At 47.0% G+C, this 117,874-nt stretch overlaps 4 protein-coding genes and 1 long non-coding RNA gene across 26 annotated transcripts; 3 read left to right on the forward strand and 2 right to left on the reverse strand.

Moving 5' to 3' along the window:
* Nucleotides 1-9,896: 9,896 nt before the first annotated feature.
* PARP6 (poly(ADP-ribose) polymerase family member 6) lies at nt 9,897-37,341 on the forward strand. 9 transcript variants are annotated; one of them, XM_047861168.1, is made up of 23 exons: nt 10,168-11,671; nt 13,537-13,734; nt 14,354-14,431; nt 15,190-15,284; nt 15,712-15,772; nt 16,013-16,103; nt 16,555-16,621; nt 19,179-19,328; nt 20,465-20,615; nt 21,195-21,248; nt 22,831-22,926; nt 23,808-23,900; nt 24,541-24,666; nt 25,942-26,007; nt 26,918-26,985; nt 28,478-28,526; nt 28,776-28,888; nt 29,643-29,715; nt 30,423-30,492; nt 35,840-35,919; nt 36,316-36,379; nt 36,543-36,627; nt 36,960-37,341. In XM_047861168.1, exons 2-23 carry the CDS (start codon nt 13,732-13,734, stop codon nt 37,060-37,062), a joined length of 1,836 nt encoding a protein of 611 aa, XP_047717124.1. In that variant the 5' UTR covers nt 10,168-11,671; nt 13,537-13,731; the 3' UTR covers nt 37,063-37,341. The 9 variants fall into 9 exon arrangements, 2 of the variants coding, with proteins under 2 accessions (XP_047717124.1, XP_047717123.1); XR_007152727.1 differs by lacking the exons at nt 30,423-30,492; nt 36,960-37,341 and adding an exon at nt 9,897-9,958 and having other exon boundaries at nt 11,405-11,671; nt 20,465-20,675; nt 36,543-36,617; XR_007152725.1 differs by lacking the exons at nt 30,423-30,492; nt 36,960-37,341 and adding an exon at nt 10,015-10,160 and having other exon boundaries at nt 11,405-11,671; nt 20,465-20,675; nt 36,543-36,617.
* A 5,856-nt stretch (nt 37,342-43,197) lies between these two features.
* LOC125167276 (uncharacterized) lies at nt 43,198-46,506 on the reverse strand. 2 transcript variants are annotated; one of them, XR_007152733.1, is made up of 3 exons: nt 46,417-46,506; nt 46,262-46,314; nt 43,198-43,330 (listed from the first exon to the last, which is right to left on the reverse strand). It is a non-coding gene; the product is annotated as an uncharacterized LOC125167276 (long non-coding RNA). The 2 variants fall into 2 exon arrangements; XR_007152732.1 differs by lacking the exon at nt 43,198-43,330 and adding an exon at nt 45,720-45,890.
* PKM (pyruvate kinase M1/2) lies at nt 44,189-72,369 on the forward strand. Of its 3 annotated transcripts, XM_047861165.1 has the most exons (12): nt 46,736-46,753; nt 53,765-53,881; nt 56,425-56,606; nt 57,399-57,490; nt 61,769-61,900; nt 62,568-62,754; nt 63,532-63,802; nt 65,241-65,391; nt 65,593-65,745; nt 68,797-68,963; nt 70,758-70,939; nt 71,646-72,369. In XM_047861165.1, exons 3-12 carry the CDS (start codon nt 56,453-56,455, stop codon nt 71,750-71,752), a joined length of 1,596 nt encoding a protein of 531 aa, XP_047717121.1. In that variant the 5' UTR covers nt 46,736-46,753; nt 53,765-53,881; nt 56,425-56,452; the 3' UTR covers nt 71,753-72,369. The 3 variants fall into 3 exon arrangements, with proteins under 3 accessions (XP_047717122.1, XP_047717121.1, XP_047717120.1); XM_047861166.1 differs by lacking the exons at nt 46,736-46,753; nt 53,765-53,881 and adding an exon at nt 44,189-44,345; XM_047861164.1 differs by lacking the exons at nt 46,736-46,753; nt 68,797-68,963 and adding an exon at nt 68,253-68,419.
* On the reverse strand, nt 52,412-53,285 carry LOC125167275 (40S ribosomal protein S3a-like). Its single transcript, XM_047861169.1, is given in 3 exon segments — nt 52,412-52,962; nt 52,965-53,055; nt 53,057-53,285. Coding segments are annotated over 3 exon segments (792 nt in total). The 5' UTR covers nt 53,255-53,285; the 3' UTR covers nt 52,412-52,459.
* Nucleotides 72,370-73,461: 1,092 nt separating the features above from the next.
* Nucleotides 73,462-108,238, forward strand: GRAMD2A (GRAM domain containing 2A). 11 transcript variants are annotated; one of them, XM_047863832.1, is made up of 13 exons: nt 73,509-73,595; nt 98,589-98,730; nt 98,827-98,919; nt 100,173-100,230; nt 100,569-100,665; nt 101,318-101,421; nt 101,991-102,089; nt 102,215-102,286; nt 102,822-102,884; nt 103,878-104,022; nt 104,287-104,386; nt 105,209-105,313; nt 105,539-108,237. In XM_047863832.1, the coding sequence occupies exons 3-13, from the start codon at nt 98,837-98,839 to the stop codon at nt 105,549-105,551; spliced, it is 939 nt and encodes a 312-aa protein (XP_047719788.1). In that variant the 5' UTR covers nt 73,509-73,595; nt 98,589-98,730; nt 98,827-98,836; the 3' UTR covers nt 105,552-108,237. The 11 variants fall into 11 exon arrangements, 10 of the variants coding, with proteins under 10 accessions (XP_047719785.1, XP_047719786.1, XP_047719787.1 ...); XR_007153231.1 differs by lacking the exon at nt 98,589-98,730 and having other exon boundaries at nt 73,482-73,595; nt 104,287-104,390; nt 105,574-108,238; XM_047863830.1 differs by lacking the exon at nt 98,589-98,730 and having other exon boundaries at nt 73,482-73,595; nt 105,539-108,238.
* Nucleotides 108,239-117,874: the final 9,636 nt, after the last annotated feature.

Raw genomic sequence — 117,874 nt, forward strand, 5'->3', positions numbered from 1 at the left:
AGCTAGGGCTCAGGCATGTTATAAGTGCTCAGAGATAGTGGGAAAGACAGGCCACACAGGGTGTGTAATCACAAGCAGTAGAGTATGTGATTCAGGAAGGGGGAGGTCAGTAGAGTATTGATGGGGAAGGGAGGTCAGAGAAAGGTTTCCTAAAGGACATGAGGGAGAGAAGGGTCTTCAAGGATGCATTGACATTTGAACAAAACTGTTAGGACAGCTGCTTCTTTTTGATAAATTATTTTTATTACCAAGAAACAATAATGATTACCATGTATTCAGTGCCCATTATGTGGCAGACAGTGGGCACCAAGACAAGAGCCTTTTCTCATTCCTATCTCTGTCCTGAACCTTAACTCACTACAGAGTCATATCAAGACGCTTGGACCAAAATGGCACTTAAACTATCTTGCTTCATGGCTAAGAACTAGCAGATCATGTGCCAACGCTGTAGAGGTCCGGCAGGGGTTGGCAAACTGTGGCCTGTGAGTAAATCTGGCCTGCAACCTGCTTTTGTATGGCCACAAACTAGTAAGAGTTTTACATTTTTTAAAGGGTTGTAAAAATAAAACAAAAAATGAATATGAGACAGAGACCATATATGCCCCATAAAGCCTAAAATATCTATCTGGTTCTTTAGACAACAAGTTTGCTGACCCCTATTAGATCACGGAAGACTTGTACAATATCCAATGAGTTTGAACAACATGGTGTTTGTGTCTCTGTTGTGTGTGCATGTATTAGTCTGGACTCTTCCAGTTGCGAGTGTCAAAACCCCCATTCAAACCTCAAACAATTGATAAACCAAAGGATGCATTTGCCTTCATGCATGACTATATCTAAGGGGTTCAATTGATGACATCTCCATCTCTTGGCTCTGCTTCCCTTTATATGTTGGCCTCACTAGTTCTAACTCAAATGTCCTAGGGAGGACTTTGGCCAGAATGGACATGTGCCTGCCTCTAGGGTGGAAGAATAGGCCACCGTAAGTGATAGCCTCACCAGGATTATGTGGCAGGGAGAAATGGGTGCCCAAAGGAAGGAATGATGGGCAGATAAACAATATGCATCCACTATATTCCACCCCTTTAGTGCTCAGCATCCACCTATATTTTTCTTGACAAACATAATTTAAAAAATGTGCCTGCCCCACAATGAAACAATCCTGGGCCCAACAAAAATGGGAGACAAAACAGAATCATGTCCAATTTCTTTACCGAACCCTCAGTCCAGTGTCCCTTTGTGATGTGCAATTCTTGATCAGGTCTGGATGTCACTTATGATTTTTCAGACTATGGCTAAAAGACCAATTTAGCTTCTAGTGCATAACCAATATGAAATGGGAGAGGGAGGGGCACCTGGGTGGCTCAGTTGGTTAAGCATCATGACTCGAGTCATGACTTCAGCTCAGGTCATGATCCCTTGGTTCGTGAGTTCAAGCCCTGCATTGGGCTCTCTGCTGTCAGTGCAGAGCCCACTTCAAAAACTCTGTCCCCCTCTCTCGGCCCCTTCCCCCATGCTCTCTCTCAAAAATAAATAAACATGTATTTAAAAAAGAAATGGGAGAGGGAAAGAAGATAACTTTTTTTTTTTTTAAAGAAAGAAAGGAAAACTTCCATCTGGAATAGGGGAGAAGAAAAAACAATGGTCACGAACCTATAGCATATATTACGTCTTTCTGGACAGTGGAATGAGTTTCATGGTTAACAAAACTGATTGCTCTTAGCCGTTTCCACTGTGAAATATCTCCTAGTATCTATTGTCCTTTATGGAAATCCCTCGGAGGATGCTCCTTCTGGAACTGAAGCATTCCTCTTCCTTTCAGACATGGTTTTGGGTGTAAAGATTGTCTTAGAGATTATGCACTCCCAGAGCCCTGTATGCCAGATGCAAGGATTCTCTGGCAATACAATCCTTTCAAAGCAACTGATTTGATTCCTGGGTGCTCTGTGAGCTAGTAGCCATCATCAAGAATCTTGCTGAGTCCTCATCCTTGAACCTGGATCAGGCCCTTGAGGTTTCTGTTTCTTAGTAATAGATCACACTTTGCCTGTTCCCCTCCCCCTCAGCTTCATGACTTCCACAATGGTCTGTATATGGTGGTAAGTCAATCTTAATCTTCTCAGTGCCCCCAGAGAAACATTATCTGTTCAACACTTGGCTGGCTCATGATCCAGGTAGCCCTAACCAGATAGTCAAAATCCCTGAGTGGCACTGGCTCCTATGCCTTAGCCCCAAGGAGATGCTTAGGATAGGAGTGAGGCAACCATAGAAGCACTCATTCTGGCCACCCTGCAGCTTGCTCTATTGCTTGTCCTCTGGCCATGTCCATTATTACACTGAGGTCACATCACCAAAGCAGTCCTAAGAGGAGTCTCTCAGTGGACACTGAATTTGTGGGCCCTCTGAGAACTTATATCACTTGGGGACTGTGGGAAGAGTCTTCAGCCTTTGGCAGGGCCCCTGGAATTTCTTTCTCCCTGGATGCAACCTGGATGCCTTCGATAGGAAGAAAAGACCTTTAGTCTGAGATGGGGTGAATGACCTCTGAGAGTGAAGCAGATCTGGATCTGCTGTGTGCTCTGACCAGACCTGGAGTTTCACCTCTGCTTCATGGAACATAACATGCATGGAATACCCTCCCAAAGAAGATGCTAAGGACATGGAGATCACAGGATCTCTCTTGATTATTTCCAGCTTCAGTTGTAATCTTTGGGCATCCACTGTTCGGATGGCACCTGCCTGCATCATGACAGAGCCAAATCCATCAGGGACTCAGAGGCTGTTTTTGACCTCTCAGCCTCCCTTTATGGCCAGTACCTGTATACAAGTATGTCACACAGCCTTATGTTTTGGGGATAATCAATGAAGGAAGAAACCTCATAGGCCCAGGGAGTTCAGAACCAAGGTAGTCTAAGTAGCTGACCTTCCAGGATGAGCCATGTGGGGTCCACAAAGAGGTGACCAAATCTGTGCCAAGTGCAAACTCAAAAAGGGCAGAGGGCCACTCTTTTTCTCCCCAGCCCCGGCTTTATACACCAATGTCACAGTGTTCTCCACCCTCCAGCAGCCTGGGCTGATCAGAACCTTTGACTGGCGGGCCATCTGTAGAGGAGATTTTGAACTTCCAGGCTCTGGCCTTCTAGTTGCCTAAGAGCAGAGACCCAGAAGTCAGAACAGGCTGCAAGCCTGGGTCTGACTTTTCCCAAGAGAAGTATTGAGTCTCCAGGAGAAAATGCAGGGAGGCAAAAAGACAGCCTGTGAAATGAGCCTCAGCTTCTCCTATGGAGTAGGCTAGAAATGGCCTGAACCCCCACCCCAACCTTAGCCTTGGGCCCCTGACAGAAAGCCAGCAGTCCGGGCTAGATTCTCCGCATTTGAGCAGGAAATCTGCTGTGTCCACAGGACCTTCTTGCTATCTCACTGTTGGGACCTAACGTTGGGACGGGCGTTTTGATTGTGGCTCCGTGTCTTAATCCAAGTACTCTAGAAAACAGACTCTGAGGTAAGGGTTGTTGTGCTGACACTGTTTGGGGAGATGAAAGCCTAGGATGATGAGAGGGGAGGAAAGACATGGGTTGGGAAAGATGTGAAGCAATGCAAGACAACACATTACTGTGTTGGTCACATCTTCGCATGAGCCATGAGGAGAGAACAGGTCACTTGGCAGTGTTGTTTGCTAAGCACATGGTGTTTGCAAAGAGAAACTGCACCTTGGAGCAGCTCACCAAGAGGAGAATTGAGAGGGAGTTTATCCATCTGTGCCCTTTTCATTTCCTGTTTCCTGTTGGCCAATGTGCATCCCACAGAGAGCTACCTCCACCATATTTCTGAGTTGCACCAGTTGCCCCCTAAGTGGGTGCTTGGGAAGTGAGATCCCATGGCCTGCCATGTGGCATCTCTACCACAGACGTGGAAGAGGAGGGGCTGTTTGGCACAGGTGGGGATTTAAGTTCAAGAAGGCACATGAGGTTTGTGACCAATATATCCTACATTTTCCCACAGGATTCACAGTGGGAATCCCCAGGCACCAGAATCCCCAGTACTGTCTGAATTCTAAGTAAAATGTATATACATGTGTGTATGTATATATATATACATATGTGTGTGTGTGTATATGTATATACACACACACACACATATTAATGTTTTTTATTTATTTTTGAGAGAGAGAGAGAGAGAGAGAGAGACTTAGTACGAGTGGGGGAGAGAAAAAGAGAGGGAGACACAGAATCCAAAGCAGGCTCCAGGCTCTGAGCTGTCAGCACAGACCTCAACATGGGGCTCGGACTCATGAACTGCAAGATCATGACCCGAGTTGAAGTTGGACGCTCAACGGACTGAGTCACCCAGGTGCCCCTGTATATGTGTATTTTTTTAATGTGGGAGAATAGGGGTGTCTGGGTGGCTCAGTCAGTTGGGCGTTGGACTCTTGATTTCAGCTCAGGTCATGATTTCACAGTCTTTGGGATCGAGCCCTGCGTCCGGCTCTGCATTGGCATCATGGAGTCTGCTCAGGATTCTCTCTCTCTCTCTCTCTCTCTCTCTCTCTCTCTCTCTCCCCCTCTCTCCTTCTCCCCCCTACCCTCTCTCTCTCAAAAAAATCTTTTTGGGAGAATAAAAGCCGCATTCAGGTGTGGTGTGGAGGGTCACACTTTTTCTCCAGAGCTTCTCAGTCATTAAGCTCCGGTATCTCCTGTTGGATGTCCTAATCTATGCCTTTGTTTTCACTCACTCTAGCTTACGGAAGAGGGTCTGGCTTTTACAATCTATAAGACGCATGATTGTTTGCCCCTTGGCCATCTAACTTGCTGCCCATAGGCAGAAAAAGCAACTCTAAACAAAGCTGGGCATGGTTCTAGTCATGCTAGCACGGAGACGAGCAGAAATTCAGGACCTTGATGAAACTCTTAAGAGGCCAGCACACTTCAACATCCAGATATTTCTCCAGTGTGTCCCTGAGATCTCCATTTAGGATAGATATGTGACTCAAATCTCAGGGACTTCCAACCTTCCTGCCAGGGAGTATCAGACGCCCACTGCCTCCATTTCATGTCAATTTCACCAACCCCCCCCCCCCCAACTTAGTATCTGCACACTGCATTCCATTTTTGTATTTGAACTGGTTGAACGACAGGTGATAGAAACCAACACAAACCAGCTTAAGCAAGAAGGAACTGAGAGGTGCAGTGGTTTTACTAACTTTAGGCAGGGCTGAGTTCAAGGGATCTAATAAATGTCATCAGCTAACTCTCACTCCATCTCTCGGGGCTCCGTTTCTCTTTGTGTCTTAGTCCCGTTACCTTCCCTGCCACAGACACACTTTCTCCATGTGGCAGGGAGAGCTGAGTGCCAGAAGCTTCAACGTCATACACTCCTAGTGCCATGGCCTCAAAAGCCAGAGAGCTTTGAAGGGAAAATTGATTGGCTCCACTTAGGTCTCAAACCCATAACTGAACTAATCACGTTGGTCAGAGTGATGGAGTCCCCTACCTGGCCCAATGGGTCATGTATCCATTTTTGTGGGGTGGGGGTGGGGGAGGGGGCAGAGGTGGCATTGTGACTGTCAGCCCCATCAAGCACTTACGGAGGGTAAAAAAATTGTCCTGCAGGGTTGGTAAGAATGTGTGACTTGACCTGGCTGGAGTACAGAATGCAGGTGAAGGAGTAGCGAGAGTCAAGTGGAAGCCAGATCCATAGAACGGGCATCAGTTTTATCACGGGAGCAGGAGGAAGCCATTGATGGGCTTTAATAGAGGAGTGACATGATCAGATTTGGGTTTTAAAAAGATCCCGAGGGACAGCTTAAGTGGAGAATAGATCAGAGGAGTAGATACTGGGATAGAGGGTCTAGTTAGGAGGATAGTGCAGTGGTTCTGGTGAGGAAGACTAGGAATACAAAGGAGGGATTGATTTAAGTTGTATTAAGAGCTAAAACATAAGATGTTTACGAGGTGTCTACCCTTTTCTCTCAGGGTTCAGGCTGAACAAGTCACAGATACTATTCACAAAGCTGGGAACACAGAAGAGATGCAGACTGACAAAAAGATGACTTTGCCTGTGAGACATACAAGTAGACTTGTCTACAAGGCAACTTACCCAAAAGACAAGTGAAAGAGTGGAGATGCAAATTTGGGAGTCCTAGTCACCTGCAGTCAGCATGCCACACAGGATGACTTAAACAGAAAAGCCAGGGGTACCTGGGTGGCTCAGTCGGTTGAGCGTCCGACTTCAGCTCAGGTCATGATCTCGCGGTCTATGAGTTTGAGCCCTGCGTTGGGCTCTGTGCTGACAGCTCAGAGCCTGGAGCCTGCTTCAGATTCTGTGTCTCCCTCTCTCTCTGCCCCTCTCCCACTCATGCTCTGTCTTTCTCTCTCTCTCTGTCAAAAGTAAATAAACATTAGAAAAAAAAATTTTTTTTTAAAAAACAGAAAAGCCATTTGTTGAAAGGGCACTGGTCGGGAGGGGGAGTTAAAGTATTGCCAAGCAGGACATGCAAGCTTGGGAAGTGAGTGGGAACAATGGGAGGCCAGTCCCAGAACAAAAGCCAAAGTGAGATGTCTAAACCAGACAATGAGAATACTGCTACTTTCACCATCAGTGAAAACCTGCTGTTTCTATTGCTAGGACGAATTCTCCACGGTTCTATTTCTCTGAATCATTTACTTCAGAATCTGCATTTCTGAGGACTATTTGGCCAGGCCTACGTCACATGCCTCTGTCTTAGCTGGTGTGGAAAAAAAAAAAAAAAAAAGGCCCAACCTTTTCAATGTCTGTCATGGCTCGGCTTATCTACTTGTAAGAAGGAAGGGGAATCGGGGGCGCCTGGGTGGCGCAGTCGGTTAAGCGTCCGACTTCAGCCAGGTCACGATCTCGTGGTCTGTGAGTTCGAGCCCTGCGTCAGGCTCTGGGCTGATGGCTCAGAGCCTGGAGCCTGTTTCTGATTCTGTGTCTCCCTCTCTCTGCCCCTCCCCCGTTCATGCTCTGTCTCTCTCTGTCCCAAAAAGAAATAAACGTTGAAAAAAAAAATTTAATAAAAAAAAAAAAAAAAAAGAAGGAAGGGGAATCAGATTCTAAGAAACCCCAAATTACCAAGGTCTGCTTCAGGTGGGTGCTATTGAGGTTGCTGGTAAGAGTGAGGAGATGAGAAATTGGTGTGGACTAAACTGTTTTCTTATTTATTTACTTTTGTTTTAAAGTAATCTCTGCACCCAATGTGGGGCTCAAGCTCATAACCCCGAGATCAAGAGTTACGCGCTCTACACTTCAGCCAGCCAGGTGCCCTGTTTTCTTATTTCAATGGTGAGTGCAAGAAAAGGAGTGCACTAAGGATGCCGGGAAGGGCCCATGTGGGTGTGGGAAAAAATGGGAAAAGCATAGCCCATAGGAGCCAACAGAGGAAAAGGGTGCAGGTCAGGGTGATCAACAAAGCCAAATGACATCAAGTAGTCAAATAAATTAAGCCTAAATATTTCCAATGGGTTTTTCAGCTCAAAAGTCATTTGCAACTTCAGCAAAAGTATTTTCAGTAGAGATTTTAGGAAGAGGTCACTAGGTCTAAGGCACTAGATTTCAGGAATACATGGAAGGTAGGAAGTGGAGCTGAAGAGTCACACGACTCCCTAGGAGCCTGTGGAAGGCAAGAAACAAATGTGTGACAGTCAGTAGTGTGTGAGATTAAAATGGGACTTTTTTTTAAAGGTTGGGCCAGTTCATCAACTTTATGTGCTGAGATCAAAGAGTAGGGGAGAGGAAAAAGTTGACTATCCATGAAGGCAAGGCTTAAGTGAAGGAGCAAAGTTCCTGAAGAGACAAAAGGGAATGAAATACACATCACAGTGGAAGGATTTGGAGAGAGACCTCTCTTCTCTGTGAAAGAAAGAGTAGGAGAGATTCAGATGCTTGGAGGGGACTGAAAACTAAGACAGTTTCCTCCTCCGTGCCTTTAATTTCCCCCTGAAGCAGAATGGGGGATGATGGCAGAAGCTGGCCTGTAGAGAGATTGCTGGGTACATTGTGGGCCAACTGAGGAGACTGGATTTGTAGTAGACTCTGCACTGGGTACAGGTTATGTTAGCTTAAATGATTTAATCTAGATAAATGTGACTCAGAGACACAAGGTCAGAGGGGCCTGGGAAGCTTTTAGGAACCAGAAACCAATCTCACTGTTTCTGGTCACTGCCTCTAGATGGTTCATTCTCTTTCTGCAGATAGTCTTTCTTCATTTTTCATTTCTCATTTCTCATGGTAGGTGCTGGGAGGTAGGTGCACTAGAGCTCCTGAATTTTTATCTTTTCTGTTCAAGAAACCAGTCCAGTTAGAATCATAATCTCTCGTCCCTAATCCAAGGTTCCCAGGAGAGAACATTTGCTTAGTACAGCTTGGATTAGGAATCCACTCATAGTTCAATAAATTGCAGCCATGATGCCAGGGGTCACATAAAACAAAAACAGCCCTGGGGCCCACAGATCTGGAGCTCGAGTGTGGAAAATATAATGCCCAAAGAACAGGGTTCACAGGCTGGACTAACTCAAAACAGTGCCCACTCACAAGCTCAGCTTTGCAGGATTGGGCGATTTCCTTTATCTTAGTCTAGGAGGGGTGGGTAGAGGAGGTAAACAGCTGGAATTCATAGAGGGGAGATGGGAGGGGGGTGAAGAGGGGAAATCCTAGAAAGTTATGAAATATTGGATTTTGACATTTTACTCACGGGGACAGACCCCCTCTGCTTACCCAATGTATTTATGTTCAAACACTCCCATGCACGCACGGCTTTTAAAAGCTATTATGGGGCCCTTGCTGGGGAGTTGTTTTAGGGAGCGGAGCCAACTCCTTCCCCAAGCACTCTGAGACTAAGGCTAGAAGTCCTGTTATTTTATAGCCCTCGCTTTTTTTCAGTTATTATGGATGTAACAAATTAATACTAAGACGGTGTTGTGGCCCAGTCTGAGAGCAAGATGAGAAGACTGGGGAGTGGGCATCAAAAAGGAGAGGGAATCAGAAAACATGCTGAAGATATCCAAATGTAAAAAAACATCACCAGGGATCTTCGAACCGAGGCCGGCTCAAGAGGGATAGATATGACATGTGCTTATATTACTCAGGGCGAAGCTTTCCTTGTGTGTGCTGTATTCAGCTAAAAACAGGGAGTGAGGAAGGAGAGTACAGCTAACATAAGCCTTTCCTCATTAGCGCTGATGGAAAAGAGGGGCATATGGGAACCCTAAGACACCAATTCTGATAAAGATGAAGGGAGATCTGGCCATGTCTTAGGTCAATAACCACAACAACCACAAACACAGCTTCCATTTATAGACTACTTCCTAGTGTCAGGTTCTTATATGTATTATATTGAAACGTATGAAATTGCAGGTATAAGGTTCAAGCGGTTATTTCATGCTCACCACAACAACCCCATTAAAAGGTATTATTGTCCCCAGTTCACAGATGAGAAAACTAAGGCTCAGAAAGTGAAAGTCGTGCTCTGAGGCTTCCAACAGTCAGTGCTGAAACCAAGCTTTGAACCCAGATTGTTTGAATAGAAGGCCAAAGTGCTTTCCGGCACACCGCGGCTACCAGGGGTGCAAATGAGTTAGCCTTAACAAAAGACCCTGAGATCCGCCTTTGCAAACCTGAGATTCTTAAAGCCCCTCTGGTCTCAGGAAGCCCTTCTCAATCTCTACCTGCCTCCGGCCACTAACGAGGAGAGGCAGAGGGGACGGCCTTCCCTGCTCATTCCTCCCAACCACACGGGGCGCCAAGTGCCAACATTCTCTTTCAGAAAGCTCTCCCGTACCCCCACAGCCCCTCTTGTTTTTCCACGCACCCGCCCCAACCCAAGGCGCAGGCGCCACCCCTCAGCTTCTCACCCCTCCCAACCAGCGAGCACGGCGCAAACGACGGAAGCTTGGCGTCCGAGGCTGTGGCGCGCCCAGAGGCAGGCCGCACGGCGATTGGTCAGGTGCGGGTCACGTGATTCCGGTGTCCCCGCACGAGCGTGCGCAGAGTGGGTCTGCGCGCCCGTGACGGAACGACGAGGCGTGGGGGTGCGCGACCTCGCCCGCCCGGCCCGGCCCCCTCCCCTTGGCCTGCCGCTCCGCCCCCGCGGGGCGTCCCGGGCCGCTTGTCCCCTCAGCGGCGGCCGCACGCGGCCCGGGGTCGCCGTGAGTACTCGCGAGGCCGGCCTGTGGGGCGGCCGCCACGGGGACGGGGCGGGGCGGCCGGGCCGCGGGAAGGGTGCGGGGCCCGCCCCGCCTCGGCCGGGGTGGATGAAGTGAGGGTCTTGGACCGGGTGGCTCTGAGGGGCCCTCCTAGGCTTGACAGGCTGCGCTCAAGGCCGGGCGGCTGTCGACACAAATCGGGCGCAGAGCTTCTTCCCCGGGAGGCAGGTGTTGGGTGTCTTTGGCGTCTCCGTAGGAAACCAGAGAAGAGCTGTGACTGCTCCCCTCAGGGAGGCCTCAGGGCCTGCCCTGGAAACGAGGATGGCTGCCAGTGTTTGGGGGCTAACCTCGTCCTTGCTCTCCACGGGGTATACCGGAGATAGCGCTTGCCTTCGAGAATCGCCCCTCCGTGGGTTCTCCCCCGCACTCTTTGTTCAGTGGCCTAGGCTTTCTGAGAAAGGAGCACTTGGTATAGAGAGGAGTAACCCACTTTCCCGGGACTACAAAGCTGGGAGTTAAGCGCAGAGTTTAAACGTTGGGTTCGGAGGCTTTTTTGACTAGGTGAATAGTTGTCACACCGAGAACCGCCTGTGGTCCTAGGGAAAGACCTTTGTGATCCAGACTTGAGGCTTATTTACGTTTGGCCTGTTTCCATGCAAACTGTAAAGCGCTTTGGGTTAGCTGCCCTCATCCAGAGTAAACACTGAGCTGAGCAATGCCCTTCCTTGGGCACTCTTCACACAGTCTGTACTTGGCCCAGCTTCTCTTGAAATGTTCCCTCCTTCACGTCATTTAGATAAATCAGATAGATGTTTTTTGCTTAATGCATTAAACAACTACCGTAATCAGTCATAACCACATTACAGGGAAATTGGATGTAATTAGGACCTGTCAAATGTGCTTAAGTCCAGGTTCCGCCATACTGATGCTAAGCAGCTTCCTTGGTCTTCCCACACTTGAGTATTCTACGTATAACATGAAAGCTGCGAAATAGATCATCTTTTAGGCTTCCCCCTCTTTCAGATGTCTGTGATTCTGTGAATTTCATGACCTCCCCCCCCCTTCCCCACTCTTTTACTTTTCAAACCCATTCTTTACCTCCAGAGGAATGGGCATTGAGAGTAGAAGATGGGAGTCTCTTTCCCTAAAACACCCTGGTTGGGAAACGATGGTAGTTCCTGACTTGGTTTTCTTCCCTGGACAAGAAAAATTCCCTCTGAACTACCTTTTTCTCCTTGTGATAACAGCAGAAACCGAGCAGCAACAGCCCTTGGAGAGAGACTAAGTTTTTCTTGACTTCTACGGTGACAGAGACCTTGAGAAAGTTGGTACTTCTGGCCTACGCTGCCAACATCCTACCACCCAGCCCAAGACAGCCCACGCTGGACATTAGTGCCTCCCTCTTTATTCCTCTGTGATCATCCAGATCAGCACCTGACTGTTTATTTTCAAATCTCACAAACCCAGTTCAGTCCTCAGATCTTCGTAATTTTGGTTCTCAGCTGCTCTTGAAGGTGAATAGAATCTTGTTTTTTAAAGTCATTTTTGTCTATGTGTAGACATGTTTAGGTTCTTGTATGTATCTCCCCTTTGGTTTGGGTATCCAGCAGACAGTTCATTCATTTATTCATCAGTAAGTACGAGTTGAGGGACTGACAACATAGTAAAGAGCCAAAGCCTCTGCCACCAAAGAGCTTATACTTTGGTGGGAGATAAATACAACAAACAAACATTTTGTATGTCAGGGCATTGTGCTGTGGAAAAATATAAAGCAGGTAAGGGGGATGGATAGAGAGTGCTAGTGTATGTGTGTTGAGGTTTTGCTGTTTTATATAGGATGGTCAAGATGACCTTTGAGCAGAGAGCTGAAGGAGTGAAGCAGCAAGCCATATGGATATCTGACAACCATTCCAAGAAGAGGCAACAGCAGGGACAAAGGCCCTGTGGTGGGAATATACTCGTTATGTTTGAAGAACAGCAAGGAGGCAGTTGTGGAGTTTCAGGGATCATTTTCCTGTTCACATTTAGAGTTGATTTTTTAATGAGAGCCCCTGAAAAAGTACAAGAGTAGCCTATGATTTTTTTTTAACTTGTTATGAAGATTTCCAAGTATATGCAAAGGTAGAGCATAAGAAACCCTCATGTTCCCATCACTCAGATTCATTAGTAATTAATGTTTTGCCATATTTATTTCATCCCCCCCCCCACATCTATACCCCCCTTTTGGGGCTGGAGTAGTATTTTAAAGTAAATCTCAGGTATCAGGCCATTTTATCTCTAAGAACTTTAATTGTAATTTTCTTTTGCATATTTTTAATGAGTGAGGCAGTGCTGTCAACGAGAGGACAGCTATGGTGTGTGTACTGGCATTGTGCCATATGTCCCCATCCTGGATCAGTTACCAGGCTTAAGTTGGTATTTGAGGAACAGACCACAGGCCCCTAGAGTACACAAGGATTTAGAGCAGTGGTTCTCAAATTTTATCATGTATCAGCATAACAAAGGGCTTGTTAAAACACAGATTACTGGACCCCATCTCTGGAGTTTCTAATTCAGTAGGTCTTAGGGTCTGAGAATTTACATTTTAAACAAGTTCCCAGGTGATACTGATGTTACAGATCCCTAAGCCCACTGTGATCTTCAAACCTAAGGTTCAGTAGAACCGTATTAGAGACCAAGAACACCTCTGCGTAAAGTTGGAGTAGGTGAGACAGATACGTGCAGTGCCAGGAAGGCCTAGACACTGGTTCTTAATTTTGCGAAAGCCTAGGGGTTAGTGTGTTTCTGACTGTTTATTCAGATCATTATTGCATTTTTATTTGGGGAATAGGTTCCAAGATGAGACCACTCAGACCATGTCTACCAGGGGATATTCAGTGTTGTTGAGGGCTTTTTAAGTTAGCTTTGATTGTCATGTAAAGGTGTCTAGGGATGTTGATATTTAATAAGAGATGATGATTCCGTTTGAATAAATAGGGGTAAAGATTTCTAAAAGAATCTTGATTCTAATGGGGGTTGGTACTATGAAGAATGTTCCAAAATGAACTAACTAGACAAAGTAGGTAACGTCTTTTCCTGTCACCATCACTTTTGGCTTCAGGGGTTGATACGCATTATGATCTAGAGCAGGGACTTGCTCCAATCCCAACTCTCAAGCTTAAATGGAACAGTAGTGTCTCATGTTTGTATAGTGCTTTCATGGTTCATTATCTTTAAAAAACTATGTGTATAAGTATGTGTACATGCATGCAAGTATGTTTCTATGTGCAAGTGTCTGTATATTTGTCTAATAAAAGTGTATCCATAAACATGTGTGCCTGTGTAAATACCATCTAGCTATTAAGTGGTGATGAAACCAACTGTTGTCTACTTTCCACAGGACAGTGACTTGTTATCACCACAACAGCAGAGCCTGCCATCCCCAGCAGATCTACAGTCAGCCCCTGACATCACCCCCTCCCTGGTCTCCCTCTGTGGCCTCCTAAATGCCCATCCCATTGGCCTGGGTTCAGCTGGTGGTATGGAGGGGTGCTGCCTAGCACTGACCTGGGATTGTGTGTGACCCACTGACCCAATGGTGAGAACTGACTTCCCACCTCTCTGACTGGTCATCCAGGGGATAGATGGGACACCTTTTCCTGTTATTCTCCCTCCCACCCTTTTGAAAAGTAGAGTGGTTATCTGAAGTTGAAAGAAGGAGAAGGAGCATGGAGACAGTATTACTTGGTGTGTGTACAGGTGGATTTTCTTCTTGGGAAGGAAGGGGAGTTAAATAAGAGGAAGGGAGTAATAAAAGAGCTTAGGTATGCATGGGAGCTGCTTTGGGGTAATGATCTAGAAGAGGCCAGCTTGTGCTAGGACCTAGATATGCCCAGGAACCAACATTGATGTTGAAGTCTGCATCCCTACCCCCCTGGCTACCAGAGCCTCAATCAAGAGGGCCAAAATTCCAGTGCCCTGTTTTCCTCCATTCCTCCCAAGGTCAGAGGTAGGCCATGGATATGACCAGATTCAGGAAGAGACTGAAATGCTCCAGAAGAGTGAAGTGAAGGGAGTATAGGGAATAGGGTCTCAGTTGTTCTATCCCAAAGGACCTCCCATTATTTGTGGGAATCTATTTTGTATCCTATTGCCCTCCTGCTCCATGGGATAATAGGGATCCAGCAAAGGGTTGTATCCTTGTTTTTCATCGCTAGGACATCAAAGGCCAGTTCTGGAATGATGATGATTCGGAGGGAGATAATGAATCAGAGGAATTTCTCTATGGAGTTCAGGTGAGATTACAGCCCCTAAAACCCATGTTGGATAGTCTAAATGTGTGCTGCTCTGAATTTACCAAGTAGTGAAAGATTATTCTGGAGCAGACATAAGATGAGGATATGATGTTGGTGCAGTCTGAGCATTGTCTTGCCAGAGCTGATTTCATATTCTTGCTCTTACCTGGAGCTCATTCCTTTCCCAGAGTAAACTACATTCTCTGTACGTGGAGGCTACCCCATGTGTTCTTGGTTAGAAATAGTGATTTTTTTGACTCTTCACCAGCCAGTAGCTGTCATTTCATTCATCAAGGTCAAAGTTTTAAAAGATATCCTGCCAGTGATTGCTTCATGCCATCACTCCCCAGGGCACAGTCCTGAGCAGGAATGTTGGATTCTTTGCACAGAACCATCTGAGTTAAATTCTGTACTCTTCAGCCTGTTCTGAGTTTTCCTAGAAGGGATACCTAAGTATCCCTGTTCAGGGTCTGAGAGGAAAAGCTGGAAACTTAAGGCTGTGTACTCATTGAGCAAAGCCTGCAATTGGTTCATAGAAGCTTACTAGAGTGGAGATGGAAGGATACTTGTGGCCAAAGATTGGTGGCTAGGGCCACCATCAAGAGCTCCTTCATAAGAGCAGCCTTTTGCTTATATGTACTGCTGCCATTTGATTTTCCTGTTCCTGGTGTTCATGTTCTTTTTATTTTTCATCTCTCTCTTTCCCCCTCTATTTTCCCTCCTCCCAAACCTCCCCACCATTTTTGCTGCTGACTCAGGGGAGCTGTGCGGCTGACCTATATCGACACCCACAGCTTGATGCAGACATTGAAGCCGTGAAGGAGATCTACAGTGAGAACTCTGTATCCATCAGGTGGGACCCCACTTCAGGAGCAAGCCACTTCTTTCTGAGCTGTTAAGAGGCTAAAGGTTTTTTCTTTTTAGGGTATAATAGGGGGTCTGTGGACATGGATAAATTATGAGCTTAGTGATAGGTAGTGGGAATTTCTCAGAATACTTAAGCTTAGCTGACAGTGGTGAGTGGGGAAGTATAGCCATTTTTTTCAGCAGTTTCCTCTATCCTAGATCCCTCTAGGCTGATAGTTTCATCTTTGAGGTAAGAAAGGCTTCTGGCCTGGAGAAAGCCCTGATCATGTAAGTGGCTTGAGGCTGCAGCTAAGTCTAGATACAGAGCTACTTCCCACTCTTCTCTCTCCCCTGGCCCCAGGTTCAGTTCTCCCTCCACCTCAGTCTCTGTTCCCTTCTTTCTCCCTTAATGAGTCTCACCTGTATCTCTGTAGAGAATATGGAACTATCGATGACGTGGACATTGACCTCCACATCAACATCAGCTTCCTCGATGTAAGTGGTGCTAGTACCTGCCAACAACATGTCTAGCTGGACTTGTGGATTTTGTCATGTAGGCCAGGAGTCTTGTTCCTGAGTGCTGCATTTGGAGCACATATTCTTCATCCCTGTCTTTCCTAGACCATCAGCAGACAGTGGTGTGTACTGTCATGTGCATGTGTGTGTCATATAGGGAAAACTTCCAAGTCCATTCCTCTCTGTTGCTAAACTGGAAACTCTCCCTTACTCTTTTAGGAGGAAGTCTCTACAGCCTGGAAAGTCCTCCGAACAGAACCTATTGTGTTGAGGCTGCGATTTTCTCTTTCCCAGTACCTTGATGGACCAGGTAAAGGCAGTGACTTTGGGCAAGTAGGTGCTCTAAGTGTGGTCTAATCCAAAGTCTTAAGTTAACTGAGCCAGAGAAAAGCTAGAATAAGGCTCTTGGGTATATACTGCAGACCATTGGTGGGGGCTTTTCAGTTTGCTGTCATTCATGCATTCCCTGTCACCTGATAGCCATCCCCTAAAGGCCTTCTTGGTTAATGAAATTGTTTTCTCTGGTCCCAGATGTTAATTTTTCCTTCCCTTCCCTTCAACGTCCTCATAGAAGTTGAAGTGATTTGAAATGGGTCAGACAGCTCCCAGAATCTACCCTCTGCTTCAGATGTTTTCTTTCTCCATCACTATTGTTTAGAGTACCCTTAGAATCTGAGGAAGCTCATCCACTGAATTGGGGCTTTGGACTCCCAGGAAAATAGAGATATGTACATACTAGGAGCTTTTTCTTCTCTTTGCAGAACCGTCAATTGAGGTTTTCCAGCCATCAAATAAGGAAGGGTTTGGGCTGGGTCTTCAGCTGAAAAAGTAAGAACTTTGATCTTTCTGGTTATGGACATATGAGGGAAAGAGACGGACATACGGATGGACAGGCAGACCCTTGGACGCAGTGTTTCCTCCCCAAAATATCTTTCTGAGATGGGCCTAAGAAAGACTAAAATAAATTTGCAAAGCCAAATTTATGGTTAGGTGGAAGAGCCTCTGGTTCTGGGGTGTCTGGCCTTGAGGCTTCTGGAGGTGAGAGGGGACTCATCAGTACTTAACGTTTAAGGAAAAGTACAACTCTGGAATTAAGGTCTTGATCTTCATATTTTCTCTTGTGGTTTTCTCAGTGTGGGGCTCTAAGAGCTCAGATAGTTTATGAAATATGTTGAGTGCCTTGGTATACAAAGAGAAATAAATGAATTACAGATTCTACCCTCAGTGAAGTTCCAAATAGAGTCCATTGGATACATTTTCTAATACAAGTGAATATATAAGGTTTAGAAAGAATGTAGAGGAAGGAATGACTCAGTCTGGTGGCGGGTGGAGGGCTATGAGTGAATGAATGAAAGGAAGATGATTCATGTTTTCAAGGATGGGTAAGAGTTGCCCATGCAGACAGATTCTGAGCATGAATAACATTTGCAAGGGCACAGTCAGGTGAAGCAGCCTGTGTGTAGGAAGCTTCAAGTAGTTAAATATTGCTAGGAAAATACAAGGGGAGAGTGTAGGAATTGAAGTCAGAGAAGTAGGAAGGGGTCCAAATCAGAGAGGATCTTGGGCTTTTATTTTCTAGGTAGTGGGAGCATTGAAGGGTTTTAGGCAAAGAGAGGCCATGGTCAGACTGAGTTTTAGAGAAATGATTCCAGTAGCACTGTGTAAAATAGGTAGGAGGGGGTGAGACAAGAGACCAAAAGTCTAGGAGGTTTTTGTAGACATCCAGACATGAGATGATGAGAGCCTGAGCCAAACTGTGATTATAGGTGAGAATAGAGATGAAAGGTGGACTATAGAGATTTGTGGGGTATAAAATCAGTAAGACTTGAAGATTGATTCAGATATGTCGTGTGTAGTCATAAGAGCCAAAGAATAGTAGAAAATTACTCTTCGGTTTCCAGCCTACATGTCTGGGTAAATTGTAACACCACTAATTTAAATAGGGGAGGAACAGGTTTATGCGATAAGGGTAGATAATCAGTTTCATTTTAAGCATATTTAAAGGTAGCCTTGGGATATTCAAGTGGAGGTACTCAGTACATAGATACGTAACAGAGGTTAGGGTTGAAAATATATTTAGTGTATGGATGGAAATTACAACCAGTTTAGAGTACGAAATTGCTGAGGGAGAACATGGAAAAGAAAATAAGATCAAAGGCAAAACACCCTTTAGCATCCAGACAAAATACCCAAGAAACCAGCAGGGTGGTCAGAGAAAGAAGAAACATTGAAGGTAGGTCAGAAAAGTTGGAGAAGAATAGGAAGAGAATGGTGTCTCAGAAGGCAAGGAGGAGACAAGGAGGGCCAGATGCCGGAGAGGATAAGTAAGAGAACTTAGAGTTTTTGTTAGATTTAGCATGGAGGCAAGAGCAATCATCGTGAAGAAGTGAAGGTAGAAACAAGAATACAGTGACTTGAGAAGTGAGTGGTTGGTAATGAAGTAGATATAGTAAGTGTGGACTGAGATATTTAAGTGAGGATTGGAAGGGAAGGAAATGCAGCTAGATCAAGGTATAGGAAGTTGAAACTTCTGTAGACTTTAGGAAAGGAACTGATAGGAGAGGGATATGATTAATGGATCAAGATCCCTAAAGAGGCAAGAAGGGACTGAGATCTAGAACACAAATAGAGATATTAATAGAAGGGTCATCTTGTTTTCAGAAAATGGAGGGATTGAGGTAAGAGTAGAAATAGAAATAGATTTTGTAGTAGGGTTGGAAAATTAAGGGAGCTGGTAACTGATGGCTTCAGTTTTCTCTGTTAAGAAGGAAGAGATTCTCAGCCATAGGTGAAGTTAGGAGGTTGATGAAGGCGGTAAGGATTTGGAATAATAGCTTAAGAGTAATGCCAGAGAGAACTCATCAAAGACACATGAAAGGGTTGGCAAGGCTAGTGGAGGGCCCAGCTCAAATTGGAAGCCATAAGTTTGGGGATGTAATTTTTTTGCTAACAATGTCAGTACCCCTCATGTACCTACTCCTTTTCTTCACTATTCACAAGGTAGAGGGTGGTATCCAATTGCATCCCACTACCCCTTTCCACTCTCAGTATAGTCATTCTTGGCAATAAATTCCCAGATTCATGGCCGTTGAAGGCTCAGCTTTCAAGCCTTCCACTAAAGGCTAATCATCTCAGAATTGTTCTGGTCTATTAGATTAAGTAATGGAAGTAGGTATTTACCCCCTCAGGTAAAGAGGTTCTTTAGGAGAGTACATTTCCATGGGCTAAGGTCATTATCGCGAGGTCTTCAGACACACATTCCCCCACCACGGCTAGTTTTACCATCCCTGGGTCTGAATTTTAGATTGGTTGCTTTTCATAGTTCTATTTCTTGACCTACTCCCCTGCCTGAGTTTTGTAAAGCCTGTTGTCTTTGATTCCTTAGGATCCTGGGTATGTTCACATCCCAACAATGGAAACATCTCAGCAACGATTTCTTGAAGACCCAGCAAGAAAAGAGGCACAGTTGGTTCAAGGCAAGTGGTACCATCAAGAAGTTCCGAGCCGGCCTCAGCATCTTCTCACCCATCCCCAAGTAAGTGCTCCCCGAGGAGCAGATAATCTCTAATGACCTTAGTCTTGTCTGAGCTCCCACCCCACCTTCTTGATTACTTACACTAATCTGTTTGCCCTCCCCCAAGGTCCTCTTAATTCTGCACCTTTAACTATTAACACCGACCTACATAGTCTTGTCCCCTAGGTGTCTTTATCTTTGTACTTCTGACACCAGTATTCATACCTTGTCCTTCATGTAAAACACAGTACCTAGCTCATGGTATGTTTTTGCAGAAATGTATGCTAATTTTTTGTCTTTTCTTTCTTTGAATCTCATCATTATGCCCTCTATTAAGAAGGCAGAGTCTGAGAATAGGTACCAACTCCTTTCTCTCATGAAAGGGCACACTGATTGATTATCTAACTTTTGGAAATAAATACTGTCCATTCTCTGTCTCCAGGCCTACATTGTCCACCCTGGTGCCTTCTGATCTTCCCAAAGGCAAATACAAACCCAGATTTATAGTTTCCCAGGCACTATTGTTGACAGACAGACATCAGGCTTTTTTGGGTTGCAACTACTTATTGCTTAGTACAGTATTCAGCACTTTTCATGTGTATATAAACACACACACGCCACGCACATACACACACTGAGTAAATTAAACAGGCATCCTGTCCAGGGGAACATTCCCTACCTGGCCTAGCTGCTGTAGAGATTGACCGAGACTTTGCCTCTGCCTGTCCTCCCATGTTCCAATCTGAAGAACACACAAATAATGACATAAAAATCAATTCAAGTTTGTGATTTACTTGTTTTAAAAGTGTTTAAGATCTGGGGCACCTGGGTGGCTCAGTCAGTTGAGCGTCTGACTTTGGCACAGGTCATGACCTCACAGTTCGTGGGTGCCTGGAGCCTGCTTCAGGTTTTGTGTCTCCCTTTTTCTCTCTGCCCCTCTTCCGCTCACACTCTGTCTCTCTTGAAATCTTAAAAATAAATAAACATTTAAAAAAGAAAGTGTTTAAGATCCGGTGTAACTTCCCTCAGATAAGAGTTCTTCTTTGGCTTAGGTAGGTCCCTTCACCCATTCTGGCTTAGGATGCACTTATCTCCAGTGTTCTTCTAGGGCCCATACTGAATCCCAGTTTTATCACTTCCCTTTGCTCTCTGTCCAGGTCTCCCAGTTTCCCGATCATACAGGACTCCATGCTGAAAGGCAAACTGGGTGTACCCGAGCTTCGAGTTGGGCGCCTCATGAACCGTTCTATCTCCTGCACCATGAAGAACCCCAAAGTGGAGGTGTTTGGCTACCCTCCCAGCCCCCAGGCAGGTCTCCTGTGCCCCCAGCACGTGGGCCTCCCTCCCCCAGCACGGACCTCTCCTTTGGTACATGGGCTGGGGAGGGTTTGACTTGGGCGTTAGGAGGGTGGGAATAGAAACGTGGGAGTATAGCTTCTCAAGGTGAGGTGAGACTATGGTTTTTCAGGCATCCTAAATCAAACTTGGTCACTCTACCATAAATGGGTGGAATGGAGAACATTTTTTAAAAGCTGAAAACATCTAAACTGTCTGTCAAGCTTCTTTGATTGTAAGCCATGAAGCAGGGAGTCTGGGCTTGGGCATCTTAAGATGTCATGTGTGATTTTATTAGGTTGTGGTTAGGACTTGGTCATCAGCTGCTGTATTAGCCTGTCCACCTACTTTGAAAAAGGTTAAGGACAGGTGAGCCCTTTTCAAGAACCTTTGGCAAAAATTTTTAAAGGTCTTCTCTTCAATTTTGGGATTATTGAGGCTAATCAGAGCTAGGGTGTAGCTACTTCAGGAGAATCTCAGGTGATGAGTGTGAAGTCTGTCTAGGTACCTGCTTCATAGGAGGCTCATAAATTCTGTCTTTTCACTCATCAGGTCAGTGGTCACTGCAAGAATATCCCTACTCTGGAATATGGATTTCTTGTCCAGGTAATTGAGTTCAAAGCTTCATTCCTAAGCCATTCCCTTGTTGTCTGACCCATCTGATCCCCTAACATCTCCCAGCTCCTCAGCTAACAAATATTTCCTGAGTTGCTCTGCTCCCAGAACTGTACTATGTATTGTGTAGATAGGAGAAAAGAAGGCACAGTTCCCATCCTCAAGAAGCTTACAGCATTATTGGGAAGACAACACTGACAGACCATGTCGATCAAATGATTTTAAGTGCATAGATGTCAAGATAGGAGAGGGATTGGCACTGATTTCCTTATGATCCCCAACATCCTTGCTCAAGTGGTCTTCAGTTTTCCCTAGACCTCTTCCACTGCTCAGCTACTATTAGGTGATTTCCTTTTAAAACCTCTGTATTCCCTGGACCTGCTTTCTTTCATTTTTGCATCTTAATTGTCTTTGTTCATAGCATTCCCCCACGGGCCTTCCTCCCCATATCTGCCTGGTGCAGTGAAAGCTCATTGGTACCTTAGCCATAAGATTCTTCTCCAACCATATTAGCTGGAAGTGATATTTCCTCTCACTGAACTCTTAAGATGCTTTTTGTTTTATATGACATCTATGTGCAGTGTACCATATGCTACCTTGAATTGTAATTAATTTGTATACATGCCACATCTCCCTTGTTGACGTTTAGGGTCTGAGAAGACAATCTTTTCATGTTACCTCATAATCAAGGAGACCATTCACCAAACTGGGTACATAGTAGGCATTCAGTACACCTGAGTGAATAAAAGCCCTTACATGTTCCTTTACCAGCCCAAAAGTATGTGAGATGGGAAGAACTTGATTTATACAAAAGCGTACCTGGTTGAAAAGTCATGTTAAGGCAGAGCGTGGTTTTGTTGTTATTGTTTTTAGTTTGCTTTTCTTTTTTTTTTTTAAACTAGGCTCTGTACCCAACGTGGGGCTTGAACTTATGACCCCAAGATCAAGAGTCATGTGTCCAATGGAGTCAGCCAGGTGCCCCTAGACGGAGTGTTTTAAAAAATTATTTAGTGTATTGCCATATGAGCTCTAGATTTTTGCTTTCTTCCCAGCACAAGAGTTGTATCTGTGGCTTTGACCAGTGGATAAGCTGATTGTTCTGGGTAGTTGAAATGGCTTCTTAGGCCCCCTGCCATGTGATCATGGGACAGTCTTAATTACTACAACTAAGGTTAATAGTTCGGTTAGTACATGTTAATATTTATAAAACACTTTCATGAAAATTTTCTCAGTAATCTCAGTTCTTCTATGAGGTGAATAATATCACTTTATAAATGAAGAAACCAAGGCTCAGGTTAACCAATTTGCCCAAAGTTATATATGCTCTTAAGTAGTGTGGCAGGGGTCGGGGGGGGACAGGATCTTAACTCAGGTCTTCTACCATGGTTGGTCTTATTTTTACTATAATATATAGCTGTAGCTCTAGATGTGGGCCCTCAGTTAAACTAAGTGCAGGGCCCAAGAATAGGTCTGCCTTACGCACAGGGCTGGGAGAGGAGAGAAGCTCAAATTGCTTCCCATATCTGTGTCTGCACTTCCAAAAAGACTTAGTAACAATGTCTTCTCTTCCCAGATCATGAAGTATGCAGAACAGAGGATTCCAACGTTGAATGAGTACTGCGTGGTGTGTGATGAGCAGCATGTCTTCCAGAATGGGTCCATGCTCAAGGTATGTGTCCTAATCTGTGACCCTCTTCCTTAGACCTTTAGTCAAGGCTTTCAATCCTCATCTTTCTTTTATTCCTTTCTTCCTGGGTCTATGGTAAAGGTAGAATTTTGTCCGTAATTCTTGAGACTCTAGAAGTAATTATTTTGCCTCAGAAAACAAATCTCTGCAGTCCTGTTTTGAAATATGAGGCTATATAAATTTTTTTTTAATATTTATTATCACTTCCCCAGTGGTCCTTTTTAAAAAATATTTATTTATTTATTTATTTATTTTGAGAGAAAAAGAGAGCAGGGGAGGTGCAGAGAGAGAGAGGGAGGGAGGGAGAATCCCAAGAAGGCTCTGTGCTATCAGTGCAAGGCCGATGTGGGGTTCAATCCCGTGAACCGCAAGATCGTGACCTGAGCTGAAATCAATGATGAGTAAGACGCTCAACCAACTGAGCCACTCAGGAACCCCAAGGATGTATGAATATTATTGCAGATATAATCCCCACCCAACATTTAAAAATAGGGATCAGATATTGGTCAAGATGATTGCATATGAAGCTGTCCTCAAGGACTCCCAAGTCTAGGTGGGTGGACAGACACTGCACTGTCAGTGTGTAGAAGAGATATGAGCAGTGCTGTGGAAACTCACAAGAGAGAGCATCTAACTACCTAGGGAAGTCATGGAAGGCTTCAGAGAGGAGACAGCATTAACTGTGAATCTTACAAGTAAGGCTTTTAAATTAAGACTAATTTATAGTTTTTTCATGACATAGAGGGCCCCAAATTCCTACCTGGTTCTAGAGTTGTCTAAGGTCAGATTTGTCCTTGTCTCCCTATGACACCTTCTTATTGCACACCCTGTGCCACTGTTCTCTGTTTAATATGTCTGTTCAGCCAGCCGTCTGTACTCGTGAGCTGTGTGTTTTCTCCTTCTACACATTGGGAGTCATGTCCGGAGCTGCAGAGGAGGTTGCTACTGGAGCAGAGGTATGGGAGAGGGAAAAGCTGCTGGGGAGCTGGCATCAAGAAAGGCGAGGGGACCTAGCAATGTCACTCCTTGGCAGTTTAACCTCCAGAAATGCTTTCATATGTAAGGGTGTGCACAATACTGTTGTTTGTAATAGCGAAAAAAGAATCGATAGGATTCCATCTGTGGGGATTCAGTTAAAGAAATCATGGTATGTCCTTACGGTGGAAATACCATACAGCTATTATTTAGGGGTAGAAAATTATAACATATATAAAAAAGAAAAGACAACAGTATGTGCAGTATAGTTCTTTTTTTTAATTGCCTATTTAATAAGATAACTATTTCCATAGGAAAAATTATCTGCAAGGGTAGACCTCAGACTTAGCAGTAGTACCTGTGAGGAATGAGATTTGTTTGGGGGCAATGGGATGATTTTTATCTTTTTCTTAGTCATTTTTTAAATCATCGTTACTTGAATTTTTATGAACAGCCTGTATTTTCAAATGAAAAAAACATAAACGTGTTTGCTATTAAAAAGAACAGCAGAGAGAATGCTGAGAGCCTTCAACAGGTGGACAGACCTATGCTGGATACTATGTGACTCCCAGCACTGGGAAACCCTTTAGCTTCTGCCTCCTTTCTCTCCTTTCGCCTAAGGTGGTGGATCTGCTGGTGGCCATGTGTAGGGCAGCTTTGGAGTCCCCTAGAAAGAGCATCATCTTTGAGCCTTATCCCTCTGTGGTGGACCCCACTGATCCCAAGACTCTGGCCTTTAACCCCAAGGTATTGTTGCTTGGGAAGAAAGTAATAGAATAGAAATAGAAAAGGAATAGAAACAATAAAAGAGAGTGGGAGGCTATGGGCTGTCATTCTCATGTATATAACAGCTTGGAAGGAGGGACAGAAGGGATGGAACACTTGGTTCTTGGGAACTCTTAAACCCTAAGCTGTGGCTGTTTTAGTGAACAAGTAACTGAGTTTGTTAGAAGGAGGGGAGAAGAATTATTATGTTATACTAGGGAAGAATATAGATTTTGGAGCCTGACAGACCTGGATTCCATTTGAGGTTCTACTGTTCCCTAGCTCAATGGTGTAAGAAAAGTCACTTAACCTTTTGGTACCACAATTTCCTTATCTGTTAAAAGGGGATAATATCTACCTTGCAGATTGTTATAAAAATGAGAAATAACATATGTAAAGTATTGTACTAGGGTTCTCCGGAGAAACAGAACCAGTAGGAGATATCTATGGAAAGAGATTTATCATACAGAAGTGGTTCATGTAGTTATGAAGGCTGAGAAGCCCAAGGATCTGCATTTAGCAAACTGGAGGCCCAGGAGAGCCAGTGGTATAAATTCCAATCCAAAAGCTGACAGTCTTGAGATCCCCCAAAAGCCGGTTTCTCAGTTCCAGTCCAGTGTTCGGAAAAGACCAGTGCCCTATCTCCAGCAGTCAGGCAGGGGGAGTTCCCTCTTACTTGGCTTTTTTGTTCTCTTCAGACCTTCAGTTGATTGAGTGAGGCCCACCCAAATGAGGGGAGCACAATCTGCTTTACTCATTCTGATAGAAAAGTCAATCTCATGTAGAAACACCCTCACAGACACACCAAGAGTATATTTGACAAAATGTTCAGGCACTCCATGACCCATCAGATCAACTCAATTAACCATTGACAAAATTAACCATCACAAGTACCTAGCAGAGTGCCTCACTATGACTCTTATTGCTATGTATCAGGCACTATATTAGTTCTTTACGTATGTTATTTAGTCCTCAGAACGATCTCTGAGTGTAGTGGGAATTTTAATCTTCATTTACACACAGGGTACTGAGGTTCTAAGAGGTTAAGTAACTTACCTTATTACTTCTAGCTGTAAAAGAGAACTAGCATGTGATTCCAGAACTGTCTGACATTAAATCTGTGTTCTTTCCATGACATGCCATACTGTTTCCCTGGGGCCTAGACCTCTTTTGTACATCTGGCCCTCCTTTTCATCACATCTTACTCTCCTCCACTTTTCTTCATCTGGGTCTTCTCTTCCCATTGATTCCCCACAGAAGAAGAATTATGAGCGACTTCAAAAAGCTCTGGATAGTGTGATGTCCATCCGGGAGATGACCCAGGTATTCTGCCCTCTGCCTGTCCTGCTTAAGTGCCCTGTTGTGCTTGGAATCCATGGGAGTGGAATGGAGATTTAGAAATGCTATTCAGATTCCTCACTGAGTTTTCTTTAGTCTTCCCTCTTCAGCCTTCCCAATCCTTGTTCTCTGTTACTCTCTTTTTCACTCTGGATGTCTCTCTCAACTTTTACCTTTGCTGCCAATTCCTTCACAAGTTGTTCATATTTAATGTTTTTCCCATAATTCTTAGGGAATTAGAGAAGTGAGGGAAAGACTTCTGCCCAGGGTTGGGAGGGCAAGGAGGGGGCTTGGATGTAAGGAACTAGCCCCAGGGGCCTACATCTTCTGTCCTTCTAGGGGTGGGGCAGCAACATGGAGCAGTGACCATCCTTTGACTCAAGGCTGCCCCTCACCAGACTTCCCCACCCCTCGTCTGCAATCTCTGCATGAATAGACATTCATTTGTACTCACATTTACAGGTGGGCCTCTTCTCAGCAAATCCTATATATCACAGTTCAGATTAACACATAAGATATACCTAGGAGGGATGATTTACTGTCAGAAGGACTCTTTGCTTTATGTAAAGTTTTACCACAGGATTCCTTAGCCTAATCTTTCTGGGACATTGATTTTATTTATTTTTTATTTAAAGTCAACTTTTTAGAGTTGTAGGAATTGCGTAAAATGAGGGAGACCCACCTGCATGTTGTTTTGTAAGCATTTTCAGTCATTTTCATATTTATTTATGAGTCTTCCCAATCTGACTGGGCTCCTTAAGGGTGGGAACCCTATCTCCTCTTGCCTTTGTGTGGCCTTCAGTGCCTGCCTTGCCCTGGGCCCTGATTAGTCTGTCAAAAGTGGGAGGGCTCTCACCTCTCCTGGGAGGTAACTTTATGACCTTTGTCTTAACAGGGCTCATATCTAGAAATCAAGAAGCAGATGGACAAGCTGGATCCCTTGGCCCATCCTCTCTTGCAGTGGTAAGTGATGTGAATAGAATGGTTTGTCCTTCAGGGATTGGGGGTGGGGGTGCTGGGGGATATGGAATTAGTCATGGAACCTACAACTTCTTTTAGAGCCGGTTCCAGCATCCTTCCTGAGGTTATAGAGATTCTGGCTGTTTTTTCTTGGGGTTTTATTGATATACTTTGCCTTGATAAGAACTCAGAGCTTAGCGGGAGCTCGCAAATTCAGACACAATGTCTCAGATTCTCTCTAGGTGTTTCTTGTTTCCCAATAGGTCTTTAAGTACCCTTTGCATGTAGGAGTTAATACTGTTTCAACTAAGTTTTCTGTGCATACAGAGAGGTTTGTCTTCCCCTTCTGCTCCCTATCCCTGTCTCAAGGCCTACCCTGTTGATGTACACTGTCCAGAGCCTTGAGGCACTATTATTATTCCCTTCGAACAAAGATTCTGAACATTCTCTACTGCCCTCCACCCTCTGCCCTCCTTCCCCGATCTTGATTGCTGTTGTTTTCCTGACATAGCTTTCCCTTCTTTTCCTAGTCAGCCACTGACATCAGTACTTTTTCAATACAACATGCTGCCTCTTAGCATCAGGAATGACCAGGCATAGAGTATCCAGGATGGCATCACAAGTAAATGGGTGAAGCACAAACAACAACAACAACAACAACAAAACAAAACTGTATCCACTATATGAGATAATGCTCCCATGTTGAGCTCTCAATGCTTTACGCCTTTGTTCTCTCCTATCCTCTGAATTCAGCCAAAACCAGCCCAGTCTATCCTTGAATCCTAGGGAAGGTTGTTGTAGTTTCATCTGTTTCTTTCTCCAGCCCAAACAGTAACTTTCTCTCCATCCCTCCCCATCCTTGAGAGCCCTGAAAGATTCCTCTGAGTCCCAGTTGTGTGTTTCTAAATCCCAAGTATAAGTTGTCACCATGCTAATACAGATACCTGCTTTCTTAATTTACTTATTTATTTATTGTAGCTGATCTTACGTGCTCTTCCTTTTTTTTCTTAATGTTTATTTATTTTTGAGAGTGAGAGCATGAACAGGGGAGGGGCAGAGAGAGGAGGGGGGACAGAAGATCCAAAGTGGGCTCTGCACTGATAGTAGCGGGCCTGATGTGGGACTCAAATCCACAGACCATGAGATCATGGCCTGAGCTGAAGTCAGACGCTCAACTGACTGAGCCACCTAGGCACCCACTTTTGTTTTATCCTTTTCTGTTCCTAGACATAGCAGTCTCCCTTTCACCCGTCTCTTTTCTTTTATTCATTGTTTACCCAGTAACTCTGGTCAGTAGTTTCCCTTTTACATTTTTATACACAAGCGTTACCACCAACAGGAATATCTAGATAGTGATCTGGACATTTGACACAATTCCAACAGCCCTGGAATCCTTGCTCGTTCTCCCAGGGGTACAGTAAGACTGCTTCTTTGTTCTGGATGGTCTAATGACACACTCATTCTGTCCATTCCTTTCCTCTCTGTTTTATGCTAGGATCATCTCTAGCAACAGGTCACACATTGTCAAACTACCTCTCAGCAGGGTAAGTGACCATTCTTCTTCTAAATTCTTTAAATTTCTGGTGAGGGACAGGGAGGGGCTCCAGACCAGCTAACCACATTGATCCTAGACTTGCCTCATTGGCTCTATCCATCAACAGTTGTCTTTGGACCTAAGCATATTCTCCTTATTTGGGGTCAGTGCAAGCCTGATTTGCTCCCCATCCCCACCCCTTCCCTCCCTGATCTCCATTTCTTCTCTGTTTTCCTGACCCGACCCCCAACCTGGGCAGCAGCTGAAGTTCATGCACACCTCACACCAGTTCCTCCTGCTGAGCAGCCCTCCTGCCAAGGAGGCTCGGTTCCGGACCGCCAAGAAGCTCTACGGCAGCACCTTTGCCTTCCAGTGAGGAGGGGGGGTTGGGGGTGGGTGAGGCGTGGGGGAATGACAACAAATAATGCAGGGGGGTGGGAGGGCAACTTCACTTGAGGTATATGAGTGTGTGTGACATATGTCCAACCAGTCAGATATTTCTTAATGCTGTTGTGGTAGGCGCTGTAGAGTGTAAAAAGATACATAGGATATGGTCTTTACTCTCAAGCTACTTATGTTGTAGTTGAGGAGAAATGACATTTACACATAAAAAGATGTGGTTGAGGGAACAGATTGGAGGAGATAGATTTGAAAGCTATTTTGAAGGAAATCAGCAATTTATGCTTAATTGAGGAAGAAGAGAGAGAGAAAGTGAGAGAGATATTAAGAAGGGAGTGGTGGTACCTTTTTCTTAAAATAGATGTGAAGTTAGAACTGGCAACCATATTGGGATCAGTGCTCTGTTGGTTGAGTTTGAAATGAATCTGCTTAACTTGAAATATCAGGAGAATAGGCAAATGAAAATACTGAACCAGCAGTTGAGGATTTAGGATGGGACCAGCTGAAGCACAGGAAAAAGAATGGGACTGGAAGTTACAATGGAGAGTTAGCCACACACACGTATATTGCATGCCTGTGACTGTATCCATGTGTGTGTCTGTTGCTAGCTGTATCCCTGTCCATTATCATGTCCTGTGTGGGTGAGAGTGGGTGGGCGTGGCGGTCTTGAAAGTGCTTCTGGGAACCTCATACAATGAAGAGACATGTTTTCTACCCTGCCTTACAGTGGGTCCCACATTGAAAACTGGCATTCGATCCTGCGCAATGGGCTGGTCAATGCATCCTACACCAAACTGCAGGTGAGGCTGTGTGCCTTTCCCTTTCTCTCCACTCCCCTCCCTGCCCCACTCAGTTTTGGGGAAGCCTGCTCTAGAGTACTGAACTGATTTTTGCCTCAGCATCCTCAAATCTAGCCTGCCGTGTGGCTTTCCAAGGAAAGAGGTTGGAATTGTTTGTATAGAATGAATATGGCTGATATATATTTGACCCCAGGCTGTGTTTTTTGGTAGTTTTGGGAATAGGAGTATATCAATAGGCAGGAATATGAAATGCTGACTACAGCCACTGTGATGCATTAACCTGTTAGACAAAGGTTTTTAATTTATGTGACTGTTCATTCAGAAAAGTGATATAAAAGACTTATTTCTTCTCCCTATGGGAATCCAAGGAGTGATTATTGTTTCTCCTCTTGGGTACCTGTTCTATAGTTCAGTTTTGGAATCTGCATATGTACCAAAGCCTGGGGAATGGAGTATGGATTCTGAGGGACTGACTAGTGGCTTTGCCACTCCTTACGTTCCAAGACATCAGTATCTAGTAGGGCAAAGAGGTTAACCTGCATCCACTTTTCAGCCAATCAGATTTTCAAGAGTAAATTCCTAGAGTAATCTGAACCAGTGAGAAGGTAATTGGAGGGACAGAGGGCTGGATAAGCCTTGTGGCTGCCTAACATACAGCCATGGGAGGGCCCAGGCTCATATTGCTCATCCTGGTGTTTCCCTGCAAGCTGCATGGAGCAGCCTATGGCAAAGGCATCTACCTGAGCCCCATCTCCAGTATTTCCTTTGGATACTCAGGTAAGAAATACTGTCTGGCCACCTCGGCTCTATTTACATCGCATCCATTTTGTGAATACGTAATCTATGCTGTCTCCTCCTGCTCCATCATGGGTACTTGGTCTGTGTCAGCTCTCTCCCAGTCATAGATACATGGTTTCTTTACCTCCTCTCGTTAGTGATGTAGATTCTTTACACTGTGAGGCCAATTATCTCCCTTTCTGTTAGGAAGTCCTCTTCTCCATAGGGATGGTTTTATTCATTGTAGAGGCTTGGCTCTGAGAATAAGTTAGGAAATAACTGGGAGATTGAAACGAGGCTTTTCATAGACCACATTTTTGGTGTGGGCAATAGCCTGTTTATAGATGGTATATGTACACGTGTGCATGTGAGTTTATATGTGAATACACTTGAATGCTTGAGTATCTTCCATCGGCTTACATTTCTGGAGACATTGTTCTCCCTGTCAACTACCTTTTAAAATTTAAACTGTCTATAATTACATACTATTATAAGAATGGAAGAGAAAGCATTTTATTCCAAAGATAAGGCATGGGTAAGGTCCATTTTCTAGTCAGGAGATGAGTCCAGGTTTGTTCTATTCAGAAAATGAATCTGCCTTGGAGCTCTCTCAGTGTTACAGGTTCATGTCTTAGTTCCTTTTTAGTTTTCGTTTGTTCTTGTTCTACACAGTCTCTATATAAAAGGTAACCGCCATATATTGCATGTCTACCATATGAAGGAGACAGTGCTATATTCTTTAAAATTTTTTTTAATGTTTATTCATTTTTGAGGGACAGAGTGTGAATGGGGAAGGGGCAGAGAGAGAGGGAGACACAGAATCTGAAGCAGGTTCCAGGCTCTGAGCTGTCAGCACAGAGCCCAACGCAGGGCTCGAACTCACAAGCGATGAGATCATGACCTGAGCCGAAGTCAGATGCTCAGCCGACTGAGCCACCCAGACGCCCCTACAGTGCTATATTCTTTATAGATTATTATTTAGTATTATCTGGTAAGTATAATTATTATAAAGATAAGAAAACTTAGATCCAGAATCATAGAACTAGAAAAGTCTTTAAATTTTTTTTTTCAACGTTTTATTTATTTTTGGGACAGAGAGAGACAGAGCATGAATGGGGGAGGGGCAGAGAGAGAAGGAGACACAGAGTCGGAAACAGGCTCCAGGCTCTGAGCCATCAGCCCAGAGCTTGACGCAGGGCTCGAACTCACGGACTGCGAGATCGTGACCTGGCTGAAGTCGGACGCTTAACCGACTGTGCCACCCAGGCGCCCCAGAAAAGTCTTTAAATTTTAAACTACTCTAACAGCAGCAACTAAATCAAAAAACTCACCAAACCCAGATAGTTTTATAAGTGAACTTAAACCAGGCTTTAACCAAACCAAATTATTAGTTTTATATAAAACTTTCCATAGAATGAAAAAAATGTAGAATTATAAATCATAAAAGGTAAGTAAATTTAACTTTATTAAAACTAAAAACTTCTGTTTACCAGAAGACACCTTAAGAAAGTGAAAAGCTACAAAGCAGAAGACATTTGTAACATATTTAACCACAAAAGATTAGTAATAAAGATATTTTTTTAAGTTTATTTATTTATTTTGAGAGAGAAAGCAAATAGGAGAGGGGGCAGAGAGAGAGAGGGAGAGAGAGAATCTCAGGCAGGCTCCACACTGCCAGCACAGAGCCCAACATGGGGCTCGACCTCACCAACAGTGAGATCATGACCTGAGCAGAAACCAGGAGTTGAACGCTTAACTGAGCCACCCAGGAAACCCAAAAATGTATTTTAAAATACTTAAAAATCAGTAAGAAAAAGACAACCCAGTAGAAAAATAGGCAAATGACATGAACAGACATTTCACTGAAGAAATGACCAAAAAATATGACAATTTGCTGAACTGCTATTAATCAAGGAAGTAAAATGAAGACCAAAATGACTACTGTTTGCCACCTATGTGGACTGGCAAAAATTAAGAAATCTGGTAATACCTCTGATGGTCCTAGAAGTTGATTAGCAGGATCTCTTTTATTGTTTATTGGAATATAAATTGGTACAACCACTTTGGAGAACAATTTGGTGTTTAATTTCATAAAGCTGAGAAAATTTATCCCAGTGACCCAGCATTTTCATTCCTGCATGCCCAGAGGTGTACTTGAATGTTCAAAGCAGCAGTGTTTGCAGTAGCAAATCTTGGAAACAACCCAAATGCTCACTACCAGGAGGGTGGATAAATACATTTTCATATATTCTCAGAGTGGATTATTATTTAGCAATGAAAATGGATAAACAGTAGTACTTAACTACATGGAAAAACCTTGGTAATGAGCTGAGCTAAAGAAAAAAAAAGGCAAGCCCAGAAGACTAGTGTATAATATCTTTTTTATATTGTTTAAAAGCAAACAAATATAAACCTTTTGGTGCATGTGCGTTATGTATGTATGATAAAACTAAAGAAATTTCAGGATAGTGGTTACCTCCTGAGGAAAAGCAGATAGATAGTTGGGATAGGGTAGGAGCACATTGATATAAATCACTAGTAATGTTTTGGTTCTTGGATTTAGTCTGTAGGTTGGGTCTATAGGTATAGTAGATAATAGATAGATAGATAGATAGATAGATAGATAGATAGATAGATAGTGTGTCATGAACCAAACCTAATGAGTAATCCACCCAGGGTAAGTGCCCAATAAATACCGATTGAATGTGTGAATGAATCTTATTCTGTGTGCCTGGGGTGCAAAGTGGGGTTGGGGTTAGGGTAGTCTTTTTGGCTTTTTTGGCTGGGTTCCTCAGTTTTTATCTTTGTTCCCTCCTGAGCTTCCCTCATTAAGCTCTCGTTATTTTCCAAGTAGTGAGATTCTCCTGGTGCCTTGGTGTTCTTGGTGCCCACAAAATTCTTGCTTCCTGTCTGTTCTCATCCTGTTCTCTCCCTCTCTTCTCTGTCACTGGCTTTTGTTTACTACTGAGTGCCTGAATACCTATGGAGCCAGGAATCTCTATTGACTCTTTATATTTCTTCATCACTTCAGTCACAGAAAAACATCATAGGACACCATCCTTTTCCTCTTGCAAAGGTCCACTGATTATAAAATGGCATAGGATTTTACTTTTAGAGTTACAGATCATCTCATCCAATCCTTTCTTACTTTATAGTTAGGAAAGCTCATACACAGAGAAGTTACACACAGCTGTGAGTAGCAGACCTAGGATTGGAATCTAGGCCTCCTAACTTCTGGGCCAGTGTTCTTATTACTATATTGGACTGACAGGGTAGGCTTTGCTTGAATGACTGAGTCTCTGAGGGCCCACAGATATGTGAGAGTCTCTATAATGTGAGATGTGTACAGATGTCCAGTTTATTGTAATTACTGTAGTATTTAACCAATTCCATCTTCTTATATGTTTCCACATACCCTATTCTGCTCTAGTTTTCTCTGTTCTCCCTCAGGGTATCCTTAGTTTTGTGGCACTGCATGCTATCTGGGAGCTGGTATAAATAGAGAGCATCCATTTGGCTAATGGAGCCTCCACTCCAATGACTTGGCCATCGTGTGTGGGTTAAAACAAGGGCCAGGGAGAAAGGAGTTAGTAAACTCCGTCTGTGTGTTTAGTTCTGTTTAGAGACTTCTGATAGGTGTATACTCTGGATACAAAGCATCCAGGGATTACTGTAGCCACGACTTTCTCAGTTTCTGGTCTTGGTAAACTGTAGAAGATCATTGGGTCAATATGAACAGGACAGTGTGCAACAGGATTGAGATGGGACAAGATTTGGATTGCATCATAAGGGCCATTTGAAAGACCAGCCATAGAAATCAGATTGTTCTTTCTTATCCTTTGGGATAGAACTTGTTCTTTCTTATCCTTTGGGATCACTCCGAATCTTGCACTGAAATACCCAGGATGAGAATGTCATGTTTGGATTCAGAGCTAAACTTACTTAAGGCTAATGGGGAAAGTAGAAATCAAGGGGTGGTAAGTGTCACACCTGTAGGAGGAAGAAATTAAGAGTTTAAGTCTTGCCTTGAGTTTTGTTCAGGCCATATATTTGTCTTGGGACTTTAGTGTGAATGCATGATGAATTGACAGCCTGAGCAGTGAGGAATGTCAGTCCAGGCATCCCCACTCCTGTACCATGGCTATCACAAAACCAAGAACTGAAGGAGAGTGGGATTTGTAATAGAATGTTCCCAGGTAGAGTGGTGAGATAGGGGCCCTGCTTATGGCCTGTAAGGATAGCATCATTTCCCATCTTCATCCATGTCCTCTCAGACAGACAGAGATGGACACATAGACACACACACATGACTGTGATAAGGGTAGGCCTGTGAGAAAGCTGAGTCAAGACTAAAGTCTAGTCATAGGCCAAAAACAGTTGGGAATAGGGGCACATAAGCACTGTTCCATGTCTAAATAAGAAAAATCCAGAATGGGTCTATAAATGTTATAAATAGGGCTATTCACTGGGGGATAAGGATGGCAGAGGATTTATGGATTTAGACAGGGGGACACTGGAGGGAATTGGCACCACTTCCTCAAGTCTGGGAAGACTTTCTAAAGGAAGCAGGATTCTTCAAGGTTGTTGCCATTGTGGTTACTTGTGGAAAATTATTCATCACTTAACCTTCTGTGCTTTCTGTCTTTTCTTTTGAGTGACTCTGCTCATAGTTTTCTATGTAACTTTGAGACTGGAATAGATCTGACTTGCTCTGCTTGCTTCCTCTTCACTCATTTTGCTCAATCTGGCATTTGATCCAAGGGGTTGATATCACCACTCTCGTGAGCCCCTCATTCCTGTCTCATTTCATGTGTTCCTCCCCTGTCTTAGAACCTTCTAGTGATTCTTTGATATTCTCAGGATAAACTTCAGTTGTCTTAACGTGGCCTATAAGGCCTGCTTGATCTGATCCTGACTCACTGCTTCCACATCATCTGTTGCCGCTCTCCTTCCATTGACTATGCTCCATACAAACAAAGGCACATTGCTTTCTTTCCTCCAGACCTTCTATGTCCTTTTACCTCTGCCAGAACACTTTCCCCCTCTTCATTTAAGTAATTTTTCCCGGCTGTCACTGGGAAGCCTTCTTCAAAACCCTAGGGCAGGCTAGTTCCCCTCCTCTAGCTCACACATTGTTCTAGATTCTCCCCATCACACTTCTTGCCATACTGTGTTGTAATTACTTGTTCTTTGCCTGTAGTATTCACCAGACTAAATTGTGTCAGGGCAGATACCTTGTTTATTTATTTACTACATGTCTAGCTCAGTGCCTGGCACATAGTAGACATTTTAGTAACTATGTGATTGAGGAGTGGGTGACTGAACTGGATTTGTTGTTCTATAACAGGAATGGGAAAAGGACAGCACAGGATGCCCTCCAAGGATGAGCTGGTCCAGAGATATAACAGGATGAATACCATCCCCCAGGTATTATTAGTTGGCACTCCAGTGAGGCAGGCAGAATCCTTCCCCTAGGATAAGTTTAGGCTACAGAGATGGATGGGGAACAAATGGTGGGGGAGGTGAGTAGTTTGAAGATCATTTGAAGGAATCAGATATGTTTGAAGATGAACATGCTTCTAGAGTCCTATGTGGCCTCAGTCATAAGTGTGAAAGCAGAGACTGAGTTTAAATGCAGTGACATGAAAATGTAAAGATTGAAGCTATGGACTCAGCCAGACTAATTATGCAAAAGCAAAATTTGGGGGTGGTGGTGGCTGGGAGACCCAGATATCCTACTCCATACCCCTAGCCACCAGCAGCTAACCTCCTGCCTAGGGAAGCTATAACAGTCCACCTGGCTCTGCTATCCTTCTCTTCCAGACCCGATCCATTCAGTCAAGGTTCCTGCAGAGTCGGAATCTAAACTGTATAGCACTTTGTGAAGGTAGGTGGCTCACCCAGTCCCTGTATTTCTGTGTCCCCAACCTTTATTTCTGGTACAGCTCTGGCACGTGATCCAGCTGAGGGTGTTGTTGACACATTGTCTTCCCTCCCCTGCCTGGACTGTGTGACTTAAGCATTATAATTTCTGGCCCCCTTCTTCCCAGTGATTACATCTAAGGACCTCCAGAAGCATGGGAACATCTGGGTGTGCCCTGTGTCTGACCATGTCTGCACACGGTTCTTCTTTGTGTAAGTCTAGGAGGGACCTTGGGGATTACTCTGAGGAATAAGGGTGGGGGTGTAATGGTATGATTACTGGGAAAGTCTGTTCCTGTCATCTGAGACTTATCCCTGGCTACCTGAGTGGAGCTGGCACTGGAACTTTCCCTGTGGAGGATGGGGATGGGTATAGATCTATTTAGAGGAAATCAGATAAGCTGAATCTCTTCTACCCTAAAGAGTAGCAAGAAAGGGTTTTGACTTTTGGGTTGGAATGGCCACACCTCACATATAGTTCACTGGTTGACGTTATTCTGGTATTCTTCTCCCTCTTATGCTCACGCTTGCCCTATCTTTGGCAGATATGAGGATGGTCAGGTGGGCGATGCCAACATTAATACTCAGGACCCCAAGATACAGAAGGAAATCATGCGTGTGATCGGAACTCAGGTTTACACAAACTGAGGGGGCCCCAGCCCTCGTACCACCCCTGTTCCCCCAGGATCCATCTGCCCTCATACAAGGGCTCAGGAGCAGCATGTGAGGCTGCCCTGAGGAATCAAGGGGCCATTACCAAGGGGCAGGAAAAGCATAGAAGAGGCGGCCTTCATGGTGGAGACTGACCCAGGAACCACTCCACATTTGGATGGCCCAGACTGACTCCCTACTCCTGATTTTCCCAGTTGACTTCACCCTGTTTGTAAATAAAACAATAAAATGGAAGGTGCTGTGGACTGGATATGATCACTGTGGTCTGACTAGCCTTGGCCCAGCACCTGCCCCAAGCCCTCAAGTGGGGTGTCAGGTGGGGAGAGTGGAATATCCTGAGGATTGGAACTAATTATGTTGGGTGGAGTAAAAGCTGAGTCATCTAGTGTAGTGTATGTACCACGGATCTGGCAACATTTTTGTCAATGAACTGGATAAAGAAGTTAGGCAGTTATCAGTTATGCAGATGATGCAAACTCAGAAGGATATAGAATACCACTGATGCCTGTTCCTCAAGATTTAAAAGTACTGCTGAGGCCAAATCAGCTCAGATTTCCTACCCTTAGGACCTCTGCTTTTTTTTTTTTTTTAACGTTTATTTATTTTTGAGAGAGAGAGAGAGAGAGAGCGCGTGCGCGCGCATGAGCGGGGGAGGGGCAGAGAGAGAGGGACACAGAATCTGGAGCAGGCTCCAGGCTCTGAGCTATCAGCACAGAGCTGGACGTGGGGCTCGAACTCACAAACTGCGAGACCATGACCTGAGCCAAAGTCAGACACTTAACCAACTGAGCCACCCAGGAGCCCCAGGACCTTTGCTTTTTGCACACAACTTAGCCACTGCCCCTTGCTCTCTGTCTCAGGGGTTGGGCCCCTATTCTCTTCCTCCTCCCAGCTATTTCTCTAGGGTAAGGGTGGTGGGGGGAAATAGCTGACAGATGCAGGAAGTTGGCTTGGTCTCTCATTTGACATCTAGAGAAATGCATCCTCCCTCAATACAACAAAATCCAAATTCTCCAAGGTTAGCAAGGTGAAGAAAGAGAGCTGTTTCTAGGAGACCTAATTATTTCAGTGAAATCCATCTCCCTGTTGAAATTCCCACTGCCAACCTTCTGCTGGCCTTTCAGGCTGTGCGTCATGTGCCTGTAACCCTAAGTTAGCTCAGAGATGGGTTGGACATCAAATATTTTGAACTATTAATGAAGAAAAACAGGAATATAAGCACAGAGAATACAAAACACATTAAACAAGCCTGGCTTTTCAAGTATAGGTTTATTCTGTTACAGCTTCTTGATTTACAGAGTCTTCCCTAGACCACCTATTGTCTCATTACTTTCACCCTGTGCTTTGGAGATACCTTCTTTGCCCGAGTACCTTGCCTGCATTGTAGTTCCTGACTTGCCTCAACATGAAGTACCACTCTTAAGGCCCATCCCCTGGGCGTTTTTCTTTTTCTTTCTTTCCTTTCCTTTCTTTTCCTTCTTTTTTTAAATTTAAATCCAAGTTAGTTAACATATAGTGTAATAATGATTTCAGGAATAGAATTTAATGATTCATCACTTCCATATAACACCCAGTAGGAGCTTTTCTTAAACTTCCTTACCTGTTCTTGATCAAGACTGTTACACTCTTGACTCTACAAGTTTCCTAGGGCTCTCTGTCCCATTCTGCTTTGTGGTCTAGAAGAAATTCCTTTCCACTAAATAAATGGCCCCACCAGGAAGCCCACACTCACTGAAATTCCTGCCTCCTAGGAGTACCCTTGCAGCTCATCTAAACAGTATTAGGGAGAGCTAACATTTTTTACTTCATACTAGGTAGATCCAGGTTTTATGCTAATAAGCACTTTAATAATTTGCTAACACTTTGGATTACTATATACTTGGCATTGTTGTAAGCACTCTGTATTTGACTAATGTAATTCTCACAAGCCTATGAATTAGGAGCTGTTATTCCCATTTTGTAGGTGAGAAAACAGGATAAGTGATTTGCTCATATTCCACAGCTCATGACTGACAGATAACCTGATTCCCGAACTGTTTGTTCCAATTCTAGACTAGATAGCCTTTCAAACTTTACAAGTATTTTTTCATTTTTTTTTTAAATTTTTTTTTTCAACGTTTATTTTTGGGACAGAGAGAGACAGAGCATGAACGGGGGAGGGGCAGAGAAAGAAGGAGACACAGAATCGGAAACAGGCTCCAGGCTCCGAGCCATCAGCCCAGAGCCTGATGCGGGGCTCGAACTCAAGGACCGTGAGATCGTGACCTGGCTGAAGTCGGACGCTTAACCGACTGCGCCACCCAGGCGCCCCAGTATTTTTTCATTTTAATGCTGACCAAAAAAGATGGAAGATAGGTTTTCTTTAGAGATCTTAAATTATGTGTCTAGGGTCTCATAGCAAGTCAGTGGCAGTGCTGGGTTTTTACCAGGACTGCCCAACTTCAGAATCTGAACTCTTAAGCATTGTTTCAATTCCCGCCGAGGTTCTCAGACTACTCCCACAGGTGTTCCAACAACTCAGTCTAGGTGCTTGGCTGCTCCAGTGGTGTAACAACATTTTTGCTCAATTTTGAGAAATTGTGAATGGATTTTTCTCAGTTGTAAGCATTTCTTATAATTTTCCTTTGTCAGTGACACCTGCTATAGCAAGTATTAGCAAATAATAGAATGAGAAGTAATGAACAGATAGTGTATATTACCAGGAAAAAACTCAAACACCTGCGCTGGTCTCATAGGTGTCACTGTTTTTTTCGTAGCATACACATTATGTCTTTTTTATGCCAATAAAATTGTAATGACATTAAATACATCATTTTATAGTGTTCCACATAAAAGCAACAGGACTCTGAATCTAAGAAGTTTGAAAGCCAAACATATCTGAAAAATTGTAAAACCTATCTGGTATAAAACAAATCTAATTAAAAACCTATGGCACTTCTCCAACAATGCCTTCATTGCAGGGAATCTTGCAGGGTGGGGCCCTGAGTTTCTGGAGAGGAATCCTCCCACAGCCTGGAGAAGGAGTTGAAGAAGGATTGCCTCTTTCTCCCACTCAGGGCTGCCTACCGCGGAGGTGGGGCTTGTGAAAGCCAGGTCTGAACCAGAGATCCTCCTTCACAGAGGCCAAGGTTATTACAGATACTGCACACGTAGGTTGACTGTGGCCTCCTACTTCACACAGTCCTGGGCGCAAGCAGCCTTACTTCGTCTCTACCTGGACATACTTAGGGTGAGGGCCAGGAAAAGAACTATTTTCCTCAATTAGTCCCAGGTGGAGAGTAGATGGCTATGATTTCTGTATTGAGAACTTGGAAACTCCTGGAATTTAACCTTCTTCCTTCTCGTGGTAATTTTCCATCCAGGCAGGGTGTGGTCCTGACTCAGTTTGTGGTGAGGATGTGGCCATCCATAGGGGAGGAGCCTTGTGCTTGGTTCTGCCTTTCACTCTGGCCAGTAGGGAGAGAGAGGAAAGAGTCTGGTGCTGAGTCATAACTGGGTTACCTAACAGCTTCTCAGGATGGATTGGGAGGTGGAGGTTTGGGAGATGTCTCAGCTTCTGGGACAAGTTTGAGAGTGGTGGGGAGGAAGCTTCGCAGGTCACACAATTCCCCCGGGAGCAGTGGGAATAAAAGTAGGCTCCGGTTCATCTGAAGGGGCTTCATTCTCTCTGGAGTGTGGGACTTTCCACAGATATTTCAGAACCACACCCCCTGCAATGGGGCCAAAGATGCCATCCTTTAAGTTAAAGCATTACCTACAAAAATTATTTTGTCTAGGAGAGAGACTGAAGTCTCCTTAGTCCTAGCCATCCTTTCTGGGCTAAGTGGGTCAGGTTGTCTGGTAGCCAGTAAGCATGGAGATGAAGACTAAAGGTAAGGTGCCAAGTGAAAAGCAGAGTGTGACTGAACTGCAACAGGAGGAATTCCTGAGGAAGGGAGCACACGATCCATTGTTCACTGATGCTTTTCTTCGTCTTCCAAGTCTTGGTTACTTTGGGGGAAGGGGTCTGCTTACAATCCCACTTGCATCTTAGGCAGCCTAGCTGTGGCTACACTTGCAGGGAAAAAGAAGGAGACAGGGCCTCCATGGGACTGGCTTGGTGGATAGGGTTAAAGTATCCCAGGGAGGCTTTGTCCTGTGAGTCCTAACAGTTTTGGGCTAGAGAAAGACTTGCAGTGAGTCACACAGGCCGACTGGGTCACCTTGGCTGAGGCAGTACTTCCACTGGAATGAACAAGGACTCCTCAAGCTTCCTCCCTTCTGCTTTTAACTGCTGATGAGGCATATCCTGAGGAGGGGGGGACCTAGATACACAGTTGCATTCAGAAAATATTCTTTACTGTTGCTATCCCCTAGAATGCCTTCCCATACCCATATCTGTCCTAACCAACCTCCATGTGTTTTTCTATGTGAAGCCTTCCCCTTCTGACACAGAAAACCTGTTCTCTCTTTACTCTTGATTTCAAAAGGCCAACTTTCTCTTCCTTCCAGGGTTTTTCTGTGGAGGAACTCTGGAATTAAGATTTTGTGTCACCCTGATGAGCCTCAAGAGCTCTTGGGAATCTGAAGGAAGGCATAGAATAAATTAAGTCTACTTGGTCTGGCTCTGGAAAGGGCATATAAAATCCAAAGTGATAAGCACTTCTGCTTTAACCTGACTTTCGGGGTCAATGGGCTGCCCTGGAAATCTGTATTGGCCTGAGAGAGAACACTGCCATTTTACCTCATGAGGTCGTGTAATGGTAAAGCCTATAAATATCACCCTCCTTCACCAGGGCCACAGGAGTTGGGTCCAGTACCATTTGCAGTCATACCCCATGAGGGACTCCAAATGACCTTCAAGAGACCAGATTTAATCCCAGATTCTGTGGTTCTGTGGCCATGAATCCAACAGGTAACAAAGCAGTCTATACCCTCACACTCACCCCAGTCCATTGAACCTACAGCACCCCCTCCCATCCTTCCAGTTCAGAGAGCTTAATGGAAGGACTGGCTCTCAGCTTCCCCCAGGTTCATGTAGCCCTGGGGATACTTGTTGCTGGGTCAAAGGAATGGGGATTCAAGATGACCAAGAGAAGGCAAACAGAGTTTCTTGCATTCTGAACGATGTTCTGGCACTAATCATAAGGATAATCCTCCACAAGGTCAATTCCCCAAAAAGGGGATGCCTGTTGGGCACCATGCTGTACTCACTCACATATATCATCTGATCAAACCCCATCTTATGAAGCAGGCATTGTCTTCAATTTACTTTGTTGTTGTTGTTTGAGAGAGAGAGGGCACAAGTGAGCGAGAGGCAGGGAGAGAGAGAGAAAGTGGGGCTCATTTTTTTTTTTTACTTACCACTTTAAGTGGGGCTTGTGCTCACCCAAAGCAGGGCTCAAGCTTACCTGATGTGGGACTTGAACTCATGAACCGTGAGATCATGATCCAAGCCAAGGTCAGATGCTTAATGACTGAGTCATCTAGGCACCCCTTCAATTTACTTTTAAGGAACTGGGCCCTTACATATTGAATTATAGGATATGGTCATAGGGCTAGTAAGTGGAATGGAAAGAAGAGAAGATGGAATCCAAACTTTCTTATATACTATGCTGCTTTTTGGCAAAACAATGACAATCACCTTAAACTCCATGTAACAGATTTTCACTATGCATCTAAACCCGAGCAAGGATATGCTGGATTCGTCTCTGCCAGAGTTTCATGGACAGCATTTTTATAACTCTCCAGTTTAATACCTGTGCATTTCAATCTTGGGAATGTATCTAGATTTAGGACTTTAAAATGCAACATAGTCTAGCACTGGCCAGATCACTGACACCTCCACCCCCCACTGTTGTTCACCACTGTTTTTAGTTCGTCCTTAGCTCAGGGCCAACCAACTTCCCATCTACAACCAAGGGGACCAGCAAAGGCTTCCAGAAGAAATTAAAGGATTCTGTGGCAAACAAAAACGTACTTTTAGGCTGTCACTTTCTGGTCCCAGCTTATCTAACAGGAAAGCGGAATGGAAGGCCTTTGATTCAGGGCAAGGCAGGTGTCTGCCAGTCAAGTCACATCCATTGTCTAGTTTTCCAGGAAAAGGAAAGACCCTAAGAGAATATGGTCTTAACGATTTTTAATGAGGCAGCGTTGTATCTGTTCTCAAAACTTGGCTTCATGAAGGCAAGAATTAACAGCTGTTTCATTGATAAACTGCCTTCATCATTGGTTGTTGACTAGCCCTCGGAAGGTCGGAAGATACCTTGGAGAAAAATGTAAGAAAAGCTCTAACAATATTGATTTAAATACATGAGGTTGAAAACAAAAGTGCTGATTCCTGCAGTTTATCAACTCTAACATTCTGACTTGATATTTCCTGACGGTCACTTCTACACTAATATTAATGCCTTCTATTCGCTTTCTACTCTCAGGCCTTCGCTCTGCAGGATCCTAGCCCCAACTAAAGTATTCACCCGGCCCCAAATAGTCCTTTCTTGTAGCCCTAAGAACAAAAAGGCCTCGCGCTCCCGCTCCACGCACACTCCGCCCTCCCCAGTCGTCCCTAACCCCGCTCCATTGCGGGAGCCCTTCCGAAGGCGACCTCCAACCGTCCCAGGAGTCTCTATCTCTCCGCACCTCCTGATCCCATCTCGGGCTCCCTAACTGCCTGTGCGGCACGGTTTCCGAGGTGTGTGCTGGGGCGGGCACCCGGAGGGATGGGGAGTCGCAGGACAGGGCTAGGGGAATGCTGCCGAGGATCCATAAATCTCGCACTGCCCGGTTAGGCCAGGACAGCTGGGGCAGCCTGGGCCGAGGGTCAAGAGAAGAGCCCTCGTCCAGCACTCCAAGCTGGCAGCAACAGGTGGTGGCCCCGGCGCCCGGGGGTCTGGGAGGGAGGTCCCCGGAGCTCCCGGGGCGGGCCCCGCTGCCTCGCCACTTCCTCATTGGCCTGCGCAGAGCGTTCATGCCGAGACTTTTATGTAACGTGTCCTTCCGCCACGGAATGTAGTCCTCCCCTAAAGGGCAACCTGGCAGCGCGTTGGGTGCCGCGGCACTTCCTCCTGAAGGTGACTGCGCCCCGCGAGGAAGCGGAGGGGCGGGGCCCGGCGAGCCGGGAGCCAGGATTGGGTGCGGGGCGGGGCGGCGGAGGGATTGCGGCGGCTGCAGCCTGGATAACCTTGGGGCTCAAGCGGCCGACTCCCGCACAGCAGCGTCGCGTCGCGAGCGTCCAGACCTTTCTGCAGCCGCACTGCAGCTCCAGCGGGACCGCGCCGGAGGTGAGCGGGGCAGAGGCTGGGCCATCCGTCCCCACCAGGGTTCCGTGCACACGGCTAGTGCGGACTCCCGGCCGTCTGCGCACTCAGGGCACTTACACTGGGGCCGGCGCAGGGTCCTGGGCATCTTGCACCCGGTTGAAGTCGGGAGAGAGAGCCAGCTCGCGCCTAGGGTCTGCTCGTCAGAGCCCCCAGACCCCCCCAGCCCTTGTTTGTTCCACAGCCGGCCCTCCCCTGCCCCAGTGCTCACCCCCATTCTGGTCCCATCCTCGCCTCCCTCTTCTCGATCTGCTTCCATCCTCGCCTTCCTTCCAGTATTCCCTCCTCGGATTCCTTCCTTGCCTCGCTCACCCCCTGCTCATCTGCTCGCCTCCCCCCCGGCCCCTTAATACTGTACCATTCCCCCTCCCTGGGCCCTCAGCCCGGCCCTGCCCCCTTCATTCGGATGCTTTCCTTGTAATCTCTCCTCGAAACCCGTTCCCCAGCTCCCTCCCCCCGTGCCGTCTCCATTCAGCTTCGCGTGCTCTTCCCGCGTCCTTGTCCCCCCTCGTGCCTGCCCCTTCCCCCATTCATGCCCTGGTCCCGCCCCTCCCCCTCCATTCTGGTCACGTCCGCTCCTCCGCATCCCTCTCCTCCGCTCTCTGATTCGCTCAGCCCGGGTCCTCGCCCCTCCCCTCTGTTCTGGTCACGTCCGCCTGCACCCCCCCCCCCCCCCCCGCCTTGCCACCCCGCTTTCTCGCCTGGGTCTTGGAGCCCCGGGCCCGTATCCCTAGTTCATGTCCCTAATCGCAGTGGTCTGCGGATGGGCTGGGCCGGCTCCCGTGCTGCCGGGGGATGCAGCGGCGGCCCGCGGCCCATTTGGAAGGTTATGTAACCCTCGGCCTTCCCGCTGCATGGGGAGGAAAGGGTGGTTGCCCCTGTGGCGCATTCTTGTTTGGGGCCGCCCAGATTCGCCGCGCTGGCTCCGAGGAGGGTCCCGGGGCTCCCTCCTGCCGCGGCGGGGCTGCAAGTAGCGGACCGGGACCCGCCCCGCCCCTCCGCAGGACCGGTGCAGCCTCGCCTCTGCCTCACCTCGCTGAACACATACTCCCCGGTTTCAGAACACGGAGATCTCGGGGTGGGTGGGAGCAGGTTATGGGCAGAATAGAAATATATCAGGAGCTTGACGCCACGTACCGCGTTCACTCAATAAAATCTCTGTGTGCTAAGCTGTTTTTCTATGACCAGAAAGGTCATAGCCCACAAAGCTCATAATGTGATTAGGGAACCAACAGTGGTAACTGCTGCGAGGAAGGGATCGCTTCCTGTTGGGTGAGGGATGGAAAAAGGCCACACGAGGTGGCATCACACACTGGGTTTGAAGCAGAAAAGTACCTTCCAGTAGTAAGGTTATTTAAAAGGCATCCCTTGGTTTTTATCTGTATTCTTCAAACCTAGGACATTGATCTTCTCCTGTCCACGTGAGCCTGATGGGTGAAGTCCAGGCATGATGGACAGAGGCATTGGGAAGTTAATGGGCTTTTAGAATCAGGGTCGACTCATTAACATCTGGAATGAGAGAGAGAATTCAGCCCCAGGACCTCAGTTTCCCATGTATAAACTGGGAGTAGCATTTTCCTCCTAATGGTTGAAAGGATTGGTCACTATATACCCAGTTACATGAATATATGGTGAATACTCCGCTCAGTGTCTGAGCTCTAGTGAGATGTCCAGGAGAAATGCCTTCCAATGTATTCTTTTTTCGCTGAGCACAATTACTTAAACCGTAATTGAGCATGAGGGCTCATCTTCTCCATGCCATACCCAAACAGGTATTCCTAGTTAATCTTTGGAGCCATGATTAAAATGCAGACATCTCCTGGAAACCAATCCCTTAAGGCATCTTGGTACAGTGTTTACAAAGTAACTAATAATGTTACCTTGCAGCTCTCTACTTGCTGCAGTGGCTCTTTGATCTCCTGAGAATAGGGACCTGCAGAGGAAGGAAGGCAAGGAGGCAGAATTTCAGCAATTGATGTTTGGCTAGGAGAGTAGAAACAAACTTACAAACTGAAATCTTCACTGTTATCCCCACCTATGCCAGGTGGAGTTCTAGGGTTTGCTTTACCAGCTGGTGAGTGGAGGTTAGGATCCCAGGCAGGGACTGCAGCCTCCTGTTGGCAGTACTGAGGGTGTGGTCACTCCCTGGGGTACAGAGGCTAGCCTAGGTCGGGACTTCTGCTCTGCAGCATTATTAGCAAATAATTCACTCTCCTGTTGCCTGAGGATGCTGTTGGGAAATGCAGTGGGGCTGTTCTGAGGGGGAGGGTATGTAACCCAGCACCAGGTCTGTGGTGGAGGGGGGGGTCCTCTGTGGGGAAGATGACTCAACCTTTCAACTTATCTGCTTTTGAGAGAATTCTCTTCATTGGGTGAGTGGGAAACTGCACTGTGGTCTTCACAGGTTTAAAAAGTCCCTTCTCCCTATTCAGTGAGTCAAACAGTGAAGGATGTGTTTCCCCCAAGTTAAAAATGGTTTCGACTAAGTGAAAAATAGTTGTCCAGGTTCCCTGGCTCTCTGTACTGCCCTAAGACCTTAGGGTGCAGCATGGCAGAACCCCGGGCCCAAGTAATGTGGCCTGTGTCCCTGCATTCCTGAGACTACTCCGGGGCCATGGCTCCCTTTGTGGGAGGAGGGCTGTAATGGTCATGAATAATGATGACTGAAAGAATGTCCTTGAACTCACTTCTGAGTGAAGTTACACTTCTAAGTACTGCATTAGAAGCAAATAATTTTAGTGTTGAATTCATAGTTTAGCAAAAAGCATTATTGGGTCTCTAAGACCCAATAATTTGCCAGTGACTTGGCAAATTTGGTAGCTGGGACTCCAAACAGCTAGCACCTTGTAGGGAGTTGCTTCTGTGCCTTGAATGTTGTGACATTAATGGGGGTGGGGGTGGGGGTCACAGGAAAAGTCATTTTATTTCTTAAAGCCGTTTCTTAATGTTGAGGCAATGGAAGAAATGAGGAAATGACTATGAGCTAGAAAGTATAAAAAACGCAACCCGTGCATTATCAACTCACACTAAACTGGTTCTAATTTATTTTGCTTCAGCTTGTGTGAAGACATGTCAGGATGTGTTATTTTAGCCAAGAGCTAAGACTGCTGTAGGTAGGGGAAAATGACTCATTTGACATTTAATTTCTGAATCATTCCAAACATCCACAATCAAATCTCAGTTGGTTGGTACACCACAAGAATGAGTTGCCAGTGTGAGCAGAGTTTTCTTGCAACCTTGTCGAGGGTCTTGTGAGATGTTTAAGTGATTTGGTAAAAGGTCTTACAGGAGGGGTGCCTGGCTGGCTTAGTCAGTAGAGCATGCGACTCTTGATCTTGGGGTCGTGAGTTTGAGCCCCATGTTGGGCATAGAGATTACTTAAAAATATATGTGTGTGTGTGTGTGTGTGTGTGTGTGTGTGTGTGTCTATCTATGTATATACATATATATGTATATATGCGTGTGTATATCTGTATATACACATATATATATTTTTTGGTCTTACAGGACCCTGAGTCATCATTTTAAACCTTAATTCTGGTACAGATAGGAACAGAGCTAAGGGAAGACTGTTCTTAATACTAGCATACTTTCTGGGAACTTGGATTTTTCACCAAAAGCCAGTCTTAGGCTAGATAAATGAATAGTCTGATTATTTGGGGCTTTGTTAGAGAAGCTGTTTTGGGGACAGTGAGCTGGGGTGCGTAGTGGATGGTGCCATGCAACCTCTGTTGGGCCTTTTTGCCTCCCGGTCTGACTGCTCAGTTCAGAAGGTTGGCAGGGCCACCAAGCGGCGTGGCCCCGCCCCTGCAGTGGTTTGTGCTGGTCTGCACGTAGGAGGGCAAGCCAGGCTGCAGTACCTCCGGTGGCCTCTGAGACTTACCTCCCCAACTTCTGTCCATAGGAGAAGCTTTTGGGGAGCTCTAACTAAGCCTCTCTCTCCTGACGCCAGCAAGCCTTGTTTTGGATGTTAGGCAGGGGCTCTGGGGTGAAGATGCCAAGACCAGCTATGATAGCACCGAGCTTAGCTGATGCAGTCCAAAAAGTTCTGCGAAAAGGCCCCCGTTCCTTCCAAGCCTTTGAAATCAACTTACAGATAGTATTTATTTAATTTTAGACAGTTGGTGTCTTCCTGGTTTCCAGTGATGAGTGCAAGAGAATTACCCAGTAAGTGAGTCAGTCATGGTATAGGAGACAAAATCATGGACACTTTTGGAAGAGCTCTGGGAGCTTTGATCTAGTTAGAGGTAGGGAAGTAGAGACTTTGGATATCTGGTATCCCTCTTTTGTTACTACATTAGAAAGCAGGTTAATAAACCTATCACATGGATGGACATTTTAAAGCCCTCACAATATTGAATGTTGGGCAGAGGTATAAGAGGGCAGGAGCTCACATTACTGGTTGGTAATGGAGAGCAGTTCAACGATATTTAGTAAAAGAGAAAATAAACATACCCCGTGACTCATAAATTCCATTTGTGGAAATATAGAGAGAGGAGTTCACATTTGCACAAGGAACCATGTACTAGGATAGAGTTGTCTTTATACTGATTAATGGTGGAAAAATTGATTCAGTGGGAGGAGGAGGATGGCCAACCAGTAAAAGAATACATAATACATAAGTAAATGATCTAGTCGTGTAGTGGACTAGGACGTGTAGTGTAGTGGACTAGTCGTGTAGTGGACAGTTCATATGAATTCACCAGATCTAACGTACCCCCCAGATAGGTCTTAAATGTGCTGAAAAATGCAAGTTGTTTGTTTGTAACAGTATACTACTTAGAACATTTTAGAAAACAGTATCATGGGGGTTGGTATAGATATAGTCACACTTAAATGAATTAGAAGGATAGAAAATTCCTGACAGTAGTTGGGTGTCAGAGTTCGTGACAGGCTGTGGACGGGTTGGAGGAGTGTGGGGATAGAGGGAAAATGAACTCTACAAAATGCTTTTTTTTTTTTAAGCCTAAAATTCTGGCTGTTAGTAGTCAGTTCTGGGTGGTAGAAATACAGCTGTTAATTATTTTTTTTTTCCTTAGTTCAAAATAAAATAGAAGCAAATCTGTGAAGGTCACTGTAGGAAGACCAGTCATACAAACTAGGTCAGTGCTCTTAGAGAGCTGGTCCTGCCATTCCTCCTCCCATCTCCCCTTTCCCCCTTCTCCTCCCTCCAACTGTGATGCAGGGCAGCTCTTCCTTTAAATGCTGAGCTAATGCCTCACTCTGGAGGCCGTCACCCGTCCTGGTTGTCCCTGACTTGGGCCCTAAACTACAGGGTTCCAGGTCCCTTGCTGCTTCCAGAGTATGAATATCATGCCCTAAAACACTGCCTCGTTATTTTAAGCCTAGTAAGGAGACATCATAACACAGGACAACAAAAGCTTCCTCCGGACTTGCTCCTTCAGGCTGAAACCAGTTCTCTGCTCTGAGCATCTGTGGTCAAACGAGGACGTGGGATGTTTCTCTGACTTGGGACTTAGCTGCCCTGGAGTTGAGTGGTCCTTTGGGGGGTGGGCCCATTTTGTGTCTGCCTTAGTGCCCTCTTTACACTCAAGTTTGAAATAGAACCTTAGGCCCCTGCTTGTAAAGTATAAGTCCCTTAGTTGTAGCCCTGAATAAATAAAAGCAAGGGAATTTTACTTGAACCTGCAAGGGGGCTCATTTTTGTTTTATGTAAGTAACCAGGTAAACTAGACTTGGCTTTCTATTACTGGGCCTGCTGAGGGTAGATTGGACTTGAGATTCACATCTCTTAGCTAGAAATGCCTTTTCCTCCATACCCTACTCCATATGTAAATACATGATATCATTACTGTAAGTGAATATAAGGACAAACAGCCATTCAGTCTAGACCTTACTAGGTTCTGTAGGTGGCCCGGCACCTATTTTGATGTCGGTGTTGTCATAGATTAGGGCCAGTCTTGGGATTTCTATTGCTCTGGCATCTAGGAAGAGAGCTCCTAGAGAGCAGGCTGGCCTGGACACCTTGTCTGAAGATTGGGGAATTGAAAGGCCTTTGTCGTGCTGACCTGGAGGTGCAGATAGCAAATTGATGTCAGAGCAGGGAACACAATCGGGGGCACCAGGTGCCATCATAATTGGGTTACTCTGTGTGGTGAGGTTTGGCATCAGGACACACTTGGTGCAGAGTGCCCTGGCTGGTTAAAAATTGGGTTATGCACATACAGGCCCATGGGCTAGGCTGGTTTACTAGGGCAGAATGATTTGGGCCTTTGTGAAAGAATTGGCGAAGCGTGAAGCCTTCCCGGCACAACTCGCCAACAGTACTGGCTCTAAGAAGAGGCATGTCGTATTTTTTGGATGCTCCTTCCTGCTCTGGTTTCTGGATAGCGGCCAAAGAATCGTTTCTGGAACGAATGAAGCTAGAGAACCAGGAGCTGCTGGAGACGAGGAGGAGAGGTGGGAGGAGGGGTGCATGGAGCTGAGCTGTGAGCGTAGCTACTCCAGCCCCTCAGCCTGCACTGAGGCTCTGACGCTGTCTCCTTTCTCACAGAGGAGAAATGGCTGTGAGGAAGATCCTACTGCAGGGGCTCATGCTCACAAGTAAGGTTCCCGTACCCGAGCACAGCATTTGCCACCATCAGTGGGTACGCCGGGCTTCCACTGCTGGCTGGAGGTTGGCTGCGCATGTGTCTGCCTCCCAAGGAGGAGGATGCAGTAGTGAGTCAGACGGGCACTGGCCTGGCTGCATGTCCTGGCGGGCACTGTCCAGCCTGAGGGGCGGGGAGCTCTTCCCAGAGGCCCGCCCCGAGAAACCGGGCTGGGACTGCCATCCTGGGGCTAGGGGACAGTCGAAGGGTGTTTAGGAAGAACTCAAGTTAGGTGGTTGGCAGGGTGGGCAGCTTGCGCTCAAGAGAGGCTTGTGGAGGACCTTGGCAGCAGAGCCCTGACCCTCCGGCAAAGGAGGCTCTGGGGCAGAGCCTGAGGCAGGAGACCCGCTGGTGACCTGGGGATGAGACCTGAGTTCCCTGGTTTGGTAGGGGTCTTTAAGGACATGTTGAGATACCGCATAGGAGTCTGGACAAGCAGGCTTTTTTTTTTTTTTTTTTTTTTAATTGCTGGCATGTAAATACGCTCAAATGCCAAACAGATTTTCATTTGTTATTTTTTGTGTGTTTAATAGCCTGGGTGAGCAAAAGATCAGAGCTTGCAAAAGATGAGATTTAACTTGACATGGTGACATAGGATTATTGTTTGAGCCCAATATAATTGTATCTGCTCCTGGCCTTGGAGACAGCCCTTCTGTACCAGAACATCCCTGTCACAAAGATTTTGCCGTAAAGATTGAGGACAGACTAAACAGGAAAAAAAGTTTGCTGGAATTGGGTGCGTGACTAATAGTTTTTTTTGCATAGAATTGTCCTGCGGACTTTATTAACTTAGGGCCTAAGCTGTGTTATCTCACCTCTGCCCCATTTAAGCAGAGTATTCCTGAAATGCATAGAGCAGTGGTTGATTAATAAAACCAGAAGCTTCTAACCCTTTTAATTCCAACACTTTTACCAGGAAACTTATAAATGTTATCATTTTCAGGAGAGGTACAGTTGCCATTTTTCTTAATATGGAAATATTTCATTACGGGTAAATTAGTAAAAGGAAGAAAAAAATTTGCTGTAATCCTATCACCAGCTGATGTGCTGTTAATATTTAGGTAGATATTTTTCCAGTTAAATGTATGTTTACTTTATTTTTTAATTTTTTTTTTAACGTTTATTTATTTTTGAGACAGAGAGAGACAGAGCATGAACGGGGGAGGGTCAGAGAGAGAGGGAGACACAGAATCCGAAACAGGCTCCAGGCTCTGAGCCATCAGCACAGAGCCTGACACGGGGCTTGAACTCACGAACCTCGAGATCGTGACCTGAGCCGAAGTCGGACGCTTAACCGACTGAGCTACCCAGGCGCCCAAATGTATGTTTATTTTATTTTATTTTATTTTATTTTATTTTATTTTATTTTATTTTTTTTATTTTATTTTTTTTATTTTTTATTTATTTTTTTATTTTTTTAACATCACAAATAAGATTTTTTATTTGTCACCATTAAATGTCTGAATTTTAAACAGATTCTTGGACTGGTGGCTCATATCCATCAGCTCGCTCAACTTTAGCACCGGTCTCATCCCCAGTAGCTTTTCCAGAACTGCTACCTTCACCATGAAGCTCCATGAGCTTTCCCAATTCAAACTTGGGCTTCTTCAGCATTTTTACTTTTCTAACGAAGACATCATGAAGTGGATAAATAGACTGACAAGCCTTCTCTAGGTCTTTTCCGATGCTGTCTGGAATCAGTTTATTGACAACTTCTTTCAAGTCATTTGTCTGCACCTCTCGGGTCATGATTTCCATCATCTTTTTCCGAATTTGGCAGACCTGTTGGTGCTGAGCATAAGAGGTCTTCCGAATCTGATTGTTGCGTTTTTTAGTAAAACCGACACAAAAGAGACGAAGCAAATACCCATTGGTAGTTTTGACATCAACGTGAGCTTCAATCATGGTCTGCCATTTTTTGACCATGGAGCACATTTTGTCCCGGGTAAGATCCATGCCATGGAAATTAGGCAGTTTTTGCCCTGAACATCTTCAGTAATTAGCTTGAATTTCCTAAATGCAACTTCATCATTCTGCAAATCAGCCAGGCTGATTTGCAAATCAGCCACGACCCTTAAGGCCATCAGATGCGATTTTGGTTCCTTGAGTTCTCGTGACTAGTGTTTTTCCAATATTTCTTATATTAAACATTGCTGGTGCTTTTACATCATACCAGTCTTTCTTTGAAAATGGATCAACCACTTTCTTCTTGGCTCCCTTTTTGCCGCCTTTCGTAAGGCGCTTGTTCTTGCCTACCGCCATGGCGCTGCTCAGGGAGCCAAAAGGGCGGAAGTGTAACTCGCCCAAATGTATGTTTATTTTAAAGTTTATTTATTTTGAGAGAGAGAGCGTGCCAGTGCGAGTGGGAGAGGGGCAGAGGGAGAGGAAGAGAAAGAATCCCAAGCAGCACCCGGGCTGTCAGTGCAGAGCGCAGTGTGGGGCTCAGTCTCATGAACCATGAGATCAAGACCTGAGCCAAAACCAACCAGGTTCTTATATAGAATAGTGAAATGTTAGTAAATCCCCAGTCTTAAAGAAAATTTAGAGGGAAGGTAATCTGGTCTCCACTAGGAGATAAAGCATCATAGAGGAGCCAGTAAGAACTTACTTTTACCTGCAAAGTTTCTGTTACCAGTTTCTTGGTATTTTCTCTGTAACATAGCTGAACCTCTGGGAGCAGCTACCACCTGGCTACCTGGTTACTAAGGTAATGTTTTCCATTGCCCCAAAGAACTTTAGTTACACTCAGCTTCTGCCTTGATCCTTGTACAGCTCTGCAGAGCAAACTTTACTCAGCTCCGAGCGATCTTTGCAAGTGGGGCCAAGGAGCCACCCTGAGCCAAAAAAAGAGCATTATGTCATCGGAAGCCCAAGCCCAGAGAACACAAGGTATGACCCAATAACCAGTGGCCCCAGCCAGGTCCTTGGAAGGAAACCCTGATGTCTCAGGTCTAGAGAAGAGGCGGCTGATGCTGATGATTTTTAAATTTTTTTTTGGGGCGGGGGGGGTTGGTTTTTGTTTTTGACAGCTGATGGTTTTTAAGAAGATTGGGGTTAGTTACTCCAACCCATTCATTCAGATCTTATTTGGTTCATGATACAGTCCTCAAACTGGATGGTGACTCCACTTGGAGGCCACAGCAAGGCCTTTGTGTTCCAACTGGGTTCGTGTGCCCCCTGGTGCCATCTCTTCAGTAGTGTTCCCTTCACAGCCAGACTTGCCTAAGCCCCACCCGCTGTGTGCTCTGCAGGCAGCAACCCTGACTCCCCATCAGTGCAGGTAAAGGAACCCTGCCTCCCCAGGCAGTACCTTCAGTAATTCCTCAGTGCTTCAGATTCAGGGAAGGAGGGGAAGGGGGGTAGAACTTTGACTTCGGCAAAGAGGTGTTAAGATACACTGAAAGGTCATTCAACAGACCCTGGAATACCTCCTAGTATTAGGTGTTAACAGATATAAAACCAAATAGGTCATGGAGGAGAGGGTTGATGTTTTCATTTTGCTGCCTGGTATGTTGTATTAGAGAGTTAGGAAATGCACACTGAAGGGAACAGTGCATTTGTCATGTGGAATAGTTAGCCAATATCTTACTTCCCCAGTTTTAAAGTTTTGGCTTCTGTAGTTGAGGACTGGTGGTAGCCATTTGTTTTCTTTCTTTTCTTTCTTTCTTTCTTCCTTCCTTTCTTTCTTTCTTTCTTTCTTTCTTTCTTTCTTTCTTCAAAGGTTTATATATGTTTGAGAGAGAGACACACACAGAGTGTGAATGGGGGAGGGGCAGAGAGAGAGGGAGGCACAGAATCCGAAGCAGCCTCCAGGCTCCGAGCTGTCAGCACAGAGCCCGCTGCGGGGCTGGAACTCACAAACTGTGAGATCATGACTTGAGCCGAAGTCAGATGCTTAACCCGCTGAGCCACCCAGGCGCCCCTCCCTCCCCCTTTTTTTTAAAATGTGGTAACCATCCATTTTCAGTAGCTGACAAGTTTGCTCATACCTGGTCACAAAGCTTCTTGGGCTTTTATCACAATTCTCGAAGGTAGCAGAGGTAGGTTTAGATGCATGGTCTACTCGAACTACCCAGAGAGGCCACCAAGTCAAGGATGGAGGAGGAGAAAGATTGTAAGAGTGATATATCAGGGTGCCTTAGATTTATAGGAAGAGGAGGGACAGGGCTGAAGAGGGGCTTGTTCCGGAGCCTGGCCTGAAGCCTCTAGGCTCAAGGGTTTTAGAAGGAGTAGCCCTTGGTCTGAGAACTTGAGAGGGACAGCCTTCTGATGAGGAGTGTCCAGCTCTGGCTCGCATCCTTACCTGATGGTTCTTAAGACACTGCCTGGAAACTTCTCAAGTCTTTGTAATCAGCTAACTAACCGGCTGAGTGAGTTTAGTTGTAAGTCAGTAATGAAGAAAGCAAAGGTCGGGACAGTTGTCAGGATTGTGACCTGGCCTGGTTAATTACCTGAAACACAGATGGTCTTTGTTACTTAGGGTGGTGTACTTGTCAGAAAGTTGAACTGGGATGGTGCATCAGAAAATCAGTTGGGAAAAGGATTTGGCAAGCAATCTTAATTTCCTCATGTTGTGACTGTCCTGTTAAAGTTGCTGTACTAATTTTAGAATGAGACCAGTGCCCTTTGGGGTTATCCTTAAATTTATGCAAATTACTTTGTGTGTCCTAAAGTGCTGCTGACCAAAAGTAGATGTAGTTTTTAGGTAGACTCCTGGGACAAAAGATTCTGCATTCAGCGTTTTGGATCAACTTTGCTTCCTGTCTAGGGACTGGTTTCTACTATCTGTCTGTGAACTCTCCTGCTAGAGTGAGTCGAGGAATGAACTTGATGTGTGCCCCGTGTTAGTGAAAATCTAGTATCCCAGAGCTCAACGGACTGCCTGGTTGGTGGCTGTCTTTACAACCAGGAAACTCACTTTGCGTTTGGGTGGGGATTGTTAAAAGGCAATGTGGATGCCCTGCCCTGTAGCAGACATTTATAGCTTTGAGATAGCTTTTCATACAAAGATCTAGATTCGCCAAGGTACTAAACTAGGATTCCATTCTTTACCTCACTGGAAGATCAGTTACAATTTTCTTTTGGGGAAGCTCTTTCCATGCCTGTGACATGTTGTTTGTAGGATGGACAAGAAAGCTGTCAAGGTAGATATGAGCTGTTGTCAGGGGGGTCTGCTTACAGCAGGTACTTGGGAAGTACACACATTGGGTACGAGGTTTTAAACTGTTCTTTGAGGTCCTTCCCACTTGCTCACGGCCGTGTGAACCCTATGCCTGACTTGAGGAGCACCCACATGGCCAGAGCGTGGCAGGGCTCCCTGTGGCTTGTGTGCAAAGTGTGCTTATTGAGTTAATGTGTAAGCAGGAAACAGCCTCATGTGCCAAGTGGTATATTAACTACCTGGGCTTCTCAGACTGATACTCTCTCTTCAGTTCTCCTGGACCCAGGACCTCAGCAGCCATGTCAAAGCCCCATAGTGATGTCGGGACTGCCTTCATTCAGACCCAGCAGCTGCACGCAGCCATGGCTGACACGTTCTTGGAGCACATGTGCCGCCTGGACATTGACTCGCCACCCATCACGGCCCGTAACACGGGCATCATCTGTACCATCGGTGAGTGGGTGTGCCCCTCAAAACGAGGGCCTCCTATGACAGTGATCTTTTCTCTCCTGAAAAGACAAAATAAATGTAGCAAACCTGGTTGCTGAGCGAGAGGCTACACAGATTCTTGTGGGAACTCAGGTCATAGGAAGTTGCAGTAAGGAATTAGTATGCTCTGTGTTTGCTACTAAAGGTAAAATTTAGACGATGTCTTCCTTAGCACCTCTTTTAGGAGCATCTCAGAAATCTTAGGAAGATCTTTTTTTTTTTTAAGATTTTAAAAAATGTTTTAGTTTTGAGAGAGAGAGAGAGAGAGCAGTGGAGGGGCAGAGAGAGAAAGAAGACCAAGGATCCAAAGCGGGCTCTGCACTGACAGCAGAGAGCCCGATGCGGGGCTCAAACTCATGAACCATGAAATCATGATCTGAGCCGAAGTCAGATGCTTAACCGATTGAGCCACCCAGGTGCCCCTCTTAGGAAGACCTTTTTGACATGGCTCTGTGCAACCAGAGTTCTGTGGTTGGACATCTGGCTAGCCTTCAGGGAGAGCAGAGAGGGCTGGCCAAGTCTTACTTAGGCTTTCCTAGTTAGATAGGAGCCTGTAGAATTTGAAGGAAATAGGAAAAGTGACCCCTTAAATCAAGAAAGTGAGCAAACACAATAACAGCTATGTATATGCTTTTGAAAGAATTTTGAGCTTTTTGCAGGAGGGAAATTTAGGGACAAAGAATATCCAGAGTTCTTCAAACTCAAGTGTTATTCCTACTTTGAATAACACTTAGGCTTTAATATTTTTTTCACTAGGTCCGGCTTCCCGATCTGTGGAGATATTGAAAGAGATGATTAAATCTGGAATGAATGTGGCTCGTCTGAACTTCTCTCATGGAACTCATGAGGTGAGCCTCAGCTGGACAGTTTGGCCACTGGGAGAGCACGTAGGAAATTGGGTGGGAGTGCGGTGTTCATTTAACCACAGTGGATCAGGCAAGAAAGAATCTGGGGTTTACAGCCAATGGGGAGATCGTCTTCACTAGCCTATCCCTACTCTTCCTTTCCCCATCTCCTGCTATCTCAACTGGCCAAGTCTCCTTCCACAAAGAAGATTCGTTTTGTTATTGGCCGTGGTTATCCCACACACCTGTGTTCACAAGAGTATGGAAGGTTTGGGGTGCCTGACTGGCTCAGTCAGAGGAACATGTGACTCTTGATCTTGGGGTTGTGGGTTTGGGCCCCAAGTTGGGTATAAAGATTGCTGGGAAAAATAAACTTAAAAAAAAAGTGTGGAAGGGTTCTACTGGAAAACCTTGTAAGCCATTAGGTATCATGGCCACAGTGCTTGACACCTCCTTACCCTTGAGTTTCTGTAACAGTTCATATTTGAGGTGATGAGCCAAAAGGTCACCCTGCAGATTGAATTCTGGCCTAGGTTAGACCAAGATAACTGAGCAGGTACAGGAGAAGTCCTTATTGCAAGTTAAGGACTGAGTCTAATGCACTAACACTTCTTGGCATATAATACCCCCTTTCATCAACATTGTGTTCCTGGCCTGTGTCTTCCCAGGGGCTCTGGTACATTAAAATAAAGTCTGCACACTTCTCCAGCAGCGTGGTAGGAATGTATTTGTGCTGAGGCTGTTTATGAGCTGACTTGACCTGTGGACAGAGGCTTTACCTAGCTACTGGGAAGTGCTCCATTCCTGCCTGCTTCTGTTCCCAAACTCATTTTGAGGGAGGAATTGAGGTTCCCTGACATACAGTTCCTTTTAAAAACCATCAGCCTTACTCATAAGCCATGAGATTTCATACTGGCATTGGTACGAAAGTAATGGATGGGCCAAACTCCCCTCACTCTTTGTTTAGAAAAAGGAAAATGCTACCCTGTAAGGGCAAGTGGTAAGGGGTTGCCCTCTGGCATTTGGAAGCTGGTGTTAAGTTTAGACTAAAAATAAAGCCTCAGGAAGTACAGTCCAAGAGGCGAATTTCTCCTTTCTGGAAACGTGAGACTCTCCATCGTGAGTTCCGTAGCCCGTGTTCCATAAACAGCCTATGGCCTGGCAGGCGGCCGGCTTCCAAATGTCATGGAGGCCTGACCAAGTTCAGAGGAACTGTGCTCAGCCGGCACTTTAGGCAGGTTAAGACAGGTCTGTGATGACATTCTGTAATTTTCCGATGTCGGGGTCCTTGGCGGAAGTCCCTAGGAATTCCTGCAAGTGTTAGCTTAGCCCAAAGACAGAGCTAAAGATACCAGTGGGGATTGGTTCACTATTGATCCCTTCTCCTGGACCGTGCCAGGGTCTCCTCTGTGTAGCAGAAGAAGCAGAAATAGATTTTAAGAAGTTGACCTTTAACTAGGCTTGTGGCCTCTTCCATCCAGTAAAATAACACCACTGCAGCTCTGAAATGGCAAGGCTGCGTGCTGTCTGCTGCACCTGCTGGACAGGGGCTGGCTCAGGGATTTTGGTCTTTTTAAACTACAAGACGCATTTGGAGATAACCTCTGCTTTGACTCTTATTCCTAAGTTAGAATTGGGACTTAAAAAAAACCCAGCAACAACAAAATACTCCCCAAGTCTCTCTAGTGGGTTTATTCTGCGGTTTTTGACCAGGATAAGGTTGTCTCTGGGATCAGGGTTTTGGCTCATCTGAAATTGTTCTAATATTATATATAGTTATATAATTTAATATTACATAATGTAACATAAAGAGTTTTAGTTTTGACTGCATGTCAGAGCTCTTACTTCACATGCAAGTTTGACTAGATGCTATAGCATGCTTTCCCAGCTCTTGACAGTTTTTAAGTACTCTTTTAAAACAGAACATTGAAATTGTTTTCTCTCCCTCTAACAGAGGGCCATCTACTGTCTGCATCTTATCTTTTTGCCAGTCTCCCTAACCCCACTTGTAGCAGTTCACCTGGGCAAGATGTGTTCTTACTGAACATGTGGTCCCAGTGATACTGACTTTTAAACAACCTAAATTTAGAATCTTCCACAAGGACAGTATTAACTGATGGACTTCTTTACCACTTGTTAACATCCAGCAAAACCACAGCCCTAGCGGAAGACGTCAGTACACCTTCCAGCAGTGTACCAAAAGATAACTGTAGATATATAAGACCTAATAACATAAGACCTAATAATCTTATTGGTATGTATATAAATAGATGACTTTATGTCCACTCAAGACCAAAACACATATTTATTTAAAATGCTTAGGATTTTAAAATTTATTAGGTCACCAAAACCCACCCCTCAAGTTCCATAAAATGGAAATTATATAGGCCATATCCTCTGGCATATTTTTTTGTGGAAACTTTAAGTCTTAACACAGACTTAAATGTACTTACCAGAAAACAAAAGTCCTAATGAAAGTAAATGAAATCGTTAAAATACTAGTAGCCAAATAATCTAAAAAGGGTGAAGGGAAAGCATTGATTTAAAAGCATAACTTCATGAAATAAAAACTAAATTTGACAAACCAAAACACCTCTGTAGCACAGAAACTTCTGGAAAACCTGGTCAAGAAGCAGGATGCACAAAAAAAAAAAAAGTAGGAGAAGGGAATGTTTCCTATGTATTAGAAGAGAGTTTGAAAGTCATAAAAAGACTTCTTTAATTTCTATACATTGAGATGAACTTGACTCTTTTCCAAGAAAAGGTAATATCCAAGATGTAGAAAATATAAATAGATGAACAGCCTGAAGAAATTGAAAATGTGGCCATTAGCTCTAGCTCTGGTTCAGAACACCAGGCCTAAATGACTTTGATGACTTCCTTCTGACTGCCTTGAAGAAGCAGTTAGATCCTCTGTCACACTGTCCCAGAGCCTAGAGAAGTACAGAAGTCTTCCCAGTATGTTCTTTGAAATCAGCACACCCTGACAGTAAGATGAGCCAAGGACAGTACCCGAACCAGACAGGTTAGCACACGAGGCTTGTGCTAAAACTTCACAGCCAAATCCAGTTGTCTACTAAAAGAATGCCCTGCCTCATGACCAAACACAAAGTGCATATTGGATGAAATAGAATGGTCAATAGAACATGATGGTAATGCTAGGTAACAATTATTAAGTAATTACTGTTGTTCATCTCTGTTCTGAATACTTCATGGATTCTTTTACGCCTCACATCAGCTCCGAGGGAAAGGGATTTGACCATATGAAACACCCATTTCTTTGAAAAGTTATCTCTATATTCTATTCTCTATTGTTTTTATTGTGAGTCAGCAATAGAAAGAAATTTTATAACTTAGAATAAGGGCCTCTGCCCCCAGAAAACGGCCATTGGTCCTCATTAGATGGCATAATTAGAAGCTGAAGATTTTCAGACACAGGCTTCTGGCAGCACTGTCCTTGTTCCGGCTCCCCTCCAGCCTCCTTGTGGGTGCTACTCTCCTGGACCGGGTGGCTGAAGGACACGGCCTGCAAAGTGCTAAATTGGGTGCTTCTGTTACCAGCAGTGTCCTGTTGATTATACTAAGCACTTTTGACATCTTGGCTTTGAGTCTCCTTTTAGTCAGATGGTAGCAACAATTGGAAAAAAGAAAGGGCTTAGGAAAAAGATGGAAGCCAGGGCATTTAGTTCAGAGAGAGGCATATTCCCACCTTTCCCTAGACTGCTCCGGAAAGTGATTGTAAAAACCAGGTCTGCCGGACCTTAGCAATGAGTTGTGTAGCTTGGCCATTGTAAGCTTAAGTAAATAACTCTGGAGTTTGAATTGTACTTGGAATCAGTAGAGGAAAAAGCTCAGAATTGCCAAATCTATCAGAATCTGACACTGATTGCCGGACCAGCACTGTGCACACATAAGTGCAAGGTCTTTTATTCCAGTTGCCTGTTTTATTTGCCGAGGGAGAGTAATTCCTAGGTCCTAGAGAAAATAAGACACGCTTCTTTTTATGTTGAGATGTGTTTACACCATACCTGTAGTGGGTTTTGGTGGCAGTGTTCTAAACTAAGATTTTCCCATGAGCGAGTTAGTGCTATGGAAGAAGTGGGCAGAAACCAAGGGGATTGAGATAAGGTTGAGGGTGCTCAGTGAATGGATGACACTGAGGCTAGCCAAAGAAGGCAGGGGTCTGGAACATCCAAGGCTTTTCCTTGAGGGATCAACTTCAGTTCTGGGGCTAGCTCCTCATGTGGGAGGACACCCATCATTCTCCTTCCTTACCCCCAGTACCATGCTGAGACCATCAAGAATGTGCGTGCAGCCACGGAAAGCTTTGCTTCTGACCCCATTCGTTACCGGCCAGTTGCTGTGGCCCTGGACACCAAAGGACCTGAGATCCGAACTGGGCTCATCAAGGGCGTAAGTATCACCGGGAGTGGGGACAGGGAAGGTACAGGGGGCGGTGGGCTCTGGAGGGCCATGTCTGTGCCCTGCTCGGAGGCCATGTTCCTTAGTTTAGATCTAGAAAGGAGAGTTCTATTCATCACTGTAAACGATGTTGATTTGATGTACTTTGCTAAGAAATGATACCAGAGAGGAAGCTTTTTTTTTTTTTTTTTCAACGTTTATTTATTTTGGGGACAGAGAGAGACAGAGCATGAACGGGGGAGGGGCAGAGAGAGGGAGACACAGAATCGGAAACAGGCTCCAGGCTCTGAGCCATCAGCCCAGAGCCTGACGCGGGGCTTGAACTCACGGACCGTGAGATCGTGACCTGGCTGAAGTCGGACGCTTAACCGACTGCGCCACCCAGGTGCCCCGAGAGGAAGCTTTTTTACTCTAAAAACCTAGTTCCAAGCCTCTCTTCATCCCTTTTCCCCTGTCATTAAATAGTGTGACTAAAATGTTGTAGGTTTTTCCTGAATGACTTCTTTGAGATAAGTTTGAGAAGAAGATCATTTATTCCCAAAGCCAGACGCTTTATTGTGCTTCTGGCTGAGATTTGAGCATTTTTCCCAGGAGGAAAGAACTTTTCTTTTCCTGCCATGAGGGCTGGACTCATGGCAGTAAACTGTTTTGTCTGTAGAGTGGCACCGCAGAGGTGGAGCTGAAGAAAGGAGCTACTCTCAAGATCACCTTGGACAATGCCTACATGGAAAAATGTGATGAGAACGTCCTGTGGCTGGACTACAAGAACATTTGCAAGGTGGTGGAAGTGGGCAGCAAGGTCTACGTGGACGATGGGCTTATCTCTCTGTTGGTGAAGGAGAAAGGTACTGGAGTCAGCATCTCATTGTCTAAAACCATCTCCCATTCTTTAAATTTCCTTTAACACAAGGAACATGGGAAGTTTGTTTGGCTGACAGCAAGATTAAGTCTATTCTCAGGAATTCCTCTTTTTTTTTTCCTAAGTTATTTATTTTGTGAGAGAGAGCAAGTGGGGGAGGGGCAGACAGACAGAACCCAAGCAGGCTCCATGCTGTCAGAGCCCGATGCAGGGCTTGAACTCACAAACCATGAGATCATCACCACCTGAGCCAAAGTTGGACGCTTAATCGGCTGAGCCACCCAGGTTCCTCTATAATTCCTTATGTTGTTTTTTAAAACAGACTTCAACTTAATCGTGCTTTTAGGAGATACGAGAATTTTTTTTTAATCCATCCTCACTGTTAGAAAGCCTTTCTGCTTTCTCTCTTCCGTCAATATGATACGTGCAGGACTCTAGTATACTTGGGGATGATAGCTGATATTTAAGTGTCCGGCACTGGTCCTAAGTATTTTACACGATAATTTGTGTAAATTTTAAAACAGTCTTATGAGCATCAGATACTATTATCCCTATATAGCAGGTGAGGAAACTGAGGCACAGAGAGGTTAGTTGACTTGCCCAAGATTATACAATTAGTGAGGTGGTATTTGACTTCTGGACATAGGGCTCCAGTGCCCACAATGTACTGCTTTCAGTTCACTGTACTGGGGAGAGCCTGCTTCCTGTTGAGGATGTTGTGCCCTCATTGCTCTGCCCCTCCCCCCCACTCTGTTTTACATAGGTGCTGACTTCCTGGTGACAGAGGTGGAGAATGGTGGCTCCCTGGGGAGCAAGAAGGGTGTGAACCTTCCTGGGGCTGCTGTGGACTTGCCTGCTGTGTCAGAAAAGGACATTCAGGATCTGAAATTTGGGGTAGAGCAGGATGTAGATATGGTGTTTGCATCTTTCATCCGCAAGGCATCTGATGTCCATGAAGTTAGAAAGGTCCTGGGAGAAAAAGGAAAGAACATCAAGATAATCAGCAAAATCGAGAATCATGAGGGAGTTCGGAGGTAAGTGCCCCCCCCCCCCCCCGCACTTTCCAAAAAGGCTATATCCTGTGAATATCCAGTTCCCAAACCTGGTGACCAGCCTATCAGAATGCAGACTCCCTAGCTTAGGCCAGACCCATGGAGTCCCTCTTAAGCGGGGAGAATGAAAGGCATTGGTTATTTTTATTCATGCATGTATGTATACAGTGTCTACACCCAGCTTGGGGCTCAAACCCACAACCCTGAGACCAAGAGTCGCACGGCTCTTCGGACTGAGTCCGAAGGTGCCCCAAGGCATTGGTATTTAAAAAAAAAATACATATATATCTTCCCAGGTGATGGGCATGCTGGTGCTTCCCAGTGGTGATTGATACTCTTCCACAGGCCCAGGGAGTTGGGCCAGTGTTGGGAGTGGACAGGGTGACTGCTCACAGGTCAAGGGCCATTATGCTGTCCTCCTAATAAGGAGCACTACCTATGTTTGCCGGAATAAGGGGATATTGCCCCTCCACCCCCCCACCTACACCACCATTTTTTTACAACAGAAGGAAGATAGCAGGCCCTTAGGAAGGGGCCCTTTTTAGCCCCTCACTTGGGAGGCATGTGGAAGCTCGTGGTGTCCTTATCTTCGCTTAGAAAGCAGCTGGCCTGATGTTTGGGCTCTGGAATGTTACCAGCTTCCTGGAGGAAAGCATGTGCCTCTCCAGGTGTATTAGATGGTCCCAGCTCTGTTTCACCACCTCCCCAGTATTCCCTAGGTTGAGCCCAGTGGGTATGACCAGCTCCGTGACCTCTGTTCCTCTCCAGCTCCCTGCTAGGAACATAAGCCGGCACAGCTAAAACCCTAGACCTACTTGTGTGGATTAGGCATGTACTTGGGGAGGGTGGGTGGAGCGGCCCCGCCCACTGTTTGACCTTGCCATCCTTAACTTTGCATAGACGTCCTTTGTACTGGGATCCTGCCATCCTGATGAGCCATGGGTGCTCGCTGACCCTGGCCACAGACCAGGCAGAGCCACAGCTATTCTTGCCTTCAGCACGTTGGGAGGGGGCCACCTCAAGGAGCAGCCCTTCTGGCCAAGGACCTTTATGTCGTGAGCAGTCAGTTGGCCTCGGGTTCTCTTTCTGCCTTGGAAGTGCTAGCTAGAGTGGAGACGGTAGAGAGATGCCTTAAGAGGGGGCCTTGAGGTGCAGATGGAGAGGAAATGAGCCTACAGGGCTTTGGAGGAAACCTTGCTCTCCTCCCTGCCCCTTCAGTGAAGTTCTCATGCTAGTGCTGAAGAAGCCAGGGCAAGTGTTAGCCTACTTTGGGGGGCAGCTAAGGTAGCTGGAACACCCCGTCGCCTCTTTATACGCGTGATGAGGTCATAGAACCCAGGAGAACTTCCTGTGTGCAGTAATTAATGCAGTTGTGGCCTTGTTCCATGTAACCTCTCTCTCTTCCTAACCTCTCTGTCAGGTTTGATGAAATCCTGGAAGCCAGCGATGGGATCATGGTGGCTCGTGGTGATCTAGGCATTGAGATTCCTGCAGAGAAGGTCTTCCTTGCTCAGAAGATGATGATTGGGAGGTGCAACCGAGCTGGGAAGCCTGTCATCTGTGCGACGCAGGCATGTGCCTCTCCCTGCGCTCATACGCTTATACAGGGAGGCCACCTGGGCTCTCCCCAGGGCCTGCCCCATGTCTCTCACACACACACACACCCTTCCTTCCCCTCATGTGCAGACACGTATCCAGGGGGTTAGCTGGTAGACCTTCATCTCTGAAGGCTGCCGAGGCTGCATCTCACTCATGCCCTGTCCCCCTCCCAGATGCTGGAGAGCATGATCAAGAAGCCCCGTCCCACCAGGGCTGAGGGCAGTGATGTGGCCAATGCGGTCTTGGATGGAGCCGACTGTATCATGCTTTCTGGAGAGACCGCCAAAGGGGACTACCCCCTGGAGGCTGTTCGCATGCAGCACCTGGTGAGTTTTCAAGTCTCCCCATCTCCGCGGGCTCAGGCCGGGCCCAGGGTGGAGGCAAGCTCTGGTACAGAGTGACACCTTTTAGGCGTCTGGGCCCTCAGTCTTTGATGATCCTCTATAAGTCACAATAAGAGTGAGGAGGTGTGTGCTGGGGAGAGGGGTACGTTGGGTTTTTTCCTCCTCTGCCTTCCCTGCCCACACTCCCTCCTCTTTTCTCTGCTCTGGAGGCGTCCTCCATTAGAGCGCACTTCACTTCTGGCTTCAAGGCTGTGAGTCCATCCCTTGATTCAAGTACTAAGATTACTTGTAGTTTTCCTCTGGACAGCCCGAAGGACCCCTGAGTATCTCTGTCCCATTCTGGAAAAAGCCATAGGCTCCTGTTCTCAGCCGATCTGTTTGGGGTCCATTTGATTCCCCACCTGTTCCACATCAGGTGCCACCACCCCCTCCCCACCCCCGGGGCCCCGGGTGTGCTTGGGGGTGGTGACCGAGCTCTCCTTGCATGGCGCCTGCAGCCGGGCCTGCTTTGCTGAGCTGCTGCACGTGCCTCAGGCTAAAATGTGGGGTTTAGTGACTGGCAGCAGGTCCACAAATAGAGGCAGGAGGAGGGCTGGGCCTGCTGGGCCTGGATCGAGCATCCGGAGGAGTCCTGGACGCGGCTCTTCTTTGAGCTAGCTCTTCAAGGCTCTTGGCTCGGCTGTGACCCGCTGCTGGGCTGCTTCTCCGTTCCTCTGCCTTGTCTGGTCCAGCTCTAGACTTGCTCAAGAGTCTGCCCAGGCTTCAGTTACCAGGGCTCCTCAGGCCAGGGAGAACTGAGTGCTGTAGGTTCACTTTCTCAACAACAGCCCCACGTCAGTGCTCATGATGTGTGTGGAGCTCAGCGAACTTGCCTCTAATTCTGAAGTGGGTTTTTTTTTAACCTTCCTGTCAGCAAAGGATCCTCATGCCCTTTGTGTGACACACCCTCCCCTGCACCAAATTTAAGCAACACCCCCTCCAAAAAACCTTCCTTTCCGCCTTTCCTGTGTGTCTAGTTATTAGGTAGTACAGATTGATGGAGTCTTCATATCCTCTGTGTGATAGATGTCAGCCCAGCTGATAGATGAGGATTACATGATGATAAAGCCTCAGTTTGTATCCAGATCTGCTGTCTCCAGAGCCAGTGTTCTCCTGCATTACAGTGCTTTATCTAGCAGGAGATAAAGCCATGTCTCCATTAGGGGCCTGTATTGGCTAAGAATCAGGCTCTGGCCTCTGAATTCCAGTTCTGCTTTTCCATACCCCCAGTCTTCCCTGTGGACAGACAGACACCTTAGAGGGAACTGCAGGGCTTGGATGGCACTGCTCAGAAGATGAGTTATGGGGTCTGGGCTAGGTGGTGCAGACTTCTCCTTTCCATGTCCTCAGTTAACACTGGCTAATAGCTTCTTGCAGCTGCTCACTGCTTTCTCTTGTGTCTGAGGCAATGAATGACCCATGACTAAGGGCTAGGCAGTACCAGGTATGGTTCTGTTTCCTGTTCATGTCTCCTCGTCTTTGGGCTGCATGCACCCAATTCTCAGAGAAATAAAACCTGTAACCTAGTAAATCCTGCCACATGCCTGCTTATAGATACTGTCCAATTAATGAGATGTTATTACTGATTCTCCCCTCCCGCATCATTCTCTAAGATGCTTCTGGTTGCATTATAATCTTCTGAAGTTTAAATTTTCTAATTTTTGATGTTATCTGAGCAGGTGGTCTGTGAATAACTGAATGGCTTTCTCATGACTGTGGTAATCCTTACATGTTAATAATCAAATGTCATCTTAAACTTACCTGTGTGCTTCCACAGGCCATCTGTCTCTTCACATGGCTGTTCAGTGTGACCCTCACAAATCTGCCATTTCTCCACCTTTGTGCTTGGAACACGGTGAAGCTGTGTGGCTTTGGCTCTGTCTGACCCCAGCTTTCCCACGGTGTTCAGCGTGCAGGGCATTTGGAAAGGCTCGTAGCAGCAGCCCTGTGCCTGAAGCCAAGCAAATGCTCCGTGTGTGCATGGAAGCCCATGGAGGAGCCTTGTGGTAACCAGACAGCCATGTGAGGAGGGAGGGCCTGTTTCTTCCCATAAGCTGTGTCATGAGGCAGCATGGTCAAGTCCTCCCAGGGAGTGGCGTGGGCCCAGCCTGGGCATGTTTCTGTGCCGAGGTGCTAGAGCCTGCCGCCATGTTGTCTCTCTCTACCCCCACCCCCACTGAACAAATCCTTCCAGAATGGAAGAACCGATTTTTCCTCTCTTGGAGGGGAAGCAGCAGCAATTGGTGCTAGAAATTCTCCACCCATCCCTGAGCAGTTGGGCTTTCATCATGCTGCCTCTTTGCGTCTGCCTGAAGGACAGATTTAGCCAATTAACCTAAGGTTACCTTCCTCTGATTAATTCCCCATTCTGTCTTTCCATGTGTTGTCTCTCGTTTTTTTCCCTCCTCCTTCCCTCTTCCTTGCCTCTCCTCCCCCCCTAAACCTTACAGATAGCTCGTGAGGCTGAGGCAGCCATGTTCCACCGCAAGCTGTTTGAAGAACTTGTGCGAGGCTCAAGCCACTCCACAGACCTCATGGAAGCCATGGCCATGGGCAGCGTGGAGGCTTCTTATAAGTGTTTAGCAGCAGCTTTGATAGTTCTGACGGAGTCTGGCAGGTAGGGCCCCAAGGGCAGGTAACTCTGTAGGATAACCAGCCTCTCGCTCCAGCCGATCTGGAAGACCGCTAGGGCCCAGCCCTCTTCTCGTCTGCAGGAAGCCAGCCAGGGAGGTCAGGGCAGGGCAGGATCAAAGGGTCCTTTGGCTCAGTAGGCACAGTGGATGTCACAGGCACCTGGCGAAGGACTAGTTCCTGTGAGTCTTGATGTCGCTCGGCTCAGCATCTCTAGTAGTTGGGCTCCTCTTGGCCACGCATCCAGGGACACGTTCCTCACCAGCTGTCTGTGCGACTCTTCCTCACCCTCTCCCGTTGTGACACAGCTCTGACAAAGCTCTGTCCCCCTCTCGTCCCTCTGGACGGATGTTGCTCCCCTAGATTGCCCGTGAGGCAGAGGCTGCCATCTACCACTTGCAATTATTTGAGGAACTCCGCCGCCTGGCGCCCATTACCAGCGACCCCACCGAAGCCGCCGCCGTGGGCGCCGTGGAGGCCTCGTTCAAGTGCTGCAGTGGGGCCATAATCGTCCTCACCAAGTCTGGCAGGTAGGAGGTGGTGGCGGTGCCCTGGGGATGCCCTGCTCGGGGACACCTCTCTTGGGTGTCCTGAGAGCAGCGCATTGAACAGGGCTCAGATGGCACTGAGCCAAGGTAAGACCCCTCTGCCTGCCACCAGGGCCCAGAGGATTCCAGGCAGCCCTCCTAAGTGGCGTTGGATCATTTGGATCCAAAGCAAGTTTACCTCCTCCAGAGAAACCAGAGACTTAATCATAGAACTACAGATAGACCGACTACAAGTGGTTCTTTCATATCTAAAAGCTAATCTCTTAAAAAAGTAGATGGCCATTTTGTTCATTCCAATTACTGTGTACTCTTTAAACGGTCAGTTTGGAAAATTAGTGCTGTTCGCTGACATGCTGTTTGGTTGGTGCACCTGTCCCTGTCAGTCTTTGAGCCCCAAAGGCAAGTGGGTTCAGCACCAGGAAAGGTCACCATGATGTCTTGCTGGCTCTCTGGTGCCATGCAGCCATGCAGAGGCCTGTGTTTGGCCTTCGCCTTGGGATCTTTTCCTAGTCCGGGAGATTGAATTAGCCTGTGTCACTGCCCCAGTCTGGGAGTGTGCTCCCCATCCCTGATGGGGGGCCCTGGCTGATCCTAGGGCCACGAGGGTTTTTTGGAGGGGGGCGGGTAGAGGGGAGCAGATCAGGCGGTCCCCGTGCACTGAGGAGTGGCAGGTGGGGCTTTCTGTAGAAGCAGGACATGAGATCTGTGCAAACTCCCTCGGTAGAGGGCTTGGGATAAACAGCACCAACCATTAGGATTGACCTTTGTGAAAAGGTCCATCCTTTGCTATTTGGCTATTTTTAGCTCCAGTCTTCTGGGATTTCACCCTTACTAGTCCCGACTTCAGCACTTGCTCCTCTGAAAGCCTTGTATGGGGGCCAGGTCTTTAGCAGGGCATTCTCTGCTGTGACATGGCTTAAGTTTCCTGGACACCTGTTGAGTGTCCTTACAGTTTGCCCTCTGAGGCCCAGTGCCTCCTGCAAGCAGGCCCACCTCAACTCCTGAGAGACATCTGCAACCCAAGTGTACAGTGTCCATGTTCCAGGAAGCACCTGGCCCCGGGGCTCAGGGGGCCCCCCAACCCTCCATAGCCTTCACAGGCAGACCCACTGGCACTAACCTTCCCATCTCCTGGTCTTGCCTCCTGGGTAACACCCAGATTTCTAAGCCTGGCTTACATACTCAGGGTTGGCTCTAGAGCCCAGTTGCTGGGACCGTTTCAGGGACTTGGGGGCCATGTGGGCTGGGGAAAGGGCACAGAAGTAGGGAAGGCTTATGTTGCAGAGTCCCAGGGGGGATGGTGGGCTCTGCTCCTGTTCTTTGCAGATGTCAAGAGTCAGGTGCTATTCACATGCTGCTTGGCTTATAGCTGTTGTTGGCAGCGAGAGGGAATGGGTGCTGGTGAGGTTGGGCAGGGCTGTATCTGTGCCAGAATGGAAAAGTTCAGAGGAGGGGGTTCTGCCAGCTATGGGGCATGTCGGGTGATAGGGTGAGACTGACCATGCTGGGCTGGTATGACCCTGGGGCCCGAGGAAGGCAAGCGGGTAGCAAAGCTAGAGATGTCGTAGTAGAAGAAGCGTAGTACGTGCTGTGGAAGATACAGGATGAGGGTCTGCCCCGGCTTTGGGAGCAGATGCTAAAACGGTAGGGTCACAGGCTGGCAATAGTGAGTTGGATTAGAGGGTGAGCTGTTGCTGAAGGCTCTCCAGGGCTTCCTGGGAGGCTCCCGGAACACTGTTTAATGATCTCTCTTGCCCGTCCATCATCCTGTCTCAGGTCTGCTCACCAGGTGGCCAGATACCGCCCCCGCGCCCCCATCATTGCTGTGACTCGGAATCACCAGACTGCCCGCCAGGCCCACCTGTACCGCGGCATCTTCCCTGTGGTGTGTAAGGACCCAGTGCAGGAGGCCTGGGCTGAGGATGTGGACCTTCGGGTGAACTTGGCCATGAATGTTGGTGCGTGGCTGGGAGCAAGGGCTAGAGCTTGGAGGGGTGGGGAGGATGCTTGAGCGCTGGTGTCCCTGGGATCCTACAGAAAGGGGAACATGCTGACCTTAGGGTGTGCAAGAGCCCTAGCTGTCTTCTTGGGAATGTTCTCTGAACCCTCCCTCCATCCCATTCCCTCAAGTTCTGGGCTGAGCCCAGGAGGGAAGAGGAGCATTTTGAGTTTTGGGGCTCAGTTGCCCACTGCCTCTCACTGTCTTCCAGCGTGGGGCCCAAAGCAAAGGATCCTGGATAGTCAGGGTTGTCTGCTCTTTGGCATCTGCTTATTACTGAGGGCTAAAAAAAAATTAGAGCTCAAACACTGCTGGGTGTCATACACACAGATTATGTACTCATGACCTTTGTCCCTGATAAAAGTAAGATGTCAATGGATGAGCGGAAGCAACTAGCTCTGACTTTGGGGAAGGCTCTCCACCCTCTGGAGTATAAAATGAGTGATGTCCAAAGGTCCCTGCCAACTCTCTTTGATTGATAAGGAAATATCTGGGCCTCCCTCATGCATCCCCTTTGCCTGGGCTGTGATGCTTGCGCCACCTTGTGGTGTAAGGAAGTAATGATGAGCCAGCCCTGCTTGCTCCCTCTGGCTGCGGGGCAGTCAGCCAGGTGCACATCTGCCTGGCTTGGCTTTTACTCACCAACCTTTCTTCTCTTCCTTTAGGCAAGGCCCGAGGCTTCTTCAAGAAGGGAGATGTGGTCATTGTGCTGACCGGGTGGCGCCCTGGCTCCGGCTTCACCAATACCATGCGTGTAGTGCCTGTGCCATGACAGGCCCCAAGAGCCCCTTCTCCAGCCCTGTCCCATCCCCTTCCCCCAACCCATCCATTAGGCCAGCAATGCTTGTAGTGCTCACTTGGGGGTTGTAGTGTGGCACTGGTGGGCTGGGATGCTAGGGAAGAAGATTAATGCCTCTGAAACCTGACTCTTTTTTTTTAAGACCCTGTTCGGGTGAGGTAACCCAGAGCTGCGTTGCACATCATGTGACCCCACCCAAGCTAGGGATGAAGGGAGTTTGCAGGACTGGAAGCCCCAGAGCTTAACAGAGGGCAACCGCTGCTGCATCTCCTTTTTGTGTATTCCATTCAGTTCCTATAGAAAATGGATACCCAGACAACTCCCACCCCCGGCCTGGCATCGAGAGACCGCCAGCAAGAGTTGTGGCATAGGGCAGTGGTTCCAGTTTAAGGAGACTGGCCCGGGCCCTTCCTTGCTCCCCCATCCCCCTCAGGCTCCCCTTGTCGTGCATTGTGCACTTGTGTTCCTACACTCCACTCAGCTGTTGCAGGCAAACGCCCCCCACCCTCCATTTTCCCCACTACTGCAGCCACCTCCCAGCCTATTGCTACAGAGCCTACCTGTGTCAATAAACAACAGCTGAAGTACCAGTTTCCTCTCTTTTCTGATGGGGGGGGCAGTGGGTGGGGGGGGGTGTGTGTGTCTGGTGGGGAACCCTGTCCTCTGAGGGTGAAAATGGTAAGGGCCTTGCGCCCTGATGGTTGCTCCTGTGTGATGACCCAGGTCACCTGCCATCTTCTCTACGGGATGCAGAGATGCTGGGAAGGCAGTAGCTGTCGAGGATACAGGTTACCCCTTATCCTCAGGCACCCTGAGGAAGTGGTAGCTGGGTTTCTAAAAACTGCAGCTGGGGACATTTTATTGGCTTATTTGGACCAAAGAGGAGAGGGCAGCAACAAGGGCCCCTCCCTCCTGCTCTGGTGGGTAAACTGAGTGATGTGGCCATTGCCCTGCACCTCCCCTTATGTCTTGTGCAGCAGAGGCCTCTAATGTAAGGGTACTGTAGGAAGACACCAGCTACGGCTCCCAGTTTCCAGAATATTTACCTCTGGGTTCCCTTTGTCCCCTTCTGTTTGCCAATGTCTTACCCCCTTGACAAAGCACCGAGGGGTGGGGACGGGTTTGGAAATGGGACTGAATCTTACCCCTCCAGACCACTTCTAAGAACGAAGCCCTACCTAGTGGGAGGAGGGAAGGGTGCTGCAGGCCAGGTAAGATGGGATAGGGCTTTGGCCCCATTCCCAAGGCCCAGGTAACTGTCACATCGCCCCACTCTGTCTTGCTTCCCCACTTGATTTCTGGCCATCTTCAGTCCCTCCGTAGGACCCAACTCTGGGAAAAGCATGAAAGCTCCCTGACTGCCCGACTATGCGGTTCAAACAGTTCAAAATACCTCGTTCCCTACTCCTGTCCCTTAGCTGCTGTGGGGAGACGCTGAAACCTGCCCTGGAGCTCGGGAGGAGGTTGCTGCAGAGGGCACCGAGCTCCGAGACGGGTAGGGCTGAAGAGGAAGAGCCTGGAGGGGACCCAAGGCCTGCGCTCTGAGGAGCAGAAGGTGCAAACCGAGGCCTGGCCACCGAGACTTGGAGGTCGGGAAGTGGGAGCCTTAGAATCTGCGCAAAGCTCGCGGCGTTCAGGAGGGAGTAACGGCCAATGGGCAGGGCGGTCCCGCCCAACAGCCAATGGGCGGGCGGAGGCGGGCCCTCGGGGCGGAGGCAGGCAGGCAGGCGCCGGATCTGGCCGCACGGTCCCCGGCGCTCGCTGGAGGCGCCGCGATGACCGCTCTGAGCCGGGGTGAGGCCGCCGAGGCGGGCAGGTAAGGGGCTGCGGCCAGCGGGCTGGGCTCAGGGCTCCGCGGACCGCCGCGAGGGAACGCTTCCCCGCGGGGCGAAGCGGCCGTGGGGAGCCCCTGCGCCTGGGTGCCTTCTTCCCGCGGGGCAGGCACTTCCCGGCCACCGGAATTTGGGCTCCGCTCCCGAGCTGCGCTGCGCGGGCCTGGGCGCCTCCGGGGGGCTGCGAGGTGTTGGCTAGGGGACGGATGGCCCTGCTGTCTGCGCTCCGTACCTGGGGGATGAGCAAAGTCCCGGCGGCATCAGGATGGTGGAAGGCACCCTCCTTGGGACGCCTCTTACCGCGTCTCCGACACCATAGCTATTCATTCATTCGTGTGTTCGTTCATTCATTTACTCATTCATTCATTCCCCAGCCAGATCGATTCCCTAGTCCTGACTGCCCCTCACCCAAAGTCTGGTGCTTCCCTGCTGGCCCTCGGAGGGGTCAGCCTCTCTCCTTTCCCAGCCTGGTCTGCAATTGTAATGGCCCGAGGCGGCCCAGGCGGCAGCGTGGAGCTGTCCCAGCACGACTCGGCCGCACCCGTGCGCCAGGCGCGCTGGGGCCGGTCTCTTAGCCTGGAGATCTGATCCAAAGTCGCTTTGGGAGGAAGGAAAGTTCTTGCAGCTGGGGAAGGAGCAAGGAGGCTGGGCAGGCTGGGGATGGCGTTTCAGGTGACAGCAAGAATTGTGGCCTCTGCCCCTGGAGGTCTTGGGGTGCTGCGGGCTGAGATTATTTAGGGAAGACAGAGGCAGTGAATGAAGCTGTAAGTTCCTGCCCTTGCCCAGGCCCCAAGCCCCACAATCTGAGCTCTGGAGGACAGTCTGACTTCCCTGGCCAGCTAGCAATGGGGAAGGTAGGGTGAATGTGTGAATCCTGTGCCCACCCCACACAGATTTTTGGAACTGGCTGAATGCTTTGGGGCTCCCTCCGTCCTGTTTTCAGAGGTTGATGCGTCTCTACCCAGCTGTAATTTGCCCTTATTTGCTTTGCTGTCTCCCCTGTCCTCATGATTGTTTAAGGGTGCCCCATCCTTGCAGGGATCAGGTTCCTAGAGAATAAGAGAGCACCCTGACAATCTGTGATGTCTTTGTCCCATGTACACCTCTAGCTGGCTCTGAAGTCCAGCTTCTTTCAAAGATTTGTGGGGTTGCAGGGAGAGGTGGAGTAGAGGGTGTCCCTCCCACCCTGCAGTGAGGGGCCAATATACCTCCCTCCACAGTCCTCTGATTATGGTGGCTAGAATCCAGTCCATGCTGATAGACACTCTTAGGTTTGAGGTTACAGTTCAACAAGGCCACATAAGCAGTGAGCATCTCTGGGGCAAATGGGCAGGTCTGGGAGCAAAGCTGACAGACGCTGCCACTGAGCTTCAGGAGAGTTTCTGTTGGGACCAAATCCAAGTTCTTCCTGACTTGCTTTAGGGAGAAATTTCTGAATACCCTAGAGGCAACAGCCTGGGCCCGATCCATGCCTTGATGTTACAGGTTACTTTCAAGTTTCTGAACTTGGGCAAGTCCTCAAAAGGCTTAATGCAGACCAGAAAGACCTGTGTGCCAATTCATCCACCTAAGATAACCAACCTGAGGTTGAAAGTCAGCAGTACCTGAGATGGGTTTATGCCAGCCATCCTCCCTGAAGCTCTTCCCAGTGCCTACTTGGGTGGCTCCACCCCGTCCTTAACCTGGTTAAGCTGTAGCTTTGGCCCCTGAATGCCACATACCATATTTATCAGACCAGCATGAAGACTCTTGCTCTGGGAATCAGAAGTGAGTTCTAAGCCTCACGCTGTTCCTATTTTGCTAATACTTGGGGAAAAGTCAGACCCCTTCTCTGGGTCTGCTTTGCTATCATCATAAGGTAAGGAGATTGGACTGTAGGCTCCCTGAGAGCCTTCTCTATGCTGTCATTCAGTGGTTCTGCTAATTAACCTCAATTTCCCCTCAATTTCCGGAGGTATGTTATGTCTTCACATAATTTCTTCTTTGCTATGACTACCTATGGAGCATGTGACTCTTGATCTCAGTCATGAGTTTAAGCCCCATGTTGGGCTTAGAACTTACTTAATAAACACACACACACACACACACACACATACACACACACACACGCAAGAGCCCATGAAATAAAAAATGGTACAGCATTCCACTTTGTTGTCCCGTGTCTGAGTTTGGACACCAGAAAATAACTTGCTTTTCTCTTTTCTTAAAAAGTGAAAATAAGCCCTACAATTCTGCAGCCGTCTCTGGTGCCAAGTGTAAGTTTGGCATGAAGTCAGTCTTGGCCACTGTGCTGCTATTCACCTGGGTTGCAGGGCATCAAGCTGTCACCACCTGTTATCACCAACCTTTGAAGCTTTGATTAATCCCCCAAGTATTTACTAATATGGGAAAGGAAGGAGGAGGGGAGGGCAGAAACCCCTGGGAATGGAGCTTCCTATATGATAAGAAGTAACTACACCCCCTTCCCTGCATACCCCCCCACCCACCCCAAGGAGTACCTGCCTGCTATAGCACAGATTCCAGAAGGAAGGCTTTTTTCCCTCAGAATATAAGCCTCTACAGGGTACACTGGTTCTTCCCTTCTCCCTACCACAGCTAAACATTTTTATTGGTTTAGAAATGCTTGGTCATAAATTAGGACTGGAATTTTAATAACCCATGGAGGTTAGGGCACCTGGGTGGTTCAGTTGGTTAAGCAGCCAACTCTTGATTTGGGCTCAGGTCATGATCTCACAGTTGGTGGGATTGAAACCCTGCATTGGGGGCGCCTGGGGGGCGCAGTCGGTTAAGCGTCTGACCTCAGCCAGGTCACGATCTTGCGGTCCGTGAGTTCGAGCCCCGCGTCGGGCTCTGGGCTGATGGCTCAGAGCCTGGAGCCTGTTTCCGATTCTGTGTTTCCCTCTCTCTCTGCCCCTCCCCCGTTCATGCTCTGTCTCTCTCTGTCCCAAAAATAAATAAACGTTGAAAAAAAAATTTTTAAAAAGAAACCCTGCGTTGGGCTCTGTGCTGACAGCAAGGATCCTGCTTGGGATTCTCTCTTTCCTTCTCTCCCTGCCTCTCCCATGCTTGCTCTTTCTCAAAATAAATAAATAAATAAACCCTAAAAAAATCCTATTAATAACCCACGGAGGTTATTAATATACTCTTCAAGTCCTAGTCCTAAAAGAGTGTTTCCTTGTGGGCTACCTGGGTGGCTCAGTCAGTTGAGTGTTCAACTCTTGATTTCCGCTCAGATCATGTCTCAGGTCATGATCCCAGGGTTGTGGGATCCAGCCCCGCATCGAGCTCCTGGCTGAGCATGGACCCTGCTTGGGATTCTCTCTTTCTGCTCCTCCTCCCCACTCACACACTCACTCTCTCTGTCCCTCTCTCTCTCTCTCTCTCTCTCTCAAAGAAATAAAATGAAAACAAAACAAAACACAGAGTGTTCCCTAATATCCACTGGAAAATCACATAGTGAATTTTTAATTTAATTTAATTTTATATTTTGTATTTTGTGGGGTTTTTTGATATAATTTATTGTCAAATCGGCTTATATATAATACCCAGTGCTCATCCCAACAAGTGCCCTCCTCAATGCCCAACACCCATTTTCCCCTCTCCTCCACCCTCCATCAACCCTCAGTTTGTTCTCTGTATTTAAGAGTCTCTTATGATTTGCCACATAGTGAATTGTTTTTAACAGATGTCAATTTCTGGTTGGCACTATTTCTTTTTTAATCTGAACTAAGAAGCACATAAAGAATTAGTTTAAATCAAACATGAATTTCTTTTCCTCCTAACGGGTTGACATGGCACATCAATGGTATATTAAATAATTGTCAAAATCGTACTGTATGTCATTTCATTGGCATCCCTTTTGTCTCTGACTTAGGGTCGGAGCAGCAGTGTGGGTAGTATGCCTGAGCAAATAACTGTAACCAATTATACAGATTTTTTTTCTCTCTTCTGTAGAAAAAAGTTTAAATATTTCTACTATGTGTTAACATTAATTGGATTACTCAAAACCTGCCCATACCAACCCAGGCCACACATTTATATATATATATATATATATATAAGTTATATATATATATATATATATATAAGTTATATTGTTGAAGCTGGGTGATGGGTGCATCCCTTATATATATATATATATATAACTTATATATATATATATATATATATAAGGGATGCACCCATCACCCAGCTTCAACAATTAACCAGGTTATGGGGCAACCTTATTTCATATATGCCTTTCCCCTCTCTCACTCCTAGATTATTTTGAAGCAAATATAAAATATTATTTCATCTACAACTGTTTCAGTGTGTATCTATAAAAGATAAAGCCTTTAAAAAATATAACTATAGGGGCACCTGGGTGGCTCAGTGAACTGAGTGACTGACTCTTGATTTTGGCTCAGGTCATGATCTCACAATTTGTGAGATTGAGCCCCGTGTCTGGTTTTGTGCTGACAGTGTGAGGCCTGCTTGGGATTTTCTCTCTCTCTGTCTCAAAATAAATAGATGAACTTAATATATATGAGTTATATATATATATATATATATATATATATATATATATTTTTTTTTTTTTTTTTTTTTTTTTGAGAGAGAAAGAGAGGCAGAGGGAGAGAGAGAGAGAATCCCAAGCAGACTTCATGCTCAGTGAGGAGCCTGATGTGGGGCTCAATCCCATGACCCTGGGATCATGACCTGAGCCAAAATCAAGAGTTGGTCGCTCAACCAACTGAGCCACCCAGATGCCCCAGAGTCTATATTTTCAACACATTTTGGTGCTGATCAAACTAAAGTTATGTTGCCTATCATTTTGAAAATCATAGGCTACATTAAAAATGTAATAAAAGTGAAATGCTGTCTTTCCAGAAACATGTCCCTTTGTTCAGACACAACAATTTTTCCCCAAACCCCAGGAGTTCACAGACCTTCCCGGCAAGCCTTGCCTGGAATCCAGGATCCATTAGACTGTCACTGGGGCCCATAATGATGGAAGAAGACTTGGGAGGACTAGAAATAACCATTTTGCCCCATATGAATGTAGCAAGTAGGGACAGCCAATGGGTCTTGTAATATGAGACCCAGGAGAAGAGAGGTTAGGAGTGGTCATGGTCTAGTCTCTGCCCTGGTCACACTTACAGTGGAGATCTAGTTTTACCAAACTAAGATGACAAAGGTTTGTTCCTTGGTGAAGGATCACTTGTTAGAATGAGGACCATTTGGGTGTTGAAAAGAACTTTCCAGCAGAACTTTCTGCATGACACGCCTGATGGATGATATTCACATGTAGGTACACATTTTTAAATTCCTTGTGCCTGATTGCAACTTTACCTTTTTTTTTTTAATTTTTTTTTAACATTTATTTATTTTTGAGACAGAGAGAGACAGAGCATGAACGGGGGAGGGGCAGAGAGAGAGGGAGACACAGAATCCGAAGCAGGCTCCAAGCTCTGAGCCATCAGCCCAGAGCCTGACGTGGGGCTTGAACCCACGGACCGCGAGATCGCGACCTGAGCTGAAGTCGGACGCTCAACCGACTGAGCCACCCAGGCGCCCCACCTTTTTTTTTTACTCACTGGACTATTTATTTTCTTATACCCAGTTTCTTGATATGGGTAACATTGAATAGTTTTCTTTTTTCTTTTAAGTCATTCCCAGATATGTAGTCACTGTGATAGAATAATAGGAAGGGGCTGAGCCAAAGACCTGGATTCAAATCCTTTCTCCACTGCTGAATTACTACTGGTTCAGAGCCTCCCTGTCTTCATCCATAAGACAGAGGCATACCTGGCCCACTTCAAAGGTTCTCAGGCTGTGTAATGGCCTGAGACACAGTAGGTTCTCACCAAAAATTAGTTTCTCTGCAGTGCTTCCAGCTTTGAGAATCTGAGACCACACCTCTGATGATCCAGTCCCAGCTTTGAGAAATCTTGGTCTGTTTTCCTTTAAAAAAAATTTTTTTTTAAATGTTTATTTATTTTTGAGACAGAGAGAGAGCATGAACAGGGGAGGGTCAGAGAAAGAGGGAGACACAGAATCTGAAACAGGCTCCAGGCTCTGAGCTGTCAGCACAGAGCCCGATGCGGGGCTCGAACCCACAGACCGCGAGGTCATGACCTGAGCCGAAGTCGGATGCTTAACCGACTGAGCCACCCAGGCGCCCCTCTGTTTTCCTTTTAAAGGTGCAAACTTTATTTTTCTGAAATGAACTTTATACTTGGTGATAATTGTAGATTCACATGGTCTCATGTACCTTTCACCAATTTCTTCCAGTGGTAACTTCCTGCATAATAAGAGCACCATAACACAAGCAGAAAATTGACATTGACAGAACCCATTGGTCTTATTCAGATTTCACCAGTTTTACATGCACTCGTGTGTGTGTGTGCGTTTAGTTTTGTGCAGTTTTATCACATGTGGGGATTTGGCAAAGTTCATTTTTAACATTTATTTATTTTTGAGAGAGACCGAGATAGTGTGAGTGGGGGAGGGGTACAGAGAGAGGGAGACACAGAATCTGAAGCAGGCTCCAGGCTCTGAGCTGTCAGCACAGGGCCTGACGTGGAACTTGAACCCATGAGCTGTGAGATCGTGACCTGAGCTGAAGTCGGACACTCAACCAACTGAGCCACCCAGGTGATCATAATAAGTAAGTTTTTTAAAGTTTATTTATTTTGAGAGAGAGGGGGAGGGGGGAGGGGCAGAGAGAGAGGGAAAGAGAGAATCGCAAGCAGGTTCCATGCTGTCAGCGCAGAGCCCAACAGGGGGCTCAGTCTCACAAACTGAGATCATGACCTGAGTCAAAATTAAGAGACAGACATTTAACTAACTGAGCCTTCCAGGCACCCCAATAAATAAGTTTTAATAAATAACTGGATAAATATCATTTTAAGGGGTGCCTGGGTAGCTCAGTCAGTTAAATGTCTGACTCTTGGTTTTGGCTCAGGTCATGCCCTCGTGGTTGGTGGGTTCAAGCAACAAGTCAGGCTCCAAGGTGACGGCACCGAGCCTGCCTGGGACTCTCTCTCTCTCTCCCTCTCTCTCCCTCTCTCTCTCTGCTCCTCCTTCCACTGGTGTGCTTGCACTTTCTCTCTCAAAATAAATAAATAAACTTAAAAAAAACAAACCATTTTAATTGTCACATAGCCTTCCATTCCATGAATAAACCACAATTTCTTCATGCCCTATTGTTTTTTTCCTCTAACTACACTTCATTGAACATTCTTATACATTTAAATTTGTGCCCAGTTATTTCCTAAGAGTAAATTGTTAGAGGTGGAGTTTATGGGTCTGACGGGTATCTACTTATAAATGTATGTACCTTTTCTTTTATTGGTGTAGAAAATATTTGGATGTTTAATCTCCTTGGAATTTATTTTTGTGAATTGTGTAAGATAGCCAATTGCCCCAATACCATTTATTGGACAATCCATTCTTCTCTTACTTACTTGAAATACCTTCTTTATCATGTACTAAATTCTTAGATACCCATAGATCATGTTCTGGACTCCCTGGTAGGACTCTCTGTTGGGATCTGTTAATCTTTCCTAAGCCAGTAAAAGCATGGTATTTTGATTGCTCTAGCTTTGTAGTTTCTTCTGACATCTGGTAAGGCAAGCCCTTGCATTAAATTTGAGATAAATTAGCTTCTTTAAAACTTTGAATCTTCCCACTCAAGAACATTTATTCGAGTCTTCTTTTTTTTCTTCGTGCAAGTCTTCTTTTATGTCATTCAAAAAAAGTGTTTGTTGTTTTCTTCTCCTGGACTTTCTACATTTTAAAAGTTATTTTGGGGGCACCTGGGTGGCTCAGTCAGTTAAGCATCAGACTTCAGCTCAGGTCATGATCTTGTGGTCAGTGGGTTCGAGCCCCACTTCGGGCTCTGGGCTGACAGCTCAGAGCCTGGAGCTTTGGATTCTGTGTCGCCCTCTCTCCTCTCTGCCATTCTCCTGTTCATGCTCTGTCTCTCTCTCAAAAATAAATAAAGATTAAAAAATAAATAAAAGTTTATTCTTTTTTTTTTTTTTTTTACTGTTTATTTTTGAGAGACAGAGAGAGACAGCATGAGCGGGAGAGGGCAGAGAGAGAGAGTGGGAGACCCAGAATCGGAAGCAGGCTCCAGGCTCGGAGCTGTCAGCACAGAGCCCGATGAGGGACTCGAACTCACAAACCATGAGATCATAACCTGAGCCGAAGTCAGACGCTCAACCGACTGAGCCACCCAGGCGCCCCTTGGGTTTTGTTGTTGTTGTTGTTACATTTATTTATTTTTGAGAAACAGTGAGACAAAGCATGAGCGGGGGAGGGGCAGAGAGAGAAGGAGACACAGAATCTGAAGCAGGCTCCAGGCTCTGAGCAAGCGGTCAGCACAGAGCCTGATGCAGGGCTCAAACCCACGAACTGGGAGATCATGACCTGAGCCGAAGTTGGACACTCAACCGACTGAGCCACCCAGGTGCCCCTATTCTTGGGTATATATATATAGTAGGTCTACAGAGAAATGATTGACTTTTATGTTCATCCTGTAATAATGGATAGAATAATAAACTCCATAAGAGTTCAGTATGTGTCTATTCCCACCACAGCTCTGCCTGGTCCAGCCCCCAAGTATAAGAATATCTGGGCCACTTTCTTATGTTTTTTTTTTTTCAGTTGATTACGTGTCCTCAAGACAGTTTATCTTACCATCTTTCAAATAAAAATTCTCTCTTTTTGAGGGGGGGCAACTGGCTGGCCAAGTGGGTGGAGCATGAAAGTCTTGATTTCCAGATGGTGAGTTCAACCCCACGTTGGGCGGAAAGTTTATTTAAAAAATAAAAAAAATAAATAAATAAAAATTTAAATTCTTTTTAGTATCCAAACCTTTTCTTATGTTTTCTTGCCTTTGTGCAATGGCTAGAACCTCCAGAACACTGTGAATAATAGGGGCGAGAGCAGAATTCCTAGGGGGTTTCCACCAGTTAGACAATCTGAAGTTCTCCCTAGAGGAAGAGGTCCCAGGACCCAGCAAGCTCCTTAAGACTAGGTCATCGCTCAGGAATCCCACTTAGCGGCAGCACAGCCGAGTTGTTCAGAGCCCGCAGCGGGGCACCAGCCAGACCCCGCTTCGGAGCGTCCCAAATCCAGGCCAGCGGCCGAATTTCGTCGCGGTCACCGACCCAAGAGGGGGATCTCGGGTGGGGCGCTGGATCCTTTGACAGGGAGGCCAGGAGGTGCCGGCGCAGCGGCTGCACTCCCGGCAGCGCCCCCCCGGTCGGTGTAAGCGTTGCTCTTACGCCCAAAGGCCCATCAGCTCCCTCAAAAGTTGGGTCTGGCCGGCAGGCGGGATCTCTGGCGCCAGGCCGCCGCCGTGGGGAGCTGGCGCGAAGTGCGGGGCTGGAATTCTGGGTGTGGCTGCCCTCCGGCGGCGCCGGGTGACCCTGGGCCTCTCAGCTCTTGATGAGGCAGGCGCCGTAATGGACCAGTGGTTCTCGCCTGGGGTGGAGGAGCAGCAGGTGAGGGTGCTGGGGAGGGGTGGACCCGGGAGGAAGGTTGCGGGCCACGGCAGCCCCCCTCCCCCCAGGGCACCAGGATGGGGGATGTGCAATCCCTTCTCCTCCCCTCCTCCAGCGTCTCTGCCGTCTTTCACTGGTGGGAAGGCGGGATCTGACCTGTGCGGAACAACATCCTCACTTGTAGTCACAGGCCTGTCCTCATGCTACATCCCTAGGATGCAGTCACCACCCTGGGAGGGAGGGAGGAAGGAGGAGCAGGCCTTTAGCACCCGAGTCTGGATTCATACCCCCACTACCCCGTCAAGATTGTCCCTGGCTGGAGTTACCTATCTTGAACTCGGCTGATGAAGTGACTGCCTTCACTCTTCCTCCTCCTTGCCTCTCGGCAGACTTCACAGATTCCCATTCCTCCTTTTGAAACAACACTCCTTCGGCCTCCACTGACAGCCTCTATCCCTGGCTTTCTTTCTACCGCTTGGCTCACTCTCTCCTAGTCTCCTCCTCCCGGGGACACTCTCTTCCACACAGTCTTTAAGTGTTGTGCTTCTTCAGATCCCAGATTTCTCTCCTCCCTCTCCCCCTCCTTGAGATGCAATTCCCATGCCATAAAATTCATGCTTTTAAAGTGTACAATTCAGTGGCTTTTAATGTGTTCACCAAGTTGTGCAGCCATCACCACTGTCTAATTCCAGAACAGTCTCATCACCCCAAAAAGAAACCCTGTGCGCATTAGTCACTTCCCATTTCCCCTTCCCCCGGCACCTTGGCAACCACTAATCTACTTTCTGTTTCTATGGATTTGTCAGTTCTCGACATTTCCCGTACATGGATTCATAACAGTACGTGGACTTTTGTAACCGGCTTCTTTCACTTAGCAAAATTTTTTTTTTATCAATATATGAAATTTATTGTCAAATTGGTTTCCATCCAACACCCAGTGCTCATCCCAAAAGGTGCCCTCCTCAATACCCATCACCCACCCTCCCCTCCCTCCCACCTCCCATCAACCCTCAGTTTGTTCTCAGTTTTTAACAGTCTCCTATGCCTTGGCTCTCTCCCACTCTAACCTCTTTTTTTTTTTTTTTTCCTTCCCCTCCCCCGTGGGTTTCTGTTAAGTTTCTCAGGATCCACATAAGAGTGAAACCATATGGTATCTGTCTTTCTCTGTATGGCTTATTTCACTTAGCATCACATTCTCCAGTTCCATCCACGTTGCTACAAAGGGCCATATTTCATTCTTTCTCATTGCCACGTAGTATTCCGTTGTGTATATAAACCACAATTTCTTTATCCATTCATCAGTTGATGGACATTTAGGCTCTTTCCATAATTTGGCTATTGTTGAGAGTGCTGCTATAAACATTGGGGTACAGGTGCCCCTATGCATCAGTACTCCTGTATCCCTTGGGTAAATTCCTAGCAGTGCTATTGCTGGGTCATAGGGTAGGTCTATTTTTAATTTTCTGAGGAACCTCCACACAGCAGAATGTTTTCAAGGTTCATTCAGATTGCAGCTTGTATCGATACTTCACTCCTTTTTATGGCTCCATAGTATTCCATTGTGTGGCTCTGCCACAGTTTATCTGTTCATCAGTTGATGGGTATTTGGGTTGTTTCTATCTTTTGGCTAATTATCATAATGCTATGAGCATTCTTGTATGAGATTTTGTGTGGACATGTTTTCAGTTCTCTCAGGGTGTATACCTGGGAGTGCTATAGTAACTCTGTGGTTAACCATTTGAGGAACCACCAAACTGTTTTCCAAAGCCGCTGTTCCATTTCACATTCCCACCAGCAACATATGAGGGTTCCGATTTCTCCACATCCTCACCAACATCTAATATCGACTATGATCTCCTAGTGTGTGTGAGGTGGTATCTAATTGTGGTCTTGATTTTGCATTTCCCTGATGGCTAAGGATGTTGAGCATCTTTTCATGTACTTTTTCGTCATTTGACATCACCTTTGGAAAAATGTTTATTCAAATGTTTGCCCATTTTTAGTTGGGTTATTTGTCTTTATTGTTCAATTTTAAGAGTTCTTTTTTAAAACATTTATTTTAATTGTGGTCAAGAAAAGCACATAACATAAGATTTACCATCTTAACCATTTGTAAATGCATTTGTGCAGTTCAGTAGGTATTAAGCATATTCATATTGTTGTGCAACCAGTCTCCCGAACTTTTTCATCTTGCAAAACTGAGATACCCATTAAATACCTCTCCATCTTCCCCTCTCTCCAGCCCCTGGCAACCACCATTCCACTTCCTGTTTCTTTGAATTCGATACTCTAGATACTTCATATAAGTGGAATCATATAGTTTTGTCTTTGGTAACTGGCTTATGTCACTTAGTATAATATTTTCAAGATTGTAGGATTTATTTAATTTTCTGGATATTAGTCACTTACCAGATACATGACTTGCAAATGTTTTCTCCCATTCTGTGGGTTGTCTTCACTTTCTTGATATCATTATCTGCACAAAATTTTGCAGTTTTGGTGAGGCTCAATTTATCTTTTCTTCTGTCTTGTGCTTTCTGTGTCATATCTTAGGAAAAAGTTGCCTAATCAAAGAACACAAAGATTTAGACTTGTTTTCTTTTTTTAAAATGTTTTTATTTATTTTTGAAAGAGAAAGACAGAGTGCAAGTGGGGGAGGGGCAGAGAGAGGGAGACACAGAATCTGAAGCAGGCTCCAGGCTCTAAGCTGTCAGCACAGAGCCCCATGTGGGACTTGAACCCATGAACCGTGAGATCGTGACCTGAGCCGAAGTAAGATGCTTAACGGACTAAGCCACCCCAGTGCCCCAACACCTGTTTTCTTTTAAAAGTCTCATGTTAGCTCTGACATTTTTGAGCTTATTTTTATATATGCTGTGCAATACGGGTCCATGTTAATTCTTTTGCATGTGAATATCCAGTTGTCCCAGCACCATTTGTTGAAGAGACTAATTTTTCTCCTATTGACTTGGTTTTGGCACCCTTGTTGATAGCTTCTCTTCTTTGTGTATCCACTTTCCCTGGGGGATCTTCCTAGCTCCTGTATTCATTCATGGGCTGATAACTCAGGAATTTATCCCTTTAGTCTTGACCTTTCTCCTGAGCTCCTTACTCACGTATAGCTTGACATCTTCACTTAAATGTTTCTCACACATCTTCAAGACTGAACTCATGATTGTTTCCTTCAAATATGCTCTTTTTACAATATGTTTTTCCTTGTTTCATCTTAGCAAAGCAGAGTAGTATTCTACTTGCTTAAGCCAGAAATCTACAGTAATATTTGGCAGTTTTTCCATATCCATGGATCCATATCCAATGGATCACCAAATCAGGTTGATTTTTATTTGGAAATATATATCCTGAATCCATCCCTGGCCCTCCATCACCACTGCCACCAAGTCTGAGACATCATCTCTCTGCTGGAATACAGTCTGCTAGCTGATTTGTCTCCACGGAAAATTTTCAACATATACAAAAAACGAGAGATTGCAGGGTGGATACCCATGTATGCATCGCCCAGCTACAATACCCATCAACAGAAGATTGTCCCTCTTTCATCAATATTCACCTCTACTTCCCCTTTCCCACCTCCTTTGGGTTACTTTGAAGCAAATCTGTGTGTCAGAGTGACTTTTTTTTTTTCTTTTTTAATTTTTTTTTTCAACGTTTATTTATTTTTTTTGGGACAGAGAGAGACAGAGCATGAACGGGGGAGGGGCAGAGAGAGAGGGAGACACAGAATCGGAAACAGGCTCCAGGCTCTGAGCCATCAGCCCAGAGCCTGATGCGGGGCTCGAACTCCTGGACCGCGAGATCGTGACCTGGCTGAAGTCGGACGCTTAACCGACTGCGCCACCCTGGCGCCCCCTTTTCTTTTTTAATTTAAGTAATCTCTGCACCCTCAGACTCACCACCCTGAGATCAACAGTCACATGTTCTTCTGACTTATCCAGCCAGGTGCCCCTCAGAGTGATTGTTTAAGATACAAAGTTGATTGTGTATTTCCCCATTTAAATCCCTTTATTGATTCCCTGTTGCTTTTAAGAAAATAATAGAAACCCTTACTGGGGTCCACAGGACCCTGCATGATCTAGCCCTGCCACCCTCTCCAGCTTCATTGCTCACCACTTCAGTACTTCCACCCTCCAGACACAAAGGCTCTGTTTATGTTCCTCATACATGTTACACACCTCTGGCCTCAGGGCCTTTGCACATCCATCATAAACCCTCTACAATGACCCCTCTGTCACTCTCTCATTTTGGCTATCAGCTCAAAATGCTACTGCTTCTTAGGGAAATCTTCCCTGTTTTCCACAATTGAGTCTGGTCTCCCTGATAGAGGTCCTCTTAGGACGCTGTGCCCTCCTTTTATAGCATATATTACACAGTTATAATTATGTATTGATTTATGTAAATATTTGCTTCATGTCTGCCTCTCCCACCAGGCATTTTGGGGATAGTAGCTTGCCTTATCCCTCTTAGTATACACAGCACTTACATAGAACTGAGCGAATAGCAGACATTTAATTGATGTTTGTAGGAGTGAGGCAGAGAGGCTGGTGGCCTTTGAGGACTGTTATCCTGCCAGCCTCTCCTAGGATAGGGGTTCTTCTGATCACAGAAGGGTCAGTGGCCATTTGCAGTTCACCCAGTTCCTGGCTGTGCTTTGTTTTTCCCTCAGACAACATTTGCTTGCCTTCCTGGGGTGAGGCTTTATCGCCCCTTTGTAGAGAGTAACTAGGTCCAGAGATAGAGTGTGGCTTCTCCAAGGCCCCTCAACAGTGAGAGGTACTTCTAGGCCTGACTCTCTTTCTGCCCCCAAACCCAGGCTCTTTCAGGACCCTAAGACTCCTTCAAACCTGCCTGTGTCCTGAGAAGAACCTGGAGGATGCACAAAGCCAGAGGGATTCTGAGGTGGCTGTGAGGATGGTTGGAATGGGGTGCGTTGGATGGCATCCATGGATGGACAGAGCGGACTTGTCCCAAGGGTAGCCACGCCCCCTGGCAGCCTTGAGTGGGGGCGTCTGAGCAGCTGAGGCTGCCTGTGGGCCCTCCCACAGCAAGCCCGGTGGAGGGTGGCCACCAGGAGCACAGGGGTGCTCTGTTTCTTAATGAATGCAAGTCTGTTTTTAGACCTGAATGACCAGCTTCTTGTCTGGAAATGGCCAGGCCCTAACTGGCTGGCCCAGAAAAAGTGGTCTGTGACCAGGTCCAGGGATGCCAGCCCAAACAGATGCTGCTATAGCAGTGGGCATTATGGGATGAGGCCAGCTACAGGCAGATTACTCTCTGCAGAACCAACTGCTTGCTCCATGGTGGCCTGGGTTTCATGAGAAATCCTGGACATCCCCAGGAGCAAAGCTTCCGTGTTTTAGCTGTTTGTCCCGTATGTCTCCCTGGTGACTGTTCTTACTCTGTAGGCCTTTGAGCTCTGGCCAGGAAGGGGACAGCAACTCCTGGCCTCAAACCCTTGGTGGAAGGAGGGTGGGGGAGGGATGCTGAACAGGGTTGGGCCTGAGTTGTGAGAGAGCCTCCAGCACTGCCCCCCAACCCCCTCTCCCCAGCCCCCCCCCTCCCCCCGGGTGGGAGCAGTTTTTGGGTGTGGCCCAGGTGCAAAGAGGGCCCTGCCCTTGGAGGCTCTCTGGCTGAAGTCCCAAGGAAAAGATTCAGTCATGCAGAACGTGTGTGGAGCTTCAGGGTGCAGTTTGGGGCCTGGCAGTACACTGTCTCTGCAGCTACACCTCTTGACATCCTTCAAGGGACATGACGGGATGCAGAGCTCTTAGTGGGGCTGGCAGGGGGTTGGAGGCTCAGTGGACAAGGCTGTGAGGACCGGTCCCCTCCTTGGGGCTAGGCCGTGACCTCTCAGATCCCCACAGCAGCCCTGAAGATTTTCAGGTCAGCAAGGGGATTTTCCCCATTTTATAGGGGAGCAGACCCAGAGGAAGGGGACTGGAGGCCACCTAGGAGGTCAAGGGCAGCCAGAAGCAAACTCAAGTGACTTGCTCTCACTCCAGCTCTTGTGTTTGTGTTCCAAGGTCCCAGTGTGGCTGAACAAACTACACAAAGGAGCTTTTCAGCAGGGAGTGTTTGTTTATTCAGTACACAGTTATTGAGCACTTACTGTATGCCTGAAGCTGTGTGTGGCCCCAGGGTGAGAGATGAATAAGAAAGATAGTCTAGTGGGGAGACAACCACATAAACAGGGGATACAACAGTGAAGATATCTGAGCAGACGGTGAGTGGAGACAAGGTGGGAGGGGTCTGCTCTCCCAGCCTACCAGCTGGCTAGGCTTCAGGGAAGTGTTGGGGGATGAGAGAGAGAGGGTCTCCATCTTGGGCAGGAGCAGGTTAGCTAAGCAGGACCCAGGCAGAACTGGGAGGGCAGCTCATTAGCACTCCTCCTGAATGCCCAAGAGGAGTCAGCCTGAGCACTTTGATCCTGAATTCCATCCCTGTAAGGACCTGGGCCTTTCTAGTGTGCTGGGAGAGCGCACGCCATGGGGGAGAGTTCTAGGAGCAGGGAAGAGTGGGATTGGAGCCCTTTAACCATTTAACCTCTAATTAGGGCTTGGCTAACTAGCTCTGGGCTCCACAGAGAGACCTGGGCAGTGGACAGCATCTTGGCTGCCAAGAGTGGGAGATAGAGCCAGCCTTGCTCTCGGCCCTCCCAGCTCCCACTGGGTGGAGTGCCCAGAGGGTTCTGAGATCCCTGTAGGTAGGAGTTCTTGTAGGCACCAGAGCTCAAAGGGGTCCTTGTTCAGGCTGGATGCAGCCACCCCCAGAGGGCTATGCTAGCTCATATCTCCTCCTGAACAACTAGCTCTCCCAGTTTGTTTGGTTCTTTGAGCAGAGAAGATAAAGGCTTGGAGAGGGGTGGGAGGGTGGGAAGGGTTCTGGTCTAGGGAATCCTACTTCTCAGAGGGGCCCCTGCATGGCCATCTCAGCCCAAGAGACCCCCTTCAGGTCTCCCCTTTTCCCTGTCTACTGGAGAAGCTTCAGGAGAGGCAGTGCTGGGGCACCGGCTGCAGAAGTGAAAATTAATGGGCTGAAAGGGGGGCAGACCTTCTTTGCTCTCTCCCAGCCCATGCACCCCTGCTGGTCTCTGCTCTCTGCTCCCTCTTCCCTTGTTCTAGACCCAGCTCCAGGGGCACCCGGAGGTTCTGCTCCAGGGTCCCTGCAGTATACCTCCCTCCTGCCTGTTTACTGCTTCTGGCTGCACACCTCCCATCTCTTATGTCCCCATTGGGATCCATTAGAAATGGAATCGTATGGGCCAAAGTTCATCTTTTCCTCCAAAGAGGCTGCTGGTCAGCTTACAGATGGCTTTGTGTGGGTCTAGAGCACACCATGGTTCTGCTGGTGGCAGCCAGGGTCATTTGGTACAGACTGTGGCATCTTGGGAAGCAGGATGCCTGGCCCTCCACATCCCCTGTCATTTCAAAGCTGCCACAGTGAGTAAAAGGGAACTAAGCACATTGCTGACCCAGGTGTTCTCAGACCTGCCCGTGGTAGGCAGGGTTTGTGCCTGCGCTGGGTGCCCGTCCCTCCTGAGTCCTTGGCCAGGGCTGCTGAGTGGGACAGCTGGATTGGGACCCAGTGTGTGGCCCCCAGTTCACTGAACGCCACCCCCTTACACTCAGGATTCTTTCCCCATTTCTTGTCAGCAGAGACAGCAAAGCAGTGGTCCTACATAAGGAATATTTGCTTAGAAAATAAAGTGAGAGGCAGCTTCTGTGTAAAAATAACAGAATTATTTTTTGCAAAAGAGTACCTTTTATCTTCATTTTATTTATTTTTAAAATTTATTTATTTGTTTTGAGTGAGAGAGAGAGAGGGCATGAACTCGGGAGCGGCAGAGAGAGGGAGAGACAGAATCCCAAGCATGCTCCTCACCATCAGCGTAGAGTCCGATGCGGGGCTCAAACTCACGAACCGTAAGATCGTGACCTGAGCCGAAATCAAGAGTTGGATGCTCAACCAACTGAGCCACCTATGTGCCCCAAGTTTTATTTATTTTTTAAAAATAATTTTTTCAACATTTATTTATTTTTGAGAGAGAGAAAGAGAGAAAGAATGTGAGTGGGTGAGGGGCAGAGAGAGGGAGACAGAGGATATGAAGCAGGCTCCGCACTGTGAGAGCAGAGCCTGACTCGGGGCTCAAACTCACAAACCCACCGTGAGATCATGACCTGAACCGAAATCAAGAGTCATCGGCTGCTTAACCGACTGAGCCATCCAGACGCCCTATCTTTAAGTTTTGGAGTACTGATGATAAGCCTGACTCTATTGACATTATTCCAGTTTCCTTTCGGCAGAGCTCTTGTCAACTGGTTTCTGGGCTGTGTGTCAGGACTGTGGCCCTGGGAGGACGTCGGGAGGCTTTCGGGAAGGACACAGAGCCAGCCTCTGCCGCACGGAAAGCTGCTCTTACTTCCTTGGCACGAGCTAGTAAATGTGCTCTGTGACCTTAACAGATGAAGGAAATCTCTATTAACAATGTGATTCCTGTCTTGCCAAGGGTGTTCCTGGAACTTTAGAGGGGCAGGGTGAAGGCATAGGAGGGTCAGGGCCCTAGATCCAGAGCCCAGGCAAGAGGATTGGCCCTGAATTCCAGGAGCCATGCTTCTCCCTCTGAGCCACAAAAAAAGGAGAGAAGTGGGGGCAGGATTCATGCACAGCAGTTTCTTAACACTGGCTGCATGTTTAAAATCACTGGAGGGGCGCCTGAGTGGCTCATACGGTTAAGTGTCCAAATTCAGCTTAGCTCATGATCTCAGTTTGTGGGTTCAAGCCCCACATCGGGCTCTGTGCTGAGCCTGGAGCCTACTTCAGATTCTGTGTCTCCCTCTCTCTCTGCCCCTCCCCCACTCATGCTGTCTCTCTCTCTCTCTCTCTCTCTCTCTCAAAAATAAACAAACATTAAAAAAAATTTTTTTAATAAAATCACCTGAGATCCTTTAAAAGCCTGAAACTGAACATATGCCTAACTTATGACCCAGCAATTCAAATCCTAAGTGTTTGCCCATAGAAATGAATACTTGTGTCCACACTACAGGTGCTGGAATGTTCCTGGCCACACTTTCATAACAGCAAAAACTGGAAATTTCCCAGATGCCCATCTATAGTAAAATGAATAAACAAGTTGTAGTATGTCCGTGTGATGGAATTCTAAACATTGGTGAAAATGCACAATTAATAGCTACACACAACACTGTGGACGAATCCCACAGATGCATTGCTGAGTAAAAGGAGCCACATAAAAGGGTATGTATGGTATGATTCTGTTCATAGAAAGTCCACAAAGAAGAGGCAGAGGCAACCTGTGCTGTGGAAACCAGGGTGATGGTTATTCTTGTGGGTTGTGGGTTGTGGGTGGCAGGTTGGGGGTGGTGGTGAGACTGAAAGAGGCAGGAGGGGCTTCTGGGGGCTGGTTTCCAAGTGTGTTCTATTTGTGAAATGCATTGAATTGTACATTTATTTTATGTACTCTTTTTTTTAAAAAGTTTATTTAGTGTGTGTGTGTGAGAGAGAGAGGGAGAGAGAGAGAGAGTGCAAGCAGGGGAGGGACAGAGAGAGAATCCCAAGCAGGCTCTGAGCTGTCAGCCCAGAGCCTGACGTGGGCTCAATCTCACAAACTGTGAGATCATGACCTGAGCCGAAATCAAGAGTCAGACATTTAGCCACCCAGGCATCTCTCCTACATATGCTTTTCTATGTGTAAACTATACTTCAATAAGAAGTTGAAAATATATAGCTACCTACATGCTACCCCCAGAGACTCTGATTTAATTGGTCTGAGACAGGGCTCAGGCATCATTTTTTTGTTTGTTTTCTTAAAAAGCTCTACATGTTGGGGCGCCTGGGTGGCTCAGTCAGTTAAATGTCCGACTTCAGCTCAGGTCACAATCTCGTGGTCCATGAGTTCGAGCCCCGCATCAGGCTCTGTGCTGACAGCTCAGAGCCTGGAGCCTGTTTCAGATTCTGTGTCTCCCTCTCTCTCTGACCCTCCCCCATTCATGCTCTGTCTCTCTCTGTCTCAAAAATAAATAAACATTAAAAAAAAAAAAGCTCTACATGTGATGCTAATGTGTACTCAACATTAGACTTGACCGGATGGTCTCTCTTCTCCGTGACGAAGGCGGTGAGCTGTGTGCTAAGCAAGAGGTCAAGGTAGAGATGGGCCATCTTTGTGGTCTGTGGGTTTGTGTTTTCAGGAATGTGTTGCTAAGGTGTGTTTTTTGTTTGGAGGAACTCTCTTCTTGGAGGTTACGGGGCCCAGCGTCCTGGCCAGCTGCTGAAGGGGTGGAGCTGTTGCTGGGCCCGGCCTTGAGAAGGGCTGGCAGGTCCCACGTGATGCTCTAGTATCTCAAATGTCCATGAGAAGTCAACGTGGGAGACTCCCCCAAGTTGTCCCAGGGGACCCACCTGTGACCTTGCAGACCCAGCCTGGCTTTCTGCTTCAGCATGGCCTGGGTGCTGCTCCTGCCAGGCTTGGAGGAGCCTGAAAGGAGGTTTCCCCTGGGGCTAGGGAGGCTTGAGTGTGGGCACAGGACAGTCCAGGAGCATGCCAGTCCAGTGAACACAGCAGTGGAGGCCTGAGGGGTCTGGCTTGTGCTTTCCCCAAATACCACATTGCATCCCTTCCGAGCCACTTTATCCTTTTTCTTTTGTCTCTGCCTCCCACCCGAGCTCCCCCTTTGATCAGTCAGCCAGCATGGACTGAGTGCCTGGTGGTGCTGGGTCAGTGCTGACTGCCTGCTTCATGGGCAAGGCTCCTGGAAGGGACCAGTCTGCAGGTGACCCCCATTGCTCCATTCTATGTGCCTTTCCCTTCTCCTGCCTTAATTTATCCCTCCCCTCTTCCCTCTTGGAGTGTCACCATCTCTCTTTCTCTGTCTGCTTCCCTCACAGTAGCAAACACTGGGTGCCTGCTATGTGCTGGGGATACAGAGATGTATAAGACACACCCCTGGTGGAGCTCAGAGGCCACTGGGGGCAGCTGGATGTGTAAACAGACAAGCACAGTCTGGTGTGGTAAGTGCTGGGACAGCACAGCAGGACAGAGGGGACAGGGGACCACAGAGGAGGACTGACCAGCTCTGCAGGGGGGAGAGCAGGGAGGGCTTCACAAAGGAGGTGACATTTGAACTGGGACTTGAAAGATAAGTGGAATTCTCCAGGCAGACAAGCATGGGAAGGAATTGCAGGTAGGGAGGATGTGCAGGTGCAGAGGGCTGTGGCAACAAGGAAGCTGGGCTCAGGTGAGCCTCAGGAGTGAGGCTGGGAAGGGAAGCAGGAAGCTCAGGAAGGCCAGCTGAGGAGGCATGAGGGAGGTAAGGTCAGCAGCAGAGTGGCAGGATCAGTTCTGGGCCCCAGGTGGCTCTGCTGGTGGTGCAGATGTGGGGGAGGGCCAGGCATGGTGAGGAGGCTTCTGCCCACACCAGGGAGAGGATGATGGTGATCAGGGCTGGCAGGTGCAGCAGGAATGGAGTAGGTGGTGTCCTGGTGTCATAGGTTCAGCTGGAGGAAGGCTCTTGGGCCTTTGGGGATTGAGTGCTGTGGGGGGGTGGGGAGGAGAAGGAGGTGAGGCTTCTACCTTGGGTAACCATGGAGGAAGGAGCCTTTCAGGGATATTGGGTGCTCAGAAGGAAGCAGATTTGGGGGGATGACACTGAGCTCACCTTGATGGATACATCCAGATGGCTGAAGCTCAGGAGGAGAGGAGGTGTCAAGGTTAGAGATTTAGAGATTTCGATTTGGGAGCATCTGCCTGGTGGGTGTATTCCGAGCCTGGAGGAAGCTTCCAGAGCAGAGTGTACACATGTCAGGTGTCCTGTGAGGCCTGGTCCATGAGTTCTGCAGGAGGCAGCTCAACTCTTGGACCTCTGGGTTCCCTCCTTATTGTCTCTCTCTCCCTCTCCTACCCTCTCTGTGTCCCCCCCCCCCCCTTCTTGACTGGCCTGGCTCCTCTGCTGACATCCCCAGTGCTAGCTCCCCCCCACCCCCTGCTCTTTCAGCAGCCCCGAGTGGCAGGCTGCACCCTGGACTCCTGGTGTGATAAGCTCAGTAAGTATTTGGAGAGGGAATGAAGGAAGGCTTGCAGGTAGGGCAAGCAGCTGTTGTGTCCTCTGGAGAGGCATCCTGCCCCGGGATCGGGCTCAGCAGGGCGAAAGGGACTCATCTGAGGAGTTCCCCAACCTTTTCTACCTCCTCTAATGTCCAAAATATTGGGCCTCCCCTGCTGCATCCCCTTGATAACAAGAATATTTTTTTGTGGCTCTGATGGAAAAAACAGACATGGCTTTGAGGACCCCTGATACTACCCCACAGTCTGCAGGTGGGGGTAGGAGTGGGACTTGATGGGCAAGGGGGTTAATTCACAACCCACAGAGTAGGGGCAACTGGCTTGAGGAGGTCTGTGTGGGAACGCATAGAGGCTGCCAGGAGAGTGGGGGCACCCAGGCTGGTCCCCATTCTCCAGCTTCCTGCTCTTGAAGCCTCCTTCCTGACCTTGTGCAGCAGGGCCCAGTTGGTCCTTGGGTGCTCCCCACTTATTGGTTCTGTGGTGACCACTCTGCCCCAGACCTACCCTTGTATCTGATTTTGCTCCCATTTCTTTATTTTTACTCACCTAAATACTGTAGACTAATTAGTAGAAAATCTGACTTGATAGTTTTGCAAACCATGCATTTCAGCCACAGGCAGAGTCTCTGTATCAAGAGCATTAGGAGGACAGCCAGGAGGGACTGGCCTTAACAGATGGACAGGTAGGAATGGCTTGTAACCATCTTGTTCATCATGCATAAAGGAGTTGCTTTTAAGTTTAAAGAAACTTGAAAGTCATTTCCCCCACCCCCAGTGACTGTGTTTTACCACTGTTCTTTTCTTCCTGGAGATGCTGTGGGGAGAGCCAGTGCACCGCCTTCTTTTGTTTTTCTCATGGTCCGTCTCTCCTCCAGCCGTGCTTACTGACCCCACACTTCATTCCTCAAACATATCGCGTGTGCCTGCTGCATGCTGGCCTTTCACCCAGCTTGTGACCTTCAGGGAGGGAGGAGGCAGAGTCCCTGCCATCTTGGAGCCCCCAGAGATGAGCAGTTCCAGCACTGACCCAGTGTGAAAAGTGCTAAGAGGGAGGCCAGGATTGGGGTGTTGTGAGTGTCTGCAGCGGGGGCTCCTCACTAGGTTGGGGGAGGGCCGAGGGCGGGCTCCCGTCCCTGAGCAAGACACACTGGACCTAAGGATGAGTTCAGTTTAGAAGCCTTGCAGAGGAATGATCATGAACGCAAAGTTAGATTATGTAACTTTTGCAGGATGACAGTCTTACCCAGGTGGTAGGGTTGGGATTCCTTTTCTCTAGGAGCCTTTCTGTGACTCTCACTCTGTCTGCCTTCTGGGCTCCTGCAGCCCTGATAGCTCGAATCACCCTTCCCAATGCCCGAATGATAGGCTCCCTGCCTCTGTGACCATGGCCAAAGTCCTTCTTGGGGTTTCACTCTACCCCTGGGCCTCCAGGTTAGAGTGTGCTCCTTAGAGCGGGCCCCATTTCCTTCTCTTTCCTTGTGGCCCATTATGCTCACAAGCTGCAGGGTCTAAGCTCCCCAAGGACTCAGTGGCTTGACTTGTACAGTCTCTACCTCAGGGGCCTCTCCAACCAAAGCACTCAAACCAAGTGAGGAATCAAGAGATAGAAGACATAGATGGAATTTGCCACACAAAAACTGAATAGTACCACAGACAAAACTAAAAGGCAAATGACAAACTGGGGGGATGTTTGCAAAAATGAGAAATTAAGGATTAATATTCTCAAAAAAAATTTAATACAAATCAATAAGAAAAACGTAAAGACCCTCACAGACAATTCACAGATGAAATTCTGGTGGTTAATGTGTATATATGGGGAATATTATTGAACCTATCAGGAAGCAGAAATAGAAATGAAAATAGCATACTTCCATGTATCAAACTTGCAAAAGTGAGAAAAAGATAATAGCCAGTGGATGTAGCCCAGATGTAGGTAAGCCGGTACCCTCACATAGTGCTGATGGCTGTGGTCACCAGTAAAACATATGGAAGCACTTTGGGAGTGAGTCTAAAGAGCCCAAGAAATGAGCATTCTCCACCCACTAATCACACTTCTGAGACTCTGTCTCAGCCATGGACAGTGACATGGGGAATTTCTCATGAAATCATGTTAAGCAACAAAAGTAGAACATACATATTATAATGTATACTTCTACTTACATGAATTCTATATTTATGCAGAAATCTTTTCTTTGGGTGATGTTTTAAGAGCATTTGCTTCTTGGTGATTTTGATCATCATATTTTGTTTTTCTCACATTTTCTGTAATGAGAGTAACAAAAGTCAAAAGGGGGGGGAAACCCTCTTGAAATATGAAATGAAGGGACCAAATAAATATAGAAATTAACTTTGGGAGTCAACAAGGTCAAATCACTAGCAAAACTTGTCACTTTGCAAGATTCAGGAAACATATGTTGATGTGTATTTACCAAAATTCTCCAGAAGACTAAGGGCAGAGGCAGAAATCACCGGGCCCCATGGCTGTGGATGGGCTGATTTTGTGGGTGAGGTTACCTGGCTCTTCACTGTGTGATACTAGGTACAGCCTGTCCCTTGGCAGGGGTCAGTTTCCTACTCTTTACACAGTATATTAGGGGGTCAGACTAAATGACTCTGAGGGTCTTTGGCAGATCTCGCCCAACTCTGTTCTTAAAGAAGAGAACTTTGACTTGCGCCCACGACAAAGCTGAGAAGGACCAAGGGTTGGTATTTGCAGGCCTCGAGTTCCAGCTCCTTATCTGCCCAGAACCATGTTTCCTGTTTGTGACCACCATGATGCCCTGCCTTGGCCCTGCTTCTTGGCCACCTTCTCTTCCTGTCAGCTTCTGGGCCCATTGAGTTGGGGGCTAGTTTGAATGCTCAGGCTTTATTGATTCCTAGCCTGTGTGTTGGAGGGGCAGGAAGGGGGAAACCCTATACTTTGGAGCTGTTTAGTAGAGGCATGAATTCAAAAGCCACTGGAGAGCCCCACTTGCCCAGGGAGATGGTGTCTCCTCCCTCCAGGGCCCGCTCTCTGGCACATTTTTGAGACAGTATGGCTCTCAGGGCCAAGGTGCCCTGATTGTCTGAAGGCCACCAAAGCCACTTCATGGTGTGGGGCTGCTCCTCCCCTCCCAGCCCATGATCACCTGTGGGTTGACTAGAGCCCCTCCCACACCATTAGTGGCCCCAGATCCTCAGCTCTGCTAAGGCCTCCTGTGCTCAGCATCCTTTCCTTAGCATCCTAGGATTGCGCTGAGAGCTTATGGTCATGCTGCCCGGGCACCTCAGGCACTATGGTTTCAGCCATGAGCAAGTCTTAGAGTCCTCCATCCGGATGTGCTTTCTCCGGGGTGGGGCCTAGGGCTTAACCTCCTGGTGCTCCACTAAGGCAGGCTGATTTTCCTTCCCACCCAGGAATAAACTGATCTGCAGGCTTCCAGGAAGGATGGCGTGTGAGATTGTCCCTTCTGTCAGGGAGCACAGGACTCCTGCCTGAGCTGCTGCCTCTGGACTCTGACAGCTTCAGCCTCACCCTGAACAGCAGGGCTGGTCTTGGGTGGGGATGGAGGAGCTGCCCTGGGGATGGTGATGCTGGTCGGGAAAGGTGTCCCCATAGAGCCACCCTTCCTGATGCAGGCCTGTTTCTGCTTAGCAACCAGCAGATGCATGGAAAGACAGCTTCTCTGAAGAGCCCCGTGTCCTGCACAGAGAAACTAGCCAGGGTTCAGGCACCCCTGAACTCCAGGTGAGGCCCTTTCCACTGGTCAGATATACATACCGATTACGGGTGGGAAGCCCTCAGGAGGACCTCAGAGACCAGAGCAAATAAAAAATAATGAAATCTTGCCATTTGCAATGACATAGACGGAGCTAGGGTGTATTATGCTAAGCAAAATAAGTCAGTCAGAGAAAGACAAATACCGTATGATTTCACTCATATGTGGAATTTAAGAAACAAAACAAACGAACAAGGGGGGAAAGAAAAGAGAGAGACCGAGAAAGAGAGAGGCAAACCAAGACACCAACCCTTAACTACAGAGAACAAACATCAGTTTGCCCCAGAGGAGAGGGGGCTGGGGGGATGGGAGAAATAGGTGATGGGGATTAAGGAGTGCAGTTGTGATGAGCACCGGGGGATGTATGGAAGTGCTGAATCACTGTATTGTACACCTGGAACTAATAGTACACTGTGCTCACTAACGGGCATGTAAATTTAAAAACTTTAAAAAAATAAAAAAGAAAGGGGCAAAAGGGTTAAAGAAAAGTTAGAAAGGGGACCTTGCGTCAGGTGTTAGTTTGGGCACAGGCTGCTCCCGGCCCCTTCCTCCCATTCCCGGGACTGTCCCAGCACACAGGGACCTAGCAGAGTCTAGGCTTCTCAGGTTACCAGCCTCCTCCCTGCCCACCTGTCCTCAGGCCAACCTGGCCAGGGCAAAGGTTTGCGTTCCAGCACCACCCCTCTCCCTCAGCCTTGGTAGCCTCCATCAGGTCAGGTGAGTCTGCTGAGCTCCAGGCTGCCGGGAGGAGGCTTCCAGAAGGGCATTCCTGCTGGGATCATGGCCCATAGCCAGGCCCCGGAGCTGTGAGTCTGACATCTTCACCTCACCCACTCCCCAAGCTGGTCCCCATCCTTGTGTCTCCTACTCATTTATCCCTGGGTCTTCTCCTCTGCTTATCCTTTGGCCAGAGAAGTGGGAGAGGGTTTTTGACACTTGGGTTGGGAGGCTCCTAAGCATCTCCAGGAGGCGGAGGCTCAGGCTGAGCGAACCTCCTGGGGAGCCACTGCCCACAGCTGTCTGGGAGGAGGGCTTGTAGCCTGCAGGGTCAAGCTACATACTTGCTGTTGCTTATCACTTTGCTGTGGCTCCTAGAGAAGGGCCTCAGTCTCCAATCTCTGCTCTAAGCTTCTGGCTTGAAGCCAGGGCAGACCTGGCCCTGAGGATGTATGGGCAGAACTCAAGGGTTCCTTGTCCCTGGAATGGAATGTCTCCTTTGCAGTCTGCACTGGCCAGAAGGCTTGAAGAGTGAAGAGATCAAGAAGTGTGGCCGAGAAGGGGTAAGTGTGTGGAGGCTGACTTTTCACTGCCCACCAAGGGAGGGGCCCAGGGCTGCCTGAATTTAGTGACTGTTGGTTCCTTGGCCGCCAGGCTTGTCACCAGGGGAAACCCAAGTGAGTGTCCCCCTCCTGGGTGGGGGTGGTGTGTCCCCCTCCAGTCATAGGCTGCCCATTAGGATCTACCGTCACCGAGAGACATGCTGTGCTTGGAACTCAGACTTTCACCCCCACTGGCTGCTTACTGACTGCTTCATACCAGAGCCCCTGCCCCTGTGGCATTATTTCCTGGTGACTGGTGCAGGGCCCCTTTAGTGGTCTGATCCCCCAGGACTTCTCAGCCCCAGCTCGTGTGTTTGCAGACACTACTGAGTAAATACAACCAGCAATACCACAAGCTGTTTAAGGACATCCCTTTGGAGGAGGTTGTTCTCAAAGGTGAGCTATCTCCCTGGTGTGGCTGGACAGGTGCCTAGAGTGCCTGAGGCCCAGGTCCTCTCCTCCAGAGCCTCCAAGGCACAATTTCGATACGGGAACTGGCTGCCCTTTGGATGTGGTTGGGCCTGTTTTCTTCAAAAGTATGAGAAGACTGGGTAGATTTGGGACATGAAATGGAATTTATGAACGTTTTCTTGAGGCAATATCAGGGCTTCCAAATCTTATTTTTGTTCTGCTCTTATCAATGACTGCTCTTCCCTGCTCTCAGTGAGGCCTCTCAGTGAGCAAGTTGGAGCATTTGCACAATTGAGGCTCTCTCCAGGGCAGGGCTGAGCAGGGCAGGGCAGGGCAGGGTAGGGCAGGGAGTTTTGCCTGAGGGAACAAGAATCCAGGCTTGGGGAACCCTGTGAGACAAGAGTGGCGAAGGAGGGAACCTCTAGCAGTTTGGTGGGGTAGGGTGGGGCAGTCAGGACTCTCAGGAAGGACTCTGGGTGCTGGTGGAATGGGTGATTTGGGGCCTGGGGTCAGGAAGTGGGATTCTGAGGAAGGCAGTCCCTGAGGCTGGGCTCTGGACTCCTGAGTGTAGGACCCAGGCCGTGGAGCTTCAGGGTTGGCCTTGCTCATGACAATCTTCTTTCCTGTGACTTCCCAGTGTGTTCCTGTGCCCTCCAGAGAGACCTTCTTCTCCAGGGCCGGCTCTACATCTCCCCCAACTGGCTCTGTTTCCATGCTAGCCTCTTTGGCAAGGATATCAAGGTAGTAATAAGTGGTAAGGCCTGCAATGGGCCCATGAGGTCCCAGCCAGGGAAGATACAGGCCCCTCCCGTGCAGGCATGCAGGCCTGTCACTACAAGGCATCCTACCTGGCATCTGGGGAGGGCCCCCAATCTAGACTCCCCATCTGGCCTGAGCCGACCTGAACAGCTCATAGCAAATTTATTCTGCCTATGGGTGCCTCTGAAATGCCTTCAGAATCAGAGCAGGATGCCACATTTAGAGGGAGCCATAATTGTGGCCAGGTGGTAGCTCAGAGGACTCCATTACTGGAGTATGGGATTCACCAGAGCAGCCGTCCTTGGCCTCCTGGATAATGGGATGAGAGCCCAGAGTGGTGTGTGCTGTCAGAGCTGGGGCAGTTGGTAGAGCTGGAAGCGGAGCCTGCGTGAGAAAGTGGGTGGTTCAGGTGTTCTTCAGCATAGGGCCAGGCTTCTGCATGGTGTCTATGCTTGGCTGATTGCCAGTTGTGGCCGGGGCCCTATGCAGGAAGCAAAGGGACCATGTCCTTTGGGGTGGATCCTAAGAGAAGCACTCCTCTTCCCACTCAGGTGGTCATTCCTGTGGTGTCTGTGCAAATGATCAAAAAACACAAGATGGCCCGGCTCCTTCCCAATGGCCTGGCCATCACCACCAATACCAGCCAAAAGGTCAGTGAGTGTCTGGGCCAGCCATCCCTTGTTAATTTCCCCAACCCAGCCCCAGGATCCTGACTCTGGCACTCACCCCAATCTGTACTTACCCCACCCTTTTCTGTTTTCTTTCTCTGTCCCAGTATGTCTTTGTGTCACTGCTTTCCCGGGACAGTGTCTATGACATGCTGAGGAGGGTCTGCACACACCTACAGGTATGGAGCTCAGGGGCAGGAGCTGGCGCAGGGAGGCTGCTCAGGTCTGGACTGAGGTCTTAGGACAAGGCTGTTGGGAGTGGTTGGCCCATCTCTCCAACATAGGGACCAAGGGCAGGGAGAGAGGAGTAATAGGCTCAGGTCCAGCGTATCTGAACTTAGTCCTTGGACTGGGTGTCTGTGCTTGTGAGCATGTCCCTTTGAGGCCATTGGCCCTTGTGTATCCCCTGTAGATGGCCTCATTGGGCTTCCTTGATGTACAGACAGAAGCTTGTGGCTGCTTCCCAGTGTGCCTACAGCTCTCTCTGGCCCACGGTGAGGAAGTGGGGGAGGGGCAGGAGCTAGGGGAAGTATGTTGCCTTGGATTTGTGCTCTGCTCCAGCATTAGCCCCTGCAAACTCTGGGAGTGAGGCTCCATCTGACCCAAGGTGGCTTATGTGGAGGTAAAGCTCTCTTGGAGAGTACTAACACCTCTTCACCCCTGACCTTGGGTGTTCCAAATGGACAAGTGACCCCTGTTCCCTTTCTTCTTTAGCCTTCCAGCAAGAAGAGCCTGAGTGTAAGAGAATTTCCAGAGGAACCTGAGTGCGAGTCTCTGGTGAGAGCTGAGGCTGGCAGGAACAGTTGCTGGCATGAGGGACCCTATGCCTCTGAGGCTTCAGGGCCTCCCAGGAGGGTCTACAATGCAGAACTTGGGCTCCAGGTTCAAGAGCCAGTGGCCATGCTCTGCCAGGGGTCCCCTAGACCCACCATGCTCCATACCATGTAGAGCCACTAGGTCCTGGGCAGCTCTGTGGACTTTCTAAGCAGAACAGATGTCCAGCCCCCAGAACACCACCCAGGTTGCATCCCACTTCTGTACAGACAGAGAGCCAGTGACCCACCCTCTTTCTTTTAGCAGGATCAAGAGGGCCTTCCAGGGGATAGAGATATCCTCAGGGAAGAACTTCAAAGGGTATCACTGTAGAACCCAGACAGACTCATATGAGATTTGCTGCGGCCCCAGCAGTCTCCTTTGCTGCTGGGGTTGTGGGTAGGCAGAGCTGAGTTTCTAGAACAGTGATGCGGATGGAAATGACCCCAGAGTGTTTGAAGCCTCCTTCATTAATCATTAAGCGTTTAGCCAAGCATACGATATGCACACTTCTATGCAGGGGATAGAAGGTGATGTTCCCATTTTTGTTGATGGGAATCCCAAGTATCCCCTGCCAAGGTCAGTGATGTCCTTAGGGTTAGAGTCCAGATTAGAAGGACTTATCCCATCTAAATTATATTGTGCTGAGCTTTCTTGGACTCAGCAGATCTGAACATATACCTGGGTTAGCTCGCGTCTTAGATCCCATTCTGGTTCTGTACTAGCAGTCTTCGGAGACATTGTTCGCTGGAAGAATGGCTGGTCACAGCAAAGGAGCAGATAAGAGAGACATGTGGTTGCTATGGTAATGGTTTCTCCCCTTGTGGGTACCTGACATCATGCTCACTAGGATTCCATATTGGTAATATCTGGAGAAGGTGTGATAAACCTAGTGTGAGCCCTTAGGACAAGTAAGATCCCAAGGGTCATAGACGATTTCTCCCGCCTTCTCTGCAGGAAGTCCTCATCCCTGAGATGAAGTGGAGAAAGGTGTGCCCTGCCTCCAGGTCCCTGTCCCTTCCAGACAACATCCCTTGTATCCCTCGGGCATCCATGGACTCTACCGACAGCTTCTTTCCCTCCAGGAAGCCTCCAGGCTCTGGTGAGCTCAGGGGGCTTGTCCATGATCACGTTTGTAAAGACCAGGCTTTTCTTCCCCCTACTTCTGCAAAAAGGAAAAGTCACAACCAGCTCTTCCTAAAGCTGTTTCTTACTTTCTTCAAATCTATAAGGGAAAGCAGCGTCCAAGGAGCTTCAGAAAATTGGGGGGGGGGGGGGGGCGCGGGGGGAAGGTGGGCATGCTCCTTGCTGAGCTGGGCTCCTGCCTCCTGCCCCCAGAAGATGCCTAATTGCTCTCCTATCACAGAGAATGCTGTCTGTGAGAAGGAGAAACTGGAGGAGTTGCCCAGGAGCGACGGGGAGCTGAGGCTCTGGGATTGCCAGCTCCTCAAGGTCATCTTCGTGCTGTAGGTGACTATATTGGGGGGGGGGGGTGTCAAGCTCACCTGGGTGTCTGGCAGGGGCCTCTGTGTGTGGGGAGTTCCCAGGTCAACTGAAAGTCCTGGGCGGAGTCTGGAGGCTACATGGCAGGCCCTTCTGAAGCAAGACAAAATATCTCCAGTTTTTATTCATACAACCCTGTAATTTAGGATTAAGTCTGGCAGGATACGAAACTGTTGAATAAAAGTTGCACAGGATTGGGGAGGGGGAGGGCTGACCGAATTGGAGAGGGCCATCAGATAGACTAGGGGAGAGCCACAGCTTTCCTGCTACCTACCTTTAGAGCAGTTTTTGGAACCCCAGACGTGTCTGTAATTTGGCCTGAGGGCCAGGAGAGCGGTGAGCATGGTGGGGTGTTTCATGAACAGCCAGCCCCTGGCTTCCCCTCACCTTACCTCATGACCTTCCTCTGGTTCTGCTGGCTGAGTTCTGACTGTCAGCTTCAGCACTTGCTGGGGGAATGTGGACCTGCCTCCTTAGGGGATGATCTCTGTGGTCTTGAAAAGGAAGCACGGGATCAAGGTGGCCAGTCAGAGGGAGGGTGGGCTCAGTTTAAGGACCTAGAATTCTTGCTGGGCTTTAAGGACACCTCCATGGGGACGAGTCTCAGGACCCCCACGTGGCCTCTCAGAACAAACATGTCCAGGCCTGAATGTAGCTAAAGGGCAAGAGTCTCTAATTCCTCCAAGTACAACTGGAAGTAGCTTAGTCCCCACTCCTATTTCTGGTGAGCCTCTAAAAATGCCCTTTTCCTAGATAAGATATCCTTCTTATCTCTCTTTCTCCAGGATCTGCTTCTTGGTCATGTCCTCATCGTATCTGGCATTCCGCATCTCCCGGCTGGAACAGCAATTATGCTCCCTGAATTGGGATGGCCCAATCCCTGGGCACAGGTGATGCCCTGTCTCTTGCTAATGCCTCTGGGATTGAGGGTAAAGGATAGGAGCCAATTGCTATGGCCAGGCTGCGTGTTATCCTGGTTGGACTTGGCCCTGCCCTTGTGCTGGCTTGATGGCCCTAAGCAAGGTTGGGCAGAGTGTGCAGGGTGCACAGATCCCACCCTGACTCACTCCTGTGGGGCAAGAAAGGTTATACTGATCTGTCTGTCTGCCTTTTAGGCACTTTCTCTGATGTGGGCATCTCCTGTGTACAGGTAACAGCCACCTAGCCTTTGTCCCCACTTCTCCATGAAGAATGCTGTGCGTGCTAAGGTTCCACCAGTGATCGCCGTGGTTTATGCTGCTGCTGCGCTGAGACTGAGTATGAAGGAACATAGTCCAGATCCTTCCTCCTCCCCCTAACTCTTATCTCTCCTGTTTACAAAGCTCCTACAATTTGGGGACTCGGACAAAGAGCCAGATTCTTGGAACAGCTGAGAAATTCTGTATACTAAGCTTCAGCAAGCACTTCAGTGAAAAAAGAAAATTGTTCCTTGGAAACAGCCTGGCACAGGTGCAGAACACTAGGAGCCACCGGAGGGACAAAGGCCATGCTTTGGTTCCTGGAATGTACCTCTCCAACGGTCACGCGGCTCACTGCCTCAGTGGGACAGAGGCTCTAACCCAAACCGCCAGTGGGGCTCTGCCCTCTCCCAACATACTGTGCTCTCACTTGCGCCCCTGAGAGTCTCTGTTCCGGGAGCCAGGCCCCTGTCAGGCCAAGGGCAGACTGGGGGAGAGGAAGGGGAGGGGGAAGCTATGAACAAGGAGAGGAGGGCGTGTGGCTAGGATTCCAGCTAGAGAGGAATGTTCGTGCCCTGTGCTGAGGCTCTATCCTGGCCCCTCACAAAGAGGCTGGCTGAATCTGGAGGACAGTACTTGCAGCAGAGGATGGTGGCAGGGGCTGTGAAGGAGAGCAGAGGTCCAGCATTCTGTGTCCTGAGCTGCCACTTCCTGGTGAGACAGGTGGAGCGGGGCCTTTGATCACTGTGGTCACAGACCTGGTACTGTCTTCCCCTCGTGTGCTCAAACAGTTCTAAGGTCCCCCAGGCGGGAAGTAGGGGCTGGGGCTGGGGTGGGTGGGAAGGTTGGTGGCTTTGATTTGAGTTTTGCTTTGTACTCCCTGGCCGACTGCCTGAGAGGCCATGACCCATAGCAACCTGTCGGGAGGTGAGGCTGGGCAGCTGGGCAGTTGGGCACAATGGTATAGGGCCATTGCAGGGCAAAGCTCACTCATGTCACCAGAAATAAGTATGTTGCAGGCCATGGGGGGAGGCTTCTCCATTCTATGAATAAGGTAGAGGTGTCCAAGGTGGGCCTGGTACAGTGCAGGGACCAGGCCAAGGGGTTCTGTCTGATATCTCTGGGGACAAGAGAAGTAGGGGATGAGAAGAGTAGACACAGTGGTAGCTTTCTTTTAGAGATTCCTCCACTTCTGCCAGGGCCACCTGTTTTCTAAACAGCTCATCTATGTCTCAGAACTCTGCCTGCTCTTCCTGGGACTCCCATCTGCTAAGACAGTGCCTTTGGAGGTTCTAGAGGGGCCTCAGTGAAGAGGTCAGAGGTATCAAGGGAAAGTCACTGGTGATGGGGTGAGTGGTGTCAGAAATAGCCACTGTTTTTCCTCCTTCGGACACCTGAAAGGTTAATCAGGGAGAAATCCAAGCAGAAATTATTTATTGCAGAGCCATGATTGTCCTATTAGAACAAACCCAAACAAGAATTGGAGGGACTGACTGCAGGTGACAAGTCCCAAAGCTCAGACTAGCAGTCTCTTCATCCTCACCCCATTGTGGGTTCTAGGATTATGCTTAGAGCCTGGCGGGGTTGCTTGCACCTCATCTGTATGTATCAGGTGAAACTCATTCCATTCTCCCCACAGCACCACAGTGGGGAAAACCCCATCCTGTTTTTGGAAGCAGCCCCCTTCATCACTCCTTTCCATCACGTCTTCAGGGAAATACTTGCCCCAGTGTCTCCCAGCCCTGGTCCTTGCCGAAGGGCGGGGAGAGTAGGTCCATTCTCTAGAGCCTTGCCAGGTTGAGCCAGAGGCTCATGAGGGGCCAGCAGAGGTGCCAAGTCATGGGTAACGGTGCCAAAGTGCTGGTGAATCTAGTCTCCACCTGTGCCGCAGGCTCAGAAAGGGCAAGAGGCATGCTGTAGGGTGGGGTGGCTCTGGAGGCCCTCTTGGGGCCAGGGATTTCAGTGGTATGAGTGTGCCTGTCGCTCTGGAGGGCCCTCTGTTTCTCCCTTTGATTCCCCAGCCTGGTCCTCTGGGGCCAATGTCCCTTTTGGATGTGCTCATTTGTAAACTGTGTATTTGTACAGACCTGCTTGCACTGGCTGATACTCCTTTAATTCCCTGAGAGATTGGTTCAACTATCCTTGGGTTGTTCCACCATAGCATTAGCCTTTGAAAATATTTTAAAATACAAAAGTTTGATTTTTCTAGTGTCCTGTGGTATGGAAAGTTCATTTTTTATCTTTTGACTACTCGCGAAGGGTATCCTACTGACACATTTAGCACTCAAGAGACTGATGGAGCCCAAGTCATTCCCAGAATCCCCAGTACTCTGCAAATCTCACACGACTTTAGCTGAGCTGCCTCATACTTCAGGCACAATGGGAAGGGGAAGAGTGGCCACAGCAAGCCTCCACAGCCTTCTGCCTATGTTGGGTGGACACTGAGAATGCTTCCCCACTTCTCTGGGGCAGATCCCAAGCAATGTCCCTGGTTCGGATAGGCCTGTGCTTTTTTCTGACTCAGCAATTGAAGTGCAGAACTCAGAACCAGAAAATTCCTGTGTCCTTTTCTGTGACTTTGAGCCTCGATTAGGGAGGTCAAACTTCATTTTGGGCCACATCACTTTTTCCCTAGGATGCCCCCTCTAGTAGTGATTCATTCATTCAGTAAATATTTAAAAAAAAAAATTTTTTTTAACGTTTATTTATTTTTGAGACAGAGAAAGACAGAGCATGAACGGGGGAGGGGCAGAGAGAGGGAGACACAGAATCAGAAGCAGGCTCCAGGCTCTGAGCCATCAGCCCAGGGCCTGATGCGGGGCTCAAACTCACAGACCGCGAGATCGTGACCTGAGCTGAAGTCGGACGCCCAACCGACTGAGCCACCCAGGCGCCCCTTCATTCAGTAAATATTAAGTGCAGACTATAAGCCAGGTACCATGCGAGGCACTGGGGATAGAGCAGTGAACATGTCAGGCAATGTCCCTGTGTGCCTGTGGCACCTATGTTCCATGTGGACGTAAGTTCCAGGTAAATATGTAAATAAACAAAGTAACTACAGATTGTGAGTAGGTTCCATGAAGGAAAGAAACAGTGATATGAGAGTAAATAGGGAGTTGGCTGTGGATGGCTGGTCAAGAAAGGTTCTCGGAAGTGCCATTTAGGCTGGTGAAAGGGCCAGCTGTGGGAGGAGAAAAGAGAATTTCCCAGAAAATGGATCAATAGCTGAAAAATGTAGGAAAGATGTATATGTCCCTGCACAGAGAGACTGTCCACATGACTCTAGGTACTAATCAGGTGGAAGAGTGATGTGAAAGAGGTTGGAGAGGTCAATGCCAACAAGACATACAACCAAGTAAAAATAGGTAAACAAACAACTTGAATAGACATTTCTCTAAAGAAGAGACACAGATGGCCAACGGGCACATGAAAAGATGCTAAACATCACTAGTCAATAGGGAAATGCAAATCAGAACAACAATCAGATACACTTCATACGCGTTAGGATGACTACTCTCAAACAGGATACTAGTGTTGGTGAGGAGGTGGGGAAATTGGAGCCCTTATGCACTGTTAGTAGGAATGTAACCTGCTGCAGCCACTGTGCAAAACAGAATGTACAAAATAGGTTTTAAAAACATGAAAAGCAATTACTTATGATCCAGTAATACCACTTCTGGCTATATACCCAAAAGAACTAAAAGCAGGGTCTTGAAGAGTTATCTATCTGTACACCCATGTTCAGAGCAGCATTATTGATAACAGCCAAAAGGTGGAAGCAACCCAGGTGTCTATCAGCCACTGAATGGATAAACAAAATGTGGTATATACATACCATGGAATGTTATTCAGCCTCAAAAAGGAAGAAAATTCTGACACACGCTACAACGTGGATGAACTTTGAGGACATTCTGCTAAATGAAATAAGCCAGTCACAAAAAGACAAACACTGTATGATTCCACTTCTGAGAGGTTCCTAGAATAGTCACAGTCATAGAGACAGAAAGTAGAATGGTGGTTGCCAGGGGCTGGGGGGAAGGGAAGTGAAAGCTATTGTTTAATAGGCATAGAGTTTCAGTTTTACAAGATGGACGGAGTTCTGGAGACAGTGATGATGGTTGCACAATAATGGGAATATACTTGACACTATGGGAATATACACTTAAAAAGTATCAAGATGGTAAATTTTATGTGTATTTTACCACATGTGTGTGGGCATGTGTGCACACACACACACAGAGGTTGGAGAGGTAGGCAGGAGAAGGGAGTTTGGATTTTATACAATTCCTCAGTACTGCCAACTGAGATCTGAAAGTTTGGAGCTCATAGGCTCGGCGGTCCTTGAAACCAAGTGCTTTCTTTTGCTAGAGGAAATAAACCCATGGATATAATATGCAGAAAAATATGGTTGATAATCTACATGGTAATATACCCCCTATTCATTATTCTCAGGCTGGCTCATAGCAGCAGCATCACAGAGAGGGCAAATAATCTTTATACTTTTTAAAGTTGAAATGAGCTAACTATAAGGAAGAAACAGCTGCCTTAAATTTGGAGAAATTGAGGGAAATATATAATGCAGGGTTTTGCAACATGTGTGTAGCCAAACGAGAGAAGGTCATGAAAGGAGCAGGGGCTCTGGTGAAAAGGGCATTCAGGAATGAGGGGAGTTCTGGCAGAACTGCACCCCAACAGGGCCTCCTGTAATACTGCCCACCCTCCTGCTCCCAGCACCCAGCCAGCTAGCCTTGGCCTTCCTACCTGGTATTAGGACACCTGTCGAGCTGGGTGAGGTCATGAACCTATGCAGCTCCTCTCTCCTGGCTGCTGGGCATCAGAAGCAGGGCGTCCTAGGGTAGAGAACATTCTCAGAGAAGGCTCTTCTGTTTGCCTCAGGCGGGGACAGAAGCCAGATCCCCAGGCGGGGCTCTTTGAAGGGGAAGAGATGCCTTCTGGACCACTAGGTGGCAGCAAAGTCCAGCAGGAACTGGAGCCAAGGAGGAGAGGAATAAACTTCAGTTTCCTTTGTTCCCTTGCGGGTGAAAATGGGCCAGGACTGTCCAAGTCCAGTGCACATTGTCTATTCAGTGGCAAAGGGAAGCTCCTGTGGCCATTTCTCTATGGTCCCCTTTGGTCCTTTCTCTTCTCCTTTCATAGCAGGATGGGGGTGGGGTGGAGTGGACCGCATTCCCAAGGGCTCTCCAGACCTTCAGAAGGTAAGGCCAGTATCGAGGCAGAACTGGCAGGTGTGAAGAATAAGCATGTCTTGTTTGGGGGATGGGGGGGAGTGAGGGTGCAGGAAAGGGAGAGAGGGCAGCTCTGCCTCTCTTCCAACAAGGACATAGAAATCCCAGGCTTTCCCCCCTGACCTGCCCTTGTTGTAGGTAGCCTCTTAGGGCACAGAATTAAAGAAATCTGGCTCCAGCAATGTATGATTTCAGGAGGCCATAACACTCTTTCTCCTCCTACCTTCATTTGGAGAGAAGGGGCTAGACCCCAGGGGAAACAGAGGTTTAACACTGCTTTGTCCATCTAAAGTGAGAGGGAAGGAGCAGTTTAAGCCTCTGAAATGATAATCCAGAGAAACCCGAGTGGATCTGCCTGCGTGCCTGACCTCCACAGAGCCAAGGAGCACCTGGCGCCCAGCAGGCCCAGCTTGCTGGGCCGCCTTTGTGTTGGCAGGGCTCCTTGCCTTCCCGGAATGTGTTCCTTCTTGTTTGCCACTCAGTGCTTGGCCCAAAGCCAAACCTGAACTGCTCAGAATACCATGCCCCACTCTCTTCTCTCATAGGATCTGAGACAAGGCTCTCTTCCATTTGGGGAAAGGCCAGGACCTCTCTGCAGCCTCATCCCACTGGTGCTGACTTCTCTAGGGATATCAGACCCCCCAGCTGCTAAGAGCAGAATCACTTAGGATACAGCTGGGACCCCAGCAAAGCAGAGTGTGGCATACAGATATCCTATCCTATTGGCAGCCTTCTAAATAGGGCCAGAGTGGGCAAAGTGTTACTCATAAGCTATTCATTAACTTGTTAAATGCAAAAGGTTGGCTTAGGCACCACTTTGAGAAAATGTGACACCCACTGCTCTTGGATTCACTCTAGCATGAAGGCGTGTTAATTGGTGTAGAATTTCTGATGCAAGTTTTTCTTTGCTGTTGGTTCCAAATACCAGGCTAGTCTGTATGCATGCTTTCTCTAGTACATAAATACTATTAAAAGATTTATTAAGCATGTTCTATGGGTTCCCGATTGTATGCTTCTATAGATGCTATAGTTTTCTGAGCAGGCACTTAACTGGGTGCAAGGCCCTGTACAAGGTACTTTTTATATTTATCTCATTTGACTCTTAATACAAGAAACTCTCAATACAACAATACAGTTTTCACACCTTAAACTGAGACGGAAAGACCAGAAATATAATATGGAACCCTTTAGGGAGGTTATCGAGGAAACAAGATAGAGGGAAGAGCCATATAACAGTGAGCCCACAATAAGTACTAAAGGTAGTGGTACAAAAGGAGACCAACTCATTGGCAGAGGGGTGTGCAGCATGTGTGGGCTTCAAAGAATGAGTAAGATTTGGATCAGAGGAGAGATGTGGGGAGGGTCCTCACAAGGTACATGTTTAGGGGGTAACATGGGTAAAAGCATGTGTGTGGAAGATGGTGCAGAAGGAAGCTTGGGAAAAGCTGAGTTCCTGTTGGGGAATGAGTACATAAGTGGGCAAAATCCCTCAGGATTTAAATGCCAGGATGAAAAGGAAAGCCTTGGTCTTTCAGGCAATGGAGAGCTACTGGATCTTAGGAGTGAAGGATACATTTGGTGGTTTAGGAATCCTGGTTTGGCAATGGAGTACAAAGCAGACAAAAAGTATAGCAGAATAGTCTAGATCATGGTTTCCCAACCTCAGTACTACTGATATTTTGGGCTGCATAGTTCTTTGTTACAGGGGTTATATTGTGCATTCTGATTGTCTACATGGCAGGAGATTAGGGTTTGGGCCTCAGAATATTGGCAGATAGTTTTATAACCAACTGCGTCAACCTATTGACTTTTAGAAGAGCTGACAAAAATAAAAATGGTTTCTTTGCCACAGGAAATTCATCATCAATGCTTGCCAAAGAACTTAATGGCCTAGAGAAAAGAGGTCTCAGAAGTAGATCATTCTGCATATTAGAAATCTCTAGAGAACACTCCCAAGCTACAGATAATGTGTTCTATACTCATTAGTGAGAAAGTGGCTGATGTCAGGATTTTTCTCCCTACCCCCCACCTCCAAGTCATGTATTGCTCAAGGGCCACTTTGAGTAAGGAATGCCCAATCTGCTGCAGACAGAGAAGCTACTGATCTGTAATTCTGCTAGGTTTGCATTCACCTTTCCAAAGTTTTGTTTTTGGCAATTGATAAAGTAGATGAATGCAGCTGAGCCTGCCAATGAAGAGCTATGATTTACCAAGATATATCTTTGTCTAAAGGAGAATCAGTGAAGTACAGCCCACTGGTTGGCTGCTTATTTTTGTAAATAGTTTTATTGGAACACAGTCATGCCCATTTATTTATACACAGTCTCTGGCTACCCTGGAGCTCCAAAGGCAGAGGTTGAGTAGTTACCACAGAGACCATATGACCTATAAGCCTATAATATTTAGTAATATTTAAGAAAAAGTTTGCTGATCCCTGGTCTAAAAGAAAATGCCTATGTTGTACAAAATTGTGGACTTAGATTCTCATTCTGTTGCTGGGGATGACAGATTTCCATTTTTTTTATTCCAATAATTATCATTAAATGAGTTAGGCATTGAGTGACTTAGGCACAATTCTAAGTGCTTGGGGTATTTTAGTGAACAAGGTTCATAAAGATCTTTACCTTCATTGAGCTTATATATTATAGTGGTGAGTGAGGGAGATAAGACAATAACAATAAATTACATGGTATGCAAGAAGGTGATTAAGTGCTAAGGGAAAAAGAAAAAGTGTAAGGCAAGAAAACTGGGATTGGAAATACTGATGAGATATTGCAATTAAAAGAGGATGATGGTTATGCACTGTTGGTGGGAATGCAGACTGGTACAACCACTGTGGAAAACAGTATGGGGTTTCCTCAAAAAATAAAAAATAAAATTACCATATGATCCAGTAATTCCACTATGGGGTATTCACCCAAAGAATATGAAGACACTAATTCATAAAGATATATGCATCCCTATGTTTATAGAAGCATTATTTACAATAGTCAAAATGTGGAAGCAGCCCAAGTGTCCAATGATAGATGAATGGATAAAGAAGAAATGGTGTGTGTGTGCGTGTGCGTGTGTGTGTGTGTGTGTAACAGAATATTAGCCATAAAAAAGAATGAAATCTTACCATTTGCAACAACGTGGATGAATCTGGAGGGAATAGTGCTAAGTGAAATAAGTCAGAGAAAGACAAATACCAAATGATTTCACTCATCTGTGGAATTTAAGAAGTAAATGAACAAAGAAAAATAGAGACAAAGCAAAAAACAGACTCTTAATGATGGAGAATAAACTGGTGGTTACCAAAGGGGAGGTGGGTATGGGTTAAATAGAGTTAGAGGATTAAGAGCATACTTACCATACTTACCACAATGAACACGGAGTAATGTATAGACTTGTTGAATCACTATATTGTACACATGAAACAAATATAACAGTGTATGTTAACTATACTGGAATTAAAATTTCAAAAAAGAGGATGATGGTTGGGGAAGGTCTGATGTCTAAGCAAAGATGTAAAAGAAGTGAGAGAATATGCTTTGTGGGACATTCCAGGCAGAGTCAATAGCCAATGAAAAAGTTCTCAGGTGCCTGACTTTGTTTAGTAACAGCAAGGATGCAGGTGTAGCTGAAGAGAGACAACAAGAGGACAGGACTAGGAAGTGAGGTCAAAGAGGTAATGGTGGGGCAGTGCAGGATGGCGGGGGACAGGGAGATCACAGAAGACTGCTGTAAGAACTTTGGTTTTTACTGTGAATGAAATGGGAAGTAGAGGAGTGAATAACAAGTTTTTACTATACAGGTTTTTAAAGGATCACCCTTAGCTGCTAGCAGGGTAAAGGTGGAAGCAGGGAGGTCTGTTAGAGACCAGGTGAGAGATGGCATGGTGGCTCTGATGAGAGTGGTAGAAAAACAGGTGGTAGAAATGGGCAGATTCTGGATATATCCTGAGGGCAAAAACAACAGACTTCCCTGTTATACTAGAGATAGAATATAACAGAAAAAGAGTTATAAAGGATGACTCTGTGTTTTAGCTTGAAAGGACGGATGGAGTTGCCATCCACTGAGATGGAGAAAGCTATGAGTGTTGCAGTTTGAGGAAGGAATATCAGAAATGTAATACTGGGTGTGCTGAGTTTGAGATGAGCTTTGGATATCCACGTGGGGAATGTCAAGTGGGATATATGGGTTTGGAGCTCTGGAGAGAGGTCTGGGAGATATAAATTTGGGAACTGTTGACAAAGGGATGATATCTAGAAGCATGGAACCGGGTGAAATATCACCAGGGACTGAGTATCTGTGCACAGAGGAGAGGATGGAGGACCGCGCCCTATAGCACATCATTGTAAGAGATAAGGAAGCTAATGACCACATATCAAGGAGGTGGCTGATAAATGCTAATAAATCATTTTTCTTTTACTGTGGCTCAACAAAAGTACTTTTTCCCTTGAATGTGGCCCAAAAGTTTACGATCTGGAAACTCCAAATGATTCAATGTTTAAAGGTCATTCTTTCAATACAAAAATGGCCCCTGTCTCATATCCGACCACTTTGGGAAGTCCTGAGACTTCAGTTTCTCTGAGTTGATTCTCTATCTCCTGGGTCAGACTGTGATGCAGTCTTCTTGTCTCCTGTTCCTTTGGCTATTGCCCTCTTGCCCGTAATGTGCCAGTCGTCTCCCTTCATTCCTCCAAATGGCCCACCACCAAGATGGTTGGGTGTATCCAAATTGCACACAAGTTTTAGAGTTAATGGAAGGCTACAGCACAGAGCAGAAAACAACTCCAAATTCAATGCACACATAGAAATGGAAAGCTCATAGAAATGGAAATCCATTCTCCACTATTTTGGAAACTTCTCACTGGCCATCTCCAATAGGCCCCTGCCTCCTGCTATGTTTCTGGCAAACATCCCATCTCAGTTCTTTTCATCAACCCCCCCTCTGCTTCTTTCTTACCAAGGCCTCATTCTCTTTTTCTAGGGCATCCAATGAAAATTCAAATTTCTTTCATTTTATTATTTGGAGTAACTGATCTTTCTTTGTGTCCCCCTGGCCCACTCAAGCTAAACCCAGGGAGTTGACTTTTCTCAACCCCAAAAGGTCCATCTAGATATTTAGCTCAGCAAACAACAAGCTCTCTAGCAATACATTATGCCATACTCCTGAAATCAGAAAAGTTATTCCTTTTGATAAAATAAAACAGAAAAAAAAACCCCACTATCACTAACAAGCATTATGGTGGTTAAGAGTTCAGGTTCTGGAATCAGTACATCTACATTTAAACCTCATCAATTTACTTAACTTGGGCAGTGCTAAGCCTTAGTTTTCTCTTTTCTAAAAGGGAGATGGTAATGGTATCTACATTACAGGTTTATGTGATTATTGAATGGGAAAATTCATGCCAAATCCTTAGAAATCCCCAGTGTACAGAAAGAGCTCAATAAAAGTTATTATCTTTTAAACTTCAAGAAATAAATTTAAACAAAGATAAAACTCAATGTTGGAAGGGCTACATGGGATTAGTTTTTATGTTATATATTTTTAATGGTACTAAACATTGATTCTTATGAGAATTCTCTGGCTATCTATATGAAGGGATAAAAATTGCTCATATGCTTTGCTGGTCCAATTCCACTTTAGCATTCCTCAAGGAGATAATCTGAAGTGAAAAAGTTACTTATGAAGAGTTTGTAGCACTACTATTCATAACAATATCAGAACTAACCAAAAAGCCTAGCAGTGGAGAAAGGGCTAAGAAAATCATGACCTATTAACTTGATGTAATCCCAAGTTACCTTTAAACATAACAAGTTGACAATGATTTAGGGTGGACATTTGTAAAAAAGCAGAATTAAAAGTGCTTACGCATGATGTGTCTGGCTGGCTCAGCTGGTAGAACATGCAACTCTTCTTTAGGGGTTGTGAGTTCAAGCCCAACGTTGGATGTAGAGCTTACTTAAAAAAAAAAAAAAAAAAGGAAAAAGTGCTTATGCAGGGATTACAACTATGTAAAATGTGAAAACTTCAAATCAGCAGAGAAATTGAAGAGATGGCATATTAGAGTTACATGTTTAGTGAGTTTCTCTTATTTTCTGTCAGGTTGCTTAAGTTCATCAACCTCCCTAACCCCACAATAGTTTGCTCTTATACAAGCATGAGATATTATGCTGATAGCATGGTATTTTGATTCCGGCTGCAATGCCATGGAAGAATGATGGGTTGTTTCTGATAAATTGCTTCTATATTTGCATCCTTTCATTCTACAAATAACACCCAGTGTCTATGTGCCAGGCACTATATTAAGCAGCAGGGATTCAATGATGAAAAAATCAGATATGGTCCCTAGCCTCTAGGGCGTCAACAGTTTAGTGCGAAGAGAGATATAACACCAAAAATTATATGTGATTTGGGCACATTGAAAGCAAATTAGTCTGGTGCATCAGGGAAGATTTCCCTGAGGAAGAGATTACATGGGAATTTCCCTGAGGAAGAACATGGGGGAGTTAAAGGGGGAGAGAACAGCAGGTAGGAAGGCTTTAAGGGGAGAAAAGAATGGGTTGTGTTGGAGGAACTATAAGAAGGTCTGCAGAGTTGGAGTACAGTCAAGTAGGGCAAGGGTGGTCTAGCTCATAAAGAGCAAGAAAAGCAGGAAGGGGCCAGATTATGCTGAGCTTTAATATATGGGCAGAATATAAAATGGACTGAGGGATGGAAAGTATGCATGAATACTGGAGACTACCCTAGAAGCCATTGTGGCAGTCCAGATGAAAGCTGGTGGTTGTTTGGACTAGAGTGGTGGCATTGGCAATAGAGAGAAATACACATATTTAAAAGATATTTAAGATATGGAATGAACATCACTTTGAGATTGATAGATGTGGAATCTGAGAGAGACACACACGTCAGGGATGACTCCTAGATTTCTGGCTAGAACTGGGTGAGTAGTGGTGTCATTTTCTGAGGTAGAGAATACTGATAAAGTAGGTTTGATGATGGGGGAAGATGAGTTGAGCTTTAGGATTGGCTGGGTTC

The sequence above is a fragment of the Prionailurus viverrinus genome, chromosome B3 (genome assembly GCF_022837055.1).
Source record: "Prionailurus viverrinus isolate Anna chromosome B3, UM_Priviv_1.0, whole genome shotgun sequence".
In the NCBI taxonomy this organism is placed as follows: Eukaryota; Metazoa; Chordata; class Mammalia; order Carnivora; family Felidae; genus Prionailurus; species Prionailurus viverrinus.

Coding starts and splice junctions, on each gene's coding strand:
- PARP6 (XM_047861168.1), top strand. Junction 19,329..20,464: donor ATCTTCTCACCCATCCCCAA/GTAAGTGCTCCC, acceptor CTCTCTGTCCAG/GTCTCCCAGTTTCCCGATCA. Junction 26,986..28,477: donor GCCCATCCTCTCTTGCAGTG/GTAAGTGATGTG, acceptor GTTTTATGCTAG/GATCATCTCTAGCAACAGGT.
- PKM (XM_047861166.1), top strand. CDS start 56,453: ATGTCAAAGCCCCATAGTGATGTCGGGACTGCCTTCATTCAGACCCAG. Junction 63,803..65,240: donor AATCATGAGGGAGTTCGGAG/GTAAGTGCCCCC, acceptor CCTCTCTGTCAG/GTTTGATGAAATCCTGGAAG. Junction 65,392..65,592: donor CTGTCATCTGTGCGACGCAG/GCATGTGCCTCT, acceptor TCCCCCTCCCAG/ATGCTGGAGAGCATGATCAA.
- GRAMD2A (XM_047863829.1), top strand. CDS start 73,462: ATGGGCGGGCGGAGGCGGGCCCTCGGGGCGGAGGCAGGCAGGCAGGCG. Junction 73,596..98,826: donor GAGGCCGCCGAGGCGGGCAG/GTAAGGGGCTGC, acceptor GTTTCTGCTTAG/CAACCAGCAGATGCATGGAA. Junction 102,885..103,877: donor AACCTGAGTGCGAGTCTCTG/GTGAGAGCTGAG, acceptor CCTTCTCTGCAG/GAAGTCCTCATCCCTGAGAT.